This window comes from Alosa sapidissima, chromosome 5 (assembly GCF_018492685.1).
Source record: "Alosa sapidissima isolate fAloSap1 chromosome 5, fAloSap1.pri, whole genome shotgun sequence".
In the NCBI taxonomy this organism is placed as follows: domain Eukaryota; kingdom Metazoa; phylum Chordata; class Actinopteri; order Clupeiformes; family Clupeidae; genus Alosa; species Alosa sapidissima.
The window spans coordinates 30,261,255-30,402,075 of NC_055961.1; the positions used below are offsets into that span (position 1 = coordinate 30,261,255).

General features: G+C 42.3%; 11 protein-coding genes, 1 long non-coding RNA gene and 1 other non-coding gene across 35 annotated transcripts in view; 5 read left to right on the top strand and 8 right to left on the bottom strand.

Annotated features, from left to right (window-relative positions):
- Positions 1–690: 690 nt before the first annotated feature.
- trnap-agg lies at positions 691–762 on the bottom strand. Its single transcript has one exon. It is a non-coding gene; the product is annotated as a tRNA-Pro (tRNA).
- Positions 763–1,952: 1,190 nt separating this feature from the next.
- wnt11f2 (wnt 11, family member 2) lies at positions 1,953–5,164 on the top strand. The gene is made up of 6 exons (XM_042093930.1): positions 1,953–2,038; positions 2,409–2,643; positions 2,819–3,054; positions 3,185–3,462; positions 3,603–3,895; positions 4,056–5,164. The coding sequence occupies exons 2-6, from the start codon at positions 2,555–2,557 to the stop codon at positions 4,228–4,230; spliced, it is 1,071 nt and encodes a 356-aa protein (XP_041949864.1). The 5' UTR covers positions 1,953–2,038; positions 2,409–2,554; the 3' UTR covers positions 4,231–5,164.
- A 3,680-nt stretch (positions 5,165–8,844) lies between these two features.
- igbp1 (immunoglobulin (CD79A) binding protein 1) lies at positions 8,845–14,361 on the top strand. Its single transcript, XM_042093931.1, has 6 exons — positions 8,845–9,091; positions 9,638–9,946; positions 10,049–10,244; positions 10,332–10,408; positions 10,786–10,904; positions 12,201–14,361. Exons 1-6 carry the CDS (start codon positions 8,880–8,882, stop codon positions 12,347–12,349), a joined length of 1,062 nt encoding a protein of 353 aa, XP_041949865.1. The 5' UTR covers positions 8,845–8,879; the 3' UTR covers positions 12,350–14,361.
- zgc:158432 (uncharacterized protein LOC555281 homolog) lies at positions 13,342–17,884 on the bottom strand. Of its 2 annotated transcripts, none has more exons than XM_042093937.1 (9): positions 17,604–17,884; positions 17,171–17,282; positions 16,869–17,033; positions 16,395–16,476; positions 15,802–15,890; positions 15,640–15,696; positions 15,142–15,210; positions 14,572–14,716; positions 13,342–13,996 (listed from the first exon to the last, which is right to left on the bottom strand). In XM_042093937.1, exons 1-9 carry the CDS (start codon positions 17,683–17,685, stop codon positions 13,886–13,888), a joined length of 912 nt encoding a protein of 303 aa, XP_041949871.1. In that variant the 5' UTR covers positions 17,686–17,884; the 3' UTR covers positions 13,342–13,885. The 2 variants fall into 2 exon arrangements, with proteins under 2 accessions (XP_041949871.1, XP_041949870.1); XM_042093936.1 differs by having other exon boundaries at positions 15,640–15,699; positions 17,604–17,878.
- A 609-nt stretch (positions 17,885–18,493) lies between these two features.
- taf1 (TAF1 RNA polymerase II, TATA box binding protein (TBP)-associated factor) lies at positions 18,494–43,588 on the bottom strand. Of its 10 annotated transcripts, XM_042093863.1 has the most exons (42): positions 43,280–43,587; positions 42,554–42,668; positions 41,675–41,801; positions 41,448–41,564; positions 41,238–41,360; positions 40,851–41,092; positions 40,281–40,490; positions 38,690–38,968; positions 37,968–38,169; positions 37,577–37,684; positions 37,244–37,411; positions 36,829–36,956; positions 36,378–36,485; positions 36,057–36,230; positions 35,238–35,411; positions 34,963–35,067; positions 34,472–34,672; positions 34,103–34,244; positions 33,874–33,912; positions 33,368–33,498; positions 32,604–32,684; positions 31,939–32,088; positions 31,411–31,548; positions 30,102–30,277; positions 29,565–29,791; positions 28,806–29,013; positions 28,259–28,424; positions 27,555–27,766; positions 27,353–27,461; positions 27,094–27,192; positions 26,557–26,734; positions 25,660–25,727; positions 25,403–25,525; positions 24,880–24,972; positions 24,632–24,716; positions 24,461–24,528; positions 24,237–24,353; positions 21,329–21,433; positions 20,561–20,656; positions 20,203–20,413; positions 19,555–19,726; positions 18,494–19,148 (listed from the first exon to the last, which is right to left on the bottom strand). In XM_042093863.1, exons 2-42 carry the CDS (start codon positions 42,665–42,667, stop codon positions 18,923–18,925), a joined length of 6,000 nt encoding a protein of 1,999 aa, XP_041949797.1. In that variant the 5' UTR covers position 42,668; positions 43,280–43,587; the 3' UTR covers positions 18,494–18,922. The 10 variants fall into 10 exon arrangements, with proteins under 10 accessions (XP_041949797.1, XP_041949805.1, XP_041949806.1 ...); XM_042093871.1 differs by lacking the exon at positions 33,874–33,912 and having other exon boundaries at positions 28,253–28,424; positions 31,411–31,530; positions 40,851–41,089; positions 43,280–43,588; XM_042093872.1 differs by lacking the exon at positions 33,874–33,912 and having other exon boundaries at positions 31,411–31,530; positions 40,851–41,089.
- Positions 43,589–45,733: 2,145 nt separating this feature from the next.
- Positions 45,734–50,428, bottom strand: rhogc (ras homolog gene family, member Gc). Of its 2 annotated transcripts, none has more exons than XM_042093950.1 (2): positions 50,358–50,428; positions 45,734–49,088 (listed from the first exon to the last, which is right to left on the bottom strand). In XM_042093950.1, the coding sequence occupies exon 2, from the start codon at positions 49,050–49,052 to the stop codon at positions 48,477–48,479; it is 576 nt and encodes a 191-aa protein (XP_041949884.1). In that variant the 5' UTR covers positions 49,053–49,088; positions 50,358–50,428; the 3' UTR covers positions 45,734–48,476. The 2 variants fall into 2 exon arrangements, with proteins under 2 accessions (XP_041949884.1, XP_041949885.1); XM_042093951.1 differs by lacking the exon at positions 50,358–50,428 and adding an exon at positions 50,264–50,336.
- Positions 50,429–53,962: 3,534 nt separating this feature from the next.
- Positions 53,963–64,915, bottom strand: LOC121710047 (FH2 domain-containing protein 1-like). Of its 4 annotated transcripts, none has more exons than XM_042093908.1 (13): positions 64,771–64,915; positions 61,352–61,440; positions 60,254–60,707; positions 60,007–60,068; positions 59,803–59,905; positions 59,511–59,596; positions 59,034–59,134; positions 58,788–58,858; positions 58,537–58,644; positions 58,107–58,177; positions 57,880–57,997; positions 56,393–56,557; positions 53,963–56,174 (listed from the first exon to the last, which is right to left on the bottom strand). In XM_042093908.1, the coding sequence occupies exons 3-13, from the start codon at positions 60,569–60,571 to the stop codon at positions 54,882–54,884; spliced, it is 2,496 nt and encodes an 831-aa protein (XP_041949842.1). In that variant the 5' UTR covers positions 60,572–60,707; positions 61,352–61,440; positions 64,771–64,915; the 3' UTR covers positions 53,963–54,881. The 4 variants fall into 4 exon arrangements, with proteins under 4 accessions (XP_041949842.1, XP_041949839.1, XP_041949841.1 ...); XM_042093905.1 differs by having other exon boundaries at positions 61,352–61,597; XM_042093907.1 differs by lacking the exon at positions 64,771–64,915 and adding an exon at positions 63,397–63,563.
- A 3,520-nt stretch (positions 64,916–68,435) lies between these two features.
- si:dkey-125i10.3 (calphotin) lies at positions 68,436–76,669 on the top strand. Its single transcript, XM_042093887.1, has 13 exons — positions 68,436–68,568; positions 68,702–68,812; positions 70,789–70,826; positions 71,581–71,692; positions 71,898–71,963; positions 72,196–72,273; positions 72,370–72,426; positions 72,569–72,616; positions 72,919–73,002; positions 73,111–74,985; positions 75,096–75,158; positions 75,378–75,483; positions 75,864–76,669. Exons 3-13 carry the CDS (start codon positions 70,814–70,816, stop codon positions 75,972–75,974), a joined length of 2,613 nt encoding a protein of 870 aa, XP_041949821.1. The 5' UTR covers positions 68,436–68,568; positions 68,702–68,812; positions 70,789–70,813; the 3' UTR covers positions 75,975–76,669.
- Positions 76,670–92,272: 15,603 nt separating this feature from the next.
- On the top strand, positions 92,273–99,907 carry LOC121709792 (calphotin-like). The gene is made up of 3 exons (XM_042093391.1): positions 92,273–92,285; positions 97,508–99,597; positions 99,845–99,907. Exons 1-3 carry the CDS (start codon positions 92,273–92,275, stop codon positions 99,905–99,907), a joined length of 2,166 nt encoding a protein of 721 aa, XP_041949325.1.
- Positions 99,908–100,117: 210 nt separating this feature from the next.
- On the top strand, positions 100,118–101,400 carry LOC121710076. Its single transcript, XR_006032090.1, has 4 exons — positions 100,118–100,277; positions 100,388–100,450; positions 100,705–100,810; positions 101,188–101,400. It is a non-coding gene; the product is annotated as an uncharacterized LOC121710076 (long non-coding RNA).
- A 2,361-nt stretch (positions 101,401–103,761) lies between these two features.
- On the bottom strand, positions 103,762–110,402 carry plp1b (proteolipid protein 1b). 2 transcript variants are annotated; one of them, XM_042093944.1, is made up of 7 exons: positions 110,299–110,402; positions 106,779–106,965; positions 106,505–106,661; positions 105,981–106,158; positions 105,595–105,668; positions 105,398–105,463; positions 103,762–104,979 (listed from the first exon to the last, which is right to left on the bottom strand). In XM_042093944.1, exons 1-7 carry the CDS (start codon positions 110,300–110,302, stop codon positions 104,905–104,907), a joined length of 741 nt encoding a protein of 246 aa, XP_041949878.1. In that variant the 5' UTR covers positions 110,303–110,402; the 3' UTR covers positions 103,762–104,904. The 2 variants fall into 2 exon arrangements, with proteins under 2 accessions (XP_041949878.1, XP_041949876.1); XM_042093942.1 differs by lacking the exon at positions 110,299–110,402 and adding an exon at positions 107,843–108,561.
- A 4,834-nt stretch (positions 110,403–115,236) lies between these two features.
- On the bottom strand, positions 115,237–129,032 carry nlgn3b (neuroligin 3b). 2 transcript variants are annotated; one of them, XM_042093903.1, is made up of 8 exons: positions 128,685–129,032; positions 125,745–125,917; positions 125,005–125,600; positions 124,446–124,499; positions 123,998–124,153; positions 123,383–123,568; positions 117,813–118,605; positions 115,237–117,650 (listed from the first exon to the last, which is right to left on the bottom strand). In XM_042093903.1, the coding sequence occupies exons 3-8, from the start codon at positions 125,480–125,482 to the stop codon at positions 116,738–116,740; spliced, it is 2,580 nt and encodes an 859-aa protein (XP_041949837.1). In that variant the 5' UTR covers positions 125,483–125,600; positions 125,745–125,917; positions 128,685–129,032; the 3' UTR covers positions 115,237–116,737. The 2 variants fall into 2 exon arrangements, with proteins under 2 accessions (XP_041949837.1, XP_041949836.1); XM_042093902.1 differs by having other exon boundaries at positions 125,005–125,917.
- A 2,093-nt stretch (positions 129,033–131,125) lies between these two features.
- gria3a (glutamate receptor, ionotropic, AMPA 3a) overlaps positions 131,126–140,821 on the bottom strand; it is a 64,143-nt gene continuing 54,447 nt past the window's right edge. For 2 of the 7 annotated variants that reach the window (XM_042093898.1, XM_042093893.1), the window contains 3 exons: positions 139,593–139,707; positions 132,751–132,998; positions 131,126–132,616 (listed from right to left, as the gene is read on the bottom strand). In XM_042093898.1, coding sequence (XP_041949832.1) covers positions 132,753–132,998; positions 139,593–139,707 — 361 coding nt within the window. In that variant the 3' untranslated portion in view covers positions 131,126–132,616; positions 132,751–132,752. Of the gene's footprint in view, positions 132,617–132,750; positions 134,629–139,592; positions 139,708–140,821 lie in introns of those variants that run through there. The other 5 variants (XM_042093894.1, XM_042093895.1, XR_006032087.1 and 2 more) reach the window with 5 other exon arrangements.

Consider the following 140,821-nt stretch of genomic DNA (forward strand, 5'->3'; position numbering starts at 1 on the left):
AAGTGTAGTAATCCCTTTTATGACATATCCCCTGGAAACCTTTCAACAGCTAATCCTGCTTTCAGACCACATACAGATTATGCATTTAAGATCCTCTAACTAGCCTGCTTGCCCTCCCCCTTCCTCTGTCTTTCACTCACTCATGAGGTCCCATATTTGATCATTTTGTTTATAGTTTAACAACTTCCAAGGTCCATAGGTAGGCTACCTGAGTCTATGACCATGATGAATTCCCGGATTGTATTGTGTTTACAATTTAAAGACGGGTGATGAAAGGATTAAGATAAATCCGTTTGTATCTGTAAAACAAACTTTAAAGGGTTTGTTTTGTGGCCATAGGCACCAAAACTGACCGCACGTCAATCACCCTAATTGTTTTGCTTTAGGCTTTTAATTGTTGTGATATTCACATGTAGGCCTAAGAGACTGAATACCCCCGGGAGACAACCATATGGAGCGTTATAGGCTGCCTACATTCCTATAAACAGAGCATGTGTTGTGATAGGATATGCCTTGGATTAGGCTAGGCTACTTGCTACACGGTAGGCACATTGGTGCCAAGTGACAACACGCATGCCGAATGTAAACTCTTTCACTGAATATGTTTCGATATAGCATAGGCCTACATATGTAAAGCTTGATCTTGCTTAGGTTAGCGGTTATTTAAATCCAGGGCACTTACAAAAAACAGGGCTCGTCCGGGATTTGAACCCGGGACCTCTCGCACCCTAAGCGAGAATCATACCCCTAGACCAACGAGCCGCGTGCATACAGGTAAAATGCAACATAAATATAGTTAGATGTCAGAACTTTATAGTCTACTGTTTCGTGATTTATTGTTATCGCTGTGAATTTTCAAGGCATGTTACAACCACAATCCATTGCGCATTATCCTTAATAAATATTTCTTGACCATGCCACAAAAACCTGTAGCCTAGATGTTGACAGGACGTTGTTCCGGTAACATAGTGCTACATCTAAGCGTGCAGATTTCTCCAGACATAACATCGAATAGGTCTCAATTTTAGACCCGTTACCTTTTTAAGCGTCAAGCAAAACAAGTTTCAAAATCCGAAAAATTGTGTTCGTGGCAGAATGGTCAATGAACAGGCAAACGTGAACTAGGAATAGCCTAAATTGTTAAAATTAGACTAAAAATGTTGTCCGATTGCATCTGGCGTAAAGTCATTTTTAATTTTGATGACCAACTCTTCACTCTTCATTGATGTTATCTGTTGCTTTTCTGGAAATGAGTTCTGACTGTAGGCCACTGATCTTAAATAATTAAAAAAAAAATCTGTTTTGATTAAATTATTACAATTGTTTAGGCTAGGCTGCAGGGTGTAATTTCTAGCCTTTATAAAACCAAGGGCTGCGACTTTGTATCAACTTATTATTTCAACAATCCCCAGGCTGCGACTTTGTATCAATGAATTGTAGGCTATCAGCAATGCGTAGACTGCAACTTTGTATCACCACCAAGGGTAGGCCCATATGACACTTTTCTTGCTGGAATGTGGGAACTATTCTTATTGTTGCCGTGGAGTTCTTATTGGAGCCTGCTTGCTCCTGTGAAGATGCGTCACTTGGGGATACTTTGTGTCCATATGAAAAGAATGACGATTCCAGGATTAGGCTATAACTAGAGAACTAACTAAATCCGTTGTGATGTAAATGTTTCATGTTGTAGAGATCCGCCTCAAAAGAAATCTTCAAAAGACTTAGGCCTAAGGCCCGCTAATTGCTTCACACAGAGGGCAACTTACCGACCAACCCGTCTGAACATTGAATGGCTCAGTGTCTGAAGTGATTAGCCCACAAGAAACGTTCAAAACTAATCAGGACGAAATACGAAACAAGTTAGTCATTCCGAGAATTTAGGTCTACGGCATAATTCCTAGCCTCAAAATAGTTAGGCTACAAGTAGGTAGGCCTATATGTCTAAAATTTAGCCTCGAGCAGAGTTACGTCTCTGTTCACAGCAGGGCCCCTGTATCGATCTATGGACAAAGGCTGACAATCTACAGTCTTGTTTTAGGTATGACAAAGTGATTGATCCTCCATGTGAAATAATTTACGCAGAAAATGTTTAGGCTACAATGTTTGTCGTTGCTTAAGTTACAGTCTGTAGGCTAAGCCTAAACACATTTTACGATATTAGGCTATATTCAACAGAAATGTTAGCCTATAGAATTACAATATTTCATAGCCTTGGCTTTACAAATGTTTTGTATGCACCCTAGTTATCATAACTAGAATTTCGCAGCTGTATACTATTGCCATACTAGCCATAGAGGTCAGAATGGACCTACCTGAAGTTTATTCGTCGAATTAGTTGGGCGTGGTTACACAGAGACTGGTCAGATAAAAAGACGCTGTTAAACAAACCACTGTGTTGTCTGCATTAGGAGCTCTTTTGACACCATCATCCCAACACCGTCTGTGCGAAACAACTGTTTTGGATTTTTTTTAGATAGGCCTACTGTCAGTCACTGCTGCATTTGGCAACTGTTTGGCATTAGAGGACAGGACATTTGAGAGCAACAATCGATAGATGGACAATATGCAATATCACAGGAACGTCTCTGTACTCATTCTGATGGTCCTTCTGGAAGTTCACTGTAGCGCGGGTATCTACTGGCTGTAAGTGTCAAGTTTTGGTAATTGCTTTCGAATGAACCTTGAAACAGCGCTATGCAGTAAATGTGTGGTGTTAGTTCCTGCTGGACCCATGTATCCTTAATTATTTAAAAACATGTATATAAATACATATTAAATAAATGTTAATGACCAATTTTGCGTATATGTTATTTTTCAGAGGTCTCACGGTGAATGGTAGTTCAGTGGGTTGGAATCAGACGCACCACTGTAAGCTCCTTGACGGGTTGGCTCCAGACCAGCTCCAGCTATGTCGTCGCAACCTGGAGCTCATGCACAGTATCGTGCATGCTGCCAAACTGACAAAGAACGCCTGCCAGAACACTTTGAAAGATATGCGATGGAACTGCTCGTCAATTGAGAGTGCGCCTCATTTCACACCAGACTTGGCAAAAGGTAGGAACCTTTATACATGTGAAAATAAACACGTGTTGGTTGATTTAGTCAAACCATATACCCTTGTCAGAAATTAGACATCCTTTCTCAGAAGGAGTACATGCACTTACTGTCGGAATGTGTTTTACAGGTACCAGAGAGTCGGCGTTTGCGTTTGCCCTTGCTGCGGCTGTTGTGAGTCACTCCATTGCAAAGGCTTGCGCCTCCGGAGAGCTGCCGAGTTGCACGTGCGGTCCTGCCCCAGCGGAGCAAGCCGCTCCTGATTTCCGATGGGGAGGCTGCGGAGACAACATTCGCTACGGGCTTCAGATGGGCTCCGCGTTCTCCGACGCGCCCATGAAAAACCGTAGGTCTGGCCCTCAAGCGTTCAGGCTGATGCATCTACACAACAATGCGGTGGGCAGACAGGTACGCATCACGTTAGGGGTTTCGCCATTACATGGCAATATTTCTCTCTGGGTTTAGTTATCCTATTGTGTTGTGTTGTGTATTCAGCTGATCTAAGTACACATTGTTTGCAGTAAAAATATCATTTTGCTAATTTGCAGGTCTTGGTAGATGCTGTGGAGACAAAGTGCAAGTGTCATGGCGTGTCTGGGTCATGTTCTGTTAAAACATGCTGGAAGGGGCTGCATGACATCGGCCACATTGCAGAGGATCTAAAGACCAAGTACCTTTCAGCTACAAAAGTGATCCATCGCCTTGTTGGCACACGCAGGCAACTAGTTCCCAAAGAGCTGGATGTGCGACCTGTCCGAGAGGGTGAACTTGTTTACCTTGTCAGCTCACCTGACTATTGTAAGACTGACCCAAAACATGGGTCCCTTGGCACACAAGACAGGTAATGGAAACATCCAGTATCTTAATTTGAAAGCTGAATTTTTTACCTCTCTAAATGGGCAAAAACGTCCACCCAATCAATAGGCCTCCTCTCTTTCCCTATCTCAGCCACGTGGTGCAGTTAACCCCATTGACTAATACACTGTTTAATCTGTCTCCAGGGAGTGTAATAAGACAGCGAGTGGCAGTGACAGCTGCGGTCTGATGTGCTGCGGTCGAGGCTACAACGTGTACACAGAGCAAGTGGTGGAACGCTGCCACTGCAAGTACCACTGGTGCTGCTACGTCACCTGCAAACACTGTGAGCGCACAGTGGAAAGGTATGTCTGCAAGTGAACCCTGGAGTTAGAAGAAGGAGAAGAGGGGAAAAAAGACAACAAGGAGCAACAAATGGACAAAGGGAGAGGGTTATGAACTGGACCCGAACAAAGTGCTGGGTCCACCCCCACAGCAGGCTCTTTTCTTCAAGGCGTAAGACATGCCTTTTGTGGCTGCGTGTGTGACCATGGCGACACCTGGCAGAAACCATAGTGATGGTTTACAGACAACAGCGGAGCTCTGACAAGACCCAGGTTCTGTTTACGTGCAGGTGATGGACGGGTGTCCCAGAGGTTCCCTCTGAATGGACAACGCTATTTGGAGAGAGAAAAAAGACAATTGGGATGGACACCAAATAAAAGACTTTTCAGAAAAGACACAGACAGATGTGGCCTGAGTGACAGCTCTGAACAGACTGATCCTTACTCATTAACTCCTTTGCTGAGCAAAGAGATGACTCACGGTGAGAAGGGGCATTTGTGGATGTGGTGCAAGGCGAGCAAACAATCCATGGTTAACTTGCTCACTGTTTAACCCAAATCAAAATGATCTATTTAGAACAAAGTTTTTATGTGTGGTTACTTGTATTTATTGCTTTTTGCATAGGCCTACTTAACTGTAAGGATTTATCAGGAAGGATTCATCAGTATGAACTATCATAGCATGTATGAACACACCCATACAACTTTTACATTGATCTGAGTTTCATTATTAGACAGTACAGTGTCTACCACACAATGAAAATGAAATGCACTTACAAAAAGGTCATTTAAGGTAAAGCATGACATTCTAGTTCATGTAGTCCATGCTGCAGGCTTTATGTAGACATCATTTAGTCTGAATGATGATGTAAGTCTTGTTCATAGTTAAAGGAAAAGCCTGCAATAGGAAATACGAAAATACTCATACTGTCCTAAACGAAATACTCATACTGTCCTAAATTTTAAATAAAAACTTGAGTGACTAATTTGACATGTTTTTAGCAGTAGGTGCTTTATCGCCTTGTGCTATTTAGGGGTAGAATATTGCCACAACCTTGAACCTTGTTACATTTACACAAATATGAGGTTGCAGACATCTTGCCTAGTAGGAACATAAACTGAGCCTAGTAATTTATGCACAGACTACATGTTTTCCCTGCAACCCTCTAGGTATGTTACAAGACAACTATGGTAAAGCAAACATAACCAGGCCATTAGCATTTTGAAAATGATCTGTATTGTGTCAGAATCTGGTTTTGACTCACTGCAAAACAGTTTTTTAGGATAAAGAGAGCGCTCTCTCATGAGATCATTTTGATTTAAGAGATTGACTTATTTTAAGGCAGCCAAATTTGCCCAATTACTTTTGCAAATTTTGCTTGTTTTCTTGACAAGATATCTTAAAACTAGATGTACAAAATATGACCGCCGCCCAGTCCAACACATGTTTTCCACAAAAATAAGTCACGCTGAAAGGCATATATGATTTTAACTGTCTCACTGAATTGCATTATGCACACTCAATTCTCACTGGTATCAGCTAGACAACAAGTACCAAAACATGATTAGTTCATAGATTTCACATGTAAAATACATTTTATACAACCCCACCCCCATCTTGCCTGTTCATAATTCTGAGAAATTCTTGAATTGTGTGCATGTGTGCGTGTACATGTTTATGTTTATGTGTGTGTGGGTGGGTGGGTGTGCGTGCATGTGCTTGTGTGTTTGCCTGTTTATGTGCCTGTGTGTGTGCATGTGCATGCATGCGTATATATGTCTACTGTGTGAGTGTGTCATACGTAGGATTACTGTGAATGTATGTGTGTGCGTGTGTATCTGTTTATGCACATGTGTGCATATGTAATGGGTTTACATGACCCCTGGAGGCAAACATACGCAAACATTGGTCATCCTAGGCCCTACGGTTATCAAGATATTCACAGAAAACTGTGTCTGCCCTACCCTCCTTTCGGGGGGTCCAGTCCTGCGGGGGGGCTACAGATCAAAACGAAAAAAGATGGTTCCATGCTATCCATGTGGGGTTACATCACCACCAAGTTCCGTGTACCCCGGTCTTACAGTGTCCCGGGAATCCTTGACGGAAATTTGGACATGCGAAATAAATAAATAAATAAATAAATCTGACTAAACCTATATGACCGCCGCTTCGCTGGGCGGCGCTCATAATAAGTCAAACTCCTATTAAATTAAGTCAAATGATTTTTATGAGAAAGCGCAACTAGGTAAGTCTCTTTATACTAAAAACAATACCAACTGGATTCTTTGATCTTTATGTAAGATTAAAACTTGGTAAATAAGCAGTTTTTGCAGTGCATCCTCTGAATTTGCAATAGTGTACAAGTAAAATACTTTAATTCACTTTTTAGTATTTACTGGTCCCATTGCATTAAACAGACCAAGAAACAGTGCATGTAGACTTTAGTAGACACCTATTATCAACTGAACAGATAGCTATTAAGTGTGTGCTCCCAGGTCCAGTGGCTCTGTCCCTGGACACAGACTGGACCCTGGACACTGAGACTGGTAAAAGGGTGCTAGCACACTGCAAAGAGCCGCACTGTTGATTCTACAGCTGATGTGAATATGTGAGGAATGCCATGCCCTCTTCATCCCGGGCCAGCTGTGTGTTTACAGGACTTCTGTTTTTAAATAAACAGCATGAACCCATATTTCATACACCCATTCATTAAATGAATTCAGCAGAAGTTGATCAGATCAAATAGCTTTGATGTGTGTGGAGGTCCTCAGGAATTAAACTAAACACAAAATAAGTTCAGCTCAGACACTTTTACAGTGTCCTTGGGAATCAAGCAATATGCAAATTACCAAAAACAGACTGGAACATGGTAGGAACAGTAGGCGATGATTTACTATGAAATGGACGGCATTGTGTCTGTAGTAGTGAGTGTTGGTGTAATGATTGATGGCAGGCCAGGGCAGTGTGGCACTTAAATACAGATGCAGAGATAGACTTTTACAGCAAGGGCTAATCTCCCCCTCACATTCCTGGGGTCATCCCAGCCTGGGGGGTAAACTACCACAGGGACAGGTGGAGAAATTCTTAGATACAGCTTCCAAATTCCTCCAGCAAGTTGTTTTTGGTCTGAGCTAATTTGAGATGTAATTGTAATAAACAGAGCAGCTCCACAAAAAGGCATTGGAAGAGAGTGGAAGGACAAAGTAGGTGTTAATAAAAAGGTTGGTAATTCAAGCACAAGTACATAGTGAGAACAAGACACTTGAAATCACGTTTGAAAGCAGGACACAACAGTGCATTTTACCCAAGGTCATTCCTTCAATTCTGCTCTAGCCATCTGTTAGAACTGATGAGGATTGTGGTGTCCCCCTCACCCCCTGGCATCTAGAGAATCTAACAAAGGCGCGTGCTTGTTGTCTGAGTGATTGAGTGTTTGCTTTTAGTCCTGTGTGGCTAAAAAGGCCACACGCTTTGTTCACTTTACAAATATGAAAATAAATGAACCATTTTCTTGTGCTGTTCATGTGGCCAGCATTAAAAGCAGGAATGCTGTGATGAAAAATTCTTGTGGTCATGATTATGGAAGCAGATCTTGCTAAAATGCATTATGCAGGCTATATATTATGAGGGACACAAAGTTAATGTCACACTGTTGTCAACCAGATTTCTTTTACCTCTGCACTTATTGCACTGCACTTATAAATCCAACACACTCACCAAACTGTGATGTAAATGAAATGTACACAATATAGCATTGTAAGTGCTCATTTAGATACATAAATGTAATGTTACAATGTGTAATAACACAGGGTTCAATGAAGCACACAGTTGCACACACACACACCATGATTAACAGTTCTCATCACCAACACCCAACAAATCAAAGTCAAAGTCAAAGTCTGCTTTATTGTCAATTTCTTCACATGTCAAGACATACAAAGAGATCGAAATTACGTTTCCCACTATCCCACGGAGGAGACAAGACATATTTTACCAATTAAGTCCACAGACAAACATAACATTCAATGGACAACACATGGACAACACATCAGAGATTTCTCAAGTTTTCAAGTCCACTTGCCTCTAGTGACCAGTTGAAAGAAGCCCTTTTTAGTATTACTAACCTTTTTTTCTTCATTTAAAACCTCACGATTAGACTACACCTTTTTTTTTTACATATTTTTACACACACACACACACACACACACACACACACACACACACGCAGTGTCCTCTGGGTTCTGTAAATAATGTCTCTCCACCTGAACAACATTATGTCAAGGACATTGTTCAATATGTGACACATAAAAATAAACTATACCATACTACAAGGCTATACTTTTTGCATTCTGCCATAACTAGGAGGAGAGGGACCTCTGACCTGTCCGCCTGAAGCTGTGAAAACAGAGACAAGAAAAATAAATGCACCTTGTTTCACGTGAAGTGGTAGCTGTTACATGTTTTTTGTTTGTTTGTTGAAAGAATAATGCTACTAAACTGAATGGATGGCGGGTCCCCAAAAATGTATTGTTTACAAAAACAGGTTTCTGGAGGAGGGTGCCCATAGACAGTAAAGGAGCTAGTTTGGCAACACTGCCATCTATTGGATGATGTCTTAAGTGTTGAAACTGGAAAGTACGGAGGCCGAATTGTATGCGTAATCGTTGTTTTTCACTTTCGAGAAAATGGCGTCAGCAGAAGATGTCAACCATACACAAAACTCAGAGTCAGAGGCTCCTAAACTTTCTGATTTATTAGATCGTGGATGGAAATTTTATGAAGAAGTAGATACTACAAATGAGCCTACAGGATCTAATCCAATTCAAGTGAAAGTTAAGCGCGGAATTATGCAACTGGAAGAGGCAACGCGGATGGTCGCTCAACTCGAGTTATTCAGGTGAGCCAGCCAAGACCGCTAACGCCAGCTAGCTAATGTTGACGTTTGCTCATCAATTTAATGGCACCTATCAAGTTTACATAACATTGTGGTTATGGTCTGATTGTGCAGCTGATCCATTAAAGCAAAATATATTTTCTCTCTAGAAGTTTAGAGTTCACAACACAAGGAGTTTGATATTTAACATTACTAAATTTGGGGTAAGGTTAACGTTAACGTTAGCTAACTTTAGCTCAATAGCTACTAGTGACCATCTGCAACAGTGAGTCAATCCATAATAGCCAGCCAGCTGCCTAGCCAGCCTATAAATAACACGCCATTTCATTGAAATTGAATTTATTCTTCTTGAGGTGATGAGGCTGTCATTCTAATGGAATCAGTCATTGGCGAGCTATCTTAGTTAGTAAGTTGTAGACCAACAATGTATTGGCTACAAATTGCTAGGCAACATGCCCATGTCTTTGTCATTTGTCTCTGCTTCTTTGAAGTAAGCCAGCCAAATAATACATCTTGGGAAGTTAAACAACCCCCATGTTTGCTTTTCAGTCGGAATGAAGAATTGGAGGAGATTGCTACAACAGACTTAAAGTATCTATTACTTCCTGCTCTACTTGGCGCGTTGACCATGAAACAGGTGAATTTGTCCAAGCGGTTGGAGCAAGTTCAAATGGCCCGTGTGTATTTTCTGGATTTCTTGAAGAGATGCAAGGAGTACAACATTAGCAAATTTGAGCTGCCTAAATCCAGCGAGACTTCAGATGACACTTCTGAGGAGGATGATAGTCGGCCTCCACGCCCTCTGCAACAAGCAGACCTCATCACCATGGCTACACAAAGACAGGCTAAAATTGAAAGGTTTGTTTTATCTGTCTGTAAACTGATATATATACTGTGAATATGTGTTAAAGCTGCCCACACACCATAATGATGCTATGATATCGTTCTCTACATATTCAGGTATAATCAGAAAAAAGACACGGAGGCAAAACTCTCAGAGATCAAAGCAGCAGTAGAGAGCGGACAGGCAGATGATGAGGTTGTGCGGGATTTCTACCTCCTTAACATCCGTAGGTGGATCACTATTGCCCTGGAGGAAATCGAGAGTATCGATCAAGAAGTAGAGATTCTCAAGAGGATGGATGTTCTCAAGCAGGTGTGGCAGATGGGCTTTTACTCTCCTCCAGTTTTACATGCAAGCTGTGACTTGGTGATCACATTTTGTTTTCTGACTCTGTTTCAGAGTTCAGCACAGTCATCTCAGCCAAAAAGGCCCCCCATGAAGCCATTCATCCTCACTAAAGATGCTGTGCAGGCAAAGTATGTCTACTAATTGCATTGCCCTTGATACTTATGCCCCCTAGTGTACTAATCTCATATTGTAACGTTACTGTGTTTAGCTTTTCCAGTGTTTGTGTTTTGTATAATGTTTGTGGTTTTCACTATCCTATTAATCAAAACTTTGTGTTTGTTGACACAAAGTACTGTACACATTGTCTTCATATTAGGCGTTACATCTGAGGGATCTTGTGGGTCTTCAGTTGTTAAGTTCCTCTCAACATCTCAAACTTGTCTCTATTAACCCACCAGTTCTATGTTCATACCTGGTGGGCTTTTTCATTAGTAAGCAGAAGGTGTCATGATAAAACAGGAGCAGTAGAGTGAGTGGCGCTAATGTAAGCTTTAAATGTTCCCAGGGTGTTTGGGGCTGGTTACCCCAGCTTGGCGACTATGACGGTGGATGAGTGGTATGACCAGCACAGGAGGCAGGGTTGCCTGCCTGACCAAGGCATCCCACGTGGCCCCAGCAGCTCTGGTAAGCACTGGTCACTCTCAGCCATCCAGCTGAAACACTGCTGCATGAAACAGTGGCTTTGATTGATTAAACACCAAGGTTATCATGGAAAGTCATGAATTGATTGTATCGTATGTAGGTCCAGTTAGGCTAATTATGTAATTTTACTCTTCCGTGGATAATGTTTTGCTGTGTGGATTTCTGCAGTATGATAGTTTTGAATTCACTAACTGGCCTATTAGAATGAAAAAATGCAAAAAAATCTTAATCTTCAATAATCTTCAACAAACAGGCCCAACCTGAGAAGTTAAATATGCAATTTTGTGTACTTGTGTAGGCTGTGAAAGGTCTTTGAAATGTCTTAGAAAGGTATTAAAATATCATCAGTAAAAATGGTGGGATAGAAGCTGCTGCTAAATGAATGAATGTGGGTGTAAATGTGAAAACTACCTTTAACTCATTGAGTAATATTACGTTTTTCCTTCCCATGCGTTGAATGCCAAAAACGTAATATTACGTTTTTAGCTTTTTTTTTTTATTACGAAACTAGACACTCTAACACACCTAATATGTGATTTTGGGAACTCTGTGATGAATGAAAATGAAATATATGACGATCGAAAACTCATGAAATCTGGACATATCATAACTCGGTTGCCGCTTTGGGTCGAATCAGTGACGCATGCACGTCTGCTCAAAACCAGGCCATTTTTGTGGGTCTATCACTAGGTGGCAGTCTCGCCAGGTCTCACTGATCACTTCCCGGAAAGTTTACGGCAACACTTCATATTTCATGAAAGACGTTATATCTCCATTTCTAGAAAAAAAACAGCGATTTTGATGAAAACTAGCCACTGTTTAGCTTGAGGTTTCTCAGGAACAGAGGCGTGTAGAAATACACGGTTTGCACCCACTGAGAGCTTAAAGTCTCACCTTTTAAACAAGCCATTGTATGTGTTCATAGTTATAACACAGAATATGCTGTGGCTGTACAAAAATCATCAACAATGGTCTAGATTGCTGGCACTCTAGGACAAAGCTCCCAAAAACAGCTTGGCATTCAATGAGTTAAAGTCCTCTGTTTCCAGTTTCAACACTTAAGACATCATCCAATAGATGGCAGTGTTGCCAAACTAGCTCCTTTACTGTCTATGGGCACCCTCCTCCAGAAAACTGTTTTTGTAAACAATACATTTTTGGGGACCCGCCATCCATTCAGTTTAGTAGCATTATTCATTCAACAAACAAACAAAAAACATGTAACAGCTACCACTTCACGTGAAACAAGGTGCATTTCTGTTGTGTCCTCTTCGCCAGCTGACTATGACGCTGAGGAGCGAGAGAAAGAGGAGAAGGAGAAACAGGAGGAGAACGACGACGAGGAGGCGTTGCAGAAAGCAAGGGACTGGGACAACTGGAAGGACACTCATCGGCGAGGCTACGGCAATCGCCAGAACATGGGCTGAAGGGGCCCCCACGCACACATTGTCCACACGCCACGCCACGTACACACACACACACACACACACACACACCATGCCAACCACACAAAAAAAAAATCTCTCTTTCTGTCTGATTTGTTTTTTTTATTCGGAAATAAAAAATGGACAGTCTAGGCTGCCTTTGTGTATGAGACACGCTGTGATATCCTGCAGCCTTGAGTTCTGCTCCTTAATACTGAAGGGCATCTGGGGCAAGGGGAACCGCCTTCTCTGGCCACTCTGTCCCGGGAACCAGTAGTGTTTGGTTTGAAACCGATCCCACACCAAGCCCTCTTGGTTTTGCTCAGTTGGAAAATTATGCCAATAGCCAAAGCTGGGGATATTCAGTGGAATTTATTTCCCTCCCCGACAAGTATTTGACCTATTTCAGATGACCGCTCAAAAGCACTCGGACATTTACTGATTTATTCGAGACATTTTGTCTTTGTTATGTTAGTTTTTTCTATTCTAGTTTGATTTGTGTCTGGCTCTCAATCTCAGTGTCTTAGTGGCGGTACCCCCAGCTTGGCCTTTGCAGATATTTGAGATTGTTTTTGAAGAATTTCAGGAGCAACCTTGGGTACTTTGGAAGCAGGAACATTGACGGTGCAGAATGCTTGTGTGTGTGGTGGAACACTGTTAATAGGTGGTTGTTGTACAGCTGTACGGATCCAACTTTTCTCCACTGCATACTGCGGTTGCTAATGTAGCTAATGCTTCAAACCCTCTGCCCCTCTGATGTTTGGGGTTTGGCAGCAATCCAAAGAAGTGGGTTTGGTTATGCCGTGCATGGTTTCACTTCCAGTGACGATAGCCTACTTATTTATCAAGCACCCGGGCCACACTATCAGCCCATGATTGTGGAGGGGTAACGCTAAATATACTGACAGTGGGTTAAAAACAATATGTTGTAATAAGGAAAAAAACAATGCCGTAATAATCAGAGATTTCTGTGAATTTGTTTAACACACAGTGGCTCAAACGGTATTTGTTTTTATTTCACAAGGACTCATGGAGTTTTATACATTAGCTTGGGTGTTCTGCTGTGAAGCTGACAGATGCACAAATCGTGATTCATATTTATTTGAATCTGCTTGTAGCTGGGATTGTGTGTTGTGCCATGTTCAGTGACTTTATTGTCACCCTGTAAAATTAAAGGAGGCATCATATTCTACTTTTCTCTGGTCTTTGTTTTGCCAAAAGACCCCATGGATAGAACAGAACAGTACACTTAGTGATGAATTTGTGAGGTCAATAACATGTAGTTAAGAGAAGTAGGGAAGGTATGTAAACAATGTCAAGATGATCCATGTCAAGATTCCAAATGGACAGGAAGGGTATTGCTCTTAACATTTTCTTCTGAGAATGTAGGATAGCTTACAAAGACTTACTAGACTCCTCAAAATTGGCCTTGACAAGTGTGTTTTAAATAATTACACAATCAAATAATTATGTACAAGTATTGAAAAAGAACTCTTCTCCCATAAACTCATGTCATCATCTTAAGTCTACTGCAAGTCCTCAATACCTCCCGTTCATCACGGATCTCTGGAGCTGAGGGGCGCTGTAGTCAGGCTGGGGAAAAGGTGGCTGGGATGGAGAGGAATGTGGGAAATCCGCTGCCATCACCCTCTGATATGAGAACACATAAACACATATGTAGTCATTGCTGAAGACAAGTCCATCCATGGTGTCAGCCCCGGGTTTGAAATCTTTTAGCTCATGTATTTGTCATTGCAAAACTTCAAGATACAAAAAGAAAATGCCAATATCAAAATCATGCTTACACAGTACCCATACTCCATTACCACTGGGTGTTTTTCAATGAGGCCATTTTGTAAATTCCCTGGTTTAAGTTGCTGTCAATTGTGCTGTGTTTTCAATACTGCGCAATATAACTTATTCTCGATGGTTTTAATAACATAATCTACTCCGCTCATGCCGTGTCCCATTTTGTATATTTAAATGGATGTGATTAAAGGAAGCAAAAAAAATGACTCATCTTGTAGCCTTCTTCATCATAAAGTCTAAACAAGTGAACTGTCTATCTTGTGAGTTTACTTTTAATGTCAACCCTTTTAATGGCTCCTACAACTTTTCACACTTGCCCTCTGAAGAAATTAGTGCTGATGTGTGTGTATTTGTAGTGGTTTAGTGAGAAGACGGCACGGATGTACTGAAACGTTATTTGGCTCTCCTGAACTCACCGTGCCGTTCACAGGGGGCTGTTTGGGTCTGTAGTTGTAATCTGAGCTGTAGTCTTGAGGTGGACCTTGGCCCTCGTACGGAGGTCTCCCTGGAGACGACTTGGCATATGGGTTACTCAGCACCTGCCCCATTCCAGAGCCATAACTGCAGACGGGGGGAGATTACAGATAGCACATAACCTTTCTGCTTACTGATGACTGAGTCCTGGAAATGCTGACAAAAAGTGATAAGTTTAAAGGTGCCAGCAAAGGAGCTTCCTATGCTTTTGAGTTGACTTGAACGCAGCCATACGACACTCTTCTAATGACTTCACTTGCACTGTATTTGATAAAGCACCCCACCCCACATGGCACACCGTGATGCCAGGCAGCAGACACAGAATGCTCTTGACTTTATGTCAAAACGGTAGCTTTTCATATTCTGTTGATAATTCTAGGTCATTTAAAGTGTTTTTTTTTTATATATTAAAGAACTCCACATAGCACATTAAAGAGATCCACTAAGGTAGCAGGAGAGCGAGGAGCCCCTAATTTTAGGCTTGCATAATTGGACTTTATAAGAGTACATGCCTGTTGGGTTGTGGGGGAGGTCCCCCCATAGATGGCCTATCTTGTGGTGGATGGATGTTTCTTTGTTGACTGTGAAAAACAAAAAGTTTTAGTATAAAGCGATATAGCCACAGAGATAAGTGGCTTTACACACTACTGCATCTGTCCATTAATGCAATAAATTAAGTCATTGATTAAGTAAGTATAAGTATATATACTTTTTTGATCCCGTGAGGGAAATTTGGTCTCTGCATTTAACCCAATCAGTGAATTAGTGAAACACAAACAGCACACACTAATCCCGGCGCAGTGAGCTGCCTGCTACAATGGCGGCGCTCGGGGAGACAGTGAGGGGTTAGGTGCCTTGCTCAAGGGCACTTCAGCCGCAGCCCACTGGTCGGGGCTCGAACCGGCAACCCTCCGGTTACAAGTCCAGAGTGCTAACCAGTGGGCCATGGCTGCCTCAAATTAACAACAGTAGTTAGGTGATTAAGAGGTGCACAGTTGCTAGCTACATGCCTGTAAGGTTGGTTGAAAGGTCTGCTGGTAGACATCCTGTCTGCAGGAGGAGGCATCCTGCTGTTTCAGCATGTGAACATGAAGAGCAGGTGAAAACAGAACCCAGTGAAAAGACATCTTCCTAGTGTTGAGTATGCTACAACTCACGGGATGTGACCTCACCTGTAATCGTGGTTGGGCATGGCTCCCATCGGGACTGTGTTGTTGGGCGGTCTCATGTTCTCTGGTGGAGGCCTAGAGTTTGGACGCCCCTATCATAAGAGGGGGTCAGAGGTGTGCGTTTCTTGTTATTATATGGTTCACAAGGGTGTGTAATATTTTCCCCTGTCTATTTCATAATGTTTTACCACAACAAACTGCATTCAGGGGTGGGAATTTATGGTCAGTCACCTTTGTGTGACATTGCTCTCCACCAAAGGTGCTGTTTATGGTAACATTAACTTTTATGATAGCTAACCACACAAACAAAAACACGGAGAACTTTTGAATGGTTTCAAAAAACAAAACAAAACATTTTCTGTGTAGTATATGATACAAATACATTCATTTAATTATTGATACTCTCAAGTGATAAAGAACTCTGGCTCCATATGACAAGTCTTTACTACAAAATACGTTTTTTTGTAGTACAGACTTGTCATATGGAGCCAGTGTGTGGCACTTCTTTACCACTTGAACTTTTTACCAGTGGCTAGCACCTCCCCAAAAAACAGTTGGTGTGCGATCCACATACTTTTCACTATTGATACTCTCACCTGCATGTCAGAGGCAAAAACTATGTTCTTAAACATGTTGTCTTCTAGCTCCTGGTTAAAGGCCACATTTGTCTTTCCTTTCCTTGAACATAATAACATTAACATTATAATTGACATAATAATTAACATCATACATTTTAGAATCAGTCGTGGCATGGGGTTCACACCTCTCTGCTGTTTGATATTTACAGCACAAATATTATACTGCTCAAAAAATTTAAGGGAACACTTCAATCATACACTGAATCGGTACTCAAGAACTGCAAGAACTGTCAGACATTCTGTGAATGTAGTTTGAGAATGGAGAAAAGGGTGGAAGGTTTCAAAAAATGTGTTTTAACAATTGTGGAAAACCTAAGTGTTCCCTTAATTTTTATATATATAGTACAACCACAACCACACAGGTATTTGGATACCCAAACAAATCATCATAAATCATTTGAGTCTCCCTTCCCCTCCCCTCCCCTCACATACTTGTTCTTTTTGCCTTTCGACGGTTTCCTGGTACAGTAGACCACGACTCCCACTAAAATGGCTAAGCCCACTCCAGGTAGTGATGCCACCAAGGCAAATTGGACAGTAGTCCATTTCTGAGTGCAGTCCTCACCAATGAACCATTCACCAGCATTATTATTGCATCTGTAAAAGGAGAGGAAATAAGTGTATACAATGGACATAGGACAGGTCGGTATCATGGCAATGAGTATTTATTTATTTGTTTGTTTGTTTGTTTGTTTGTTTGTTTGTTTATTTATTTCTGTGGAAGAAGTCCTTACCTACAATACGGGTTCTTGGCTTTACAAGAACATTTGCTGTTTTCACTACACATCAAATCATCACTGTTTACAGATTTGCATGGAAGGTAGTCCTCCACATCAACACATTGTGCTGAAATCATAATAGCATGCCAGTTACTTAAAAATGATACAGTCAGATAGAAAATAAGCATTACATCAACAAAAGAACATTCTAGTGTCACTACAGACAACATAAATGGTCTCCAAATTCAAAAACCAGCGTTCAAGAGGATGCCATAGTCATTGATAGAACATTAGGAAGATTACATTACATTACATTAGGCACACCCTGCCTCGATAAATGTTTGATTATTGAAGCTTCCAGTGTCTGTTGTGTTGCTCTTGACAGTTAATCTAGTTGATTACAGTTCCTAAATAGATTTTCAGGTAAGTCATCACCAACAATACTTACGGTTAGTTGGAGTTGTTGTAGCTTGTCCATTAACAAGCAAAATGAACAGCGTACTGAAACACAACACCAGGAGGAACTTCATTGTCACAGAACATGGACAAAAATGACAAAGTGATTCAACAAGAGTCCAGTTTTTATGTGCGCCACACCTTTACAGACAGGTCGTCTACACACTCTCTCTCACACACACACACACACACACTGCTGCCATTTGACAGAAAATGAAAATGTACAGAATGTAGAGGTTTGCAATGGAAACATCTCAATAGGTTTCCCCATCATCTTCAATGTTCCAGTACGCTTTGATTGATAAAAAAATAGGTAAATGTTAACCTCTAAAATGTATGGTCCTCACTATCGCAGTTACTCATTTCACAAGCACGTGTTCTTTAACCCCAGTTTACTGCCTGAATGACCGTTTCTACAGCAAACATCCTTTTGGTGGTTCAGATATCAGTCTGTTGAGGCTAATCTGGTCCGTTTTTGAGGACCAGCAAATCTGTAATAACTGTCAACCAGGAAGTTAGATACAAAAAAGCTTGATAGTGTTAATATAGCATAAAGTACATGTATGAAGCATGAAATTATTCAAGGAAACCAACACAATGTAATTTACACTGTGTTAGATCATAGTTATAATATGTAATCATTACTTTTGCCTGCAGGAAGTAAAACCACACCACCCATAATCAGCCACACAGTCTTGAAAACATCAGAATACTGTCAAAACTAACAGACTGTCCAATAAATGTATTTATGTGCTCTTTATAAACTGCTTCTGAATTACAGTTACTGTATGTTTAAGGACTTTCCTTTAAACCATATTCAACTCTTTGTCTTTAGTGGTATCTATGGTTCAGAAAAAAAATAATCACATGACAAAGCTTCCCTGCGATGTAACAAAAGTAATTTATTCTTATGACAAAATATCAACACTGAAATGCTGCTTATGAACACCTTTCAAAAAAACATTTCTGTTTTAGTTTGCACCACGTCAAGCGACTGCCCAATGCTATTTAAACAGTTTCGGATAGACTACATTGACGTCACTGAATGACATTCTGCTAAAATTAAAACATAAATCGCATAATAGTTCCTGTCGACTATTAAAAGGCTCGCAGAGTTGTTTTCTTACAAAAAAAGACACAATATTTACATAATATTATATATATAGCACAACAACTGGAACTAAATCCTCCCATGGAAACAAGACTGGCAGCACAGTCCAAGCACGTTGACGGGGCCAACATGCACTTCCACATGTGTGAACTTCTGAGTAAAATTGATTGTTGTACTCGAATGCGTCCATGGTCTTTAATCTAGTTGTCTGAGTCCATGTCACTGTCTCCTCCGACGGAGCGGAACTCCTCACTGTCCTCTTCGTCCTCACTGAGCTGGACCTGAGTGAGGACACTTGGCCCTCTCCGGCCGCCGTCTCTCTCGTCCTCCTCTTCCTCCTCTTCGCTAACGCCGTCCTCCTCTCCGTTGCCCAGGCTGGAGTTCTGTCTCTGTCGCTGCGCCTCCATCTCATCATAGCTGCCATAGCTGAGGGGCACAAACACAACCGGCGCCGTGTGAATCACATTGCAGTGAATGAGACACAATGACACAGTTACACAAATATGAACCAGATATGATTTGACAGCTCACTGTATTTAAGATTGGGTCTGAGATTGCATATGCAGCCTGTAGGGTGTGATTAACCCTGTGAGGATTCCTCTGTGTGTGTGTGTGTGTGTGACCTGTGTTTTCTAGGCAAGCGCAGTCCAATACCAGCCTGTGAGCCAGTATATGAGATGGTCACGTTAGCAAAGACGCTAAAGCCCATTAGTGATGGCATCCGTCACGTCTCAGGTGAATGGAAGTAAGATCTACTCACTGAACAGCACTATACCAACTGTACCCAGTGTGTGTGTGTGTGTGTGTGTGTGTGTGTGTGTACACCTCTCACCTGACGTTGCTGTCCTCCATGTGGGTCTCCTCGTCAGGGCCCTCTCCCTCGTAGGACATCATGCTCTCCTCCTGGTCCAGACCCATGCCCATGCGCGCGCTCTCCTGGTGCACCCTGGACGCAGGCGGCGGCTCACGGTCCGAGTCGCTGCCGCTCTCTGACAGATGGATCGCTGAGAGTAAAGAGGAGAAAAGAGAGCCAATGGTACACCATCAAATTCCCATTTCACACACGCACACATTTTTTTTTTTTTTTAAATTTGTGTTTGTCCCCAAGTTCCTATCAGCTCAATGTTGTTTTCTGTGCCCCTGGAAATGCCTTAGAAACAAACATGTTTGTTTAGATCTATAGATAGATAGATAGATAGATACTTTATTCATCCTGAGGGAAATGTATGACATTTTATGCAGTTGAAAGGGTCTCTACAATACACTCACACACACACACACACTCGTACACTATACACAGACACATTTGCAGGGCTTAAAGCAAAGAAAATGTCTGTGTCTGAAGTTAACAAGACGTCATATATGCATATTGCCCATTTTCAATTCTAAAACAGCCCAACCCATGCCTGAATTCAGGCACAGTGCCTGAACTCTTTAAGCCCTGCATTCCCTTCCACACGCAACTCTCTGTCCTACTCACAGGAGAAAGGGTTGTCTCCCTCCTCCTCGCTGGCATCGTCCTCTCCGTCGGACATGAGGAGGTCCTGGTAGAGCACGCTGGCCTGCGGCGGTCTGCTGGAGCCTTCATCTTCGTCCTCGTACTCATCCTCGTGGCCTCGACGGTGCGGCGGCAGCAGCATCTCGTCCTCGTCCTCCTCGTCGTCGTCCAGATCGCCCTCTCCGTCCTCGGCCTGAGAGGGAGCAGGTGGGTTAGACAGAAATACACTTCACACGTACGCACTCACACACACATGTGCGCGCGCACACACACACACACACACACACACACACACACACACACTGTTGTGGGCAACGGCGCGGGAAAAGTCATGACGTACTGGGGCAGGTGTTTTGGGCTTGCCATCATCCTCTTCCTCAAAGCCTTCTATGTCCACATCAGACTCTTCCTCTCCGAGCCTGCGGCCGTGGCGACCCTGACAAACAGCACAGCTGTGTTACGACAGTGAGACGGACGACCTAACTAACAGACAGGCAGGCAGGCAGGCAGGCAGAGGGGCACTGGACTGGGGTGGACAAATGGCTGATGGAAAATGACAAGCTTAAGGCCAATCTAGGGTCCAGGTGACAAGTGTCGCTCAACAAAATATGATGTAAAAGCGACACAATTTCTGTCTGCTGGGGTGTAGTGTACATCAAAAAATTTTTGAAATGCCACAGAGGTTGCCACACACTCTGATTGGATATCAACTGAAGTTCGAGTTCTATTGTGCGTTGCCGTGGTCACTGTGTATGTCTGTTTACACGGGGACATGTAACAATGTCCAAGTTGTTATAGAAACTAGTCGACGATTTATTCAACAATTTGTTGCTGGCGCTGGACTATGAAAGCCTACAGCTCTTCGACATCTATCGGCAGCATCTATTTGTCGAGCGACACTTAGCGCCTGGACTATAAAATTGACTAGTACTGTTATTTTCAGAGAGAACTGATTTTATAGCCTAGAACACGGAGCCTTGAATCCTACAATGAGTTTGGGATGAAGTTATTTAAAAACAGATGGATGGATGGATGGATGGATGGATGGATGGCATGGTGGCTACGGACACAAATGGAGGTGGGGACTGGAGGAGAGATGGAGGTGTACCTGCACCCCTCTTTTCTCTGGCGTGGGGAGAAGCGTAGCCTCGGCTAAGAGGCTAGCGTCACCCTGCAGACTCAGAGAGGTACTGCTGTCAAACAACTCAGCAGGCTGAGGAGGACGAAGAGGTGGAGGAAGAGGAAGAGGAGGAAACACAGAGAGGAAGGGGAGAGGAGGGAGGGACCACAGGGGATGAAGAGAAGAGGAAAAGAGGGAGGAGGGGAAAAAGAGAAAGAACAATAAGACTGCAGAAAGGAGCTACAACATAGAGGTTTGACACTATAAAAGCAGAGCTTCCACAGAAGAGGACAGGACAGGACAGAACTAAGACATCCATCCGATTTCTCTAAGTGGCCCTTTCTCTCAAGACCAACACAGTAGCCCTTTAGTCGGTAGCCCTGAAAACATATCTATGCATTCCAGGAGAGCTTCATGGAGAAGATAATTGTCAAGATGTCCTTGACCTGTATGTTACTCTTTGCTCTTGAAAAGCACATGATTTCAGAGAGTAGCTGCTTACAATGAGCTGGCCCATTCGAATGCAATCTGATGCCTTAAAGCTGCAGTTGGCAAGATTTTTTTGATCATATTCACTGAAACCGACACTATGCTCCGACAGAACAACATAAATCAGCCGGTTTTAGAAAAAAACTGCACTTCTACCTCCACCTAGAGCCTTTTATTTATTTTGCAAAAATCCACAGCTCCCGGTTCTTTTGGTCCAATCAGAGCAGGGCTGTGTGAGATCCAGTGTTGGGGAAGTTACTTTTAAAAAGTAGTGTTTGCTCGTTACTCGTTACTTCTCAAAAAAGTAACCCGTTACTTTACTTAGTTACCCTCTATGGAAAGTAACTTTTTACGTTACTCGTTACTTTTACGTTACTTTTATGTTGCTCGACTTTGGGCAGAACCCAGTATCTGTTCCTAAATGTGTAGGTCTACAGAAAGTTCTACTATGGAGAACATAACAGGTATTTCTTTTGTGCTCTTTATTATAAAAAATGCCACAAACAGAGCACTTGACAAGAAAACATTGGGCTATTATAGGCTTCAACACCACCACTAAAGCCCTATGAAACAATATCAAATAACATAGCCTCGATACATCTTGGGCATATAGGTGGTCATTAAACAGGTACTCCTCCGAAATTGGTGCAATGCTAGTGCAAATCGTATCAACAGGCTGGCAGTTGAGTTAATGGCAGTGGACAAAATCAGGGCACAGTGTAGGCTACAACTAACACTCACATTCCTCCCCTTAGTTTCAACGAGTTCGAAGTAATGTGAATACTTCCATCCCTCAGAAGTTAACGTTGGCTGCATCTCGCTTGCTGTGATTGCTCTTCATTGCCACCAGCCTCTGTCACGTACCATGTGGAGCTATGATTGCACTTCATGCTACCAGCCTGTCACGTAGGCTGCTGTGTGGAGCTCGTGCCTATTGCGCAAGCGCGCAGCTGAGAAAGCAGCGTCGCTGTCAAATCTGTCCCTGGGAAAGTAACGTTGCGCCGATATGAAAAAGGAACTACGTTATGTTACCAAATTTTCAGTAGTAGCGCGTTACACTACTTTTTACTCGAAAAAGTAGTTACGTTACTGTAACTCGTTACTTTGTAACGCGTTACACACACAACACTGGTGAAATCTGACTGTCAATCACAGTCTGGTGCGCACTGACGAGCACGAACTCGATGAGAGGGTGCTCGGTGGTAGTGGGGGAGGGGCATGAGAGTTGTAAACATTCAAAAATTCAAAGTCCCCTCAATCTGTCAGACTTGCCAACTGCAGCTTTAAGTGCAGTGATGGGGATGCCAGTGGGGCTGAAATATCCCCCTTACCAAATATTGTACTCCTGAGTGTAATATTCATCTTTTCCTAGACTGTTCATGTCACGTCCTCTGTTGACAGAAATTTCCTTGTATCCCCTCATGATAACTATGACACTAAGCTGCCAAACTGAAAGGTTTGCCAAATCAAAATGGCCTTATGGGATATTGTGTTTTTAAGTATGAAAAAAACTAACTGAAACTGTAAAACAATGGCAAACTCATTGTTCTAATCTAATCCAAAGCCAAAATACAGAGGAATCACAGAAAGAACAAAAGACAGCAGAAGAAAGAACAAAAGACAGCAGTTTAAAGTGAAAGGGTTAAAGTTCAAAGTTCAGGGTTACAGACAGCTGGAAGCTACGAGACACAAGGGCCCTTTCCGAAACTAGCTACTTCACCCTCTCTCTAGACACTTACACTTTGTTTGCACGCTCACACGGAGGCTCCGCCATATTAGGGGCCCATCCGAAACCAATAACTGTTAAGTGGTAGTGTGTTATAAACCCTCCACCGCCTAGTGAAAACCGATGGTCACTTGTCGAGGGGGTGTGTAAATTAACGCAACACGTCATGGATGTGAGTAGGCCACGCCTGTAAACAAATCTGTGGTTATGTGATGACTAGCTTTCGCTAGGGAAAGTGAAGTTCGTCCCAAAGCTGTGTGTGTTATTACAACCCTACAACTCGCAATCAAGGGAACTTAATTTAGCTGCGAGGGTGTTTCCCACCCGAGTTCACTCGGTAATTGAGGAGTGGGTAGGGATTCATTTCAGAAAGGGCCAAGGGGTGTCGAAAAAGCCGTATAGGTCGTAAGGGGGTGGGAGGAGGGTTGATCTACACGCTTGCTAGTCAGCTGGGCGAGTCTTGAGAGAGCAGAGGGCTAAAGATGGCTTCTCTGCTAGAGCTTACGTGTGTGAGTGATTGTGTGTGTGTGTGTGTGTGTGTGTGTATGTATATATGTGTGTGTGTGTGTGTGTGTGTGTGTGTGTGTGTATGTATATGTGTGTATGTATATGTGTGTGTGTATGTATATGTGTGTGTGTGTGTGTGTGTGTGTGTGTGTGTGTGTGTGTGTGTGTGTCTACCTGTGGTGTGTATGGTCCTGGGGTCATGGGGTCCAAACACTCCAGATCGGCAGCGTCCAGGGCGGCCTCCTTAGCGGTGGAGATGTCCTTCTCCAACTGGGTGAGATGCTCATCATACTAAACATAAACACACACACGTTAAATGATTTCTGACACACAGCAGTCAAAGACACCAACATGCACGCGCGCACACACACACACACTCTGAGAGACTGTTCCCTTACCTCTGCCAGGGTCTGCTTGCAGACATTTACAATCTCAAGAGCAGTCTTGGTGTATGGGCTGTCGGGGCCTGAGAAATAAACATAAACAGAGGGGGTCAAACAAACACCTTCACAACAGACCAATACAATGGGTCAGCGCATGTGACCGGCAGATTCCTTCATAGGCCTCACCATTGTACTTGACACTGTTTGCGTGGACCAGGCTGACGTCAGAGAGGAAGACGTCCCGGTTTTGGTATTTATGCTTGGAAATGTTCTGAAACACACACACACACACACCCAGCACACACACACAATTACGCACAGACAAGACTGTAAGAGTAAATCCCAAGTCCAACACAATGCCATATGTAGAAACTTCCATGGAGAATAAGATAAGCAGTCAAACAATTAGCGAAAACAAGCAGAACTCCCCTCACCTTCCGAATGTTTTCCAGATCCATAGGGCTGACTATAACTTTATAGTAATCAGGAACAAACTTCTTATTAACAGGGTGTTGAAATGGCCAAGACTGGAAAAATACATAGAGACAAAACATGTTGACATTGGCAGAAAGGCTACTTACACTGGTGTAAATGTTTCAAATGAAAGACAGGGACAAAAAATAGGGACTACTATGACGATTCTCCTACAACTTCTCCTAACTTCTGAAAATGCTTGGCAACTATTCACAACAGTAAGTTGCAATGTTGTCAAGGACAATGAATCTTATCACACATTTGATAACAGTTATGACATGGGTGTGTAAAAATAACCAAGTGACGTTCGGAGAAAGCAATGGAAATGATGACTGAAAGCTTTTAGATGGGTGTGGACGAAAAAACAGAACATTTGATCACTCGTTCGTAAAAAAACAAAAAAAACAAACCAAAACAAATGTACAAGCCTTTCCTACCAATACTGGACAACAATGTTAACTCTTGGGCAGAATGGAGACTCACGTCAGGCACGTTCATCATCTTCTGTGTGACGATGTTGTCGAGGATGAAGGAGAACGCCACTTGATCGTCATCATCCAGCAGTGGATTGATAGCCTTCTCCAGTCGCACCAGACGATCCTCTTTCTACAGAAAGGGGGGGGGGGGGGGGGTGGCATAAACAAAAACAAACAAATAAAATCAAGTAAATAAAGTTGGGTCTGAACATGAAAAGCAGAGCCAGAGAGGGAAAGGGGAAGATGAGAACAGTCCAACTTTACCTCTTTAATCTTCTCTTCACACAGGTCCAACATGGACTGAGCCACCTGGGTGAGAGGGTGCTTGACTCCTGAGGACAGATACAAACGGCACAACCAGAATTAGACACTGAAAACAAACACACTGGCCCAGGCTGAAACAGGCTGTTTACAGGCCACTGTGGGAATCTATAGCACGAGGAATTGAACATCATTCCTTGTGTATATCTTGAGAGAAAGTGGAATAGAACATTATGTCCAATATTCCAATATGTGCTTTAATGTTCTGCATTATGTCCAATATTCCAATATGTGGTTTAATGTTCTGCATTATGTCCAATATTCCAATATGTGGTTTAATGTTCTGCATTATGTCCAATATTCCAATATGTGGTTTAATGTTCTGCATTTCTCATTAGTGGGTCACTTTGATACTAAAAGTATGATTCTGTGTAATGACTACTAATGATATCTACTGTCCCTGTGTATATCTGTGTGTGACTGTGTTTAGAGATAAGCAGGAATATTATGACTTTGCAGTGTTTCACTGTTCTGCATGCCGGATTGCCAGGTTGCCACTAATCAGAGTCTGATTCAGTGTAGTCCACGTGAGATGGGTTGAGCAACGCCATCTCCCGTCAGCCTGGAAGGATACTTAAACCCTATTTCCTTGTCTAGTTAGAGCAGCTGATGGATCTTTAGGTGAAGTCATGCTGTCTCTCCCTTGATGCGCATCATTGTAAATAAACTCTGTTCCTGATTTTTCATACTATTGGTCTGACTGGGTCTCTATTAAATCTATGGTATCAAAATTACCATCAATCTGAAAATACATTCCTCAATTTACAGTTCCTTAAATACAACAAGTGTGTGTGTGTGTGTGTGTGTGTGTGTGTGTGTGTGTTGGGAGTCCATCTGTACCGTTGTAGGTGGAGCTGTTCTTGACGATGAGCTCCACGCTCTCTCGGAACTCCTCCCGTGAGGGGTACATGCGCTTGCGGACGTTCTCCCGCAGCGTCTGCAGGTCCATGGGCCGCGTGATGATCTTGTAGTAATCCTTCACCAGCTTGGCATTCACCGGAGTGTGGAACGGGTATGTCTGTCAAGAGAAACAAGCCTGCTTATCCGGTGTTTACACAGTGTGTGGAGTGTGTACGCAGACTGTTATGTGTTTGTGTTTTCATGTACACACCAATGTGCCATAAATCAAACACTCACACAGCTGAAGGCTGCCATTATTTACTCAGCCCGCCTTCATGGACAGACTTGGAGACAGCAATACTAAGCTGGTAACCGCTAAGGTGAGTAAGGCAAGTCTTGTGATGGGCGGATTTTTGCTCTTCACTAAACTGCTTCTCATCCCGTACCCTGCCTTCCCATAATCTGAAACTTGAATGACCCAAAAGCACATCATCGAGCTCCACTACAACAGAGCCGGGCGAGAGGTGTTGGCCTTACGTTGGGCAGATCCCTTATGTCGTTGATGATGCCCTCCAGGACTGATGACAGCGTGACCATGGGGTCGGTGCGGCGCCGATGGATGGACTTGTGTGGCCGCTGGCAGAGGGGAAGAAAATGGGGTGTTAAAGACTCAATGGACTTCTGCTCTGAAACACAACATGCTAATGTGAAGAATGGAGCTCCAGCAAACAAAAGGGATTCTCTCTCTCTCTCTCTCTCTCTCTCTAAATACACACGCACACACCCACACACTTACATTGAGATAATCGCAGTGGACAGTAGTTCCCACGCGCCTCTTCTTCTTGGGTGGAAGTTGCTGCTTGGGGAACTTCAGCACCAGAGACTTCCTGCGGACCTCATCAGCGCTGTGGACCAGAGGACAACAATCATGACTCAGGCCTCAAACAGACTGGAGAGGTCAGTCATTCATGTTTACACAGATGGTTAGCTTACAATACCTCTCAATGAGTTGTTTTCCCAGGACTATTTTGGTGCCCTCCACCTTAATGAGCTCCTCGTTGTCGTTGTGGATGACCGTCTTTTCCAGCTCCTCCTCCTGCTCCTCCGTCATGGCGACGGGGTTGGATGGCGGAGCGTTGGTCTGGTAGTAGAGCGGGCAGAACTTATTGGTCCTCATGTGGCCAATGGCACCGCAAGCGCCACACTTCAGCTGGAGGGACAGAGAAGAAAGGTCAAAAGGTCATGAGCAGCCAATCACATTGGCTCATTTCAGGCTGCCGCTTTATCATGTCAGGGGCAGCCTGCATTTTCAGGTATAATAATAGGCAGGGCACTCATTAAAAACAATCCTGGAGGATTGGAACTGTGTTCAAGCCCAACTAAAAGGGGCAATATGGTATGAACAGAACAGCTAGACAGCATGATGCTGTGCAGTGAGTAAACCACACTGTCCGACTGACAGATTAAAAAGTCATACTAGCGACAGATGCTAACACCCATGGGTTTTAACCAACTTGGTAGCACACCTGCCTCTCCTGCTGGCACTGGGGTTCAAGTTAAGACCAGTGGGGGACGTAACAGTCCACACAACGCAAGTTACTTTCAGATCGTGTTGATCCAAATACTATATGTGAGTGGCTCCGTAAAAGCCAGTAAGCCATTGTGTGTGTATAGGGACTGAAACAAATACACTCACGGTTACCTTGAGGTCGGGCCTCTCCTTGACCTTCTTGGCCTTCTTCTCCGGCGGGCCCTTGAACTTGTCCTTCTCCTGGTTGCGCTTGAGGCGTCTCAGCTGCTCCTGGATGCGTCTCCTCTCCTTCCGCATCTCCTCGCGGTGCTGCTCGTCGAACAGCGCAAACTTACGACTGCAAACACACAGACGTACACACACACACACACACACACACACACACAGTCATAAGCAGTCAGGGGAGAGAGAGGCTCACCGGCAACTTCACAGTGGTGTAATTCATTTGAATTCAGCTCAATTGTATTGATTTCTACAGTGCCATTAACAATAGACGCCGAAGGTCAAAGGTCCCAATGTCCCAATGGCAAGAGCAAACATAAGATAACGCGTTTGTTTACTTTTAACAGGAAGAAACCTTAAGCGGAACCCCAGCTCAAAAGGAGGGGCCCCATTTGCTAGTAGAGAGATAGAAAGGGAGGGAGGGAGAGAATGAGACAAGAGAATCAAGGCCAAGCCCTAATAAAATGGGCCACAATGAGAAAAAGACTTCACTCACATGAACTCCTCGTCCTTCGTGGTGCGAATACGCGTGTACGCATCGATGACGGCGGGCTTGCGCACGGTCTCGCAGCGGACATACTCCTTGCCGTCCTCGTCGCGGAATGTGCGGTAGATCTTCAAACGCCGGCCAGTGGCCGAGGAGTTCAGGCTGGTCACTGAGGATGTGTCATCATCCTTGTGAGAGCCGGTGGACACAGCGCTGGCTGCAATACGGAGAGTATGGAAGTGGTTCAAAACAATGAACCTATAAAACCAAACTGCAAAATGCTCAAATAGGCCAAAGGGCCTTATGAAAGCACACAGATGCACACACACCCTTTCTCCAACACCACCAACATACACAAACACACATTCTGTGTCTAACACAGGTCCCTAGATCACTCTTTTTTTCACTCCACCAATAAATATACATGCACACACATATGCACATGCACACATATATACATGCACACACACACGTGCAAACACACACACACACGCGCGCACACACACACACACACACACACACACACACACGCAAACACACACACACACGCGCACACACACACACACACGCGCACACACACACACACACACACGCACACACACACACACACACACAAACGTACCTACACACACGCACACACACGCGCACGCACATACACGCGCACGCACATACACGCGCACACACGTATGCGCACACATACACACATACACACGCACACGCACACACACACACACACACACACACACACAGTGTGGCTGTGTTTCTTACACAGGCCCTTGCGACGTCCCTTGCTCTTGTCCTTGTCCCCGTCCTCGCCCATCAGCATGCGCTGCAGCTCCTTGCGCTCCTGCTCCTCCCGCTCGCGGCTCAGCTGCGAGCTCGTCTTCTTGTTCTGCAGCATGCTCTCGATGTTCTTGCCCATCTCCTCGAAGTCGCTGTCCTCCGCCGAGCTGCTGTCTGTGTCCGTCGATAACACCTCCGTCGACTCCAGAACCCTGAGGAACAAGGCCGAATAGAAATCCCAGTCCACTCATTAATGAAACAAATCACATTTAGTTCTTTTGTAGTGTCAATACTGACCATTGCAATTATTTAAACACAATTTTGGTTTTGCAATGTCACTCTGAACTAAAAAATGCATGCATTTACTCAACTAAAAAATAGTTGTCTTTTTTTAACAGTGAATTTCCAAAACACCATTGCAAAATGGAATGAAAATGTAACATTGGAATGTAAAAAATGATTAATTGCACAGCCCTAACTGATGTGGGTCCTAGAGTAGAGTGTGCTGCCTGTGTCTCTCACTTGTTCTGCAGGTCGAAGATCCTCTGGCACTCCTCTTTGTAGCGCTCCTGGTGCTCGGCCACAGAGAAGCGAGAGCCGCGGGCAAACTTGCTCATGGGCCCCTCGCCCGAGCGCGCCTGCTCCGTGGACATGGTCCTCACCACGTCGATGACCTCCCAACGGGACAGCTTCTTAATCTGTTGAGGAGTACGGGCACAAATATACATGGCTCCAACAATCCGGGTACTTTCTGTTTTTTTGACACATCTGGGCATTTTTAGGTGAAACTACCCGGAAATATTTGAATGGGGGTCTATGAGAATTTCAGTGCATTACATTTTTGAACTTTACCCAAGTGTTATATATAGCTATTTATACCGATCTAATGCTATGGCCAGCCAGCAGACAAGTTATACAAACTCTCTTCCAAGTCCTGACCGGTGTCGCTATTTTATAGCGCATTTAACATGCAGAGTGCAACCACGATAGTGTAGCATTTAATATGACAACGGCTTTGTTTATCATTACCATGGTAACTACAATAGCACTAGTGCTAGGTGTTGCAGGCTAACTCGGAGCTGAACTATGCCATGTAATCACAGCTCCTAGTTTGCAAAGTTTCATTCATTCCTTCATTATTAGATTAGACATATTTAACATCGGACATCAACTGACTTTAGCTAGCATGACTGACTGACTTTAGCTAACAAAGTGTTTGCCGCAGACGTAAACAAATTTAGACGTCGGGTCCCACAGCCTCCCATCGGGATTCTCTCTCCTGATTGGAGCCACAAACACCTTCTTTTCCCTTCCCTTTCTTTTTGTGGCAACATACTAAACCGCAAATCCTTATTTTTGTTGTTGTTGTTGCAAAATACAACACAGCAGCTTTTAGGCATGGTGCCTGCTCATTGAAGTAGCCTACTGTTCTGTCAAAAGTAATAGCAAAGTGCCTACTTCCTTCACCTAAAAAAGGGCGTGGACGTTCTGGGACTCATTAGCATATTGCTGGTGACGAGACGTTGGAGCCATGAATGTGATTAGAATGTTCGCGAACTGAGAGTTCCGCATTATGATGCCACAATTACCCTCAGAGATTTTCCCCATAGACTGTATAAAGAACACTGAAACTATAGATTGTTTGTGTAGAATTCTAGAAGAAAAATAATTCACTTCTCAACAGGTTTCTGCCAACACACCAAACACAGCCAGGGCCACAGTGGTCAAGAGATGTGCTGGGAGCCTGTTTTAGCGTGTTTTTTTTTCTTTTTTTTTTCTTAGCGCTGTTTTTATTTCTGGGAAGTCTGTGCGTGTGATGATGAGGACATACCTCTTCCTCTGGAACGCCAAACTTGCGGAGCAGCTGTTTGGCGTTCTTCAGGGACAGGCGTCGGAGATCGGCGTCTGTGCCGGTCACAGTCTTCTTTACGGGCTGAAGCTCGCGGTCGTCCTGGGTGGAGGACATCAGCTGTCAGAGATTATGGGAAAGATTCTGTGTAAGGTCTGTTCAGGAAACACACTTCATGAACCGCCAGAGGAAACCTTTAAATCCTCAATATGCAGTTTATATCACAGAGAATCACACCAAGTTATTTTGAAATTTTAAGTATATTTCTTTGTTTTTTTGCCCTTATTCAGAGAGATGGGGTGGGATTGGGATATGACTGCGGGTCAGATTCGAACCTGGGTCCCCCAAACCCATACGTGGTAGGGACGCCGCAGCTGCTCCCCCCAACAATGCGTTCTGCCCATTTTAATTATTCTTTCATCAACTTTTTGGTTTGGATTTTTTTTTTGTTTACTATAAGTTCACTTTCAACACAGCACATAACAGACAGCAGGGCAGAGAGAGGCAAACCTTCTGCTGGGTGGGTTTGTTGGGGATTTTGACGTAGGAGAAGCCCTCTCCACAGCCCGTGGGGTCAGCCACCCCGGCCACCTCCAGCAGGCACTTCCCCTTCATGGCGGCGATGAAAGCGCGTGTGGTGTTCCAGGGGGCAGTCCGCACCTACAGAGAGACACAACAGGGCTTTGGGTTACGTACCTACAGGGATTTGCGCTAAAAACAAAGGATTTCGTTGTAACTATAAATCACCATGTTTATGATTTGTAACTTTTAATAGAATTAAATGACATGAAAATATTACACGTTTCATCTCTGTGCCCAATTACAGAGCTGAAGACTCAGACCCAACTGATATGTGATGACTCAAGATTTGCAGAAAATGTTGATGTGTAACATTGTAATTACCTTCAAAAGCTATCACAACTGATTTTTTTTCTGATTTTTTTTTTTTAAATCATATCACCACTCATCTCAACAACTGAATAACTGTCATTTTTGTATGTCATGACATATGTTACTGTTCTTTTTTATTTCTCTTTTATCACTCATCAAGACAGGTAGTCATACTCATCAAGTCATCAATCACTGACAATAATACCTTACTAACAGGTAGCTAATTCTACAGGTCTAACACGGTAATATATCAGTTAAATATGACTTAAGCCTCTGGGACTTACTTCATCATCAATCTTCATTTGGAAGTCTTCTTCATTCTCCTCCTCAGGGGCGAAGAAGGATTTCTCTCCATAGCCCGCATCCTGTGGGGCACATGGACAATTTCTGGTTGTGTGACATTTTTCAAATGTATGCCCAGAGATAGAAATTGTGCTTGTGCACATGGTGTGTGTGTGTGAGAGAGTATGTGTGACACTGTATGTGATTTATTAATGTAATAAGTGGAAGTGTGTGTGTGTAGGCATGTAGGTAGAGAGAGAGAGAGAGAGAGAGAGAGAGAGAGAGAGAGAGAGAGAGAGAGAGAGAGACAAAGAGAGAGAGGGGAAGACAGAGAGAGAGGGGAAGACAGAGAGAGAGAGAGAGAGAGAGAGAGAGAGAGAGACAAAGAGAGAGAGGGGAAGACAGAGAGAGAGAGAGAGAGAGAGGGGAAGACAGAGAAAGAAAGAAAGAAAGAAAGTAAGAGTTTAAATATGTTGTATGTGAGTGCTGCATATGTTGGTGTGTGATTTTGGCATGTGTAAGTGTGTGTAAATATGGTTTGTGAATATGTTGTGTATATTGTGTAAATATGGCATATGTGTGTGTGGTATGTGTTAGTACCGTCCGTCCGTGTGTGTGTGTGTGTGTGTGGTATACAGCATGTATGGTATCTGAATATGGTATATCTGTCTACTGTAACGTATACTGTATGACAGTGTGTGTGTGTGTGTGTGTGTGTGTGTGTGTGTGTGTGTGTGTGTGTGTGTGTGTGTGTATATATATTGACCTTGAGTCTCTGCTCTGCTACCAGCATGCTGTAGTAGGCGCAGCACTGCTCTGGGGACACCATGGCCCTGATCTCCTCCTCCGTGGGCAACCGGAAGTCAGGCTTCACCACCCACCAGTTGGAGTCCATCCCTGCCAGAGGCCAAGACAGTGATACAACCAGGAAGAAAACAGGACAAGGCTGTGTGCATACTCCAACGGGCACAGAACAAGGGAAACCATGGCATCCTGTTTATTTTGGAGGGCTATTTCTTTCTCTCACTCTTTCTTTTTTCTTCTTTAGAAGGTTCTGAGATCAGAGATCTTCAGTCTCTTCCTCCAGGCTACGTGTCCCTAGCCACAGCCTTCACACACACACACACACACACACACACACACACACCACCTCCTTCCTGAGCCAGTCAGTGTGACCGGCCAGCAACATGGCTAGTCTCCAGTCTGCGGGACTTCACCCTTCACTACATCCTCTTCCTCCTCTCCCTCTCCCTCTCTTTCTCTCTCTCTTACCTTCCCTGCCTGAGCCTCTCTCTCTCTCCTGACACCTGGCTGGCAAAGACAAAGCAGCAGACATTTCACCAACATGTCACTTCACTGAATGATTAAAGAGAGCAGCTTGTTTTGAGTGTGTGTGTGTGTGTGTGTGTGTGTGTGTGTGTGTGTGTGTGTGTGTGTGTGTGTGTGTGTGTGTGTGTGTGTGTGTGTGTGTGTGTGTGTGTGTGTGTGTGTGTGTGTGTACCTGTGCGTTTGAAGTCAGCACAGAGTTTGAGGCGTTTGCGAATGCTGCTCTCAGAGTGCGAGGGGAAAGCCTTCTTGATGTCCTCCATACGGATACGCCGTGGACGGTCCTTACTCTTCCAGAACAATCTGTAAATGAACACCTGAAAACCCACCACAAGCACAGAACACACAAGTTACAATGAGCAAGCACAAAACAACATCATAAATAGAAAAGAATTTTAGAAAACTACGGGGTGAACCTCCCACGCACAAGGAAGCTTGCGTGTGTGTGTGTGTGTGTGTGTGTGTGTGTGTGTGTGTGTGTGTGTGTGTGTGAGTGAGTGAAGGAGAGAGAGTGAGTGTGAGTGAAAGTGTGTGTGTGTCTTACCTGCAGGAAGTCCCTGATGTGTGTGTTTGCTCGTTTGGAGTTGGGGCCGGGCACTTCGTAGAGAGGGCACTCCTGTCCCACCACAAACATGTCCACCAGCTCTCTGATGTAGTAGCCCTGCCGCGTCCGGATAATGAGGAAGTCTGTCTCTGGCATCTTATGAAGGTAGATGGGAGCTCGGAACAAATTGTTCTCAAATGCCTGGAAGGTAAACACGTACACACAACATCCGGCAAATAGTTAGCTAGATACCTATTGCATTGTCTCAGTATGTATGTGAATGAGTGAGTGAGTGAGAGAAAGAGAGAAGAGGCAGAGTAAGATTTGGGAAAGGATGAGGGCGAGACGAAGAGAGACAGACAAAGGCAGGGATGAAAACAGACAGACTGTGTGTGTGTGTGTGTGTGTGTGTGTGTGTGTCTGTGGATGTGAAAGAGAGAGCAAGAGAAAGGGAGGGAGAGAGAGGGAGGGAAGGGGAAAGAGAGATGTACCTGTAGAAGCTGACCAGGGTGCAGCGAACCCAGGAATGGTGATGTGTGGCAGTACACAGTCTCTCCATATTTAGAGTCTGGAGCGCCTGGATCCTTACCTGGTTTCTGTAGGTTAGGAAAATACACACACATCATTTCAGTAAGTCAAACTGCCCTCAGACTGCTACATTTAAATATTTAAATTCCATTTCAGTTTATTTAGAGCCTCATGGAAATTAAGATTCAACTTCAGAGGATCGTGTCCTTCTCTGTATGGCGTGACTGAACACACTTACTCTCTTGTAGTAGTTCTTGATCTTGGTTGCCATGCCGACTTGCATGATGAGGGGCGGGTACTCCTCGCTGTACTCTGCAAGGATGAGATCTCCATCCTTGCCCGTGAGGTCCTGCGCCGTGCGCATGAAGAACATGTCTCCTCCACCCGAGGCCTGTCTCTCCTGCTCCCGCATCTATGACGCACAGGAACACATCCACCATGTTAGCGTCTCAAAGGCTTCTCATACACACAAGCCACCCACAAACAGGGTTCTCACTCCAAGTCAAATGTAAAATTCCATGACTTTTCCCTGACAAAAAAACAGAATTTCTACGACATATAATGAATGGTACAATATACTGATCAAAAGATTTCAGAGCAGCCCTGTAGCGTTGAAAGATGAATAAATGGGCATTGAAAAAACAAAGTTGGACTAACCACAACCACTCAAGGCAGCAGTGAAGCTAATAACCAGATAAACACAAATTCTGTGTGGAAATATATTTGTATTAATGTATTTTGGCAAGTACATTTTAAACTTTGCCCCAAATTTGATACAATTTCTTGACTTTCCATGTCTGGAATAGAGTTTATCAAAATTCCATGATATTCCAGAAATTCAATGACCCGTGGGAACCCTGCACACATATGTAAACCATTGTTGCATGCTGCAAGCCACTGGAAATAATGGGATTCAGAATGCAGCAGTGGCGTGGTGGCGTTGTACCTGAAGGCCTCATAAGCCCTCTCACACACCTTGGCACATACACTGGTCCGAGCTTACTCTCGTGCACACACACACCCACATCCACACCCCCACACACCCAGACACACACACCTTGGCCTTCTTCTTGATGTGCTTGAGCAGCGGCTGGGATGGGTGCGGGCCGGGCTGAGACAGCGCTCCAAACGAGTACTTCTTGAGCGAGGGTCGGTGGAACATGCGCAGCTTCATGGGACCCATGTGCGTGGGGAAGAACGGCTGCCTCAGCTCCACCGCAGGGATGGAGTGCTACAGGGAGAGAGAGAGAGAGAGAGAGAGAGAGAGAGAGAGAGAGAGAGAGAGAGAGAGAAAAAGATACCTTGAGTATCCACTTCAAAAGATTCAGTGTATTTTTTTCTATTCCATAAAAGCTTTTCATAAAGTTGTAGTGCTAACCTGGATGATGTTGCCTCCGAAGGTGCCCCTGAGCCCCTGCTGTTTGGGGTAGTAGAACTCATCATTGGACAGGTTCCAGGGATCCTTCACCTCCGGTTGAGACATGTTCTGAATAAGGGAGAGAGAGGGGGAAAAAGCAAGGAGTGAAAAATAATTCTTAGACAAATCTGTTCCAGATGTACAGTACAGTCTGCACTCTGTTTACATCCTCATCTACAATGCAGAGGGTAGAGAACACATTTTCTGCAGAGATGGTTGAAGTTAATATATGGGAGACATAATTCAATGAATAAATAAATAAACAATGTATTGCAGAATCTAAATGTTGTTGTAAAATGTGAAGAATCACAATAATATGATATTGTGGCCCAAATATTGTGATAGCATCATTATATGACCTCCTGCCCGTACTACAATCTGATCCACGATGCCCTCTCAGCCAATAACAGACCTGCTGTGGCTCCTCCTTGATGACGCCGGTCTTTCCCAGCAGGATGCGGCTCTTCTTCAGGGCCGTCTCTTTCTTGTTCTCCTTGGAGGGCGAGTGGGATGTCCTTTCCTCCTTCTCATCTGGGATTTCTGAAAAAAACAAAAAAAAAAAACAATACAAAAAAAACAACATGAATAAACCAACAAAGACTACAACCTATAAAGAGAAAAATATTCAGGAAAAGGCACACTCATCTATTATAATTTATTAATTTACATCTACACCGTCTGGCACAAGGGGCTTCCCGGATAACTCTTTCATATAATATGATACTAAATAGATAGATAGATACTGTATTGATCCCCAATGGAAAATTCAAGAATACTAATACTACTGTAATGTTCTTATGTTCGATTGCTTCGAGATGCTACTGTACCTAGGATGATGTTCTCATCGTTTGGGTCCAGAGTGAGCACGGGGGGACACAGCATGTGGTCCATGTTCTGGTCATCCCATATGATGTTGTCCTCCCAGCGTCCATACACCAGCTCCTCATTATCGATGGGGAAGATGGAGAACCACGGCGCATCATCCTCATGGGACACTGGCACGAGACAAAACAGGGCAGCCATTACTCAGTTATCAGAACAACAGAGAATTGAGAATTGAAATTCTGGTAATATAGTACTATAATAAAGTACTATATTACCAGTACTATAATAAAGCTGTTTACATTAGGTAGCTATTCCAAAAAGTCACACGCAAATACCTTGATGGTCTTGGTTATGTTTGTCTCTCTTGGACCCTGAGATAGAGGGGGCTTTGGGCATGGGAGGTGGGGTTGGCGGAACCAACTGAGAGATGCTCCTTGTAAGACCTGTAATGGCAGCACGCGCACACACACGCACGCATGCACACGCGCGCGCACACACACACACACACACACACACACACACACACACACACACACACACACACACACACACACACACACACACACACACACACACACACACACACACACACACACACACTTCAGGTCAAAAGAATGGCCAATTGATTTGTGAAGTGTACAGTGGAACTAGCCAGTCCTAGAGCACGGCTTCAGACCACATGGTTTAACATAGAGGATGCTGAACTACAACATGAGAGCACCTCACCTTGCTGGGCATTGTATGCATTAGCATTGCGGGTCATGCTGGAGGGCAGCCACCCTGCCAGGCTCGCTCGCTGGGTCTTAGTGCCCTTGTGCTTCACATCCTCCCCGTTCCAGATGATGTCATCCTCCCACTGCAGCTGAGTGACCATGAGGAAGAGCTCGTCTTCCAAATTTTGCCTCTCCTGCTCCTCCTCATTCAGCTCCTGTCAACAGCAGAACACACACATGGTTATTCGGTGATCCACATCGACCCACTCAGTGCTTATAGCATCATATTGCCACATATTTCTATCTATGCATATTGACTCAACAAATGTGTCACAGATGTTTTCAAATCGGTATTGTTCTGCAAAAATAAAAGGATATTTGCGAACCCTTGAACTAGATCTCAGGTCTCATCTCTAAATGGCCTGCAAGTCCATTTCAAATTGCTGATTTGAGATACATCTTTAGAAAATATACAAATAAGGCACCTCTGACAAAAATGTATCAAATTAAAAGAATAATTTTGCTACTGTGCCACATACAGGGAGATATAGAGGGAGAGGCAAGATAACAACATGGGTGTGACAGCAAGAGAGACAAAAGGATAACTGAGGATCCCTTCACATCTGTATTTTCTATCATGATGCATGATGCAAAATGACAAAAAGGCAGCTCCAAAAGACGTCTCCAAACATTCATCAGTTAAGTTAGATTTATCACACTAAGAGGGTTTCAGACCTCATTCTGTGACTCAGGTGTGGTAGCAAGTGCAGGTGGAGGTGGAGGAGGAGGTGGAGGTGCAGGAGCAGGTGTGGGCTGCGCCTCCTCTGGTCCCTCCTCTTTGAGCTTGAAGCCATAATGGAAGCCGCTGCCATCCTCCGGCACCCCCAGCATGTCGTACCAGAGCTGCGCCGGACCGTACCGCCACTCGGCCACCTTCGGCCGCGACTCGGTCACCTTATCGCCCTCGCCGGACGTCTGCGAGAACTTGGACTCCACTGGAGCCATCATTGTGATCTGGAGCGCAGGCAAACAAAAAGAGATGAAGAAGGAAAATCAGACAGAATATCAGGAAGCTTATATATGTCAAACAATTGTTTGACTCCAGTATAAAGACACATATATCAATGAATGGGTACTGCCAGTGTAACGGTAATCAGCTGGTACGATATCTGATGTAGGAACAGAAATTTGTCTAGAGATTGTTTGAATGAAGTCTCAATCAGCCAGGAGTAGAGTCAGAAATCTCAGAGAGCTTTATTCACGAATATCCGGAGACCTACGTCGTGTTGCTAACAGACGCAGTCTGATGTTACAAACAAGGAAACACAATTTATACCCCCCTGATCTCCATTAATGGTACCGCAAACCTGTTTACGACTTTGTTACCCAAGAGTTAACCATACAGTGGGGAGAATAAGTATTTGAACCCATGCTAAAGTTGACTAAAAAGAGGAATATAAAATAATCTGTTAGAAATTGATCTTAATGCCTTAATTAAAAAAAATGATTAAAAATCCAACCCGAACACCAATATTAGTGAATGAAGAATGTATTTTTAGCATAGGTTCAAATACTTATTCTCCCCACTGTATCTATAAGGTTGATAACGACCAACATCTATGGAATCCAGTCAAGATTGACCCCAAGACAGTAAATAAGGTCTTGGGTGCCAGCCCGCCGGAGCATGGCTTACACAGACTCCTTCGAAGACACACACACACAGCATGTCGCACCCACACACACAGCATGGCTGCACAAACACCTTGAACATGGCATTCCACAGATGTTACCTCATAAATCTCTTCTTCACTTTCTGCTTACAGCAGCGTCTCTTTCTTCAACATGTGCACAGACCATACCAAAAGAGTAAATGGTTGAATATACTGTAGCACACACATATATGGTGAAAACCCATAAAAATGTCTTACTACACTGCACAGTATGTGCGTAAAGTGAATCTTCCTCCTGACGCCTTAAAAGGCATGCTAGTAAGAGATGCTAGTAGCAACCATGGGTGCTAGCACGCTCGCCTCAAAATCTGCAGTGCTGTATATTGTGGGTTCGTGTGCAGGGCTGAGCTGCATGGTCAGTCAAACACAACGCAGTAACAATATGGCATCCTTAAAAGTGCATCCAATCAAGTTCAAGACCACTTGCTGGCTTACAAAACCTCATGCAATTACTCATATATAGGATCTAGGAAGTGCATGCCTGCATGGTAGCATTCTAGTCTCCAGACTTGGGAGAAACTTGTTCAAATCATGCAAAGCCCCATCAACTGTGCTACTAGCATGTGAGAAAAGAGTCTGCGGCCGCGTGTTCTGACCTCGTCATCGGACAGGCACTGTTCGGGAGGTGGCGGTGGGGCATACTCGTAGTTCCAGCTGGGCTTCTTCTCGCACTCAGGAGCCTCGCCCTCGGGTGGGGGCGTGCCGGGCTGCGGCTCTCGCTGCTTCCTCTTCCTCTTCCTGCGGGCGCTACGCCACACGGATGTGGTGTTCTTGCCTGGGCCAAAGAGCCGCAAGAACCTCAGCACCTGTAACAGGGCCAATAACAAAGGAATCATATACAAGAGGAAAAAAAGAGTTTGGTGTCCATGGTGATGACCTTGTATTTTTGAGCATTATTGTCCAGGGGAGGGCAGTGGAATCTCATTAGTGTCAATAACATTTGATTGCATCCAAATACTACTACAAAACTAGATCATCTACCAGTTAGAAAGCTCTTATTCCCTTAGGTTAATTGCTGAGACACCAGACATGAAAACTAATGACTGTGTATATTTACATTAGTGTTTACTGTACACATACTTGGCCAATAAAGCATGATTCTGACTCTGATTCTAATGTTAACACCACTATATAACCGCCCTAAGACTACAACCCTGTGGACTGACCTTTCCAGGTCTGAACACTGGGAAGAGCTCTGTGACACCGGGCAGGGCCTTGGCCGCATCCTTCTGCATGATGCCGGCCAGGGGCAGTGAGAGAATAGCAGGGCCGCCCCCTCCGGGGCCCTGCGAGGGCCGGTCAGCCTCCGACTCAGAGTCCGACGAGCTGCTGAAGTCCACCTTCTCCACAGCGGAGGATGGAGCGATGATGGAGGGGAGGATGATGCCGTCCCCTTCATCCCCAACTACTGAGAGGAAGAAAAAAAGATGTGGAGAGGGATGGGAAAGAAGGAGGGAAACAAGTCAGTGGAAGAAAACACAGGAGCACAACCTAAATTGCGGAACAAATCAAACACCCATCCTGTTCCCTAAGCATTTTTATTCCTCAGTTACCACTGGTGGTTTGGCTTGGAAGCTCATCTTTCTTCCCTGGTGTAGGTAGGCTTGGTGGTGGAGGAGGGGGCATCAACTTGGCGTCAATGTCTTCACAGTCTGCATCGTAGTCATCCTCATCATCTGAGAGCAGGAGGTACAGGTATCAATGCAGGCACGTGGCAGCGGATTCAGCATGTAAGTGGGATGCGTTATGAGTAAGTGACATACCATTTGCCCTGCCAGGATGTAGGCTTCCCATGGCTTGTCTGTATTTCCTTGTTTCATCCTCCGCGACTTCACTGATGTCAGAGTAGTCCACCGCATCTTCTGTGCTTTTCACCCAACCTGCAGAAATTACCAGACAGGCAGACAGACAGACATCACTGTTAATTCTGTTTTCTGTGCTCTGTTCTTCAGAGGCTAGGATGCGGACGCAGCTCTTCTCTTCCCCTCACCTTCAGAGTCGGTTCCTGCCTGTTCTTTCTCATCATCGCGGTCTTCGTCCTCCTCACTGGCAGTGATCTCTGTGATGAGCGAGCCCAGACCCAGTGATCCCAACCCTGCCAAGTGCTTCTTGGACTCCTGAGTAACATCAACAAAATCAGATCAATATTAACTGATAGATACTTACAGGTGTAGGAACAGAAATTTGTCTAGAGATTGTTTGAGAAATGAAGTCTCAGTCGAGAGTCAGTAGAGTCAGAAATCTCAGAGAGCTTTATTCACGAATATCCGGAGACCTACGTCGTGTTGCCAACAGACGCAGTCTGCTGTTACAAACAAGGAAACACAATTTATACCCCCCTGACAAGTCAGACAAGACATGACATCTCCATTAATGGTACGCAAACCTGTTTACGACTTAGTTACCCAAGAGTTAACCATATCTATAAGGTTGTATCCCATAACGACTGACATCTATGGAATCCAGTCAAGATTGACCAAGACAGTAAATAAGGTCTTGGGCGCCAGCCCAAAGGAGCAGGGCTTACACAGACTCCTTCGAACACACACACACACACACAGCATAGCTGCGCAAACACCTTGAACATGGCATTCCACAGATGTTACCTCATAAATCTCTCCTTCACTTTCTGCTTACAGCAGTGTCTCTTTCTTCAACATGTGCACAGACCATACCAAAGAGTAAATTGTTATAATATGTAATATGGTGAACACCCTTAAGGCCAAAATGTCTTACTACACAGGTAATAATAATACTTTACAAAGTAATGTCAGCGTGAAAAATATGTATCGTCTCATCCCCTGCCCACACCCCTTCTATACAACATACATCCTTCCTCTGTCTCTTGTTCACATTATTGTAAAGTTACCGTGTCGAGCACGCTGTCACCCTCCAGCTGTCCATCCTCGTTGATATTGCCAAACAGAAAGCCCGTGAGAGAGAATGGGCGACCATGCTCCTCGTCACTGTCCGAATCCGACATTCTGAACGACAGTTTAAGGGCTAATCAACACATAGATACTGACATATTTCTCATAAATACATGGCAGACATGAGATATTTTTAGCTTTAAACCAATACGTCCATCATGTAAACAAATGCGGTTATTGGCCAATTTTGGGTACAGCATATATCCTAAATAATGCAGCTTGATGACAGGGAAATTGCAAATAAAAAAAACGTGCACTGGAATATTTACTTTGACACTAGAAACACAATTGTAATGTTAGTGGATGAACGACAGCTAGCTCACGTTAGCTAAACATAACAGCTAACGTTAGCTGTCGACCAAAGCATGATGTAAACAAAACTTAATGAGATCGATTATAAAGAATATTTCACTCTACCAACCGAGGGCAATGACAGACTAACCTAGAAGCTATACAATAAATATTCATCATACTCGCAGGAGAGAAAAACAAATGCCTGCTGTCCTGTTCTGCGCACAAAACAGATTCTTGTACAGCACTACATTTGGTTAACGTGCAATGGCATGATTTATCCTTGCTTTCTGTTCATGCTGGTCATTTCAAACTAGAGAGAAATCCTTAATTGTTTCATAAATGTACACAAAAGTAAAAGAGATGACTCTTACATGTTTACTTGTTTCCTCGAAGAGAGCAGTACGGCCTGGAAATCCGCGGGTTAACGTTAGCTAGCCTAGCTAGCTAGTTGTCGTTGCATTGGATCTTTTAGTTGGACGACTAGTTTGCAACCACCACCCCTAAAATAATTATTGTATCCTTTTTATATGATCAGTAACGTTATGGGTGACTACGCCATGTCATTTTGCACTTAGAGATCCCTGTCTGAATCGCTCCTGAGTCTGGTTTTACCATAGGGGTTTGGGTTTTACCAGAGAATGTCTAATAGACGGGCTCTGGTTTTACGATTTTACGATGGCTTCCACGCACATCCGTCGCTTGTGTGACGTAAAACGGCACATACTGCAGCCTGCTGCAGCTATGATGGACAACAGCGCTTTTGCAGCGAGGTGGTGTAATTTGTATCATACTGCATGCCTTCATTGTCATTTAATGATATGAATTACAATAGTTAAAAATAAATGTACATTCCACCAATACAATTTTTTGATTAGTAAACATAGGCCTACATAGGCCTACCTACAGACATAAAAAGCCAGACTTGAAAAAGTTGCTAGAGGAGGCCTGTGGTGATGAAAAAAGGAAAAGAAGAGGGAGAACAAAAGGAGAAACCAAACCAATGGGTAAATCAATGACAATCGGGTTTGCCTTATAGTCACTCTTCATTCCAAAGACTAATGCCCGATTTTGTCAGCTGAGAAGAGCAGTAGCCTACATTTGTTGAACATCCATTCATTGGTAGGCTAGAGCACACTTTTGGTTCCTTACCCATTATTAATTTTAATAATTTCATATAAAGACCATTCTTGCAATAATCTTATATCACAAGCGTTAAAACAATTCTGTCACTGGTGTTATGAATGTAGGCTATACTTCATTAGGCTACATAAATTGCCCTCGCCTATTATTACATTTGGGCCTATCTCACCAGTGCAGTGACCACCTGAGGGTGCACAATGCTGTGAGTGACCTTTGAGTTGAGGTTGGGAATCTATAGGCTATTGGGTGTCATCTCACTGCCCTTATTCCAGTGTAGCCTACATGCATACACAACTACATCATTCAGATCCAAAAAGTGTTCAAACCATGAGTTTGTAAAGCAGTTTGTATTAATGTTTATTCAACTTATTTCAACTATATCTCTCAACTACTTTTCTGCATCTTATCAGCATTTTAATGGAAAACTGATAACATGGGTCTATATGATTCAGTACAAGACAGTACATGTTTAACAAAATACGCTGTCAAACTCGCTCGCATCCTACATTTGTGAGTGTAAACTATAGGTGTAAACGCCTTAGAAATTGTATTGCACCATTGTCAAGTATGTGAAACTCGTCTAGTACATTCAACATTTTTTCAAAAATATTTGTTCTAAGCCACACTCATCCTCATTTTCTCTAGATCACAAACTTGTATGCACTACCTCACTGAAACAGGTCTATGATAATTCTGTCAGGAAGCCTAGAATTCATTTTAGTGCCCCTGCCACTGATGCACACTGTAGACATTCAAGGACATCATACTTCATGCAGGTTTTCGGGGCTCCTGGCCCCCCGGTTATCTCTGGTTCCATGGGCCAGTGCTTGGTGGGCCTGTTTTGTCTGTGTGTGTGTGCACATGGAGGGGGTGTATATCTGTGTGTCTGTACAAACTACAAACTGTGAACTGTCAGTTTGTGTGTCTTCACCTGTGTGCATGTAATGGGTGTGTGCATTTGTACAATGTGCCAGTGTGTGTGTGCCATATATGCATCTGTACAAACATGTGAGCACTGCCACAGTGAATGTGCCAGTGTGTGAGGATGTCTATGTGAATATCTGTCTGTGGGGGCAGTTGTATATGTGTTTGTATTTATGTGTGTATGTGCATAAGTGGCCATGTGTGTGTGTAAATGCAAAAAGCTTGCATACTAGATGCAGCTTCCAAACTGATTTAATGTACAGATTCACATGCATTGGTCAGAGGTTAAATCCCAGTCTCTCCCCTTACGCACTCACAATTTGATGCACGTTCCTGCAAACTTCGTGAGGGCTTAGGGCTGTCCCACTGCGGAATTTGGAAGTACTTGAGGGCTCGCTCGCACCCTTTCCCCAAGTTGCCATGTGAACACTTTACTCACTTTACCAATATACCACAAAAATGTAAGAATCTTGGGCGCAATGTTTGGCGAGTTGGGAACCAAAAGCTATTCCTTATCAGGCTGTGGTGCTAAATGCCAACTACGTTTCATGTGCCCTGGTAATGACTGACCAAAAATTGCTGGAAAAGAAAATTCTGACAAAACTGGTCACAACTGCTTTTCAGTAAATCACTACATGCCTAAAATATTGTTCCATTTCCCAATAGCTTTTAAAACACCATTTGCAAAGTAATTGCCAGTTCTGTACTGTTCAAGTAGCCTTGGGATTCAGGATGATCATTAATTAATTTATTGACACCCATTTACGTTAAAATATATTTTATTGGCATGCAAGAGTTTTGCCATCACTCCTGAAAACCAGTATGAAAAATAGCCTCCTCCTACCCCTCATTAAATTGCTGTGGCACAATAAGGTAAAGGTAAATGAATTAAACACATCCAAAACACATTTTCTGATTAAATATTAAAGTACCTGTATTGTTAAACCTTCTGAGTACAATTTTACCTTCACATATAAAAAGGCCAAATATAAAAAATGAGGTTGTTTTGAAGCATACAAATCTGGTGCAGCTAGTCCAAATATTACTTCTACAGTCAAGTTGGCGATAATCTAGTAATATAGTGACCAGTAGCACTGTAAGTGGGAACAGGAATTTTGTGTCATTTAATTTTCCAGGTGTGGTTTGGCAGTGAATTCCAAAAAAAAAAAAACAATTACACATACACATGTACATAAAACATACTAAGTAAAAATTGCACTTTTGTATGTATTTATACTTGGCTTATAAATGTTGGAGCAAACTCCATTACATCCTCAAGAGTCCTAACCTTCAGGTTTCATTTTGTTGGCATCAAGTTGTTGTGAAAAGTAACTTATAGGGAGAGGTGACAGCCGCTTCACCTTCTTCTTGCTGCGGGGCAAATTGTGTGGGATCACTGGTTAAAAAGTACTCTCTAATACATGAATTACTTCACTCAGTCTGTAAGTGCTGATGTAATTGAAAACCAGCAGCATATTTCTGTCCCCTCCTGTCATTGTCCGTCTCTCGTCACTTTTGTTTGGCTGCAGGGCAATTCTCTAAGTCCAGTCCAGAGATGAACGTTCAGGGTCTGTCACTGAAAGCTACCATTGCAAGGATTACAACAACAGACAGTTAGACCTGAGTCATACGCACAGATTCACCCCACTCAAAAGACCCTCTATGTGGGTAGCCTGGCACGAAGGCCAACGCCTGCATTTCCCTGCCTTCCTGACTCGTGCCTTTGTTACATGGTTTTTCTCCACCAGGCTTTCCTGATCAGACTGCTTAGGCAGAGCAGCAACGGTATGCAGAAGCGTCTTAGCCCGCTGGACAATAGAGGGTAAACACATGATGATAAGGCAAGGATTTCTTACAAACATCCAAAATGGAGAGTCAGGGGGGAGAGGGCCCACATATTTAAATCAAGTAAGCCGTCATTGCAGCCTCATCTAACCAGCATGGATTCTCACAATTGTGAATAAAGAGAAATGTCTCCGCATCACTAACAGGAAAAACAAGGCCATCAAAAAACAAAAAATGGTATTCAAGTCACATCCCTCAACCAGAGGCTTGTGGTGGATGCGGAGATAACTCGTTTACTAGGAGAAGAAAACAACCTTGTCAACCCAGATCGTTATCTCAAACCATTACATCACTGATAATGCTTGGTCTCTTTTGCTCTTAGTGGAATAAATTAACACCGACAGAGATGATTTAACATGTGGATGTTCTCAGTGGAGCACCACAAATCTGCCAGCTAAATCAAAATTCACTGGGGGAAGGACTAACCTTTTATGGCATTACATTGGAAATACTTGGGCATTCCATTTATCGCTACATACCGAGTACGAGTAGTGTCGATTAACACAGACATCTATTATGATGAGTGTCTTTATACATCAATATGAGATAAGAGAATCTATTAAATCAAAAATATAGAGCATATCTGCACTGGAATCTGAAAAAGCAACATAAAACATGCATCTTTTCTTTCAGAAATGAATACTTTTGCAGTGAGGAGAACATGTGGTTAGACATGCATCCTACTCAGGAAATGCCATAAGTGGAGCTCATGTGGATGTTTCAGCAGAGGGCTCCAGTCATAAGTGCTCACTTCTGGCTTTATGTGTTTACTGATAAGCAGCTACCGTAGGCCAGTTCCATGACGGTATGCGTTTCCCCATTCTTTCCAAAGCATAGAGAAATAAATGACTGTCTGTGTTAATCGACACAATGGTTCGGATACGCTGTTCAGCTAACACATGAACAGAGCACAGGTGAGCAGGCATTAGTCTGTCTGAAACAGCTTAGAAAAGACACATGATTTGAGAAGCTTCACATTGGGGTTGTTGGCAACATCAGGGTAGAGCTGATTGAAAATCTACTCAGCTACTTAAGAAAAAATAATGAATGAGAAGAGCATGCCCAGAAGCCCCAAAGAGTATTAAGGCTTTACATTCCTGATTTTGAGGACTGGACTTAGTAGCATGGTGTGATTCTGAAGGCACATTGCTGTCAAAATGGCAACATCATTCAATAGTGGCCAGGTTAGACCTTTGCAAAATAGCAACTGGCCAACTACAAGGTATTTGCTTGGGTATGGAAGTGTGAGTTGACTTAAAAGTCTGGAAGATGGCTATAATGCAAATTACTTCACTTTGGCAATGGCAAAACAATAATTCCACAGGACACTGTGTCAACAAAACATAATCGATCTTCAGAGAGAGGGGTGGATCAAAGGGGAAAAGGCATTAGAAGTTCAGCGAGTTCCAGGCACACATGGACCCCTTTTCCGGTTCTGTCTAGTGGTACGAGTTTGGTTTGGTGCACGGAGAGGCCTTTTCCCATCATGTCCTCCTTAACCGTCCAGTCTTTATGGTCCAAATGGACAGACACACACATCCACAACCAAAGGCATCCTCCTCATCATCATCATCATCATCATCATCATCCTTTCATCCTTCACATACACTCCTCCATTCCTTACAGACACGGACATCAGGTCACTCACACACACGCCAGTCATAACAGCACACACTTCTTGGTGTTCTTCTTGGTCACCGGGTAGAGCACAGCGCGGACCGCCTCTGCAAACACCTCTCGCACACCCTCCTGGAGGAGAGCGGAGCACTCCAGGTACTTGACCGCGCCAATGTGCCTGGCCAGGGCGGTGCCCTGCTGCGGGGTGGTGGGGGCCAGGCCCTGCTCCTTCAGCTTCTCCACCGCCTCGCGGTCTGAACGCAGGTCACGCTTGGTGCCCACCAGCAGCACGGGCACCCCGGGACAGTGGTGGGACACCTCGGGGTGCCACTTGTGCCGGACGTTGGCGTGGGACGAGGGGCTTCCGATGGAAAAGCAAATGATGAAGACGTGCGTCTGCGGGTAGGAGAGTGTGCGGAGACGGTCGTACTCCTCCTGGCCCGCAGTGTCCCACAGGTTCAGGCTGACTGCGCGGCCATCCACGCTGGCTTGTGTGCTGTAGTTGTCAAACACCGTGGGGATGTACTCCTCGGGGAAGGCATTTGTCGTGTAGGAGATGAGAAGGCATGTTTTGCCCACTGCACCGTCACCCACCACCACACACTTTATGGTCTGCATAATGCCGTCATCCAAGTGTGACGCTGCCTAGGGCACCTGTAAATAAGGACAACCTGTTAAAACAGCCATCATGGTCCCTAAATAAGAAGGCCTAAATAAGTTTGTGTGTTGTCCACATTTTACCCTACTTCAGTGTAACAGGGAGGCACTATAGAAATAGAACAATAAAAAACATAGGAAAAATGTAATAGTACACCAATATTATACATTTTCACAGAATTTCTAGAAACAGCTCTACTCAAATATCCATGTAATGCTGGTAGCATTTACAAATCTGAAAAGGTTGCAACACTGCCTGAAAATGTTCATGCAACTGACTATTTTGGTCAGATTAAATGCAGGAACTAACCTATTTTCTCTCGCCGCTACGTTCCAAAGATTGTGAGATCACAACTGGCCAGATGGCAATTAGGTCAACAGCTAGCAAAATCATACTGGCTTAACTTGATTTACTTTGCCTCAAGCATACCATAAACTTGGTATGGTGTGGGTAGATAAAATTCCAATCACAAATGGGCAGGCAATTAATTAACAATCACATGACATACAGAAATTAGTTCTACACTTGAAGTGGTCAGTGCACCTCTATCTGAAAGCAAAGAAAACTGAGTGGCCAGCCGAAAACATAAGCAAATCACAGCTCGCTAAGTGGTTAGGGAGGTGGCGCAAGTTAGGTATCGGGCTAACCTAACAAGCTATCTGACCAAGCAACTTTACGAAAACAGCAACTTTACCAACACGAACATTCAAATAAACTTTGTAAAGAGAGACAATCGTTAATCAGCTGTGTAAAATAAATAATGCTCGTGGAAATTAGTTCCAAATAATTGTACTGTTGGCTAACGTTAGTTTGCTTTGATTAACGTTAACGTTATGGTTTCTTTCCAACAATGAATATCATAACGTTAACGGCTACCATTAATGTTCATAAGTTACAGTGCATAATTACCACAATGAGCTGAAAGGAAAGTGATTCCCGACTGTCACTGAATTTTCCTAAGGAGATTAAACTACCTAGACAGCTAAACTACCCAGGAGGCTGGCATAATCGTAAATATTAGCTAGCAGGAATCCTTTGCTGGGAAGTTTGTGTGGAACACCCAAAGATGATGCTAACAAGCTAATGGTAGCCTAGCTAATTAGCTCTTTGCTTTCTGAGTGTTACAGTTGTTCCAGTACACTCACAACAACTTAAAATGTATGATACTTACAAATGCAAACGTTTGCATGACACAATTAAGTAATCCAATCACAATTAAATAAGTACAAAAGAAACAACTGGATAAAGAAGGCAAATCAACTCACCGCCTTTCACAGGAATCGCGCCCTCCCTCGATATCAGAAATATAGTTACATCCGGGGAACTTCCCTCTTCAGAACACACCCATTCATAATGGGTGCTGGAAAATGTAGTTTCGACAGTTCCAGAGCTGGACAGCTGATTATTATAGAGCATTGTTTCATAACAACTTATTAAGACACCGACAAAAGTCTATATTCTAGAGGGGAATGTGGAAAGAAATAGGCTACATTATGTTTTGCCATTTTATGATGGGAAAATGTGCTTAGGTTTTTTTTTTTTTTCTTAGCTTAGTCCTACTATACTATTCGAGACTTATTTTCATAATAAAGTTTAAATGAATGAGTAACACCCGGTGATCACAATAAAGTAAATTCTTTGTAAGGGAGTGTGGCCTAATCAAATCAAATAATCACAGTCATCATGTCAACAAATAAAAAATGGACCTCATAGGCTATTTGGTGTTGCTCGGGCCTACTAAAGAAATAAAGAATGTGGTAATCCAACTTTAGGGGGAAAAAAATATTAGGCTAATTCTTGCCTGTATTTTCTGCATTGTTCTGAATAAGCATTCTGATAAACTTTTAATTATAACTCTTTATGCCCATATTATAGCATGTCAATAATAATGTTTGTTTCCCATTTAGTGAACAGGTCTACAGAGGATGCCATCTCAAACCTCATGCACACCACCTTAACTCACCTGGAGGAGGGGAATGGGAATTATGTGAGGATGCTGTTCATTGACTTTAGTTCAGCATTCAACACGATAGTACCTCTCACCTTGGTCACAAAGATGAAGGCATTAGGACTGAACACCACCCTGTGTCACTGGATATTTGACTTTCTCACCAACCATTCACAAGAGTGAGGGGTCTGACATCTGACACATTAACCATCAGCACTGGTGTTCCCTAAGGCTGTGTTTTAAGTCCACTGCTGTACAACATCTACACACATGACTGCAAAGCCAACAGTAGTCATACCTCCATCATCAAGTTTGCAGATGACACAGTGATCTTGGGCCTGATTAGTAACAACAATGAACAGCTCTACTTGGATCAGGTTGATGAGGTGGCACAGTGGTGTCAATCTAACAGCTTGACACTGAATGTCAATAAAACCAAGGAAATGGTAGTGGATTACAGAAGGCTGCAGCAGAACTACAGTTACACCCCACTAATGATCAGCGGGCAACCTGTAGAGATAGTCACAAGTTTTAAATACCTTGGTGTCCACATTACTGAAGACTTAACATGGATTGTTAACACTCAATATGTTCTGAAGAAGTCCAGACAACGACTCTACTTCCTTCGTCAGGTAAGGAAATTTAAAGTTTCTACATCCATCATGAAGGCCTTGGATGTAGAAGGAACCTACACTGCGGTTGAGAGTGTTCTAACTGGTAGCATCATCACCTGGTATGGGAACTCCACAGTTAGAGATTGTAGTACTCTGCAGAGAGTAGTGCGCTCAGCTGAACGTACTATAAGAACTCAACTCCCTGCTCTACAAGATATCTATTGCAGAAGAGTACTCCTAAGAGCCCAAAAGATTCTGAAGGACTCTTCTCACCTTAACAATGGATTATTCCTACCGCTGAAATCAAGAAGACGCCTATGTAGTCACAAAGCCAGAACAGAGAGACTCAGGAGAAGTTTTTATCCCCAGGCCATCCGAACTCTGAACTCACACTATACTGACTTTGCACACATTCATTCCTCAGCACTCTCAAACATTTCCCAACCCTGAACTCACACTATACTGACTTTGCACTCATTAAGCGCTTTCAGACATACGTGTAAGACCGGAGGTTCTGCCGATGTTAAACAGTGGGGCCGTATATATGAACGACATAACCGGTCATATGGAAGTCCGAATTTAGCCGTTTATTATACTACTCCCCCATTCACTCCTCAGCACTCATGACCCCCCCCCCCCCCCACACACACACCCACATGACTTTTAGCACTTTTACATCCCTCTCCCTATGCTACAGACCTTTTATTTATTTTCTTATTTCATCACACGTCAAAACACACACACATCTGACTTTCTCCACATTTTGCACATCTCCATAGAACTTTTTATTTATTATTTTTGATTTCTCCTCCATCTATCTACCCATGTCCTTGATTGCCTAGCCTTTCTGCCCCCCCCCCCCCCCCACCACCATCCCCATCCCTAACACACACACAAAAAAAAACACATCCTCTACATACTTACAGCACACTGCCCCCACCTACCCACACACACACACACACACACAGTCACTGCTCCACTCCCCTCCCGCCCACACACACATCTTCACTGTCATCACTCACATACATCATATATACAGTACTCTGCTTGCAATAGTAAGTCCCTTCACCATACTCGCCCCCTCCCCCTCCCCTACATACATACAGCACATTATTTCATCAGGAAGCATCTCCAACACAAATCCCCAACATACTTACAGCACACTGCCCCCCCTCACCCAATACACAGCACATTGTCTCATGAGGAAGCTTCTCGAACACACATATTGCACACTGCCCTCTCCCCACATACACAGCACACTATCCCATCTCCCTTGTCATCCCCCCAACACACACACCAAGACCCCTTGCAGTTGGGTTAGCCCCTTGAGCCGTGGATCTGCCCAAGGTTTCTTCCTTAGTAAGGGAGTTTTTCCTTGCCCCTGTTGCTCTTGGGTGCTCCTTGTTGGTGCCCCCCCAATCCCAATCCTCCCCCACCTTTCTTATGCAGCCCTTGCCACTTAATCTACTAAACCCCTCCTCGTTTTACCAACAATAAACTTCCTTGTACCCTTGTAACACTAGAGAATGTCTGGGAGCAAACACTGAGCAAACAAAAAAGTCTGACAAAAAATATGAAATTGGATGCTAGATAGAATGTGCTAGATAAATGTATTTACTGATAATGTAAGTCTACAGAAATTAGTGTGATCAGTCTTGTTTGTGGTTGCAAAAAATGCATTTCTATAATTTGAGCAAAAAATACACCCTTTTAGTGGTTTATTAATGCAGAAGTGCATGCTGTGTATTAATAGACATTTTGCATAGGCCTATGTACGATAAACCTAATATTTAGGCCACACTGGGTAATCATTTGGTTAGGAGTGACCTCAAATGCCACACCAAATAAAGTGGATTAAGCCTGATTCCATTTCCACTAACGTTTGTTACTGATAACAAAACTGAGCAGAATCCAAATACTAAAACATCAATTTCCAAAGTCCATGTTCCAGATGACACGGGTGTTTTGGGGGACTAGTTTAGCTGCATTGGGAAATATCCAGCATAGGTATCTGAGTTGTGAGTTGTTTACTTTGCAAATCTTGCAAATGTCAGCAATACATCCCCCATCCTGTTACCTGCAACTGGACTGTTCATTACATGACAACCCTTTCTTGTCTCATGAGAGTCACAAACCTCAACCTTTCAAAATAAATCAAACATCTGTGGGTCTATCACACATTCAGAGAGGTATGTGTGTTTGTGTGTGTGTGTATGTGTAGGGCCCAAATTATAAAATGCTGGAATTTTGCAAGTTTTGAGTGTGCACCTATTGTTGCCAAAATAACAGACAAGTTTGGAGCCAATGGTTACATTCTTTATTTTTAATAACCATATCTTTGTCAAATATGTCAAAATAAATGTAGAAATAACTTTTCTGTGTACTTCTTGAAGACATTCACCTCAGCCATCTTCATTTGCTAAATTCTACTGCACACCACAAAGCAACATTTCCAATAACAACTTCTCAGCTACCTTCTTTATCCCCTTTATTCCTTTCCTGCAGTTTTCCTGTTCTCCACCCAGTTTGATAGGCGTTAAACTCTCCTCCCAATCTCTTCCACCATCTCCTACTTCCCGAGGCTTCCTGAACAACGGTTATAGTTTCTGATCTTTTGTGGCTGCTCCATAAAACACAACTCAACACATCTCACTTCAAAAGCAACACTTGGAGCAAGTCCATTGTGTTGTCTACTTCACATTGCTCTCTCTCACTCAAGTATAAGCTGACAATATATGTTTTCCAATCTCATTTACAATGTTGATTATAGTAAGATGGTCACCACACACATATTCCAGATAGTTTCCAACATGATATCCACCATTTTTATTTGAAATTCTTAACTTTTGTTGTTTAGGTTCCTGAGATTTATTTTTATCTCAAACTTTTAAAATGATTTGAAATTTGTGAACACCACCATACACACACATACAAAAAACAAGGCCAAGAGTCAACTATTTTAAATCAGGAGGAGGTAGTGTTGTTCACCAAGCCCTCCAATAAAATGAAGAAAGTCTTGAAGTTCTTACTGTTATGCATGTTTTGAATCTGACAGGGTTCTAAATCTGTGAATGTTTTCTCCTTCAACAGTATGATTTGAGGTCAGCTTTGGGTGTGTAAAGACATGTTGCTCCTGATCTTTACGTAAACAAAGTATTCTCAGCACAGCACATGTGACAATTAGAAAGTAGAGAAGAGAATGTGCTGAAGCACAGACTCCCTCAGTTTCACATCTTCCGGGTCTGCGAAATGTCCCGGGCAGGCACAGGTGTGGGTAAGCGGGATCCTAAGCTCTTGGTGGGGGTCGAGCTGCGGCTTCTGTCCCACTTGGCTGCGGTGGCGGCCGTGATGACGGCAGAGCGCAGCGCCCGCGCTGTGGTAAACATAGAGCTCTGAAACATGCGAGGGATACAGTTCCCGTGTGTAAAGGTCATCGGCGTCGCTGGGAGTCTGGATATGGCTGTGGAGGGGCCTCCCAATGCTTCCACATCGTCACTGGGGCTCAAGGTCTTGTCTTCTGTCGTACACTTAGCTTTGTCCTTCTTGTCTTTGTCCTTCTCTTTCTTCTCCCCCTGCTTGTCTTTCTTCTCGATCTCTCTCTCTTTGCTCTTCTCCCTCTCTTTCTCCTTGCTCCTCTCTCGGTCTGGCTTTGCCTTCTCCAGCAGACGGCGCAGTGGGTTGTTGGCCTTGCCTCTACCTCTGTCCTCCGGCTCAGTCTTCTGGACAGCACACAGGTGACTGGGCTGCTTGCTCATCTGGCTGGCATTCTTATTCGCATGGGTGATTCCCCACCTCCTGGGCAGGCTTCCTCTCTGGACTCTGCTGGCAGCTGCTGTGACTGCAGCCCCAGGTGGCTGTGCTGGTTGTGCCACTTGTGCCACCTGTGCCACCTGCGCCACCTCCTCCTCCATCTCCTTCTCCTCCCTCTTCTGTGGGCACCTGCTGAGAGGTGTTGTTCTGGGCGGGGGCAGGGTCATGCTCCTGTAGGAGTGCAGGCCTCTTACCAGAGTGTGGGTCTCCCCGACCTTAGGACGTGAGCGCACCATGGCCTGAAGCCTCGGCCGGGGAACGCCCGAGGAAGGCTGTCTGATTTGGGCTAAGGCTCGCGCGGTCTCTGCCTCCCTTGAGGTGGTTCTCTGGTCATCTGTGCCGGACAGGAGTAGTGCGGTCAGCTCCATGTGCTTCCGTTGTTGGTCCGCCTCTGCCTCCTCTGAGTCCTGTTCGGCGAGGCTGCGCAAGGCGGGCCGTGGCTGGGAGGCGGCTCCTGGCCGGGAGCCAACACCTGGCCGAGAGCCGGGGCCTGCCCGCGCGCGGCGGTAGTGGAACGGGTGGCACAGGTCCTTCAACAGAGTCGTCTCCAGGGTAGCAGCCAGCTCGTTTGCTTCCTCTTCCCACTCGGCCTCCAGGGCAGTGCAGGAGGCGATGGAGCGCCGTTTCCCGGCTTGGACCTTCGCTCTCGCCATCTCTGCTCGCTCCCGCTCAACACGCCTCTCCTCCAGCTGCTCGCGCATCTTATTCTCCTGGGAGTAGCAAAGGTGGAAACAAAAACAGACCATTTTATTTGTGTTGCGAATAAATACTAACAGTCAGAAGCAAAACAGTGACAAAGTGTGTACCCAAAGTACCTGCACAGTAATAAAATCTGAACAAAGACAGCACAAATATACGCACACAAAGAACACAAATATGCATTCAAATGAAACCATAAAACACACTTTTAATCGTAAGTACTATTCACCTGCACAGCTCTATGAAAACGCAGTTGGAAGGAATGAAAGATGCTGCAGGCCTCCTCCAGTTTAAAGGTCATCTCGTCCTCACAGAAGAAGTCCAGCAGGGTTTGCCGAGCGCTGAGCATAGCCTTCACTTCCTCCTCAGCCTCCTTCAGCTTCTCCTCCGCTCCCTGCAGTCAGAGGAGAGAGCAGTTTTCACTCGGAGCCAAAAACATCTAACACTTGAAATGCCACTGCTGGGGTTTTGGGAGGTAATGGGAGCACAATTGGCTAAAACATGACAGGCACTTACTTTTCTGGGTGACTGAGTTCAATTATATTGATAGATAGATGGCTTACTCTTATTGACTTGAATGTGAAAGCCTGAAAGGCTACTCTCCATGCAGCCTGTCCTATATCTAGACCAATTCTCACTTGAACTCTGACTCTTTTTTGATTTTCGATTTCCAAGGGCCCTTACCATGGGTACAACAAACTGTAAATCCTGTCGGATTTACTTGTCAATGAAGGCTTTTGGTGCTTTCTATTTGTCTTGTAAATCATCGTACACCCACTCGTACAACATGTACGAATGAGTGGCTATAGGAACGTGTTTCTCTCGAGCCACGAGGGGCATTAGCAGGAGGCTAGTCATGTGTTTTGTGCTACATGTAGCCTTTAGCTAAACGGCTGGAAAACAAATTGTTACATTATATTGCAGGCACAGCAAAACCGTGCAATGCATGAATTGGCGACCAGATTGAAGCAGCAATGTAATCTAGTGTGTAAGAGCATTACATCAACATTAACATGACCAACACAGTACATATGCAAAAAAAATACATGTCATCTCATCTCAACTATGGGCGCAGCCATGTTTGTTGTAAGGTCGTACGTTCACCTCGGGGTACCCTCAAGTACTCCGAGGTAAAGTGGGCGTGCCTGCCCAAAATGCCGCAAGAAAGCTGGGTAATTTACACTTTCCAACTCGGGCGGCGGAATTACGAGACATTTACGAGACATCTCGAAAGCACGGTTTATGTGCAGTTGTTTGTTCTGTTAAACAAAAATAAACGGCTCTAGTTGTTCAATGATGACACGATCAGCATCAGCCAGTGGTTGTTTACAAAAGTACTTCTGTGGCGCTCCTCTGTCTGCCATCATGCAAAGTCCGCCCCATATCAGATTAACAATTGTGATTGGCCCCGCAACCTTCGACTGGGTGGAAATCTGCTTGAATAGGAGAGGCAAAATGGATATGCCAGAGCCAATTAAATGAGCTCTCAGATCCATTTAGTTCTCAGGCTTCTCTGGGTTTTTTCCAACCCTACTGGCAAACTGATCCCTAAATATAACCTTCCATACGAAGCCTGTACCACCCTGAATGGACCACCAAAGAGCCTGGCTCATTGGGATGACAGTCAGAGTGCATACTGAATGGTAGTTATGCACGTCACTCCACTATAAAACCCTTTGGTATGTTTGGTGAGGGTAGATATTGTAGTTCAAGTACCTGCAGAAAAAGTTTATTCTGCTGCTGCAGATCAGCCTCGATCTGAGTGGCACCTTGAAGAGCAACAACCCGCTTCCGCAACTGGGAGAGGTCCTCTGTCACTACATCCTGAGACAGTCTGGTGGAAAAGACATAAGCATTATAAACATAAAAAACACACAAACATAAAATCACACACACACACACACACAGTACAATATGTGTAGCCATCTACCATATCCATATACCTTGCAGCTGGTTCCACATGGCTGATCTTGTGTTGAAATGACAGTAGGCATGGATCTTTCTTTGTGGCTTCCTGTAACAGAAAAAAACAGTCACAAATCAACAATTAACATCATATCACAGTCATGTGACGCAGTGGCTCATGTTACCACATGGACATCCTTGAAGTTTATCAGTAATTGCCCTGCATAATGCAACACTTTTGACATAATGTAGTTGTTATGAAATGCTAATGAAAAACCATTGATTAAATTTATAATCAATCAAATGTTAGATGTGTTTTTTTGCAAAGGGATTAACAACATATGAATGTGTTGATTATGTAAATGTAAAATCATTTACATTATCAACGTAATTGTAAATGTAAATTTACAACATATGGATGTATTGATTACGCTTATGTAACACATGACAGCAAAGTAACTATTTTACCATAGCTACAAAGTGCAGCAGGTTCATTCCTGGTTTGTTGGTTTTGGTCTCAGCCAACTTGAGAAGTGAGACGATATGGAACCCAGCAGCATTGCCAGCGTAACCTCCCTAACAGTGATGAAAACGAAGGAAGGAGATAATTATTAGGCCAGTATAATTAGACATTAATCACTGTTCAATTACATGAGCAAACTGAATTACAATGAAGGGAAATTGGGGGGGGGGGGGGGGGGGGTGTTCTATGGACTCACTGCATTGATGTAATTTCCAGCTTTAAGAACGAGTCGTAGAATAGAGTGCAACTCAGCACAGTTCATCAGCTCTGAGAGAGAGAGAGAGAGAGAGAGAAGGGGGGGGGGAACAAACCATCAATGTCCGTCTGCAAGTTCAATCCACAAACTATTACTGATAGTAAACATCACATCACCACACAGAAGAGAAGTCCACCATCATGAGACTTTTAATTGTCCTTTAATCCGCAGCTGCTAAGTACTGACCTGTTGCTGCTTTCACCAAACACTGGGCTGAGTTGCAGACAGAGCTCATGGCGGGGTCAAAGTCCTCCTTCAGAATCATAGCCTCAAGACGCAAGCGGAAGCTGTAGGGTATGGTTTTTGGAAAGCATTTAGAGTGAGGGAGAAACAGACAGACCTCACATCAGTACATCTTCATTGGCATGCCCGCGGAGGTGGAAGTGAATCTACAAAATATGGTTAGAACGGACGGGACAGAGGCATGCACACTGCAAGATGCTCATTGATTGACCCCTATCAGCTCTCATAACATGTTGTGTTAACGGCTAAAGTTCAAAATACAGTAGGGGACACCAGACAAGCTGTGACTGATCAAGCATGTCAGGAAATGTGAAAGTGAGTGAGCTTCTGCTGATGTGGTTGCTTTTAATATTCAGATAAGAGAATCAAACAGTGCATGATTATCATGTGGCGAATGGCATAGCCACCATTTTGCAGTACCTGGGAACCCCAATCAGAAGTAGCAAGAAGAAGTCTGGCTGCTCCAGTTGGCTGTGATGTCCTTGAAATGCCCTGAACCGTTTTTCCTAAACACAAGCACAATTTTAGTAAAACATTCCTCATTCAAATAACACACAACACATTGCCTCAAAATTTCATCACCTCTTTGCCTGCCCATATGGCTCTTGGCAGCATACCTATACGAATAGTTCAGTCCACCCCACGTCTGGAGAGGCATGGGAGGAAGGATATGGGATGGGACTTCCATTCCACACACAGTCATGACACATACCTCCTCTGTGTCCGGCAGCAGTTTGCAGAGCTCATTCAGTTTCTCACTCCCGTAGCGGTCACCCCGGCCCTGTCTGACATCCTCTATGATCTCCTGGATGGTGCTTCAGGTCAGAGAGGAAGAACACACACCGTAAACACTCAGACCTGCATTACATAAGACAAAATATAAACAAGCTGTGAAGGAAAAGGTGACCCCACTGACCTTTTGAAATGTCGCAGAAATATCCCGATGTTCAAGCTGCGCTTTCCATCCAGGATTGATACCTACAAAAACAATGACAGAAATGAGTAATGGCCCAGAAGAGAAACAAGCCATAGAAATCCAAGTTAATATCAGAAGCCTATTTTGAGCTGCACAATTGTGGTCATTGTAAAAAGTACAAAGCTGCTATCAGTACAGTATATCTCCATTCATATTTAGTTTGCAGTGTTTCCCATAGCTTACAGACCCGCTCTGGTATGCTCTGGGAGGTCGTAAGAGCCTGGGGACTTCCGATCTGGATCCTGTTGCCCTTCCACACTGGATGGCTCGCCTTCTGTCCAAAGAGTTCGTCCAGGGAGGACATGTCGATGCGGAACTCGTCCGAGCCAGTCCACACACTCCGGCGTCCCATCACTCGTTCCCTCGGGATCTGGTCCCAGTTCAGCTTCCGTAGTTTGGGACATGTTGGCGAATCGATGGAAGACAATGGGGAAAGTAGGGGAGGAGGAGGAGGAGGAGGAGGAGGAGGAGGAGGAATAGGAGGAAGAGCTGGCATCTGATCCATCTAATATACTCTGGATTCAGATACTGTAGGAGCTGGAAGTAAACACAGAGGTCTGATGTCCTGTTTTTGTACTTGGAATAAGGTCCACCCCTCTTAGCCCACAGCTACTATCAGCCTTGTCCAGTTTACTTGGTTTCTGGGAAGAAATGAATAACATTTTCACATTCAGATTTACAGTCTCGGTGCATCTGTCCTAACAACAGAACTATGTGATTAAATAGAATACAGTCACCAAAACGCATGTCGAAACAAATATTTAACAGCTGCAGATAGGCGCAGATGTTTGCTGACATGAAAAATAAATTGATGCTATCCACTAAGATAGAAACTAAACTGATTATTACGTTGTTAAAATATTTTTGTTAACATTCTGTAGTTCTATTTAGAGTACTTTTGATGAAGAATTCCTGTCAAGCCCTCTGCTATGCACTTCCAAACAAAAGGGTCTGGCACTTGCGCTTCAGCATTCACGACTCCTACTGAGCGATTTTCCCCAACATAATTTAGACTAAGAATATATTGAATTTTGACATTAAAAAGCTAACCCCTACAACCCAAAGGTGAAGCAGGAGACATGGTGAGAAATACCTTGTGCAATAATTCACTATACTAAACAGAAAGAAGACGCAGTATAATCGCAATCAACAACTCTTCAAATGTTGCAATAGTTTTAAGTCTGTCGCAGGTGTAGTAAAACAATATCTAGCTTAGTATAGTAAGAAAGGATTTTCCCAATGTCTGACTTTACATCGTAATCGTCATATTTCAGAAACTACTTACACGGTTTTCACGAGCAACGGATGGATGACTCTGCTTACAAATCCATGTGGATTGGGGGTGATGGGTTTCGTCAGTGAATCCCATCATTCCTGTGTGTGTTCAACAGGACATCAACATTCAGTGTCTCCGTTAACGTACTGTCTGTCTGTCTGTGTTAAAACTCCCAGATAGCTGTGCGCGGTCACGCCTGTCTGAAACCTTCCCCGCCCAGAGATGACTGCCCTCACATGTCCAAGGGGCCGATACCTGGATTTTAAATACATATTTAGCACTCATGACACATGGTTCACATGACACACGAGTCTGCTACCTAAAAGTTTATATCGAAATGCAGTAGCCTAATTGTTATTCAAGTGGCTATCCAACAGTCAGTCAAGTAAACCGTCTATAAGCCTATAACAGAAAATTGTAAATGTATGTAGGCCTAATAGGCTATGGTCAATTATATACAGTAGGCTATAGGAGAACGCGTGCCAATAAAGGCCTTTTTTGTAAATCTAGGCTACACAAATCAAGTAGGCTACCACTCTCTGTCTGAAATATGGTGTCAGACCTTTTTCTTTCTTACTTTGGAAGTGGGGAATTTTCCAGACCCACCTGACCCATCATCTCGGCAAAATGGTAGCCTAATGTTAAAAAAAATGGTTCCACGTTGCATTTCCTGCCTTGGTCCATGCTATTTTAATTCATATGTCGTACTGTTTATGACTCCTATGTTTGTGCGTGGCTATTTTGTTTTGAATCTATGATCAAAAGGCATTATTAAAGATGACAAATAATAATAGCAATAATTTCCTCCTGTTCATCGCGCCCCACCTGACATGTCTCTATCCCCCAGTGGGGTCCGCCCCACACTTTGAGAACCACTAAGTTAGAACAACATAGGCCGACCACGATATGAAACAATTTGAAAGGACACAAAAACCCAGAGGTGGGAGTAAGTCACACATGTGCAAGACACAAGCAAGTCTCAAGTCTTAACCTTCAAGTCTCAAGCAAGTCCAAGTCATTTTTTGTGACAGTCAAGCAAGTCAAGTCAAGTCATACCTTGGGTCAAGCAAGTCAAATCAAGTCATAGCCAAATCATTGAAATTCATGATGATTTACCCATGTTTTCATTTTAAAATAAGCTACAATAGGCTAGTTATGAACTGCTGGAGTTTTATTTGTAACAAACAAATAGACATTGCATTCATTCAAGCCACATAGCCTACATCTGAACGGTTTAGAATAAGATGAAATGTATACGAATAATACGGAGCCCGGGAGAGCTCACTTTAAGTGATATTTTTTCTGGTCGTGATAATTTGTGAGCACGTTTTCCTTTAATTAAGCCCTCGAATTAATAAAACGTGAGCACGTTTTCCTTTAATTGAGCCCTCGAATTAATACAACGTGACCCCGTTGTAGGCCTAAATTGAGCTCTCGAAATATGTATTTAGTAATTCCCGACATTTTCTCACCGCTCGCTGTGCTGTGGTGGCAACTTCGTGTTACCTTGACATGGATTAGGCCTACAGCTGTCTGTAACAGTTCATATTGGTAATGTGATGATAACCGTAAGCAGCTAATTAAAGACTTTAGGTGGTCATGTTTTATAGCGGACTTCTACTCTTTGTAGCAGGGGCACTGTGGTGTCAACCGCCAGCTATGGAGACCCATAATGGGGAAATTCTACTAGGCTACAAAGGCTACTCGCGGGCTCTATTGTAGCCTAATGACCGGTTTCCACTATCTCCTGGATTGTTGACTTAACTGTGAGGTCTAGAAGTCAATCGAAGCACATCACAGCGACAAGCTCCCAAACAATTACAACACGTAGACCTACTGTTAGTACAAATAGGCTACTGCGTATTAGTAGTATCGCCTAATACCCAACCAAAACAATAAGGTTCCCTCTAGCGCCCGATGGGCCTCACCATATAACCCACGCGCACACCAATGATGCACACAACGAGGTAAGCTTTGATACGGACTATGAAACGGGAGACATAAACAGTGTCGTTCACGATGCTCAGCTTCTCAGGCTATGTAGCCCAGCTCACCGTTCGCGATAAACACCACAGCTCTGCATACACTTGGACCTCAACAAACACTCAAAACTTCGCCAAACATTCAGCTGGACGATGTTGGCAAGGGGCCTGTACAAACACACACAATCATCTGCTCTCCCACCTACAGCCTACCTAACGGGGCTATAACCAGGTGCACTGCAATCAATGAGATTCCCTCTACGTCACTACAAGCGACACACCTCCCGACGTCATTCCCGGGGATACCCCTTGACACCACACTATGTTTTTGTGCACACAATTTAATTTCTTCGAGCCCACGTTTTAATTATTCGTGGGTGCGTTTTAGTAGATCGAGATCTCGAATATACTATAACGTGCTCATGTTTACATGTGTCAAGACAATATTGAGTGCACGTTTTACAAATTGTGGCCACGTTTAAGTAGATCGTGCACACAATGTTCTATAACCATGTTCACAAATTGTGCTCTCGTTTTAATAAATCGTGCCCTCGTTTTAGTCAATCGTGCGCTCGTTTTAGTAAATATGTGCACTCATTTAATAAATTGTGCCCTCGTTTTACTATGCTTAAAATGAGAGCTCAATTTAGTAAAATGAGCTCATACTATAGTAAAACGAGAGCACAATATAGTAAATTGTGCACACGATTTAGTAAACCGAGCGCACAATTTAGTAAAACGAGCGTACGATTTAGTAAAATGAGTGCACAATATAGTTAAACGAGGGCACAATTTAGTTAAACAAGAGCACAATTTAGTAAAACGAGCGCACAATGTAGTAAAACGAGCGCACATTCTCTCAACATGCAAAACATTTTGCGATGACCCCTCTAGGGCTCCGTAGAATAAAAATAAATGTAGGAAATGTAAAAAAGGGTTTAGGACCGTCAATGCTATATCATATTATACATAAGCCTAACATGTGAAATAAACTTCTTTTCTATGCTGATTGCTGGCAGTTAGCTAGGCCTACCTACTGTAGCCTACTACTAACTAGGCTGTAACGTATGGAACAGGGACGTGTTTAAGAGGGAGGGAGAAAGAGAGGCGCTTAGGCTACTTTAGGTTACATTGGCAACATTTTCGCTATATATCGATTATCGAAATGTTTCACTTTGCCATTTCACACATTTTAACCTAATATGGCGTTAACTAAAAAGCATAATAGATTCGAAGCCAACTCTTAACATGCCTCAAATTTGACGTTAGGTTTCTAACACTAACTTCGGATAAAAAACAATGTGGTGATGGTTATGTCGCTATTTTGCACACTTGCAGACTGCTGTTCATTTCTCCTTTGACTTGTCACATACATCATCTGTGTAGCCAAACATTATTATGTTTTGGTATAAACGTAGAGCCTTCCATATTTGCAAGTTAGCCTACCTCAGTCTGTCTCATTTGAGCTGGCACTTGCTGTTGGTCTGTCGCGTTGCGTCACTTGGTACAATGACAGGTTCGCTTGCGTGACGCATGCAACAGCACCTAAGCAGATTTTCTAAAATCGTAAAGTTAACTCCTTAATATCTATGAAAAAAAAAAAAAAAGTCAAGTCATTTCAAGTCATTTGTCTCAAGTCTAAGTCAAGTCTCAAGTCATGAATAGCAAGTCAAAGTCAAGTCGAGTCTTTTATACATTTTGATCAAGCAAGTCTCAAGTCTTAAAAAATGTGACTCGAGTCTGACTCGAGTAAAGTCATGTGACTCGAGTCCCCCATGTCTGCAAAAACCTGCTTAACTAGCTCCGGTTTCGGTACAATGTGGAATTGTGAATTATAAATCATGCAGCTCTGATCAGCTGGATAGCATTTTCTTCACATTTTCAGACTATATGAAGAGGACTATCACACAAAATTTAACTGATCCGAGTTACACATATGCGAGTTGCGCATACAATTCCAAAACATCATCAGGTGCGCGTAAGTGCGCGCGCGCCCGCGTGAAGTGGGAGAGAGTGGGAGAGAGAATGCCAGGAAATACCAGGGAATAAACAGAATTAGGACATAACAATGAATGAAGAAACGTGTAGAATGAGCGTGCAGAGCCACTCACTCATGCTGTGTAACTATCGCATACACCGCAACGCATAGTTGAATACATACAGAGAGGGGGACAATTTCCATGAGTGGCTGCTTTAAATAGATACTAAGACAGATACTAGACAAACACCCGACATTCACAAGTAATTACTGACTATTCAGTAAACTCTCTGTATCACTGTGTGACCTGTGACATACGACTTTAAGTGATCAAAAAGGTCAATGAATCAATCAATCACCTTTGAAGCAACATCTGTAGCAAAGGTCTTTGTAGGAATGGTCACTATCATTTTAGAGGCCTGCTTGTCTGTCAAAAAATCATTAGGCCTATGCATTGTTGCTTCTTGGACTCCGTGAACATACTGTTTTCAGTAACTGTTTCTGATGTGTTTAGAGGTGTCACTTACACTATGAAAGTGGACAATTAGTTTGGATCGTGTAAAGTGACACTTTGTGAAAGCATTTGTGAAAGCATTTCACAAAAGCAAGAGAGTAGGCCTACTGCACCCATGCCATTTCAGACTAGTATACAGGAAACACAATGGCCCGGTTTCCTTCCTAACATTCCTAACACCCTTGTATTGAAGTGGTAAAATTTACACACACAACACACACACACACACACACACACACACACACACACACAGACACAACCTCCGCAGTACATGCATATCTTTGTCAAACGGAGGTCCGACCCTTCAGGTGATTCAGATATACAGCTTTCCTGACAAAGCTATGCTCAGTTTGACAATGGGTGACAGACAATAGGTTAGACTGTATGTTTAAAAGAAATATGAGATATATGATTACATAAAGAAATTGGAACTCATGCAGAACTCTGCTGCTAGATTTCTAAGACCAAGAAGAGAGAGCACATCAACCCTGTTTTAGCTGAACTCCAGAAGCAAACAGAGAAGCTGCTTTTATCCATTATGCACCGAACCTATCAAACACCCTGCCTCTGTACATCAAACAGGCAAATTCTGTATTTAAAAAAGACCTGAAAACATACCTGTATATGAGAGCTTTTAATTAACTTACTTTTATCTTGTAGTATATATTTTTTTCACATTATTTTACATTCTACTGCTGTTATTTACAGGGTCTCCCTATTTTCACTGCATTAGTTGTATTGTATGTGTTGTTGTATCTATCTCCTTAACATCTGGTGAATTCTCATTTTTACTTCATTCTAAATATCTGATGCTTTATTTATTGGTTTGTTTGTTTGTTTGTTTGTATTATTACAATTTCCTCTATTATTGTGTTAAATGATCCAAATGTAAAGCACTTTGAGCTGCATTCTGTGTATGAAAGGTGCCATACAAGTAATGCTAATTATTATCATTATTATTATCATTATAACATTTAAAGAAAAATAATGAGGAGATAAAGAGCCGCAGATGAAAAAGATAAGACATATTTGTCTGGACTAAATGTTATAATTGTAATGTTTATTTTAACAAGGACCCAACATCCAAACTGTTGAGGATAATGCAACTTGAGGATAAACCATACATTATACTTAGACACTTCTTTATGTACAATAATGCAAGACATGTGATTGCAAAACAGGTCTGATGGAGAGTGTATGTCACAGCATCCTCCTGTGGTAACATAGGGAATTACAGTTAAAGGAAGTTTATTCGAGAATGACTGATTCATTCACATTTCATGATGGTTTCCTAATATATTTTTGTGCATATATTTTTGTAGAAAAGCTTACGGGGCTATGCCCATTGGAAACACATGTAAAAACACACACACACACACACACACACACAAACACAAACACATACACACACACACACACACACACACACACACACACACACACACACACACACACATACACACACACACACCACATATACATATTATGCACACACACACACACACACACACTCACACACACACAGATACACCCACACCACATACCACACACACACACACACACATTCCACCTTTACATGCATGTTGAACAGCCATATAGATCATCTAAACATGTGCATGACTGCACCAGTTCTGTTACATTTTTTAACATGCAGTTTAAACATAAACATTCACAGCAGATCGCTATGTTCTTTTTTAACAATGGCTTTTTCAACAATAGGAATGTATACTATCCACTGAACCTGATAAACCTTAACTGGCATAAGAGCTATGAACTTGCCTTTTTAAAACCAGTGTAGTCATCATTTTGAAAGAGCAAGTCAGAAAGAAATGTCAGTTTTGGTCTCCGCTGTGTCAGATTAAACAGGCATTCCCATACACTGCTTCATAGAAGGGCACTTGCATCAATAATGAATTGAAACAAATATTAATTATTACGTAACAGTAAATAATGTTAACTGTAAAAATGATTAATTATTAACTGTGCAGTCTTGAGTGTCACTGCACTGGTAGCATCTTCTTGATGTCTGTTTTCTTGTAAAGAAATATTTCACAGTAAAAAAGATTCAGAATAAACATGCAAATGAACAAATGAAACCAGTCAATAGTTATTTGAGTGTAAGGAAACTGCGGAAAAAAATGGATGGTGCTTGTTATGTATAGTTTGTATATCTTGAATATAGCAAGGCTATTTTACTTAGGCCTACACTGTGTTGGACTTATTTACCAATAATAAGAATATAAAAATAGGAAGATAAAAGACATGATATGGCATGGCATATGAACAGCCTGCACATTGTATACATACTTTAGATGACCTACATACTTTTTAGGATGCCTTTTAGGTATATTACGCATTAGGGAGGCGGGGCTGCATTCTAGTATCTGGCAACACTGGATTCTCTCTGTTAGCAAAGAAATGCATTTCCCCATTACTGTGCCAGAAAAACACTCAATAACTTCACCATGCTACTTCCCCATGGACACACTTACACATGAACATACACACACACACACACACACACGCACACGCACACGCACACGCACACGCACACGCACACGCACACACACACACACACACACACACACACGCACACACACACACACGCACACACACACACACACAGAAGAGGGGGGGAGGGGGACTCTCACAGACACACACAAGTTATTTCAAACGTGTTTCTCACCTGAGGTCTTTCATCATTGCTATCAGATGGTTGAGGTCTTTCATCATTGCTTTCAGATGGGAACAGGTAGGCCAAGATGCCATATGTGTGACAGGGTGTGTGTATGTGTGTGTGTGTGGTGTGTGTGTGTGTATGTTGGGGGGGGGGGGGATGGGTCATCAGCCTGATAAATACTCACTTGTCTTTCTCCTTCAATCAGACCACCTCCAAACTCTAGCTCCTGCAAACTGTTTTTCTCCAGTCAGCAAAAATCTCAGATTTGCAACCTCCAGAGGCAAGACTCCTACAAACACACGGACTCAACTACAAAGTAAGACACGCTTGCTGTGTATACTGCAGTTAGGGCCTTCTTGACATAATGACCATCGCTATTTATTAGTATGTTTGCGTGTGTGTGTGTGTGTGTGTGTGTGTGTGTGTGTGTGTGTGTGTGTGTGTGTGTGTGTGTGTGTGTGTGTGTGTATGTGTATGTGTGTGTGTGTGTGTGTCATTTGGCAAGAGGTGGACAGCAACTAAGTACATTTACTTGAGTACTGTACTTTTGAGTATCTGTACTTTACTTGAGTATTTTTGAAAACTTTTGACTTTTACTCAACTACATTTGAAAGAAAAATGCTGTACTTTTGAATCCACTACATTTGAAATGTAAGCATTAAGTACTCAATACTTTTAACCACATTTGATTCTTTAAATGCAATAATATGATAGACCATCTTGAAGTTCATTTCTTCAATAGTTCAATTTGAACTTGACTGAATTGGCTGTGCTAATGATGGTGACAACAAATTCTTCATCAGAACATCCTCCATTTAGCCTAGGGAGAACCCAGATGAACCTGTTAGCAATTGAGATTTAAGAAGTGGTATCGTGTTAACCAGGCTATCTTGCATGATCATAGCGAAATTGGAATGAAAATAGACAATCACCTGACATTCACCACAAAGCTAGATCTTTACAATGCATTATTAAACGATAAATAACCTACTCATAATTGAGTTTTCTGGTTTTGTATTCGGCAGTGAAAATGTTTTTGTGAACAAAGAATGAATAATGATTTAAATGATATTATTGCATCCATTTGAACAGTCGCAAAGTTATGAAAATAGGTCAAATGTTTTTGTTGGATGTAAGGGACTAAAGTCCTATGACCGACCAAAGGATGTATACCCTATAAATGACCAAATAAACATTACAATACATTAAAAAGGAAAAATACTTATACTTCTGAATACTTAAGTATTTTAAAAAGCAAGTACTTCTGTACTTCAACTTAAGTAAAAATCTGACTTAGCAACTTTCACTTGTATTGGAGTAATATTTGACATAGTGTATCTATACTTTCACTTAAGTAAAGGAATTGTGTACTTCGTCCTCCTCTGCATCTGATTTGTAAAAATGGGGAACTAGTGGCATATACTGTATGTGTAGAAAACCAGCAGGCTATATGGTAGTATTTGCAGCTGCAGTAATGTGTAATTGTAAGTAGTAGTAAGTAGAGCCTAATGACATACAGTAGTGGCATTGTTGTGACATTAGACATAACCATCCTTTGGCAACCTTACTGTGATCAAAACTGAAGGTGATTGTTACCACTGTGTGTGGGCACAAAGGACAGACACAGCCACACTAGAAAGCAAATTGCCTAAAGTCTGCTGATTAATTAGTAGCATATGCATCTTATGCATTGTTTATTATCTTATCACATCGTGTACCCTCTCTCTTCTTTGCTTACACACATACACACAGACACACACAAGTACACACACACACACACACAGACACACACACACACACACACACACACACACACACACACACACACACACACTCACACACACATACACTGACCTACTGAGAGAGAGAGAGAGAGAGAGAGAGAGAGAGAGAGAAATGTGGTATTCCCTGTTCTAAATGCTATGCATATTAAAGATGTCAAGACTTTATTACTAATGTCAGGGTTGGTGGGACTTGAGAAGTATCATCTTTCTTGGTGTTTTTTTCTGCTTTTCTGTTTTTTTAGTATCCTTTGCCAAAACCAACCGTTTTAATGGCAAAAGAGCTGCCTGAGTATGTTCTGTGGGTATATGATTCTTTAGAGCTGAAGAGGAATGTGAACTGCTTAGAGGAATATCATACGGTTTCATATTCTTGTCAAAATAGTGTAAGAGGTCACCAATTACACTATTTCTCCCAATGAACAGATGCAGTATAATGCAACGTGTGTACAGTATTAAGATGCATGTATATTGGCAAAATATTAATGTCCCTGTTGTCTGTTTGATACAGGTTTAGTGGTGGATTTTAATCAACCATGACGTCAAAGGGTGCGTTCACTCACCTTAGATTGTCTAAAATTGTTGTTACTAAATGCATGATCATCAATCTGTTTTATTTTTAATGTACTATTGATTTTGTGACTATATTTCAGTATAGAGAATCAACTAGATGTGAAGGTACAGTCAGTTGTTTTTGTTGAAAAAACTGAAAGGGAAAAGGGAAATTTTGTGTCTTTTGTCCATTTCGATTCGTTTGACATATTTTGGGGAATCTGTTGACAACTTAGAGGACCCAGAGATGTAAACAAATACATATTAAAGAGCTAAAAGAAGAAATTCAAAATGCCAAATTAAATGATGGAGCAATTTTGTATCATAACACTTTAAGAGCATTGTTTTTCAACAAAAAACACTGACTACATCTGGAATGGGTTATTATGTGAATTATTAACGTAATTCACATTTAATTAAAATGTAATCAATATCCTCACATAGTTGGAACAATCAGAGAGAAAAAAAATGTAGTGCGGATAGACCTACCGTGTTCCTCTTTTTTAGATGCATTTCTGTATGCATTAGAAATAAATGTATAGTGCACAAGAGTATTGACACCTTTCTTAACCTATTTGCAATTATTTGGCTAATCAATTCACTACACCCTGATTTACCTCTATCTCATATGCTTGTGTGAGCTAGCTTGTGTGCTTGTATTTGTGGGGGGTGAGGTGGGGTGGGGTTTGCTCAACAGGCTCATTGTCAGATTATCAAGGACGTTGCGTGATTTGTGCACTGTGTGTTGCAGACGTAGATAGAGCGACAGTGTTTTTGACGACCAAAGTGCGCACATCACTGAAATCGGATGGCTGCTGGATCCAAAGCCAAGAATCAAACACAGAGGACAAACCTAAGCTTCGGTAAATAGAGGGATTAGTCACCATGATGTCTATGGAACTGTGAAACACATCACTATTATTATACACGTCACTATTATACACATCACTATTATTATATCTACATACTTCAAAATGACAAATGAATGTTACTCTCTCATTTTATCTCATGTTACTCTCTCCCTCTCTTTTTCTATCTTGATCTATTTATCTCTGTGAATCTGCCTAGCGTAACACTTGAAAGAAAAAAATCCGAAATGAATTCTGTAGACACCATCTCCAACACCAACAACAGGTATGTCCTTACTCTGTGGCATTGGTTTAGTTGCGAAAAAAATGTACTACTTACTCCTAAATACTTTTAGGAATGTGGAAAAAATGTACAACCTGTCACTTATGGTCATACATATATCACTTTGCTCACATTTCCTATGCACGCACATGTTGAGCAGAGTACACAGGTGTTCACAGACCATTAAAGACGACTCAAATACTTAACCTTTACATTGTTGCTTCCTCTCTTTCAGTGATGTGAGCCCAAAACCTGTCAAATCTCCGGTAGGACGCCAGAGCTCCTACATTCTTGCAGCTCTCAAGAAGTTTGAGTAAGTGTCTTACCTTCCCAGGCAAGAGCAAACATCCTGTTTACCTGCTCAGGTGGTATGGCTGGTGTTAATGGCTGGACCTGTCTCTCCCGACAGGTCTGCTGAGGAACAGACTGGCTCTCCAGGAAAAAGCCCATCATACTATGCTAAAAGGTATAAAGATAATCTAGCCTTACAGCACCTGGGCTGTATAGGAGTATAATAATCCATTGAATCCATCAAATTTGTGTTTCTCTTTTGTGCTCTCAAGCTCTTTTCCTCTCTCTCACCTCCATGTGTATTTGTGTGCATGTAGGGTGACTGTCGCAAATGATGCAGAGGCCGATACCACTTTGGCTAAGAGGTGAAATTAAAACATAACAGTGACAGCTACAAGTGATAGTGAGAGTGCACGGATAAACTGTTATGATAATGATTCCATATCTCAGAGCCAATGATTGTGTGTCAGCTGATATTCTAGAGGCACAAATGTTTGATACATTATCAATCACAGAAATAGTTAACATGAAAAAATATGTTAATGAGTGATCTAAAGCGATCTAATGACATAATATTATCTATTTTATATTGCTAATAAAAAGTTATTCCTATTACTATTGATATCATATGATAATATCCCAATTGTGGCCCGCATATACATGTTAGCAGTGTGGAGGTTTCTGTGAATGGAGGTACTACTGAAAAGGAAGAAAACCCTGTGACCCCAGTAGTGGATCCAACACAATCAATGTAGGCATTCCACACATACAGCCCATAGTATACTGACTATACATGTTCACTATACACTATACAATATACATTACAATTACAGTAATGATTACTGTATGTACTTTGCAGCTCAAACACATCTACTGATCCAGAAGAAGAGGCAGATGTAAAGACTCCTGAAGATGTAACTGCTGTAGCTGCAGTTGGGTCACTTGCGAAGGAAGAAACTCCAGCTCAAACATCTGTAGAGACAGCTCCAGATACTGTCACACCTGCTGAGACAGCTCTAGAAGTTCCTACTGCCACATCTGTGGTGACAGGTCCAGAAGTTCCTGCTGCCATACCTACTGAGACAGCTCCAGAAGTTCCTACTGCCACATCTGTGGTGACACGTCCAGAAGTTCCTGCTGCCATACCTACTGAGACAGCTCCAGAAGTTCCTGCTGCCATATCTACTGAGACAGCTCTAGAAGTTCCTACTGCCACATCTGTGGTAAAAGGTCCAGAAGTTCCTGCTGCCATACCTGCTGAGACAGCTCCAGAAGTTCCTGCTGCCATACCTGTGGAGACAACTCCAGAAGTTCCTGATGTCACAGCCATCAAAATTCCTGCTGCTGCACCTGTAAAGGCGGCTACAGAAGTACCTGCAGCTAGAGCTGTTGAAGTTCCAGTGAAGGCAGCCCCTGAAGATCCTGCTGTTACCCATGCAGAGTCAGTTCCAGAGGTTCCTGCAGTCACAGTTGTGGATGCAGCCCCTGAAGTTCCTGTAGACACACCTGCAGAGTCAGTTCCAGAAGTTCCTGATGCTGTTCCTGTAGAGACAACTCCTGACACAGCTGTGGTTTCAACTGCTGAGGTTCCTGCAGCCACAGCTGGGGATGCAACTCCTAAAGTTCATGAAGTACCTGTGGAGGTAGCGCCTGGAGTTCCTGCATACACACCCGCAGAGGTCGCTCCTGAAGTTCCTGCAGTAACATCCACAGAGGTAGCTCCTGAAGTTCTTGCTGTCTCATCTGTAGATGCCCCTGAGGCTGTTGTGCAAACTCCTGTCACTGCAGATGCCGAGGCACTGGTTGAAACAACTCAAGATGCACCTGTAGAAGCAGTTTCTGAAGTTGGTCCTGTGGAGGTGGTAGCCACAGTTACTGAAACATCTGCAGATGCAAATATAGTGGTCGTACCTGAAGCATTTGCAGATGAAACTGTAGAGGCCATACTTGAAACACCTGCAGCTCCAACCATAGAATCAGCAGACAAAACTCTTGAAGAAACACCTAAAGAGGCAAAAGTTGAATCACAAGTGGTGGCACCTACAGGGTCAGCAGCTGAAGCACCTGAAGAAGCACCTGTAGAGTCAGTGGCTGCAACACCAGAAGAAGCCCTGGTAGAGTCTGTGATTGCAACACCTGAAGAAGCCCCTGTAGAGTCAGTGATTGCAACACCAGAAGAAGTACCTGTACAGTATGTGATTGCAACACCTGAACAAGTACCTGTATACTCAGTATACTCAGTAGCTGAAACACCCAAAGCTGCATCTGTTGAGGTGGTTACACCAACAGTGGCCATTGACAAAGCCCCTGAGGCTGCTCCTGAAGAGGCTGTGGCTAAAACCGCTCCCGTAGAAGTAACAGCACACACACCTGAGGCTGTCTCTGCGGAGGCTGCAGTCGCATCTGTTGAGGTTGCTGAGGTGTCTGTCGCACCTGTGCTGGAGGAAACGGTGAAGTCACTGACCGAAGGAGACGCAGGCCAGGCAGAGAGCACAGATGCCCCAGCCACAACGGTTCCTGTAGCGACATCAGCAGGACCCTCTGACGAACCTGCCACCGACGCCTCTGATGAAGTTAAAGAGTCCGCTTTGAGGTCAGATGAGACATTACCAACTGAAAATGAAGAAGTTTCAGTGGACGCACCTGAAACAGAAGCACTCATAACATCCGCAGAGCAACCTGTTGTAGAAACAGCTCTTAACCAAGAAAATGTCATCAAATTGTCTGAGGCTTTGTGAGTTAACAACACACGAAAGAACATATGAGGCTTTTCAAAATAATACAGAATCACACATATTTTCACTAATGTAACCATTTTGATCTAAGTGAGATTGTTTTTTTCAGGGATGGGGAATGCTCTGAAAAAACTTTACAAGACCAAAGTAAAGTTGAAGAGAATACAACCATGTGAGTATGCATTGTGGAATGAAATGTGGTCTCTAGGAGTTACGTGACTGCAAAAGCTACTCTTTTCTTGTGCTTGTAATTTGTCATTGAAGCTGATAATCTTTTATTTCTTTGGACTTCAATTTAAACAAAAATAATCTTTCAAAAAGTAATATTTGTTTCATGACCCAGTGTGTTTGTTTTATATTGTTTTAACAATATGTGTCTTCTGTATCATAGTATTTCAGGTCAATCTGTGTGCACCCATTGTAATGAGTTAATTACTGGAAATGTCAGAATCACCGTTGACTCCCTTGCAATCTGCTTCCACCTGGAGTGCTTCAAGGTAATGAGATTATGGTTTGAGACTGATGCTGTGCTGATGTGTTTTAAGGGGGAACCAGCACTTGTACCATGAGCCACAAGGCCTATGAAAAGTATATGTCAGATGAAATCCAACTAGAGACAAGAGGCTGGATTATTAAGGGTTTTATTTAATGGCATAACATGATCACTGATGCACAAAATTCATAATTTAATGACAAACTACTACAGTAATTACATTTAATCCATGTTTGAATGCATTGTGAGTTGAAAACACAGGCTTCCTCCGAATGATACTCCAACTAATAATTACTAGTGAAACGATTCATTTCACTAAAAGTTTCACTGAAAATGTATTGAACAATATTCATACTAACAACTTTTTTATTTGTCTCTCTTTAGTGTGGGAAATGCCAGAAGAATTTAGGTGATCTGGATTTAAGAATGTTCAATCATGAAGCAGCCATAATCTGTGAAGAATGCTTTGATGCAATCTACCACATTGAACCATAACATTTGTTCATATCCTAAATGAACCATCAACGTGTGATCATATCGAAAATGAAACATCACGTTTGATCATATTGAAAATGAGAAAACAGAAAAATGAGGCAGTCCTGATAAATATAAAAAGCCTTTAATCAAAATTGGCTACATCCCAACGCGTTTCAACTACAGTTTTCATCAGGGCATCATATTGAAAATGAATTGAAAATCACATTCGATCATATTGAAAATGAATCATCACATTTGATAATTTCCTAAATGAACCATCACATTTGATCGTATCCTAAATGAACCATCACGTGTGATCATATCCAGAATGAACCATTACATTTGATCATATCCTAAATGAACAGTCACGTGTGATCATATCCAAATCTAATGAGGCAGTAATGGGAGCATGTAAACCAAAGCTGCTAAACGCACCCTGAACATCATACTAACTAGCCTAATGTTGTTTTTTGTGACAATACGTATAATGTTTAGGTATGTATACTTTTTGTTTGGCCGTTTTTTATTACAATGTATTGTTTAATGTTTTGGTATGTATGATGCTTATTTTCAATGTTATATATATATATACATAATGTGTGTTTGTTCATATAATGACAGAAGTTTACACTCATCTTAGTCACAAAATAATGAACAATGAGCATTATGTTAATGATATGGAACACATTTGATTTAATAAAACTGTGAATTTATTCTTTGTTATTTGCAGGTGAACTGACATTCATGCAAATATTCTCATTCTCATCAACACATGCTGTGTTTTAAAACAGCAGGCATACTGTTTCAGTACCAACAATCTCACAGGATTTAGATTATTTCATATACCACAGAAGGAGTAACATACTTCTGTCAGTTACTCACTCAATATTATTACATTAAAAGAAAAACATAGTTGAGATTTCCAATCTATTGCCATTGGTTACGTTCACTTTACGTTGGGAGAAAAAAGAGGGAATGAGCTAGAAAAACACAGATGAGAAAGGTAAGAATAGAGGCTTGAAGTGTTTGAAGTAAATGGATAAAAAATATAATATAGGTAGCACTAGGGGTTTCACCAACTAGTCGACTAGTCGATTAGTCGACTATTACAATCACTGCAGGCTACTGACATAAATAGTTTACATTTTGGCCTACCATCAGGCTACTTGAATAGAGAAAGAATTTACCCTTTTTGTATATTCACTCCAAGTTGTCCTACCATAACTTCACAACTCTGCACTGTAGCCCATAAACTGCATGACAGGCTATTTATATTTTTCTCTAAAATAACCAAATGCATTTGTTCAACTTTATGAAGAAGAATTACGCATTGTAGGTTACTTGGAACGCATACATTTTGTTTGCGCAACATTGAGCATATTTTCAGTGCTCAATATTGACAGCTATGCCCTTTTAATCTAAGAATGCAGGCTATAGCCTATAATTTTGAATAGCCTATGTCAAAATTGTTTTGAGAATATTTATTCATTCTCTCGTTTTGTTCAAGAGTGAAGACAATCAAACTCGCAATTGATTTGAAACCATGATCATTGTTGTTTAAATGTATGCTTTCATTATTCTCCAATTTATGTAGGCAACTATCTATTTTTTTTTCGATGTTCAATTTGATGACTTGATAAAAATCCTGTAGATGGCAAATCGAACAGAAATGTTCTAGTATTGCCTTACTTTTACGACATATATCCTCTTTTTGTCCAGTAGACTGTTTTGGTCTACTTTTCCACCTCGTGCACAAGCAGACATGAAGCTGACCTTGAATAAAGAAGGCAAGATGCAACTTGAGTTAATGGAACGGCTTTAGCCCCAAGTGAAAGTCTATGCTAGCCAAGCTATTCCTGTTAAGCTCCGCCTTCATTAGCAAGGTTGATGGAATACCCCTCAAGGCTTGAAACTCATTTGGAACATCACAAAAAACAGGTGTACTGACAACAGTAGTGATATAAGGTAGCCCATGATGTCCCACTGACATTAGGCCTACCTATAAACCTATCTATAAATGCTAAATAGCCCATTTAAATAGGGCTAACTTAAATTATTTGATAGGCTGTAGAGCTAAGAACATAACATAGACGCCAAATTGCATAATCTACTTAATAATACACTGACTCAACCACCAGTGGTCGTTGAAATGGTCCTGTTTTTCCACAATAACCCATATCAACATTAAAAAACGTGTTAAAACGCTATTGTCTAACTTTTAACTTCTCTGCCAACATTCTCATTTCCATTTGATTCACGCTTCATGAATAGGTCTAGGCGAGCACGTGACAACCTCCGTTTAAATAACATGACGATCACGTTAAACTCCACCCGACTCCACCCATGGAAACTCAGAATCTCAGAAACCGTATATCTGGTAACACCTGTTATGCAGATAATGTAGTAGGCCTACCCAAACAGGGGTGCTTTTCTAGAAAGCGTCATTGGCTAAATTGCGTTGCAACCTTGGTAGTTCCCTCTGTCGGATTTGGTGTTTCTAGGGGGCAAAGCGAGGCTAAAACGTTCAAAGCAATTGAGCTGTTTATGGTGAAACAAAGCTGTCAAATGCAATCTGAGGGGTATTTCACAAAAACCTAGATAAAGGATTAAGTTGGGATTTTTTGGTTATCCTGGATGAATTTAGCCTTGACTTGGTTTCACAAAAGAGATGGCACATAAGTTACCATGGGGATTTATTCTCTGCATCTAGCCTGGTCCCGAACAGGGGGTTGTTTCTAGAAAGCATCGTTTGCTAACTTGCGTCGCAACCTTGGTAGTTCGCTCCATCGTTCTTGGATTTGGTGTTTCTAGAAAGGGTAGTTTGAACTCTCAATCGCAAACAAGGACGCAAAGTTTGGTCGTTTGAACTACTGCCCCTAGGCAGTCGCACTTGTGTCGTTCCTTGGTAGTTCCTGTTGGTGTCCGGAGCGCCTAACCAAAAATCACAACCGCCTAACCAAAAATTGCGAAGTGGATGTTTATCTTGTGACTCAATGATTTATATCCTGTAGCTTAATTTTGATTAAGACACTGCTCCCTTACTTGGCTCATTCTTGCTATTTATGTTAATTAAAGTATTGCCTTGCTTTTAGTATTATAATCTTCACAGTCCCTAACAACATCAGTGTTAAATGGTGTAGTGGCTAAAGCAGATGACTTATTATCCCAACGTTGTCTTATGATGTGAGATTGTCCTCTTGCTTCTCGCTACCTGCAGGTGAACTAGAACTGACACGTAGATTCAATTGTTTTTGACTGATGTATTGTACCTATGGTCTCTCGATGTAGAGTAACTATATACATAAATATGTATGGTCAAAACCTATTGTTGCGTCTCGTAGGCCTACTCTTACTCAGAGATGAAAAGAAGAGATAGGATGCGAACTCCGGCCGAGCGCGCAGTGCACCAACGCGCTGCCGTCAAGCCACGAGACAGTTGATAACCTATGGGATACCCAGATATTTGTCCAGGCTATATATTTTTTCCAACACATAGATATTTAACACAAATAATGACTCATATTGGTCTGCTTAAGTTAACTGTTTTATATGCTTGCAATAGGTTTAGGTTTTGCTGATGGCAATGACAATACCAGCATTAATCACTCGGTTTAGATTAGAAACATGTCGACATAGGCCGTGACAGAACATTTCTAGGGGGTGGGGTATTACACGTTGCCACTGTTTCCACCAATGATATGTATCACTGCATCATCAACAACGTTGTTGGAACTACGGTGTTCGAACGTCGGAGGTAGCGAATTGCGACACAGGTACGATGCTTTCTGGAAACAGGTGTAACAGTGTCGTTGTTTGGTCGCAAATTGCGTCGTACCATGGTGGTTGAGCAACGTCGTTGCTAACTTTTCTAGAAACGAGCGTGTAGATTAGCTTCGGCATGTTAGCATATGCCATTTTCAAGATGGTGCCGCATGGACAGTGTTGGGAGTATTGCATTAAAAAAGTTATGTAATTACAGTAATTCATTGCTTTTTGCTGTAATGCTGTAATGTAAGGCATTACCAATACAATTTCAGTAATATTTTACTCGGTACAATTCTCAGTAACTGAAGTTACTTTGCTTTTTAAATCCAAAATTGAGAAATGCTCAATTGGCACCAGAGAAGATTATCCAAGAATTAAAAAAAGTCATCTATGCTGGTTCTGGAATTTGATTGCCTTGTTTAGATGACTGTAGGAAGGGAATTTGAGTTATCTCTGCCATTCATGCAACAGATCTAACATGGTTAGGCTATACTTCTCATTTCAAGCAGTGAGAATAACTAAAATGTTGCTTTTACAGACAAAGATCGTAGCCATTATTCTCAAACTATTTGCATTAAGTCTACACCACTGTAAGTGGAAAGGAATGAGAACAATTTAAAGTCAACACCTACAATTTCACTATGGCTATATTTTACTATATTAAGTTGTGAGTGACCTTTGGCCTTTGGGGCCTACATTGTCCCATGAGTCATAACTGCAACCATTATATTGTTCTTTTGTTAGCCTTAAGCCTAGCTCAGTCATTATGCCATACCACATCACCTCCTACCATGTAATGAGCTGCATTGAACACATGAAGATCTATTGAGAACACCAAATCCATATTTCCTGTTATTTTGGTGAAAGTAATGTAAATGTAGTGTAATGCCTTACAATTCAAGGACAGTAATATTGTAATGTAACAAATTACTTTGAGATGACAGTAACAAGTAATAAATAATGCATTACGCTTTTGAAGTAACTTGCGCAACACTGCGCATGAAACATTTTGAACCAGCTCTGTGTACGAAAGTCAGTGTTGGGCATGAGCTCTCATGTGCGTACATGTTGGTGGGCGGGTACCTATCCGGTGGCTACAGCCAAACGTTACTCAGTGCGTATTTCTTGAGGAGCCTATGCAACGGATGCCAGCTAGCTTAGCTGTGCTTGTGGAACGTTGGTAAACCTCACTCCCTGACGCCTCAAGAGTGCTGCTGGCATGCAAGCTAGTAGCATGGGCTTTTAGCTCAACTGTCAGCACGCTCGACTCCTGATCCGAGGTGCTGCTGTTTCACAGGTTTGAGTCCGGTCGTGTGCAGGGCTGAATCACGCATGTTTAACACAGTGCAGGTTACATTGGTGCTGTGACCTGGATCGGGAGTGAGGTTTAGGGGGGTGAGTGTAACGGATGCCAGCTAGCTTAGCTGTGCTTGTGGAACGTTGCTAAACCTCACTCACCGACGCCTCAAGAGTGCTGCTGGCATGCGAGCTAGTAGCCTGGGCTTTTAGCTCAACTGTCAGCACGCTCGACTCCCAATCCGAGGTGCTGCTGTCGAGTCCAGGCATGTGCAGGGCTGATTCGCACAGGTTCAACACAACCCAGGTTACACCTATGAGAAGACGTGTGTATTATGGTTATTTATGCCGCTGTTAACCACTGAAATTAAGTTGCACTTCAGGGCAACTCCAGTCGGACTCCACGCGCGTTCCCGAGCAACTTTTTCCTTCTTCTTGTTACATGGCAAGCAAAGTATGTGCATTATCGCCACCCTCTGAACTGGAGGACGACTCTCTTTTTACAGAATATCCAATAAAAATCGACGTTGGTCCATGCGTCATTTCCAGCTTTGGAACTTGGCGCATGGTCAGAGCTGATTGGCGCTGGATCCGAGCTCCAGTGTTCAATATGGTGTTGACCAGAGCCCGTCTACAGAGAGCCTTGGCACTTCCTATTAAGCCTCATTGTATCGACATTGGTTGCAGTTCCATTAGAATTCCACTGGGGGTGATCGCGGGCGAGTGCAGGTTGAATGGGGGTCTATGGAGCTAGATGGCTAAATGTATCTCTTTCACCTGCTTGTCGTAGAAGAATCGTAGATTTTATTGTAGTTTATGCAAGTTCAATATAGATTTTAGATCTAAAGTTGAATTCATTTCATTTCTTACAGGTTGGGTCGTTGTTGCCCATATCACGCTAGCATTGTGCTAATAAATGACGTCATTGACATATTTGAAAGGCTTTTTAGAAGACTTACGTGACTTCAAAAAATATAACAATCAACAGTGTGTATTTTCTTTGCCTCTCCTAGCGAATGCAACATTCAAATTACTACTCAAAAAATTATATCCAGAGAAAAGTGGATATTGAGGGGTAAAGCTCCATAGACCTCAATGCATTCTGCACTCGCCTGCGAGCGCCCTCAAGTGGAATCTGAGGAGGAACTGCAACCAGTCCAGAAACCGGAAGTAACCAGACAGTGCCAATTCTCTTCCTATTAGACATTCTCTGTGTTGACTATAAATTGGCCGGATTTACTACCCTAGCCTCCGCCATTTATTTGTATGGAGGGCAGGACTTATAATCACTCTCTCCAGTTATATATAATACCTCCATGAGGCTAACAGCCAGGTTTAGTTCATTCTAATGTAATGTCATTTCTTATTGGTTCAGCCAGCTGTCATTCAAATCAGACCTCCATGTGAATTTTTTAAGAGCTTTATTCCATTTATATACTATTTGCTACATACACGCAAAACACAACAGATTGTCTGCCTATTGAATATAGTTTTGTTTTGTTTTTTTTGGAATGTTAATTTTATAACCTGAGTTTGAATAGCTTCAGAGCGGTGTAAAAAGCAGCGCATTTTCACGGCGTCGCCTCTACACTGCGTTCCAAATTATTATGCAAATTACATTTTCCTCAGAATTTCCTAAATAGTTGATGCAAATGATCAACTTTTCAATAATGATAATTTTCAAGTCATCAACCGTTAGAGTATAATTCGAATTTTGTTGAACAAACCTCCCAATGATAACAGTAATTTTTTCAAAATGCACTGTTCCAAATTATTATGCACAACAGAGTTTCAAGACATTTTATAGGTTGTAAAGAACTAAAAATGGTCATTTGTTGAATTTGCAGCATTAGGAGGTCATATAAATTAAATCAAAAGTTATTTCAATCAAACACATTTTAATAGGCCAAGTTACATGTTAACACAGGACCCCTTTATTGATATCACCTTCAAAATTCTTGCATCCATTGAACTTGTGTAGTTCTTGGAGAGTTTCTGCTTTAATGTCTTTGCAGGATGTCAGAATAGCCTCCCAGAGCTGCTGCTTGGATGTGAACTGCCTCCCACTCCCGTGTCTTGGGAATCGTTGACACAAAATGTACTGAAGAAAAAAACAAAAATGAAAAAATCCGGAAGAAAAAAAACTACTAAACCTATATGACCGGCCACCCCTTTGCTGCATGCCGGTCATAATAGGCCTATAACAGGCCTGCAAGCCATGAGAAAATAATAGTTATACCCATAATAGGAAAACACGAGGCTACACAAATCAAATAGGCTACCACTGTCGGAAATGCCTTTATTGTGTCAGACCTGTATGAAGAGTTAGAGCAACATAGGCCGACTACATGAAACAATTTGAAAGAACACAAAAACCTGCTTAACTATAGTAACTGCTGTACAGTATTCTTCACATGTTCAGCCTATGTGAAAAGGACTAGCCTACCACACAAAGTTGAACTGATCCATGTTATACACAAAATCCACACTCTAATTTGCCCGTGTCCGCGTGAAGTGGGAGAGAGAATGCCAGGAAATACCAGGGATAAGGGACAATGTATTGTCCACCGGAAAATACATTATATTACAATACATTACAATACATTATCCCGCTTTTTATATGGCTACTTGCTAAAACGAGAAAAGAAACTTGACCTAATGGGTCTTTAAACATGATTTTGCTACCGTTTCGTGGCTTTCGCTGACAGAAGTAGTTTGCCACACAGATAGAACTTGACAGTTTCAGGTGTTGTGTGGCAACGTCTTACTAGCTGACTTTCAATGAAATTCCATTGCAATAAGCGAACAGACTTTTTGCGGAATGATATGAAAGACATGAATCAAAAGCACAAAACCCTTTGCCATTGACAGCAGTCATATATCAAAGTCCTTTTAGGCAAGTCCCTCCACAACGCTTTTTGGGCACTTATCGGGCATCTATTTTGGCAGAAATGTGCATGTGCAAGGCATCACGACACCAACCTTGCTCCAGCGGTGAGATCACAACACATGATTGGCACAATGTCTTCACAACACACCACATGATTGGCACAATGTCTTCACATGTCGACTTTTTTGCCGTGGAAGGGGCAAGAAGTGTAGACAACTGCCATATTGCCGTTAAAAACTAACCCCATGCATTTCTATGGAGGATTTTTTGAGTGCTGTGTCTCCTCATTAGAAAGTCTCTGATCATATAAGCTAGTTTGCTGCGGTAATTATGTAGGCCTAAGGGATAATGTACGACACGCCGTTCGGTTAATCACTTCACTTCAGTTGACTTCACAATTGAAGTAATTATTGACTATTCACTCAACTTTTCTCTTTGTCACTATGTGAACTGTGACTTCTGTCTTCTGTCTTCAAATGACCAAAAAGGTAAATTAATCAATCAATCACCTCTGACAAAGCAACAGCTGTAGCAAAGGTCTTTGTAAGAATGGTTACTATCATTTTAAAGGGCCTGCTTGTCTGTCAAAAAAATCATCAGGCCTACGCCATAGTTGCTTCTTGGACTCTGTGAACATACTGTTTTCAGTAACTGTTTCTGATGTGTGTAGAGGTGTCACTTACACTACTGAAGCCTGTTCACAAAATATTTGACTGGTATGTCTTTACTTGACGGAAAACATTAGAATAAATAAAACAAGTGAAAACATCACATTCTGATGTTGTAAACAATGACACAAATGTAAACAAAAGTCCAGCTTTCCTGACAAAGCTATGCTCAGCTTGACAATGTGCGTCAGACAATAGGTTAGACTGTGTGTTTGAAAGAAAATATGAGATATACTTAAAGAGAGATCACATAAAGAAATTGGAACTCAAGCACAATGCTGCTGCTTAACTAAGACCAAGAAGAGAGAGCACATCAACCCTGTGTTAGCTGAACTCCACAAGCAAAGCGGAGAAGCTGCTTTTATCCATTATGCACCAAAGCTATGAAACCCCCTGCCTCTGTATATCAAACAGGCAAATTCCGTAAACATATTATTATAGTATACCCCTGATAATATGTATTTATCCACTGATTTAGCTGATAATATGTATTTATCCTGATTTACCTATAAAGCTGTAAGCACTTGCACAGTGTTTGTGTTGCTGTGCGAGACACAAATGGGTTCTTTATTAATATTTGGAATGCTGTGTTGTAATCAGTATTGGTCATCCCAAATAAATGAATTATATGTGTGTGTGTGTGTGTGTGTGTGTGTGTGTGTGTGTGTGTGTGTGTGTGTTAGTGCGTGTGTGTGTTTGTGTTTATGTAATATGTCTTACATTATAGTACATAAAGAAGTGTCTAGGTATAGTGTATAGTTTATCCTCAAGTTGCATTATCCTCAACAGTTTGGATGTTGGGTCCTTATATTAGTCCAGACAAATATGTCTTATCTTCTTTTCTTCTACATCTGAAGTCTCTTCATCTCCCCCCTATCCTGTGGTCATAAAAGGTAAGGAAAAAATAAGGAATTCTTTAAATGTTATATAATAATAATAATAATAATAATAATAATAATAACAATAATAATAAACTTTATTTGTATATTAATTATTACCTGTGCAGTCTTGAGTGTCACTGTATTGGTGGCATCTTCATGATTCAGTGCCCTTTTATTGCTACTATGGTGTCTGTTTTCTTGTAAAGAAATATTTTACAGCAAAAAAGATTCAGAATAAACACGCAAATGAACAAGAGAGACTCTTACAGACACACACAAGTTATTTCAAACCTGAGGTCTTTCATCATTCCTATCAGATGTTTTCCTTTCAACCACTGCAATGGGGGGTTGGGAAAGGTAGGCCAAGGTGCCATATGTGTGATGAGGTCATCAGGTCATCAGCCTGATAAATACTCACTTGTCTTGCTCCTTCAATCAGACCACCTCCAAACTAGCTCCTCTAAACTTTCTTTCTCCAGTCAACAAAAAACTTGATATTTACTTGATATATAGAGGCAAGACTCCTACAAACACACTGATACACTTAACTACAAAGTAAGACACGCTTGCTGTGTATCCTGCAGTTAGGGCTTTCTTGACATAATGACCATCGTTATTTATTGAGTAGTATGTTTGCATTTGTGTGAGTGTGTTTGTGTATGTGTGTGTGTGTGTATGTGTGTGTGTGTGTGTGTGAGAGAGAGAGTGTGTTTGTGTGTGTGTGTGTGTGTGTGAGAGAGAGAGAGAGAGAGAGAGAGAGAGAGAGTGTGTGTGTGTTTGTGTGTGTGTGTGTGTGTGTGTCATCTGTTTTGTAAAAATGGGGAACTAGTGGCATATACTGTATGTGTAGAAAACCAGCAGGCTATATGTTAGTATTTGCAGCTGTGGTAATGTGTAATTGTAAGTAGTAGTAAGTAGAGCCCAATGACATAGTGGCATTGTTGTGACATTAGACATAACCATCCTTTGGCAACCTTACTGTGATCAAAACTGAAGGTGATTGTTACCACTGTGTGTGGGCACAAAGGACAGACACAGCCACACTAGAAAGCAAATTGCCTAAAGTCTGCTGACTTTACAGTTTTTCTCGATTGCTTTTACCTGCTTAAGTAAACTAGAACCCACTTGGTCTTCATGACTACTTTCTTTGCACAGCAGAAGTAATCTCTTGCGAATGTGTTCACACATTTTCATTGGGTTCACACATTTCTCACACCCTTTTGCAAAACAGTTAACACAGGTGTCATTCAAAAGCCCCAAACTCTATTGGTTTTCCCATGCTAAACAAAAGGAAAACATCTTTTCACAGGTGTATAGATTCCTTGCATAAGTCTGAATCTCTGATACACCTGTGTGAAACTCCTTTGCACAATTCTTCAATCAGCAATCATTCATTATACATAAGAGATGTCTGTTCTGTGTTGCTATTTGCAAGTATGGATCTAATGCACATTTAGACAAAGTACTGTATTGCCTATTTGGTGGAGAAAACAGTACAAAAGGTGTTTACTGTAGGTCTATTTCGATGAAAGTTGTAGTTCAATGAAATTTACAGTATCTTACTAGGTGTTTGCTGTATGTCTTACAATGACAGTTACATCTTGGGAGGAATGAATAAATTATTTTTTTATTCGGCACATTTTGTCTTTTCACAGTTTTTTTCTGATACCAGAAAAATGAGAAAGAACAGACATAGCAAAAATGCTCATTTTGAGAACTAGATTTTGCATTTTGTTGTCCAGTGTGTAATGATTGATTAAAGAGTGTTTTTGAATTGGCAACAAGTTGTAGTGTTTGAAGGCAAGATTTGCTTTTGCTGCATGTTTTAAGTGTTTTGAGAGAGTAACAACCTTTTGCAAGCAAAATGTGTCATTTTGTCCAGAGTGCTTTTGTTCAGACACGGGTGTTAACTGTTTTGAGAACGTGATGTCAGAGTTGACACAGGTATCAAAACGATCGAGAAAAACTGTAAGACAGTAAGATCATTATTGGGGTTCAAATAATAGTCGAGTGCAGATGTGTGTAGCCTATACTCTGCTAGTTACAAACAGGTTTTAGTTACACATGGTTTATTAGAATACCTGTTCCATACGGTCTCGCATGCGAGCAGATTCCTTCAAATGCGCCAGAGATCATCAAAATACTGATGCGCTCTTTGAAGTCGCTCTGCTTGCTGTTAAAGGGAATGACAGAATGACAGTCACTCTCATTGGTTTTAAAGGATGTTACGCCCAAAACACATCCATGCCTTTTTGCGCCAGGCACCCGATGTTTGATAACAAAACCACCCCCAATGTGAATGGACAAACCCCTAAATTTATGTAAGCTATTCGCCAGTGACCATGCTTTTTAGATCACTAAGATAGGGCCCATCATCTTTTTTTTGGTGTTCTTTTCTGCTGTTTTGCTTATGTGAACCAAAAATCAACAGACCACTGTTATGTAGGCTATTTTCTCAGAGGGTATTTTAAAAAGAAAAAAAATCTGGTAATAGGCTTTAGTATCTTTTGCCAAAACCAACCTTTTCAATGGCAAAAGAGCTGCCTGAGTATGTTCTGTGGGTATATGATTCTTTAGAGCTGAAGAGGAATGTGAACTGCTTAGAGGAATATCATACGGTGGTAACTCTTTATTATAAGGTGCCATAATAAATAGCAAACTAGTCATTATCTAACCCTTTGTAAATTGTTACTAAAATATCTATTTGCCACCTATTACACTATTTTCCCCAATGTACAGATGTAGTATATGACGTGTGTACAGTATTACAGTTTTTTACAACTGTATGTGTGCATGAGTGGGGAGTGGGGGGTGGGGTTGTGTATGTATTCATAGGCTTTTAGACCCTTTCAACTGCAGAAACAAACATTCCTAAGCGTTCCTAAGGCATTGCTGGAGGCACAGAAACATTTATTGAGCTAATGATAACCTGGGGACAAACACAAATAGAGTAAAAAAGACCAGGGCCCAGTTGCCGAAAGCATCTTAAGCCTAAGAGCGTCGTAAAGTCCCTCTTACGAACGTCTTAAGATTTGCCGACTGTTTCCCGAAACCATCGTAGCTTAAGAGCGTCGTGAAAACACTCGTAGATCTACGAGTGCTCTAGAGTTCTCCTTACCGGCTAAGAGCGTCTTACAGTATACTTCTCACTAAGGTCACCAACAGGACATACAGAGGAATTACAATTTAGAATACATAATCAAACTTACGTTCCCATTCTTTATTGTGTTTACCTGTGATGAATTAGATTTTTGTGCAAAATAGCATAGCCTACATTTAATGGTCATAATAATGTGATGAAAAGCGGACACAAATGCAATCAAGTTATGAAACGAGACGTTGCCAGAATAGTTTGCCATTATCTTTGCTAAGTGAGGGCTATATTTTATTAGGCCTATAAGGGTACAAGCAGAGAAAGGAACATGTGGTTTAGTCTGTAGGCCTACTGCATCAAAATCTAAGCCTACACATTTCCTCACTTTCTTACTCGACTTCTTTCTTATCTTCAAACGTGATCTTAAGTGACACAGCGAAAAAGTATGGTGCAACAATCTAATCTTAAATAATGACAATTATTTATGTCTGTGTGTGGTATATAACCTGGGATGCTTACATGCAGATGTCAAAGTGTTTCTATTTTCGTATTGATGTGAATTAATGTGTAAATCCGAAGCTTAAACGGTAGGCCTATAGCTGTGACGTGCAGTCACCTGACATCACCGTCAAATCAGAGGATATTTCAGAACTATTAACGTGGACAGCTCCCCTTAAGAGCATCTTAAGGTTTTTTACAATTGTTTACACACGTTTTCAAAACTCTGTGTCTATTTTTCAAAACTCCACACACAAAACCCACAACTGCTCACACAAAATGCAAAATGCCCCAAATCTCCAGCAAAATGACACACAACATTCAAAATGTCAAAAACACATGTTTAAAGCAAACATTCGCTTCACATTACAAACACTTTTGTCATAATATGACATTTTGGATACATCATGTACACACTGTTGCTCAAAACCTAAAGCTCTTCTGTCTTAGGCTTTCTATATGTATTTCCATACAAGAGTGAAAGTTACGGTATCAACAAAGAGAAGTTGAAATACACAGTAAAAATGCAAGCAATATTGAAACATTTGCTGTTGTGAATACAATATTTTACAGCAAACAAGAAAAAAAAGCAAAGAAGAATACACTGACCACCAGATGTGGATGGAGTTTTGAAAACACTGATTTTGTTTTTTTCTAAAGACAAGTGTGTGTGTGTGTGTGTGTGTGGGGGGGGGGGGGGGGTCGTGTACAGTATGTATTCATAGGCCTATAGACCCTTTCAACTGCAGAAACAAACAATTCTACAGTAAGCGTTCCATTTTCTGGAGGCACAAAAAAATGTATTGAGCTAATGGTACTGTAACATGGTGACAAACAAAAATAGAGTAAAAAGACAAATTTTACAGTTTTTTTCAACTGCTTACACACTAAATCTTTGCTTGTCACACAATTTTCTAAACATGTCCTCCAAACATCATAACCCGACACCAAATCTGCAAAACCATACACTAATTCTCAGTGTTTGACTCAGTTTTCAATTGACTAAAACACATTTTGCAAAACACAACACACAATTTTCTACCTAACACACAAAATTCTAACAGGAAGTAACTTGATTTCGTTCTTCAAACACAACCCATCAAAATGGCACACTAAATCACCAGTGCTTCACTCTTTCTCTTCACATGTGCAAACACTCTTTACTTTACTGAACACCATCCAATCATTGCCTTAGTATAGGTCTATGAATAGATATACTCTCTATATAGGTATAGACCCTTTCAATCTGCTCCTAGAGGATTTCCGGTTGAAATATTCAGAACCAACACAGATACTTTGAAAATAGAGAAAATACAGTAATCGGACTTTAGCTTACAGTAATGTTCTACAAAAAGTTGACTTTATTAAAATTTGTCTTTTTACTCTATTTTTGTTTGTCACCATGTTACAGTACCATTAGCTCAGTACATTTTTTTGTGCCTCCAGAAAATGGAACGCTTACTGTAGAATTGTTTGTTTCTGCAGTTGAAAGGGTCTATAGGCCTATGAATACATACTGTACACGACCCCCCCCCCCCCCCCCCCCACACACACACACACACACACTTGTCTTTAGAAAAAAACAAAATCAGTGTTTTCAAAACTCCATCCACATCTGGTGGTCAGTGTATTCTTCTTTGCTTTTTTTTTCTTGTTTGCTGTAAAATATTGTATTCACAACAGCAAATTATTTGGGAAAAATCACTATTTTTGGTTTCAATATTGCTTGCATTTTTACTGTGTATTTCAACTTCTCTTTGTTGATACCGTAACTTTCACTCTTGTATGGAAATACATATAGAAAGCCTAAGACAGAAGAGCTTTAGGTTTTGAGCAACAGTGTGTACATGATGTATCCAAAATGTCATATTATGACAAAAGTGTTTGTAATGTGAAGCGAATGTTTGCTTTAAACATGTGTTTTTGACATTTTGAATGTTGTGTGTCATTTTGCTGGAGATTTGGGGCATTTTGCATTTTGTGTGAGCAGTTGTGGGTTTTGTGTGTGGAGTTTTGAAAAATAGACACAGAGTTTTGAAAACGTGTGTAAACAATTGTAAAAAACTGTAATAAAGTCAACTTTTTGTAGAACATTACTGTAAGCTAAAGTCCGATTACTGTATTTTCTCTATTTTCAAAGTATCTGCGTTGGTTCTGAATATTTCAACCGGAAATCCTCTAGGAGCAGATTGAAAGGGTCTATACCTATATAGAGACTATATCTATTCATAGACCTATACTAAGGCAATGATTGGATGGTGTTCAGTAAAGTAAAGAGTGTTTGCACATGTGAAGAGAAAGAGTGAAGCACTGGTGATTTAGTGTGCCATTTTGATGGGTTGTGTTTGAAAAATGAAATCAAGTTACTTCCTGTTAGATTTTTGTGTGTTAGGTAGAACATTGTGTGTGGTGTTTTGCAAAATGTGTTTTAGTAAATTGAAAACTGAGTCAAACACTGAGAATTAGTGTATGGTTTTGCAGATTTGGTGTGGGGTTATGGTGTTTGAAAGACATGTTTAGAAAATAGTGTGACAAGCTAAATGTTTGTGTGTAAGCAATTGAAAAAAACTATCATATTCTGTTTTTATTTGCATTTTACTCAACGTCCCAACTTTTTCTGATTTGGAGTTGTACATGCCCAACTGACACACACACACACACACACACACGCACGCACACACACACAAGCAAAGTAATTTAATAGTAGTCAGTAATTTCTTTCTTTTTGCGAAATCAGCTTTTTCAAAACTCCATGTACTGTACGTCTGGTGGTCATTGTATTTCGCTTCCTTATTTCTTGTTGGCTTTACAGTAAGATGCTGTATTCACAACAGCAAATGATTTGGAAAACATCACTACTTTTGGTTTCAATATTGCTTACATGTTATGTATTTCAACTTCTCTCTGATGACTTTCACTTTGGAGAAGAGCTTTAGGTTTTGAGCAACAGTGTGTACATGATGTATCCAAAATGTCATATTATGACAAAAGTGTTTATAATGTGAGGTGAATGTTTGCTTTAGAGATGTGTTTGTGACATTTGGAATGTTGTGTGCCATTTTGCTGGAGATTTGAGGCATTTTGCATTTTGTGTGAGCAATTGTGTTTGTGTGCAGAGTTTTGAAAAATAGACACAAAGTTTTCAAAATGTATGAAAACAGTAAAAAACTGTAATGTCCCTGTTGTCTGTTTGATACAGGTTTAGCGGTGGATTTTAATCAACCATGACGTCAAAGGGTGAGTTCACTCACCTCAGATCATCTAATATCGTTGTTACCAAATGCATTTTCATCAATCTGTTTTTTTTTATGATTTTGTGACTATATTCCAGAATATACCGAATCAACTAGATGTAATGGTACAGTCAATTGTTTTTGTTGGAAAAAAACTGAAAGGGAAATTTTGTGTATTTTTGTCCATTTCGATTCTTTGTTTGACATATTTTGGGGACCCAGAGATGTATACAAATACATATTACAGTTTTTCTCGATTGTTTACACACATTTTCTGAAAGCATGCCTCATACTCTCAGAACACACAAATCAAAACACACACACACAATGGGCAAAACCCCTTGTAATTCTCCTGCAAAATGAAACTTTACATTCAAAACAATGTTATTTCTTCTCAAAATGGTATTTTGTTTTCAAATGACACACACAAACCATCATATGAATAGACATTTATACTGTAAGAACCAGTTGAACACTGACATGCTCAATGTAAAACACTATGATGAATAGAAAACACTTTGCCATACATCATAATGATTAAGGACTTTTTTGTTCAGTACATTCATAAATATGTTGTAAAATATTTGAGAATATTGTTTTTATACTCAGAACACACAAATACACGGTAACAAATATATTTTTCCCCACAAAAACAATGTACACAGTGTACATCCCAACCAACATAAAGTTGCACATACAGTGGTCTACATACAAAACAACAAACAAAAAACTATGCTGCATCCCCCCCACATCACAAGCATTATGCTAAAGCTCTGATTGCTAAACTGTGTGAGGTGTTTGCCCATGTGATGAGATAGTGTGCATAGTAGGGTAATTAACTTTAGAACTTGAATGGCAGTGTGTTCCTTGTGAAAACAAGATATTTTCTTCATGAAAATTGTGCCCAATACAGAGAATTGTGTGTAGTGTGGTGTAAAAAGTGTGTTTCAGAACTGCAATTTGAGTGTAAAGTAGGAATTGCGCTTGTAGTTTAGCAGAATTAGGTCAGGGGGTTGGTGCATGAGTTACATGTTGTGGTCATTGTGTCTCAAGTACCAGTTTTTGTGTGTAAACAATTGAAAAAAAAAGTAAAGAGCTAAAAGAAGAAATGCAAAATGCCTAATAAAAAAAAAGGGAGCAATTGTGTGTCGTAACACCTTAAGAGGATTTTATTTCAACAAAAAACACTTACTACATCTTTAAGAAATTGAATTTACGTAATTCACATTTAATTCAAATGTAATCAATATCGTCACATTGTTGGAACAATCAGAAGAAAAAAAAATAGTTTTCAAGCTGTTTTAATGTAGTGCGGATAGACCTAACACTTTCCTCTTTTTTAGATGCATTAGAATTCTGTATGCATTAGAAATAAATGTATAGTGCACAAGAGTATTGACACCTTTCTTAACCTATTTGCAATTATTTGGCTAATCAATTTACCACTACACCCTGATTTACTTATATCTAATATGCTTGTGTGCTTGTGTGAGCTAGCTTGTGTGTGTGTGTGTGTGTGTGTGTGTGTGTGTGTGTGTGTGTGTGTGTGTGTGTGTGTGTGTGTGACAGAGACAGAGAGGTGGGGTGGGGTTTGCTCAACAGGCTCATTGTCAAATCAAAGACATTGTGTGATCTGTGCACTGTGTGTTGTAGATAGAGCGACAGGGTTTTTGACGACCAAAGTGCGCAGATCCCTAAAATCGGATGGCTGCTGGATCCAAAGCCGAGTAGAATCAAACACAGAGGACAAACCTAAGCTTCGGTAAATAGATGGATTAGTCACCATGATGTTTATGGAACTGTGAAACACATCTCTATTAATACACACGTCACTATACACATCACTATATGACAAATGAACGTTACTCTCATTTTTTCTCATGTTACTCTATCCTTCTCTTTCTCTTACTTGATCTATTTATCTCTCTGAATCTACCTAGCGTAACACTTGAAAGAATAAACGCCGGAATTAATTCTGTAGACACCATCTCCAACACCAACAACAGGTACGTCCAGACAGGTGTAAAACTCTGTGGCATTTCATGGTCTTAAGTTGCAAAAAAAAAAAAAAACGTACTACTTACTCATATTGGAAAATGTGGAAAATGTGGAATGTGGAAAAATGTACAACCTGTCACTTACAACCATACTGTACATATATCACATTGCCCACATTTGCTCACAAACTCAAATACTTAACCTCTACATTGTTGCTATACTTCTCTTTATATCCCTGTCAGTGATGTGAGAACAGAACCTGTCAAATCTCCGGCAGGACGCCAGAGCTCCTACATTCTTGCAGCTCTCAAGAAGTTTGAGTAAGTGTCCTACCTTCCCAGGCAAGAGCAAACATCCTGTTTACCTGCTCAGGTGGTATGGCTGGTGTTAATGGCTGGACCTGTGGGGCAGCTGTGGCCTACTGATTAGCACTTCGGACCTGTAACCGGAGGTATAGCAGTACAAAATATGACCGCCGCTCAGTCCTGTACATCCGTTCCGCGGAAATAAATCACACTAATCAATTTGTCTCCATCTTTTACTCCATCCCCCACTCTTGAAACTTTTGTGTATGCTTGTTTGGCATGCCTGTGTGTGTGTGTGCGGCTGCACAGAAAGTAGCCTACTGGCGCTGAAAAGGTGAATAGATTGTAGAATAGCCAAAGAAGATGTAGCATTGTTATAAAACCTTTAAAATCTCTAAACAATCACAAGTAGGGCAGTTCATCACAGTTCATCCACTGGATTGATGAAAGGTCACTTACACCTGTAGGCTACATTGTATTTGGGAAAAGCAAAAGGTATTAGCATAAATTTTTATTTATTTATTTATTTGTTTATTTATTTATTAATAAACAAAAACATCTCTGTCAGTTCCATGCCGTTTTCAACAGCTATCAAAAACAAAGGTCATTTTTGGATGGATGGATTTTTTGTGAATGTTTCTTCTTCTACATAAGATTTTAGTCATCTTTAGTTCATGTGATACTTTATTGTCAATGCACAAATTAAGTAACAGTAGTCTGAAACGAAATGCTGTTTTACATCTAACCAGTGGTGCAAATAACTGACATGTCCAAATGGGCCTTGATGAAATGCGTCGCTAGACTGTTCATACACATTTTAACGGGCCAAAGTTAAAGAGCTGTTGTCCATTATTGTTCGTGCAAATATAGGCTGATTCATGTTCCCTTGCATTGTGTAACTGAGGTCCATGGCTTGTCTGGCTTTCACCAGACCAAGCTCAATCTTTTAAGAAATCAAAAAATAATCGGGCAGATCAGGCTGGGTTCACCCAGCCTAGTCCATAGGCGCCCGATATTGTTTAATTTTCCGATTGAGATATCCACGCTCTGGCTATTCTAAATGCAAAAATGCATCAGGGAGTTATGACAAAACTGTAACTAACAAACTAGATTCTAATAGAAAGCTGTTAGCTTCCCTAAGCTACAGGTAGGCCTATAAGGTAGGCCTATTTACAACATAAATTGTCAATAGGCTATGCTGGCGACACAAATAAAATCTCCTTTGGAAACCAATGGCTTACGCCTTACAGTATCAAGCGGACTTAAACTGCCATATCGTGGCGAAAAGTTGTAATAAAAATTCACACAGCTCCATGAGTCAAGGAAAGCGCGAATGAAGTGGCCACTTCTAAATGGGACCCACTACACAGTAGCTTTAGGTGTGTTGCTAAAGCAGCCATAATGAAATGAAGGTGTCATTGTTTGGATACTTCACACACACGTGCTTTTTAATCTCACAGACTACAACTACCAAGCTGGAATCAAAGCACATCGATTCCCCTCTCACACCCTGCACGCACTTAAAACAAATAAACAGGCGTCTCAGTCTCACGCATGTATGGGCAAAACTGTATCAGACCGGTGTAACGTTGGTAAATCTTCCATTGCACAGAATGATTTTTGTAGCACGTGCAACAAATGACAGTCGAAAGATACAAACAGTGCTGCTATCAATTTGCTTGGTATAACCGCATTTAGAGTTTTCTACAAATGCAATCAAATTGGCCTCCATCACTCAACCAACGCTAACGGTAACATTATTGTACCTAGGTCCTTATTGATATTATAAGATTAACGTACCTGCAGTAAAAACCAAGCATGTCCGATAAACATTCTCAGATTTATTTCGGCTTTAAGAAGAAATGGGAATTACATTTCACGTGAACATCGTCCTATCCTTATTAGACTTTCTCTGCGGTAAACTACAGTCCTTGTAGGAAGCGTCCATTGTTTTTCCAACCCACTTTTAACTTCCAACAAAATTATGTTTCACTGCAACGATGCGCCATCTAGTGGACAAACGACTACGTATCGCCAATACTGGAAATGCAGCCATGATGATGATGATGATGAATATTTGGCTTTCTTTTAATCCTACTGAATTTGTAATTATGTATCGGCCATTCTAATACCGTAGTATGTGCGTGCCTGTGTGTGTGTGCATGTGTATATGTGTGCACCGCCATCTACAGGCCAATGAGTGTACAGTCACTAAATGTACACATAACCTAATTTTTTTTAGACCCCCCCATGGATGAAATTCTACGAAACTTGGCATACCCCCAGAGAATGCCAGGTCAATCATACACATACAATTTGGTGCAGTTCTGAACATCTTAACTGAAGATAGGGGCGATTAAAGCAGAATGATATTGCATTTTCATTTTTTACCGGGTGCAAATCACAAATGAGTGATTATAGGGCAGGTTGATGTGGGCCCTTGAGCGGCGGTCATAATAAACAAACGGACTTCTTGCGGAGTAATATGAAAGATGTTAATTAGAAGCACAAAACCTGTTGCCATTGCCAGCGGTGATTATATACTTTTCCGGTGATTATATAGATTTAACAGACCACGTAACGTTGGTCCAAAAAAGGCCTAATTATGTAAATGGAACTTTCTGCAGCACTCTGAAAAGCTGTGTAATAAACAAACATAATTACTAACAATTACAATAAGGATTCCTGTATGTACTTTGCAGCTCAAACACATCTACTGATCTAGAAGAAGAGGAAGATGTAAAGACTGCTGAAGATGTATCTGCTATAGCTGCAGTTGGGTCACTTGTGAATGAAGAAACTTCAGCTCAAACATCTGGAGAGACAGCTCCAGATACTGTCACACCTGCTGATACAGCTCCAGATACTGTCACACCTGCTGAGACAGCTCTAGAAGTTCCTACTGCCACATCTGTGGTGACAGGTCCAGAAGTTCCTGATGTCACAGCCGTCAAAGTTCTTGAAAGTCCTGCTGCTGAACCTGTAGAGGTCGCTCCGGAAGTTCCTGCAGTCACACCTGCAGAGGTCGCTCCTGAAGTTCCTGATGCTGTTCCTGTAGAGACAACTCCTGACACAGCTGTGGCTGCAACTACTGAGGTTCCTGCAGCCACAGCTGGGGATGCAACTCCTGAAGTTGTTAATGTACCTGTGGAGGTAGCGCCTGAAGTTCCTGCAGTCACACCCGCAGAGGTCGCTCCTGAAGTTCCTGCAGTCACACCTGCAGAGGTCGCTCCTGAAGTTCCTGCAGTCACAGCTGTGGATGCAGCCCCTGAAGTTCCTGTAGTCCAGGGGTTTTCAACTGATTGGGATTCAGGGACCATCATTCTGACTAATTACTTAACACCAGGACCACCACTGAATAAAAATACTGATTCCCACATTGCAACTATATTACTAAATCCATGGCCAGAGACTACCAGCAATGTCATCACAGACCACAAGTGGGCCGCAGACCACTGGTTGAATGCCCCTGCTGTAAACACAGATGCAGAGTCAGCTCCAGAAGTTCCTGATGTTGTTCCTGTAGAGACAACTCCTGACAAGGCTGTGGTTGCAACTGCTGAAGTTCCTGCAGCCACAGCTGGAGATGCAACTCCTGAAGTTGATGAAGTACCTGTGGAGGTAGCTCCTGAAGTTCATGCAGTCACACCCACAGAGGTCCCTCCTGAAATTCCTGCAGTCACACCTGCAGAGGTTACTCCTGAAGTTCATGCAGTCACACCCACAGAGGTCGCTCCTGAAGTTCATGCAGTCACACCCACAGAGGTCGCTCCTGAAGTTCATGCAGTCACACCCACAGAGGTCGCTCCTGAAGTTCCTACAGTCATGCCCGCAGAGGACGCTCCTGAAGTTCCTGCAGTCACACCTGCAGAGGTCGCTCCTGAAGTTCCTGATGTTGTTCCTGTAGAGACAACTCCTGACACAGCTGTGGTTGCAACTGCTGAAGTTCCTGCAGCCACAGCTGGGGATGCAACTCCTGAAGTTGATGAAGTGCCTGTGGAGGTAGCTCCTGAAGTTCCTGCAGTCACACCTGCAGAGGTCACTCCTCAAGTTCCTGCAATCACACCTGCAGAGGTCGCTCCTGAAGTTCCTGCAGTCACTCCTGCAGAGGTAGCTCCTAAAGTTCCTGGAGTCACAGCTGTAGATGCAGCCCCTGAATTTCCTGTAGACCAGGGGTTTTCAACTGATTGGGAACCAGGGACCATCATTCTGACTAATTACTTAACACCAGGACCACCACTGAATAAAAATACTGATTCCCACATTGCAACTATATTACTAAATCCATGGCCAGGGACCACCAGCAATGTCATCACAGACCAGAAGTGGGCCGCAGACCACTGGTTGAAAACCCCTGCTGTAAACACAGATGCAGAGTCAGCTCCAGAAGCTCCTGATGTTGTTCCTGTAGAGACAACTCCTGACACAGCTGTGGTTGCAACTGCTGAAGTTCTTGCAGCCACAGCTGGGGATGCAGCTCCTGAAGTTGCTGAAGCACATGTGGAGGTAGCTCCTGAAGTTCCTGCAATCACACCTGCAGAGGTCGCTCCTGAAGTTCCTACAGTCACACCCGCAGAGGTCGCTTCTAAAGTTCTTGCTGTCTCAGCTGCTAAGGTTCCTGCTATTACACCAGTGGAGGAAGCTCCTGAAGTTCCTGTAGAGGTATCATCTGAGGCTGTTGTGGAAACTCCTGTCACTGCAGATGCCGAGGAACTGGTTGAAACAACTCAAGATGCACCTGTAGAAGCAGCTTCTGAAGTTGGTCCTGTGGAGGTGGTAGCCACAGTTACTGAAACATCTGCAGATGCAAATATAGTGGTCGTACCTGAAGAATTTGCAGATGAAACTGTAGAGGCCATACTTGAAACACCTGCTGCAGAAGACAAAACTATTGAAGAAGCACCTGAAAAGTCAATAGTTGAATCACAAGTGGTGGCACCTACAAAGCTAGCAGCTGAAACACCTGAGAAAGCACCTGTAGAGCCAGCAGCTGAAACACCTGAAGAAGGAACGGTAGAGTCAGTGATTGCAACACCTGAAGAAGCCCTAGTAGTGTCTGTGACTGCAACACCTGAGGAAGCACCTATAGAGGCAGTGATTGCAACACCTGAAGAAGTACCTGTAGAGTCAGTGGCTGCAACACCTGAAAAAGCACATGTACAGTCTGTGATTACAACACCTGAACAAGTACCTGTATACTCAGTATACTCAGTAGCTGAAACACCCAAAGCTGCATCTGTTGAGGTGGTTACACCAACAGAGGCCATTGACAAAGCCCCTGAGGCTGCTCCTGAAGAGGCTGTGGCTAAAACCGCTCCCGTAGAAGTAACAGCACACACACCCGAGGCTGTCTCTGTGGAGGCTGCAGTCGCACCTGTTGAGGTTGCTGAGGTGTCTGTCGCACCTGTGCTGGAGGAAACGGTGGAGTCACTGACCGAAGGAGACGCAGGCCAGGCAGAGAGCACAGATGCCCCAGCCACAACGGTTCCTGTAGCGACATCAGACGAACCTGCCACCGACGCCTCTGATGAAGTTAAAGAGCCTGCTGTGAGCTCAGATGAGACACTACCAACTGAAAATGAAGAAGTTTCAGTGGACGCACCTGAATCAGAAGCACTCATAACACCCGCAGAGCAACCTGTTGTAGAAACAGCTCTGAACCAAGAAAATGTCATCAAATTGTCTGAGGCTTTGTGAGTTAACAACACATGAAAGAACATATGAGGCTTTTCAAAATAATACAGAATTACACATATTTTCACTAATGTAACCATTTTGATCTAAGTGAGATTGTTTTTTTCAGGGATGGGGAATGCTCTGAAAAAACTTTACAAGACCAAAATAAAGTTGAAGAGAAGACAACCATGTGAGTATGCATTGTGGAATGAAATGTGGTCTAGGAGTTACGTGACCGCAAAAGCTACTCTTCTCTTGTACTTGTAATTTGTCATGTCACCATTTAAGTCATTGAAGCTGATAATTTATTTTTATTTTCTTTGGACAATTTTCAAATAAAAAACAAATTTGATTTCAAAAATGATTTCAAAAAGTAATATTTGTTTCATGACCCAGTGTGTTTGTTTCATATTGTTTTAACAATATGTGTCTTCTGTATCATAGTATTTCAGGTCCATCTGTGTGCACCCATTGTAATGAGTTAATTACTGGTAATGTCAGAATCACCGTTGACTCCCTTGCAATCTGCTGCCACCTGGAGTGCTTCAAGGTAATGAGATTATGGTTTGAGACTGATGCTGTGACGATGTGTTTTAAGGGGGAACCAGCACTTGTATCATGAGCCACAAGGCCTTTGAAAAGTATATGTCAGATGAAATCCAACTAGAGACTAGAGGCTGGATTATTATGTTAAGGGTTTTATTTAATGTCATAACGTGATGAATGATGCACAAAATTCATAATTTCATGGCAAACTACTAAAGTAATTCAATTCAAACCATGTTTGAATGCATTGTGAGTTGAAAACACAGGTTTCCTCCAAATGATACTCCAACTAATAATAATTACTATGAAAGGATTCATTTCACTGAAACTATTTATTGAACGATAATTATACTAACAATTTGTTTATTTGTTTCTCTTTAGTGTGGGAAATGCCAGAAGAATTTGGGTGATCTGGATTTAAGAATGTTCAATCATGAAGCAGCCATAATCTGTGAAGAATGCTTTGATGCAATCTTCTATATCAGTTAACCAGCATTTGACAATGAGCCATCACATTTGATCATATCCAGAATGAACCATCACGTGTGATCATATCCAGAATGAACCATCACGTGTGATAATATCCAGAATGAACCATCACGCGTGATCATATCCTAATATACGATAATATGTGTTCTGCCCCTCCTAATATGTGGCCAACTGACTGAAATTCACACCCCTCTTTCTCAGTTGTATTGCTCGTGGAGTAGGCCTACTGGTCACACATACATCCCACGCACCAATAATATCCAATAAATAAATCCAATAATATTAGCCCAAGTTGCTGTCATAGACGTTTCGCGAGAAAATTAGACCTTACCGGATATGAGGATATGAAGCATGCATCTGTACAATAAGCTGTGAAGTGCAGTTTTGGAATTGCAGTCTACTACTTTGGGCTGAAATTCTAATGTAAACTATTTATGTCAGTACATACATTTTTGTAAATTACTTAGCCATAGAGTATCCTTTCTATTCCATTTTCTTTTTTTTTTATTTTAACTAATGACAGAAACAGGCTAATGAATTGCATCCACATATCCTTTGCATTATACACAACTATTTTTCCAAACTCAAGCAAGCCTTCCTCAGAAATCAAATTACTCCCTTAAAAGGGGCAGGCACTCAATTAGACCACCACCAAAACAATGTAATGACATTAAATAATGTTAACAGGCTAGTTTAGCTCACAGGGGCGATTGTGGCCTATGCCATGAAGGTTTAATTTTCAATTCATTATATAACTTTCTGTGCTGTGCCATTTTATTTTAGGGTAAGGCTATTTGCACCCCTGGTTCAATTTGCAGTGTATGCTATTCGTACCCTGGTGCAATTAGAATGGAATTCTATTCGTACCCTGGTGCACACAACAATGTGTTCTATTAATACCCCGTCTGGTACAAATATCAGTTTATGCTATTTGCACCCCTGTGCATTTATTCTGGCATATTGATCACACAATGTAATAATAATAAAAAAAACAAGCAACATGTTTTTTTGTTGTTACGTAACAGGGTGTGAATAGCTCAGCTGTGTAATAGACACTCTGAATAAGGTATGCTGTTTGCATCAATGTATATAGTTAGAAGTGGATGCTATTCGTACCCTGGTTTATATAGTAATGTATGCTATTTACACCCTGGTGCATGAACTAGCTAATTGTTGCAATCAAAACTTCCGTTTGATAACCAATTTGTTGTTCAAATTGTGCGCCTTCTCTCCAGAGACGTTGGTACACATGCGCACTCACTCTGCCAAAATGCCTCATGCGGGAATCAAACAGCTAAACCATGTCTGTGACCACTGCACTATCTTCTTCCACAACTAGAGGGTGTTTGCAGGTAAACTTATAGTTTATAGGCCTGAGCATCATATTTACGAAATTTCTGTTAACTAAGAAACTGACGGTTGTATGTGTTCACTGAACCAAGTTTCTAAAAATTAAACACAACTTTTCAATCTAAAACTTAATCTGAACAGATATTACTGCCGAAACCTTTCAGAATTCTTCACTTTCTGCTGACGAAAAAACAGGGTGTGAATAGCTCAGCTGTGTGGCCAAGGCTATTCGAACCAGGGGTGTAAATAGACACTCTGTTAATTTTATTTTTTGTTTCATATCAATTTCTACCAATAATGTACTGTAAATGAAAAAGCTGAAAATGAACACAAAAGAAAAACATGAATAATCCTGTCTATGCTGATACTAAGGTTTTTAAAGTCCTGCGATAAAACTGCTTTGTAACGGGCATTTTTTTTCCATAGCAGATGCCTTGAATCTGTTGATGGTTAGGCTATGTCATTTGTAACTCAATCTGTCCATTTCTTTTGACAAAACTCGCCAGAAATCCTCATTTAAGGAGTCATTTCTAAACATTTTCTTCCAGGGGGGAGCATGTCCCTAAACCCCCCTAGCTTAACTGTGACTATCACCCCTGCTGCTGGAAAAATGTCTTGGAGAAACAATGATTTTGGGTTCCCAAATCCAAGCCTACAGTACGTGATGTTTACTAGGAAAATGGTCCATTCATTGTGCCCACTCAAAAATTATATTTGCCCCCCCAATCTGAGCAGTCTAGATTCAGGCCTGCATCATGTGTGATAATATCCTAAATGAACCATCACGTGATCATATCTAAATCCAATGAGGCAGCAATGGGAGCATGTAAATCACAGCCACACCCTGAACATCATGCTAAATAATGTTGTTGTTTTTTCCCTGTGACAATACGTATAATGTTTAGGTGTGTATGTTATGCTTTTTGTTTGTCCATTTTTTATTACAATACTTATTTTTAATGTTTTTGGTATGTATAATGCTTATTTTCAATGTTGTATATATACATACATATACATAATGCATACATATACATAATGTGTGTTTGTTCATGTAATAAAAGAAGTTTACACTCATCTTAGACACAAAATAAAAAAGCAATGAGCATTATGCTAATAGTATGGAACACATTTGATTTAATAAAACGGTGATTTTATTCTTTGTTATTTGTAGGTGAACTGACATTCATGTGAACATTCTCATTCTCATCAACACATGCTGTGTTTTAAAACAGCAGGCATACTGTTTCTGTACCAACAATCTCACATGATTCAGATTATTTAATATACCACAGAAGGAGTAACATACTTCTGTCAGTTACTCACTCATTATTATTACATTAAAAGAAAAAAAAGTTGAGATTTTCATTCTATTGCCATTGGTTACGTTCACTTTACACTCAAATTATTACGTAGCTGTGTTGGAAGAAAAAAGAGGGAAGAGCTAGAAAAACACAGATGATAAAGGTAAGAATAGAGGCTTAAAGTGTTTGAAGTAAATGGATCAAAATATACGTAGCACCAATTCTCTTCATCAGTACTTGAAAGCCATTTTGAAAATTGCTTTGGCAATAGCATTTATGGTCTTATTACTGTTACTTTCACCTCTAAACAAATAGTAGCATTGAGGCTACAGCACAAGTGGACAATATACAAAGATGATACAAACACATGGAGTATGTGGCAGATGTATGAAACATGGCTATAAAGGCAGCACAGCAAATAACAATCCAGCAGCAATATGAAAGAGAAAAAAAAACACTGTCATACAGGTTACCTCAAAGGCCCAAACCAAATATAGACAAGGACATCCTCAGATGTTGGGGGAAAGTATGGTACAGTAAGTAGTCATGAACCTCTGATCTCATGCCAAAAAAGTGAGGAGCAGGCTAGCAGACAGGGGATCCTTGACTTGATGTTAGACAGAGCAAAAACTAGTATTCAACTCTTATCCTGATGCTCAAAACAAGTGCAAACTGCCTGAATCTCACCTTGTATCTCAATCACATCACATTTTCTTCCCCAGATCATGTTCATGTTCGAAAATAACTAGTCTTTCAAAGATGTTTGCACTGGTGTACATTACTTGTATTCTTTTTTAATATATATGTGAGTTCTGTGATGTTTTTTTTTGTCTCACTGAGCAGGTGTTTCACGAGAAGCGAGTTTCATGAAGCTCTGCTATGATTTCCCCATGGACCCAATAGCCGACAACAAAGAGCTAAGCACAGCGGCAAGACGGAGCGTCTGGGGACGTGGCACCTAGCAACGCATTGCCTTTCTTCCCAGGAACCGCAAGACAGCATAGTTATAAGTGGTGGCCACCAGGTAAAGGAACTGGAGGGAGACAGAGAGAGAGAGAGAGAGAGAGAGAGAGAGAGAGAGAGAGAGTATGCACACAAGACAAAGCACTAAAACACATACTCTTCATTATAAATTTATGTTCATTATTTAATGTATTTCTTATTTATTTTAATGACCATCATTAACAGTATTGAAAATGATTTTTCACCATGGGGATGTAATAGATATTAATAGCCCTATTGCTAGTACTAGCAGAATGAACATAAATACAATGCACTTTAACCATGTATTATGTGTAAACCAATGTGTTATCACACTTAGGTCTGTATTATGAATTAAAACACAGTTGTTATGACTGATATTTTACATTTTCTCACAGTCTTTAGTGATATTATATGCTTCATTTGTGATATTTTATGCATTCTCTACTGCCACAGCCTTATACACTCACCAGTGACAGCAGAGTCACCCCAGCTCCAGCAAAGGCAGCGATGTACAGGTCATAAGTCCAGAAGAACTACCAACACAAGACAACTTGCATTAAGAACTCCATGTGTCATGGTTAAACCCACTCAGTGAAGCCCATTACTGCCCATTTGCGTCGTGGGTTAGAATGTCTGTGTCCTTGGCTGGGCGCACTGCTCTTACCTCGGTGGTTTTGCAGATGGCCGCCAGGGTCATCCCACAGGCTTTGCCGGGCATTGCGTGCCAGGGAAGTAAACCTGTGAAAAAGTAGTACTTCAGGGGGCTGTTCTGGGCTTTACCTGCATAATTATAGAGCTAGAAGTGTCTACATGTGCACATATTCACACCCACACATGGACACCTACTGTACACACACAATTACAAATACACACACAATTACACACACACACACACACACACACACACACACACACACACACACACACACACACACACACACACAATCACACACACACACACACATACACACACACACACACACACACACACACACACTCACACACACAAACGACCACTCTGATGTGTTCTGATTAGAAGTGAAAACCTACTATACTGCCTGGCATCCATGCAGACCCAGGCATGCTGGTTAATGCTGGTGGTGGTCTCGGCCAGGATGTTGATGGTGTGACACGTGTCCTCCATGTTGAAGAAGAAGTACACAGGTATGGCGGTGAAGGCGAACACTGCCAGCCAGATGATGGCCAGGATGTAGGTCACAATGACTAACTGGGGGGGAGAAAAAGGCCCAGGCCACAAGAGGTGGGAGAGGGTATGAGTGAGTACGGCAGGTAGAGGTAATTTTATCTCATACTGATAGATACAGGGAGGGCAAACGGTCAGCACACATACATCCCAATTCAACAGGCCATCCACTGCCCACTCAACATTATTCAGATGAAGAGCAGGCAGTTTGATCTATGGAGACTACAGTTCAAGGTGGTAAATAATGCATGTTACATTAAAACAGGAGTACAGACAAGGAAAGGTACAGTATAGACTAATGTTTAAGACACACACACACACACACACACACACAAATACACATACTGTACACACACACACAAATACGCACTGTCAGACTTAAGCAGCGACTGCACTGTGTGCTTCTGAACTCTCCAAACTTCTGTTTGATGGCGCTGGTGGTGTAGAATCCTTCTGCCAACAGCAGGATGCCGTACAAGAAGAAGAAGGAGGCCAGACCATAGATGACGTACTGGAAGTACTTAATACTGCAACACAATACACACACACGCATACACACAGACAAGAGTTGAGTGTCTTGAGTAGATTTTTTTTCATTCTGGATAACCTCTTGCATAGATGCGAACGGACTTGGAGAAACTCACAATGACGCCAGAATAATGTAGTCCTGGATGTTCCGTGCAAAGTGCATCTCAACAAGCACCTCGGTCTGTGCCAGCGCCATGTGCGCGCTGACACAGAACAGAGCCGTGCCCGCATAGCACAGCAGGGTGGCAGCCAGACTGGCATAGGGCACTGCCCCCAGACAGCGCACGCAGCAGTCGTAACAACCTGCAGGGGAGTAATAGATCATCACACCCACCACACCCAGCGCACAGACCACACACACGCACATCTACACTGTAACAAGATATATACGACGCTCAGTCAATACAACACTTATATATTCACATTGCCAGATGAACTATGATTTAACTTAAACTGTCTTCACCATTTATCATCACTGAGTTATAGAACAATGAAAACATTGACGGCATAGCAGATCAACAACACGAGACACAAAGCTGAATAACTTTGTCATCAAGCACACATTCTGACACATATTTGTCTACGGCAAGCAGCTATTATAGTAGAGTCTGACTGCTGCTATTCTGTGGCAAATGCACTCAAAAAGCAACATAAGCTCTAAAAGAACCTCTCAGCTGTGACAAACTGAACAGTCACAGACAGCAGCAGCACATTTATCAGAGTCCACACATGCACACACAATTTACTGATGTGTCCACATGCACTCACACACACATACACAGACACAGACACAGACACACACACACATGTGCACACACAAACTGCCCCTTCCACCCTCTTCTGATCAAAAGCACACAGAGGTTGCTGCGCACCGTGAAAGCAAGGCCCTGAAACACCCAGAAGTACAAACACACACACACACACACAAACAACTTGCTAAAATAGCGTAGCGTGTCCAAACTAAATCACCTCCAGCTAGCAAAGGTAATTATCTTAAAAAATATACAAAAAGATTTTAAACCAAGCAGCAGAGGCGCCACACATTCCCGTCAGAGGCCGGCTTCACGGCACAGACAGTCACCGGTGTGTACCAGAGCAAGCGGCACCCATGGCTGTTAGTGGCAGCAGCGTGGCACAGCAAGCGGTGGTCAGCGTTGGGCAGAGGGCAGAAGGGGCACACCTAAGGCTTTGCATAGCCAGGGCTGCTTTACTGGAAACATCTGTCCTTGAGGCTGGTCACAAACGTCCCGACGTCAGCCAGAGATTGTTCCGAAAGCGCGAAAGTGGACGAACGAGCGGCAGCTTCCTCTCCGAGCCAGAGGTCTCGTCAGGGTTAGTCCAGGACAGGTGCGGTGAAGTCCACTCTAGCAGGACATGACCAGGCTGGACACAGTCTTGTTGCGATCTCCCTTTCTCTCTCTCTCTCTCTCTCTCTCTCTCTCTCACACACACACACACAAGCACACTCTCTCTCTTGCTCTCTCTTTCTCTGCCTGCTTGGTTTTCAGCTGTTAAACTTGAGGCGTTTGAAAGGTCCTCTGATCTCACCGCCCAGTGTCTTTGCTCCAAGATGCCACTCAGCAGACCACTCAGTCACTCGATCTTTCTGTGCTTTTGGCCCTCCCTCTCGGGGTTCCTAGTGGGAGCCTGGCGCGGGAGGAGGAGGAGGAGGAGGAGGAGGAGGTGAGGGTGGGGAGGAGGGGGCCTGTGTTAGGTGGGAGCTGTGGAAAGATGTCCCCTTTGTGCTCAGAGACACAATGCCTTTGTCAAAACTAGGTGGTGGTGGCAGTGGCGTGTGTGTGTGTATCTGTATGTGTATGTGTGTATGTGTGTGTGTGATACAAAGGCAAGCAATGAGGGCACCAGTAAGTAGGCCGTGGTGCCATCCCAAAGCCACACACACACACACTTACACACACACACACACACACACACAGATGCACAAACACACACACACACACACACACACACACACACACACACACACACACACACACACACACACACACTTGATATTTGACCTATCTATCATCTAGTACAACTCCATATCCACCATATCCATCATCCAAAAAGCAAAAGCTCTCCTCTTGTCACCAGACCCAGGTAAAATATAAAATATGAGCCCATAATACCTGGGCACTCTTCACCAACGACCAGGGAACAGCAGCAGTATGCAGAAATGAGCAGGGATCAGCTCCAATAGCAGCACAAGTAGTTGTAGCAGTGGCATAGTCATAGTGACTCAATGGTGACAGTAGAGCATTGTATGTATTGTTTTCTGTGTACATGTGTGTGTGTGTGTGTGTGTGTGTGTGTGTGTGTGTGTGTGTGTGTGTGTGGTGTGTGTGTGTGTTGTGTGTGTGTCTGTGTGTGTGTGTGTGTGTGTGTGTGTGTGTGTGTGTGTGTGTGTGTGTGGTGTGTGTGTGTGTTGTGTGTGTGTCTGTGTGTGTCTGTCTGTCTGTTAATGCATTCTTGAGTGGGTGAGTTGGCATGAGGTCAAATCAGGGGGTCAAAGAAGGAGAAAGAGGACGAGAGGACAAAAATGCCTTTTTATCTGCATAAATAACCAATTCAGCTGTGAGCTCTTTTCTAATATGCCACTCAAGACACAACATGTACGGGACACAGCGTTTATAAAGTAGTAGCAAAATAATGCTAATAATAAGCAAAAACCAGTGATTGACTGGCTCAAAAAGCTATTTTCGTCTGGCCTTGTCTGAAATGATGATGTCCATTAAAAAATCAATACTCTTCTAGGTGGAGTCCTTCATTTGGAAACACACTTTCAAGGTTTCTGGAGGTGTTTTGCCAAATTAGCATTTTTATTGATTGTAAAATCATTCAGGATGTTTAGCCATTTTTTTGGCAGCAGTGCCAGATTATTAAGACAATAGCTCAGAGACAATTTGGTCCTGGCCCTAAATGATTGAACACTTTGTCCATTTTCATGGACTGTACTTCATTCTAATGTCTCAGTAGTTGACACAAAAACAATCACTGACTCCATTCCTGTGAGTTGTTTTACACAGGTCTTTTGTGATACGTACGCACCGATGCCATCTGCAGATTGTGTACGTTTGTGTGTATGTGAGTGTGTAGGCAGAAGGAGAAAAAAGTGAAAAGAGAACGTGTCACTGAGGGTGAGATTAATTCTTTGTAAGGACTTGATCTGACCCCCTGACCTTTTCCAAGTGCCATTAGTTCACTGGTTAATTGCTTGAGTTTTGTAAACATAACTAAACATAAGGTCAGCAATAAAATATTAATAATAATTATTAATAAAATATTAATAATGATGAAACTGATGTAGGTGCATTGCAATTCGAGCAACAGAAGGACTGCAATCAATGTTACGGTATTGCAAGCTATATCAAGATGAATCCATGAGATTATGAGTTTCTACTTCTAGGTCACGATTTGTATCGTTCAAAAATGGTTATGATGTTTTGACATAAATATAGGTTTAACACAGGTGACCCAAATACATTACAGCATGCGATAAAGATAGATTGGTACATAAAAACCAAGAGAAAATCACATGATACAATAAAAAAATGACAGCATATTAAATGACTGACGTGGCCAGTAAAGTCTACACCACGTGTGGTGCAGTGCAGAGGTGCAGGTGGAACTTACCCATGAGCAGAGAGGAGGTGGGAGGTGACCTGTGTGGAGTGGAGCCTGGCGTGTCTGATGCCTGTGATATGGCGATTAGTTTAATCTCTCACTTCTCTTTTATGATTCTGACTTGAGCTTTTGTCCTGAAAACAATGGACAGACCCCCTTGGCTCACCCCCCAGACCGACCTTAAAGACACAACGCCCCTTTTTCAAGGCAACACCCACACCACCAGCATAGACTATGCCCCTCTCTATTTTTTGGGATATCTCTGATGGTAATGTATGGTAAGACTCCAAAATACAGATGGCTGTAGCGATGAATGTTGCGCTTCCATGTATTATCAGTAGCAGTCAACAAAAAGCTGTTCTGCATCATTATGTAAGCACCTTAAAAAGTCTCCCACTAAACAGCTGTCTAAAATTTTGCTTGAATAGTGTCATGCTCCTGTACAATTCATCCCATGCATCATGTGTCCAGTTTTAGTGTGTCCAAAAAAACATAAATAAGAGATATGTATTAGATAAGGGATAGGCTTGTATGTCTGCATTTTAAAGCGTATGTTGTGGAGACCCATTTTTCAGGATAATAGCACAACCAGTTTAGAAAGCCATCAATCCCAGGCAGCGGACCCAGAGGACTCCGTACTGCAGGCAGTGGACTCCAGCACAGTCCTGCAGCCCTGATACCTGAGGACTTCACTATGACACTGGACACTGTCCAAGAAAACAGGAACAAATAGCTGCCTGCTGTCCAGTTTTCCCATCTACCATGCATTACAAAATACTGACAACACCGATTTTTGGCAGGTGTTAATGATCGCCATGTAATTAGTGAACCTCTGGTGGTTGGGACTGTGCAGAGACTGTGCATTACAAACCCTGGGAGAACTAAATAGTGGGGGCAGACGTTTCTGCAGTACTGCCGATGCTAACGTTAGCTCCTTTCCCCCACCTCCCTCTCTTTTCTCAATAGCTCTCTCCTCATCTCATCACCTGAGCCAGCTCACATGGGCCTGTGCAGGTCGCTAGCTTTCCAGGACCGCCAGCAAGTGAGAGTGAGAGAGAGGGAGAGGGGGAGAGAGAGAGAGAGAACCTGACTGCGGCAGCAAGCACCGCGGCGGTGTGACAGTGATGAAGTGGAGGCTGGCGGGAACAAGGGCACATTGAGGGGGCGACTCCAGCTGTGGCTGAATGGGTGGCAAAGCCCTGACGCACACACAATAGGGCCTGTGTGTGTTTAGAGTAAACACGGGTGCCACGGTCCCTCTGAAGGGCATCGCTGCCCACCCCAGTCCAGCCCCTCCGATAACGGGCAGATAAAAATATCAGTGTGCCGCTCGACACTGACCAACACACTGACCCCAATGTCTGTGGCCGCTTACACACACAATCGAAGATGAGCAGGTCAAGAGAGAGGTGTCCTGATGCTTGTCATCTATTTGCATTCAAATTTTCTGTTTTTCAGGGGTCTGAGAAATTGTGCTTAAAATAGTATCTGTTCATATAAATAAATATATTATGCATATTCTAGTTCAGTGGTGATTAAATGAAATTAATTCCCTAGTTGCCTAGTTTTTTGTGAACCAGCTATGTTTCTCTAACAATGTTCTCTTATTCAGTCTTTGTCTAGATTTACTGTAGGCCTAATATTGAAATAATAATAATAAGGTAACACTTTATAATAACTACACACAATTCATCATTTATTAAGCCTTTGTTACTTATTAGTTAATGTTTGTTCATCATTAGTAATTTCCTGTTCATACATAATTTATCATCAGTAAAGCATTTGTTCACACATTTATAAATGGTTTGTTCATAGTGCATAAGCCTATCCAAAAAATATGTTTGTAAGTACATGATAAATACTTAATAAGTAATGAAACAACCACTTATAAATGAAATCATTTTCTTATTATAAACCAGTTGCAAACTATTACAAAATGCTTTGTTCATCATTTGTAAAGCATTGCTCCTATGTTAATTCTCATAAATAAAGTATTTGTACACACAGTTATAAATGGTTTGTTCATAGTAAATAAGCCTATATCTAAAATATGTTTATGAATTATTGTTAATACTTAATAAATGATGCAATAATATGTTTTTGATGAAGTAATATTTCCATTATTTAACAGTTGTTACATACACATGCACTAATGATTAGTTAGTGTGAGGATGCATATTTTATAAACCACTTCCTAATACTATAATTCATGATTAACTCAGAAGTTACAAGTGGTTAGTTAATGATATTTTGTGAGCTTATCTAAAGTGAGGACTTTCTATGCCTTTCAACACATTTTCAAATGAGTTGCAAAGATTACATTCACATTCATTCATTTAGCAGACAAGCAACGTACACATGTCAATTAAATTGAAGGCCATTGACATAACAGTGAAAGCCGGGAATCGAATCCCCAACTGTTCAGGCTACTCATGCTCCTTATCCACGCAAGAATTCTGTTTTCTTCTACTACACACTGTTAAGCATTTATTAAACATCTGTAAACTATTATTAAATGCTGTATTCTTCGTTTGTAAAGCATTATGCCTACATTAATTTTCATCTGTAAATCATGTTTACACACAGTTAAAAATGGTTTGTTCATAGTAAACACGCATATCTATATTATATTTTTGAATTGACTGTTGTAATACCACTGGGCAGAGGTAGTGTAGTGGATAGGGAGCTGGGTTAACATGCAGTAACCCATAAAGTTGGGGGTTCAAGCCCCGGCGTCCACCAAAGTGGCCTTGTCCTTTAATTTTATTGACATGTTTAAGTCGCTTTGGGTGAAAGTTTCGGCTAAATGAATAAATGCAAGAGTAAACTTTATAACACATTTGTAAATGTGTTGCAAGGCATAAAACGTCCTCACTTTAGATGAGCTCACAAAATATCATTAACTAACCACTTGTAACTTATTACAAGTTAATTATTAATTATAGTATTAGGAAGTGGTTTATAAAATATGTATCCTTACCCTAACTAATCATTAGTGCATGTGTATGTAACAACTGTTAAATAATGGAAATATTACTTAATCAAAAACATATTATTGCATCATTTATTAAGTATTAACAATAATGCATAAAAAATATTTTAGATATAGGCTTATTTACTATGAACAAACTATTTATAACTGTCTGAGCAAATGCTTAACTGATGATAAATTATGTATGAACAAAAAATTACTAATGGTGAACAAACCATTAACTAATAAGTAACAAAGGCTTAATAAATGATGAATTGTGTGTAGTTATTATAAAGTGTTACCAATAATAATAATAATAATAATAATAATAATAATAATACATGTTTTGTATTTCTGCTATTAAACAGCCAGCAGATTTTGCAAGTGGAAATAAAGGATTTTGCCAAATGCACATGCCTCCGAACCTCAGGTAGAGTCTGATGTTGTCATGGTGATCCTATCAGAGTGTGTTTGGGAGCATCGGGGCCTTTTCACTCCAGAGAGCTGATAGCCAATTAAATAGGGTCTTCCACTGGATCACTAATGAGGAAGAAGTGGATGGTTTGGGCTCTGCCAAAGTGTCGCTCCAGTGGCACACAGGTCCACGTGAGCAGCTAAAGCAGCAGTTTGATCCATTCCTGTATGAAGTTATTCCACTGGCCAGGCATGATACCTTACTTCAGACTAATTCACTTTGCCCTCGGCAGCTGTTTCACTCTCTTGCCCCAGAATTTTCCCGACTGCTCTATTCTAATGCCAAAAACGATTGTATTTTTTCCAGCCAAGTCCATTACCAAACTAGAGCACAAGGAGTGTGTGTGTTTCTCTTTGAACAGGTCCGTGTTCGGAAGAAGTCAACCGTTAAGACTCAGAAAGCATAAACATACTGTAAGCAAACAGTTTACTGTAAAGTTCAGAACGGAAATGTTACAGTGTATCAAAAAGAGGAAATGACCATGTTTACCCCAGTTGTTCTGACAAAGCAACATTTCAGTATGGCACAAAGTATAAACATCTGAGCATCCTGGCCGTAGACATACAATGAAGCCGAAAATAATACTGTAATTGGTAAGATGTGTCACTCATGTCCATAAAATTAGTTATAACAATCAATGTCAATCATGTGAGCAGTAATCAATTTACAATACAATGGTATATCATGATAATTCAATTGACATATTTCAGTTCCTGTTTGGAAATCCATCGGTCTGGGCTAATAGTGATTCATATTCAGCCACCCACAGCTAGTGAAAGTGCCTCATTAAAAGGAAATAGGCTCCAAGTTACTGTGTGTGAGTGAGACAGTGACTAAGAGAGAGAGAGAGAGAGAGAGAGAGAGAGCGAGAGAGAGAGAGAGTGTGTGTCTGTGAAAGAGAGAGAGACAGAGAGAGAGAGAGACATCTAACTCTCCAAGTAAAACCCAGGAATGTATGTGGGTGTCTGTAAAGTACAGCCATAACTGAGGGTTCATTTATTCAGAACCCAGAAAATGGAGGTTGTACAGTCAATGATGAATAACGAGTCATTTGTGGAAACCTTAGATATGCAACCCATGGACATATCTAAGTTTGACTGATACAGGTAGTTTATACATTATTCTATACACCCTTATAAATACCCTTGAAGAAGCCCTATATGTATATTTTTATATATTTGCACATTCATTATGTTTCATAAGAAACTAGAAAAGCAGTGACTAAATGTATCTGATACGAAAAGGGCAATATTTTCAAGCAAAGCAAACAATGTCTTTTAAGCTGATGAGGTGCCTCCCTCAACTGCTTTCACCACTGAAGAAACATTAAACTAACAAGATAAATTGGAGAAATGAAAAATAGATCAAAGGTATAATAAGAGACAATACGACACTGCATTACTATAACATAATTAGTCCTTGCGCAAGACATTTCACACAAATGTATTAATTTCAAAAACATAAATACAAACATTCACTCATCTTGTCTAGCTTTTTTTTCTCTCCCTCCTTCCCCTGTGTGTGTCTCTCTGATCACACCCACATGACGCGAAAGAGACAGCTTCTGAGGCATATTGTGCATTTTCACAGCAGACTAATTTGACTCTTTTTGTCAGCAGTTCAAATATTCATTTCAAACGTTGCACCATTTTCCAGTCAGAGAATTCATCTGTCCTCCCATGATACTCTCTCCTGAGTCATACCTCTCTCAAAAAAAGTTTAAAAAAAAGAAAATCGTACACACTTACACACACACACACACACACACACACACATACACACACACACACACATGATTGAAATGCCTGTAAAATCCCAAGAGGGTTTCGTTTTCTGACCAAATGTCTTGATGCACATAAATGTAGAAGCTTGGAAAAGCCTAGAAAGAAACAACCTTTAGTGGACTTATTGTAAAAACCTGCTGTACAGATATTACAGAACAATGATCAATATATTGCAGTGCATTTACACTGTGACCCTCAGCAAGAGTACCATTTCCGCTGTCGTGCACGAGACAAGGAGTATGTTGTTACAGAGATCCTCCTGTAGGTTATTCCTGTAGATTTGAAGATGAGCGTCACAGGACAGAGCAAAGCGGCAAATGCTTTTGAGTGTTCCGAGGCAGTGTTCTGGGTTTGGCACAACAGAACGTTCTAGTTTGGCACTTCAGCACCTCACGTCCATAGAAAGCTTGGCACACTTGTGTGGCTTTTGTGATATAAATATATACACGGTTTTGACCTGGTTCTTCTACATTCGTCAGCACATGGGCTGTGATTCGTTATTTTATTCAGTTCAGTCTTTTTTTCTTAAAATAAACGCCTATAGTCCATGCCTTACAGAGGGCTCCGGAAAGTTCAGAGAGATCCTTCAATGTCCGATCTACAGATAAGCTTTCGCCAACAAACAAAACTCCTCTTCAGGGGTTGTTTAGCTTTGATAGAACAGCCAGTCTTGAGGATGGAATAGACAAACTGACAACAAAACTGATCCAAACGGGGGTGAGAGCTTTTCAATGGAAATCCGAAAGGGACATTTTTGTCCATGAATCTATTAGCTGGGATTTTTCAACATGGTTTTACACTGTGCAAGGTAAACTCTGTGGGTCTCCCACATGGTAGTTGGGCTGGGATGGTGATGAATTAAAGGGTGGTAGTAGGTTAAATACTGTGGGCTCAGCGTTATTTTCAGTTAGTAGAAAAACACAATGGCATATGAATTCAGTGCAGATGGTACAATATACAACCATGTGTGGCACAAAGAATGATAGATAATACAACGAGAAGTTCTAATAGCATGAGAGGGATTTCTACTGTCATGGTGTCTAGGGGAATTGCTCCTTTGGTGACTGCACTTTGAATTGAAGTTGTAGGCTTATCCAGGTAACTTCAGGAGTACCGCTGACATCTAAAAGAACACGCCAGTTACTTCACTTCATAGTGCAGCCCTCTGGCGTAACTGGAGTGGTAATGTTTGAGTGGTGTAATGGGTATGAGAGAGATTTATACCCGAGTAGTGGAGTGAGAGTGTGGCAAACCTGTTGAGTTGAAGCCATGGGTGAATGTGTTGTAGGGATGCATGCTGGGATGTCCCATCAACGAGTTGGGTGTCATTGTGATAGTGTTGGGCGACATGGTCACCGTGTTGGGCGTCATGGCGATGGAGTTGGGCGTCATGGCACAAGAATTTGGCGTCATGAGCGGGATGTCGTCGGGCGAGCGTCGCAGCGTGAGTGTGTAGTCGCGCGGAGAGGACGCCGGGGTAAGACGCAGGGCGTCGCACAGGCCGCTACTGCCGCCGCCGATCCCGCCCACCTCCGGGTTCCCACTGATGGTGGCCGGCGCGAGGCCGCTGATGTCGTTGGACGAGGCACCGACGGAGGAGCAGATCTGGCCACGGGGCGGCGTGGGCTGTGGCGGCGTGTCCTGCCGGCTGCGCTTGTCCTTGCGGTAGTAGAGTGCGGCGAAGGCAAGCACGTTGAGGAAGAGCAGCGAGGCGCCCACGGCGATGGTCACGCTCAGCTCCGTGGAGTAGTCGCGCGGGTTGGCGATGACCAGCGGGCCGCGCGCGCCCTCGCCGTTGTGGGCGGTGGACGCCGACGGCTGCTTGGTGTTGGAGTGGCCCTTGCTGCCCGGGCGCTGGTTGGAGCGCGGGTTCTGGGTGGTGTGGAGGGGTGGCACGCGCGTGGTGGTGGACGTGTAGTGGAACATGTCGTGCAGGTTGTACAGGTGGGGGACCAGGTGCTTCCAGAAGGCCACCTTGGTGGCGCGGTAGTGGTCGCGCACGCGCGGCTTCAGGCCGATGTGCAGGTAGAGCTGGTCGTTGGGGTTGTACTTGGACCAGGAGACCTCCTCAAAACGGTTGGCCTTGGTGTGGATGAACTTGGTGTCCTGAGGCACTGGCTTATTGGGATCACTGCAGACATAAGGCAACAGAAACACACATGTGAGCAGTCATCCTCAGTCCTACCCCAGTGCATTACTGTGAATAACAGCTCAAATTACACTTCAAAAGGTTTTTACCTCCTTAACTCTGCCCACAGAGCAAAGCAAATTACAATTTGAGCACATTCCTTACCCGCTTTTGGCGAAGTTAGTCCAGTAGGTCATGACCACGGCACTGAGCATGATGTCATTGCGAGAGAAGTTACAGGGGAAGAGTTCTGTCGGCCCGATCAGTGGCACGCCGAACACGTAGGGCATCTCATCTCCGTGGGCCGAGTCGGACCAGGCGGGCTTCATGGGGCTCTGGCAGTGGTGGTAGAAGGCATAGAAGTAGGTCGGGGAGCCGTAGCGTGCGTGCAGGTCAGCGGTCACCACCGAGGGCTCCACCCACTGGTGGTCGGTGAAGAGCGCCACCAGCGTCTTCCTCCGCGTCTCCGGGTTGTCCCGGTCCGCCCAGTCTGTGTACATGAACTTGATGGTCTCCCGGAGCGTGTCCTTCCCCTCAGGGTAGCCGTACAGGCCGTCCACGAAGTCAGACACAGCGAAGTCGAAGTCCGAGCCCGACACGCCGCCATCGTCCGGGTCCACCACGCCCTCCACGAAGCGCAGGCCCTCGCCCTGGTTGACCCCGAGCATGATGTCGTAGTTGAGGAACTCGCCTTGCTCCATCAGCACCTCGGGGTCGTCGGGGATGAGGTCGCCGTCGATGACGGGCCCGAAGGCCACGTGGAAGCGCGCCGGCTGGATGTCCTGCTCCACCAGCTCGCGGTGGCCACGTTTCTGCAGGCACAGCACCAGGTCGTGGGTGTCCAGGACGTTGCAGCCCACACGCTCGGCCAGCTGGCGCGTGTACTTCACCGGCTGGTAGTTGACGGCCCAGCTGGACAGCGCCGAGCCGCTCTGGATGATGGCGCGGTGGAACAAGCCTGCGGACAGACGACCGAACAGAGATAACACTGACTGATGAGGGCGATTCTGAGAATTGTTATCATTTCTCCCTCTTGCAGCCAATTTCCCAGGCCGTACCCGGATTATGCGTAGTCCGAGGCTAAAATCTCAGGGCCTAAACCAAAAGGACTAGACCTAACCCATGTACGGGGAACCGGCCCCATGAGTTTAACACATCTTGGTCTCTTCCTTCTTTTTCTAGAAAACAAGACATGCTGCCTTCTCAACAGACACTAGGCCCACAGAAATTAGTTCACAGTTCATCAGTTCAATCTAAACATTTTAAAACACTTTTTCAGCCAGTACACAAAGGCTATTGAAAAACTATAGCGCGATAAAAAAACTAGAACAAAAGATATTTAACAAGTGCTGAGTGATACTGATTTCAATAGCTGATGGAGATCAAAGGATAGAAAGAGATCAAAGACACACAGAAATCTCCACAGACACACACACACACACACACACACACACACACATACACACACACACACATACACACACTCACTTGCAAGAAACCGAAAAAAGTTGAGGAGCACATGTGTGATGTCTGAAGGAGTACGTTGCTCATGGTGAACTAATCAGAAGCCCGTGAGCCGCCTTAGGCGCAGGAGACGTGAGATTACTTCAAAGTCCATTAACAGAGCGTAGCTAACCGGCAGGAAGAGCTTCAGCATTAGTATGATAAATCACTTTACATAAATTAGGTTTAATTGGAGATGGCTTACACTTGAAATACTACATCACACATAATTCAGTTTGCCTGGTTTGTAGAGTCTTTCACAAAGCCTTAGTATTTACTCTTCAGTCATTATTATACGACAGGGTGCTTAAATGCAAATGCATCAACTCAAACATGTTTAATCCAAAACACCCAATATCACAGAAATTATGATGGTGCAGTGGTTTCTGGATTATAAAATGTGTATAAGGGCAATCATGAACCTGTTTACTTCAAAGACTACAAAATGTTTGCCATTGGAAGGTATCATTCTAACAACAAATTCCTGAATGTTTGTTCAAGTGATTAATCAGTCACAAGTTTGTCATTGTGTGCAATAACAAACGAAATGTCATGAAAAGTAGAACATACTGTAGGTTGATACAGAAAGTGATGGCTGAATCTTTTCTTGGATTTCAGTGTACTTTTTAATTGGAAAATGATTCAAGGACAAGTCAAAATCAATTATGAAAGATGTTCTATCAGCTAAAATGTATGGTGTCTTGTTGCTACTGTGCGAGAGCATTAACATTCCAATAAAAACCTACATACACCATATAGAGAAGTAAAAGTTAGAAAATGTAAGTAATTATCCTACTCTATCAGCCATCAGACATCTCAACAGTCTCTTGAGTATAATTATGACCGTCGCGCAGCGAAGCGGCGGTCATATAGGTTTAGTCAGATTTTTTTTTTTTTTTTTTTCGCATGGCAAATTTTCCGCCAAGGATTCCCGGGACACTGAAAGAGCGGGGTAGACGAAACTTGGTGGGCATGTAGCCCCACATGGATAGCATGGAACCATCGTTTTTCATTTTGATCTGTAGCCCCCCCGCTGGACTGGACCCCCGAAAGGAGGGTAGGGCAGACACAGTTTTCTGTGAATATCCCGAGAACCGTAGGGTTTAGGAGGACCACCTTTTTTTGTATGTTGATCTTAAGGGGCCATGTCAACCCATTCTATAACCACTTATTTCATGTATAGCGCCACCTAGTTAAAAACAAAAAAGTAAAAATGAGGTGTAATCGCAGGTATCTGTGACCTTACATGGTCAAAACTGCACGAAATTGGAAGTGTAGAATTATTATGACACCCTCTGAATGCACGCCAAGTTTCGTGGATGGGGAGCCACACAATAAATTAATTTATGTTACTGTACACCAACTGGCCTGTAAGTGGCCAGACACAGTTTTCTGTGAATATCTCGAGAACCGCAGGGCCTACAGTAGGAGGACCACCTTTTTTTTTGTATGTTGGTCTTAAGGGGCCATGTCAACCCATCCCATTACCACTTATTTCATGTATAGCGCCACCTAGTTAAAAATTAAAAAAGAAAAGAAAATTTTATAAGAAATTAAAAAAAAAAAAAAAAATTCAATATACATTGAAAACGCTGTCCTTTAAAAGAATTAGCCATCATAAAAGGTTCTACTTCAACAAGTATGTCCTACCATCGCCTGCTGCTGTCCACCTTGCCCGGATTCCTGGCCCGCGCAGCCTAGCGACCCACTACCTGCCCTATGACAATTCCTAATCCCTATGGACAATACATTCCCTACACTGGACTATTTGAACTTTCTGTGACTTGTTATACCTCAGGTGGCTTTAAACACCATGTTCTATTCTCTACACCTAACTAACCTATTCATTATCATGTATACAGACCTTACTGCCCTGTAACTGACCCTAGGCAGATTGAGTCGTATACAGAAAGTGACGGCTGAAGCTTTTCTGGAGCTTTAATGGATTTCAGTGTCCTTTTTAATTGGCAAATGCTTCAAGGACAAGTCAAAATCAATTATGATGTTCTATCAGCAAAAATGTATAGTGTCTTGTTGCTACTGTATGAGGGCATTAACATTCCAATACAAACCTGCATACACCATATAGATGTCAGAGGAAGTACATTAAAGTAATTCTACTACTCTATAAGCCATCAGACATCTAAACAGTTTTTGGGGCATATTTGAAATGTACTTTAGACGAGATTCTAAAGTTCTCATTATGTAAAGACATGATATATTGAAATATATTTGACACAAACAAATATTTCAGAATAATATATTTAAAACTGTTTTTCAAAAAAATGTTAGCCATCATTATAGGCTCTGGTTCAACAAGTATGTTTGGCTATACATTGTATACGTCATGTAATTTAATTGTGTATTTCAGGTAATATCAATAAAATTGCATTTGTGTTGTTTTGATTGAGTAAAGATAAATCAAACAATACCCAATTACATTTCTGCTGAAATTACTTGGAAAACAAAATGTAAAAAAAAAAACTATTCATGAAAATTCATTAAAAGGAGGATATAGCGTTTTGGAACCAAACTCTTCATATATTCATATATTCCTTGATCATAAATTGGTCCTGTGTCATCTGTCATTATGTGAAAAATGAAATATTGCCATCACAATGCATGAGTGATTGCTAAATAATTTGGTAAAATTGCTTGATTATACAGTCATTTCTGCAGACTTATCTGATGGAGCCACCAGCTAGTAAAGTATATCTGAATAAAATATATACAGTAAGTAGTGAAAGTTCACTGACTAGGTCATAACAAACTCATCTTGTACAGTATATCTCATATATCTCCATGGACAGAACCCACATGCTAATTCAGATTGTGATCTACATTAGATGGGCTGTGTGCTTTTTACCTCTGTGAGGTCATTCGGCCTGCCCATACATCAGTGGTGTCTGCTGCAGTGTGCAGTGTGCAAGGTGACTGCCTGGCATGGGGAAGGGGACGATGTACACCACTGCCGCTACCGCCACCATCCCCACCCACACCTTCACCACCCCCACCAACCTCCACCTCCACCTCCACCCCCACCCCCACCCCCACCCCCGCTCCTGCTCCATTTATCATCATCTGACCTTCCTCTGCCCTTGCTCTTCCTCTTCCCTTTCACTCTCGCTCCATCACTTCAACACTCTTCTCTCTTCTCTTCTCTGTCCCTCCCTCTCTTCCAACCACCCATCAGCCCTCCCCAGCCCTCCCCAGCCCCTTCCTGGCCACTCACTGTACCTCTGCCTTTCTTCTGTCTCTCCAAGGCAGCCTGCCTTACATCTCCACTTACCCCACACCACACCACACCAAACCATGGTGCCATCAGGAGCTGTGGGAGCTGAGAGTGTGTGATTAAAACAAACTCCCATACACATGAATACATAAATACATGCGGCTGATGAACGAGGAGATTAACTAAGTGAGCGTGGCGCCTGATGCTGCATCTGATTGGGGAGGACAGAGCCCGCGGCCTGTAATATACGACTTGTTTTTGGTGGAGAGGAGGAGCCTGTCGCCTTAGAGCTTGACGCTTTTAGGTTGATTACTGATAGGACAGGGGAGGGAAGGCGGCAGGGAGTGGTGATGGAGGAGGGCTGGGGGGTTGAGGGGGATCAAGAGCGACACTTTTCCTACTCCTCCCACTGGTTCCAAAGCAGAGATTCTGTCCCCAGGCGTTCTGCTTCAGCTTAATCCACCACATGTGCCATCAGAGCACCGGGATGTTAGGAAGGGAGAAAAGAGGAAGAAGAACACATGCCATATGCTGCCACAATCACTCCACCACATGGCACTCCTGTTGCATTCGATGAAGAAACTCGTGTCAGCTCCACTGTCCACTATGGGATCAGGGTTTTCTAGCCATGAATAGTGGAAAACGAGAGTAGCAGCCACTGGGTTTCTTAGTATAATAATGTTTCAAATAATGGCTTGATGATGACCGTCAAAAGAAATCTGCCATTAGGGGACTGCCACATCTGTTCAAAAGTGCTTATATAACGCTACACAGACTTACCATAGAGACGACTGAATTAGCAGGGATGTAGGGAATTAAACTGATTAGTATGTCTAGTAGGGAACTTAAACACGCACCTCCTTAATTGAACACTGACACTGAACCCCAAAATGCTCCAGATGTGCAGGTTGGCGCCCTGCCTGGCAGCCTCTGCTCGGAGAAGTGGAAAAGCGCTATGTAAATGCTCCATTTACCCTTTCATTCTTTAAGGATTTCTTACCTTCTGAATGATGGGACAGCGTGAGGAGACTCACGCAGGAGGCTCCGATCCCGGACCCGAACACGGTGACGCGTTTGGGGTCTCCCCCAAAGTACACGATGTTCCTGCTGATCCAGCGCAGGGCCTGGATCTGGTCAAGCAGGCCGTAGTTCCCTTTGGCTGCCTGGTCCCCTGTGCTCAGGAACCCTGGAATGGATCACAGAACTGAGTCCTGTTGTGTCTCTCGAGGAGAGAATGCTTCAACTGTAGAGTTTTTTAACACAATGGCTAACGTCTCCATTTCCATACAGCAATTCACTAAGCCAACAAATCTCCCATTACTCTGTCTATGCAAATGGTTTTATCTGGTTTACAGTAAAAAGGCAATCCTCCAGAGTGTCTGTGTTTGAAAGATAATCTTGTGAGGCTTCTAGGATCTCTTAATCGGAATGTTTCTGCTGATATCTTTTTAATCTATTTGAATGCTGGCGTTCCTTGAAAGGTGATTGCTTTGTGATTGCGACTTGTTCAGTAGATTTCACAAGGGAAGGCTTTTTCACATGCTGAATGTATATTCTTCTGCAGTTAATATGAAGATGCTGCTCCTGCCAACACATTGTCCAGCTGTCAACTCACCAAGTACGCCCACTCTGTAGTTCAGGGTAATTACGATGACATTCCCATAGCTGGCCAGCACACTTCCATCCATGATGTTTCCTGTCCCTTCCATGTAGGACCCTCCATGCACAAACACCATCACTGGCTTGGGATCGTCCCTCGCTTCGCGGAGTCCTGCAACGCAACATCATCATTATAAATAAATCTGTTTGTGTTTTGCGGGTCTTTTGTGTCGGTGGCGCACAGAATTGTTTTCATGGTGATTTTTGACGCGACACTTGAGGCTACGGGGACGCTCTTGATGTTTAATTTGTGTTCCTTCATGTTTACTTTCAAGTTTGTGAGGTGAAGATGATGCAAGAGGTGGGAAAGCCAGATACATTTAATATTTATGACAGCCATGAAAAATGTGGCTAGAAGACTGAGAGGAAGTTGTACTGAAGGGAGGAAGGTGAAAAGAACAAACCGTCATCATCCTCGCTGTCCTTATCAGGGGATTCCTCCATTTGTTTCTTGGCCCCTGGAGGGACATCACAAAGGGAGAGAAGAGAAAAGCATAATGTCAAGTACAAGTCAAGACGAAACATCCTTAATCCAAACTGTGATGGCTTTTTTGGACAGATTTGTCTTTCAAGACCTGTCTTTCAGCCGGAAACGGTAGTGTGTGTGTCACTGTGAAATAACTGTGGTTTTACAGCATGTAAATGGTGTGTGTTTTCATATCTGTGTGTATGTGTAACGGATGCCAGATAGCATAGCTGTGTGTGTGGAACGTTAGTAAACCTCACTCTCCGACGCCGTAAGAGTAGTGCTGGCATGAAAGCTAGCAGTCTGGGCTTTTAGCTCGATTGTCAGCATGCTCGACTCCCGATCCGAGGTGCTGCTGTTTCGCGGGTTCGAGTCTGGGCGTGTGCAGGGCTGAACCACGCAGGTTCAACACAACACAGGTTACATATTTGTATGAGAGAAAGAGAGAGAGAGAGAGAGAGATAAAGAGAGAAAGAAATATACAGATGCCAGCTCACCCCCTTGTGTGGGCACGTAGATGTTCAGGTAGAGGCAGTCCTCACTCTGCTCCTGCAAGTAAGTGGCCACCGTGTCCATGTTGAATGTGGCCCACACAGGCAGCATTATCTCGGGCACGGCGTTGCGGATGTTCTGTGGGCAGACGGGTGGGAAGCGTGTGGCGTTACGCACGCCCGGCCAGGTGGCCGGGGCATCGGGGGCCGTGAAGCGCTTCTCGCCCACGGGCGCCGAGGCATACGGCACCCCCAGGTACTGGTCAACAGGCCCCAGGGCCTCTGTGGGCAGCTGGACCCGCATGCCCCGCAGCCGGCCGTACTGCGTGTTGACCACCGGCTGGTAGGTCACGCCGGTCACCACGGCCACCGGCCCAAGGGAGGAGAGCATCCATACGAAGACGAGGGCGAGGGGGCAAGTCCTCGGGGGTTTGGGCGGCTGCGGACATGACAGGCGGTGGGCACTCATCAGGCACTGCCACATGGTCTGGGGCAGGGCGGTCGAATGTGCCGCGCGCGGGGGCAACGAGCACGCTCACAAGCTGGGTTTGTTTTTGATTGTGTCGCGGGGGCTCCTGCGAGCTGGACTGGGCTGGTTAGCACTGTCAAAAAAACACCTCTCACACGTGCTCTCCTTCACCCACACACTCACACACACTTATACGAGCACCGCATATCCCTTGCAGAAAACTCTAACCCTGTCACACACACACACAGACAAGTGCCGAGGCGACTCCACTTCTCACCCGAGATGGGAACTAGTGGTCGTCACTGGGCAGCGGGATGCGACCTCTGACCCGAGCCAAGGCACACACTGTTCTCTCTACTGGGTGTTCCTGACACGGCTGCTGCTGCCATTGATTCATCAGTTCACAATTGCAGATCACTTCCCACTCCAGTCCTCATGAACACCTCAGCCCTGAAAAACAAACAAACAAAAACAGCCAACTTTCTATATTGGAGTACATGTTTGCAGTCCCATACCGTACCCCCCAAACTCTTAAATGACAAACAAATGTGATCTCATGGTGCAATTTCTCTGATGTTGACGCAGGGAGAGGGAGTCTGTACACTAAATTGTAAAAAACATTACACAAACTGCATCACATATCTGTACACTAACACAGGCACACCACACCAGCTAGTTTCAGACTCTAGACTGGTTTGTAAAGACCTTTCCTACAGTAGCTTACACACCACATTTGACTGTGATCATACTGGCATGTTAATAATTCAAAGGTGCTTTTGTGCATGCATGTGTGTATGTGTCTGTGTTTGAGAGAGAGAGAGTGTGTGGTGGACACGTGTGTGTGTGTGTGTGTGTGTGTGTGTGTGTGTGCGTGTGTGTGTGTCTGTGTGTCTGTGTGTGTGTGTGTGTGTGTGTGTGTGTGTGTGTATCTGTGTGTATATCCGTGCACCAGAGCGTGATGCCAACACTTAATATGAGAGTGTATTTTCAAGTGCACTTAATTTTTCATAACAGAGAAGTTTGACATCCCTGGCACACAGTCTTGGCATAAATCTACGTTGACACAATGACATTGTGAAAAAGTGCATGACCATATGTGTTTAAAATGTAAACAGGGTTGAATATACTGCTGAGTGGACAGTATCTGTCAAGTGCTGCTGTGACAACACCCTCTCACGATTCAACTGCAAGCACTGAGAAAAGCACACCTAAGAGAGAACAGTCTCAGCATCCAAAAACAGATCATTCCTCCTGCTGCACAGAGTAGGCCTAAAATGATCATAAAATCATAAATGTGTCTGTGTGTGTCTTTGTGTGTGTCTTTGTGTGTGTGTGTGTGTGTGTGTGTGTGTGTGTGTGTGTGTGTGTGTATGTGTGTGTGTGTGTCTGGTTAAACAGCACCAAACAAAACACATGCTTGGACTGTTCCTGAAATCCATCCCTGTCATAAGCTACTACTCTGTCAGGAAAGACTCGACTCTACAAAGTGTGGTAAATCCATGTTTTCAAGTGCATGTTTACAAGACAGTTTATTTGAAATCAATGGCCACCCGCAGAGGCCTCTTGTTGGTATAGAATGCAACAATACCTCGGGTGAGCGACTGATAATATTATTGACAGTACCGCTTGGCACAGGCAGAACTCACAAGAGAAATAATTCAGACCCCACGAAAGAAAACAAATAGCTGCCGACAAACATCGTTAGCTTTCACCTGCATTCAAAACATGTTCGAATCAAAGCGCTGAGAGGCTGCCCACATTAAATTCTCATTCGTCTGTATTTGGCACTAGATATTGGACAAGTGGCTATTCAGGTTTATGTCTCACCAACGCGTTTATCAAGAGATATACCTACTGCAGGAATCCTAGAGAGGATCGGCCAACGCGCGTTAAAAGCTGTCTTGACTGCTCAGAGGTGTGCGTGTGCGTGCGTGCGTATGTGTGTGTGTGTGTGTGTGTGTGTGTGTGTGTGTGTATTCCTTGGACGCACGGCGGGGGAGACGGTGGAGAGTACCAAACGAGACATGAATACCAATAGGTAAGAACCTCCTTCCTGTAATTACGCTACTTAAGCGCAATGCTATGGGGAGATCTTTGGAGGATAAATTATGCGGATGTATCTAATTATGAAAACATGGCATTCACGCACAGTCCTCGGTGCGACCTGTCCTGAATAGCATTTGCATTAAGAACTAGCGAGGTCACACGAATTGATGCCATATTGAACCTGTTTTAAACTAATATTAGACCGGCATGCTAAAACATGAAAATGAAAAGCAAATTGAGCAATAACAGTCAGTCGACAGCTAACCTAGATTTTTGGCAACATGTTTAGGCATATTGATTTACCTGGCCATTTCTGCTCAGAGCACAGTGTTATATGACGACGTAAACGTGGACATTCATTCAGAATCACAACTGTCCATCCTATGGGCAGGACGGACGTGAGCTGTTCATTTACTCCACAACAGGTGCTGATCTCAAATAAATCAAACTACAAATCAGTATAAACACATGAACAGTAAAACAAAGTGAGCCATTAAATCTGACAGGTTAATAGATCTGGTTACACCACACACTGATAGACGATACATCCATAGAAGAATGTGTGCAATATGGTGATGCGCGCGGGCCCACCAGTTCGGCAAAATATTTTATTTAGGATGTCATCACCAGCCAAGAGTGAGATGCAACCAAGATGCGTTTATATCCCCCCCCCCCCCCCCCCCCCCTGCAGATCACCAAATGAAATGTCACCTAAAAATCCAAACGAGCGTAGGCTTTACAGACCCAATCCTTTCATTAAACCCGAAACCCACCCGCGCGCGGTGAGATGCAGTACGAAGGTAAGTCGCCCTCTTTTGATGCCTAGTTCAGGATGCCGTGCGCTATAGGCTACCCATTACTACCACGGGCTATAGTGGTTGTAAAATGTGTAATTGCAATACATATCGGTCAGCACAACGACAAGTGATACAATTGCAGTTCTTTCTCTCACGCAACACAATGTAAATCATACGATTTCATCATACGTCCACCTTTGTTCAATCAAAATGATCACTTGCAGGCAATATCAAAGTATTTCCCTTGTATAGCCTAGTCAGTGATTCAGACAGAAGATACATTGTTACCACGTTCCCTACAGTTCATTTGATTGCAAAGAACCTGCAATCGTTTCAATCTGGCTGAGCACGGAAACAAGACCATTTCAGTTTACCTGCCGCGTTCTTCATCCCATGTCTGGTCTTAATCCCAAACGATGTCGACATAATTCTAGAGGCTGTCTCTTCACAAAAACAAACCATAGGATCACATCTCATTATCATCCATACAGCCCATTAGCGATGCTTCTGTCGATTATCTTATAAATCCTTGTGCCTTCTTCCTTTTAATTAACGTCTATCTTAGTAGATCTGTTTTAAGGGTGCGCGCGCGCGGGCACGGACGCAAGGTCGTTCATGAGCACCAGCAACCATGCGCGTTTCTAAGCAACGGTGAGGGCGGACACGCGTGTTATTACTAGCAGTCGTGAATAAACGAAGAACGGCGAGCATTCGTCTGTAGGATTTGTACGAGTAAGAATAATTGATTACATCACAATGCAGACATACCAGACTACATTATATTAATTATGGGAGTTACAATTTCATGATAAGATTCAGGCTTTAGTCCATCTTCTGGAGAGGATAGTCCATTCCATGTCACAGCAGTCTATTTTTTAGGATAAAACAGGTTAGAGCCTATGTCCATTTCCATTTAAGTCTGTCTGCCTGTTAATTTCCCTACACAGGGAAATGAGAGCCTCTAAGCCTATGCAGTCCATGGATGCCATGGTGATTGGCTAGTGAAAGGATGCGGGCTCTTGAGTTACTGTAGCCTAGTTGTTTGGTGACATCTAGTGGAGAACAGCTTTTGGACAGTAAAAAGAGAACCTTGCTCCATGAATTTCAACCACAGAGGAGCTCGTCTGTCCCTAAAAGACGAGGAAATATATTGCTTGGAGGCAACAAAATAAATAGTCATTATATAACTTCTAAAATTGCACCCAACTTCTACAATTTGTAATGTAATCTAGTGATATGTTTTGTACCACAGCTTCTTGGTTTAAGGAATTTTAGGGAATTGTGGCTGTAGCCTAGTTCTAGGGGGATTTTAAATTGCTCACCATCTTTGGGTTTGCTTCTTTCCACAGTTTCCATTGCGATGATGATGGTTATTATAACAATTATTGTTGCTGATGTTAAGCTAGGCCTAATTAGTAGACAGCAAAATGATGTGCAGTGCAGAATAAAGGCCTACACGTGTGTATATTCCAAATATGTAGGCTACTCTGTGGTCAAGCAACATGAACGCGTTTCTGATCCTCATACTCTCTCCACTGGGTTGTTGTTGTTGTTGTTGTTGTTGATGCTGATACAAAGTAGGAAGGTAACTCTATACCTCCTACCTTCTGATTTGAAGCTACTGTGACGGTTCCCATCAAATCAGCAGTGTCCTCCAGTGGTGGTTTGGGGTACAACAGCTGGACAAATGTTACCACTTCGACCCATCCCATCATGGACCACTTTGAAAATCAAGTCATGCATTAAAAAACAGGGTCAACTTCTACAAGTGTAACACTTTGATTTAAGAGCTACAGAAAAAATCAGCACAATTAATAATAGATATGTCATAAAAGTTTTAAGATGTGCTCTGAAATGTGTTTTTTCCCCCTAGTACATCGCTACTTTGGATGCAGCATCATGTAACTGGCTGAGAACGCCCAGAACAACACCCTCTCTCTTTCTGTCCATGTGCCATCATATACGTGATTCGGATCATCACAAAACTTAAATATTTGAGCTACATCCATAATGCAATTTGTATGATTTTAGAGCCAAAATACATTCATCAGATAGTATTACAACCCTCCTCCTCCAACCCTCACAGAGGCTATTACTTAACCCCCCTCCCACAGTCAAGGTTGAGGTGGAAATACCGCAATATAAGATGTGGTTTCTTATCTTTACACAATATGAAGTACTGACATAACAAAGGAAAAGAAAATGGAAGTGCATTTCATATTTCTCCCTTGCTTGCTTGTTCTGTTCTGTCGAATGGAGATCTCAGTGACATCAACACATTAGAGCGATGTGACAGAACAACAAAGTATATACTGTCTTTCTGTCTGAGTCTATTACAGTACATTGTATTATGGTGTTATCAGTATACTGTCTTTCTGTCTGATTCTATTTTATTGTATTATTGTGCTATCAGTAACTAGGCCTATATACTGTCTTTCTGTCTGATTTTATTCGATTGTATTATAGTGTGTTATCAGTAAGTATATACTGTCTTTCTGTCTGATTCTATTCGATTGCATTATAGCGTGTTATCAGTAAGTATATACTGTCTTTCTGTCTAATTCTATTCTATTGTATTATAGTGTGTTATCAGTTATCAGTAAAGCTAGTGAATGATACTATGAGAAGGTTTACTCAATGTGTGGTCTGCAGAGAGCTGAGATTAAACTACCATTAAGACACCACAACAACAAGAAACATTTTTTTCAGACTCCTAAGCCACAAAGTAAAGACACTATAATTGCATTTCAGCGTTCATTTCAACAGAGAGTCCAAGCAAAATATGGAAACAGGATTGTCTTAAAGTCATTTTATTTACAAAATGTACTAAACGTCTCATAGTGAGGCTTTCTTACTCCACACATGCAGGCCTGTGAGTTGCAATGCTGACATGACTAGTGCTTTAGAGTGCTGAGGTGGATGAGAGCTGAAGATCAGTACGTTCAGATAAGTCTTAGGGTCTGCAGATCAGTAGAAGTCATGTCCTGGTGAAAGCACAGTCACCAGTGTTCACATGCATTGAAGATCGATTGAATGGACAGAGGAAAATGGCTTCACTAGAAAATCAGCTAAAGAATATACACATACATAAAGAACTCTCCTTCATTTACAAAACTATACTGTATTTGTCTTTACATTTTGTCGTTTCGGTCTTCTCTTTGTACATTTTTGTATTTCACAGAATTATAGCTATATTTTTATATTTTAAAAATCACAAAGTCGTTAAGGACTGATTCTGTAATTTCCAGTTTCTTTCTTTGTACACAGGAGATACATGAAAATACATGTTGAAATAAAAAATAAAATAAAAAATAAAATAAAAACATATGCCATTCAGTTTTAGAGAATGAGTAGGACATCATTGTCAAGTCATTGCACTGTCTCTTGCATCAGCTAATTCTCATCAGTGCATGGATAATTTCTTTCACTGGCAAGAATAATCATGTCATTGACACACACAATTTTAACCATTTTTTTTTTATATAAACTGCACATTTCAACCATATGCCCAAATGACAATATGGCACCAAAGTAATAATAATAATAATATAGATATTTTTTAACTTTATTCTTTTTAGCAGCTGACAAATTAGGTAGCGTACTGTAGTCTGCTTTCATAATGGTGTCATAAACATTAAGCAATACATGTGTGAGCCAGTGAGTCGAATTTGTTATCAATATGGGGGAAATAACATATACTGAAGTTTGGAAAACAACAACTGGGGTAGCAATACCTCTAAGTTTCTCTCTATGTTTCTTATTCTAGAAATGTTCTGTCCTAAGTTTAATAAAATAAACTATGTTACACGTATATTTATATTAAATCATCAAGATGACAGTAATGTTAAATGAAGCAACACAATATAACTTCATTAAATATTTTCTTGATTAAAATATGGCTAAAAAGAGATTATGATGATTTAAAGTGAAGCTTTCAGCAGTGAAGCTTTCATTCTTATGTGTCCGAGAACAAGATGGAGTTTCTCGAGATTACTGTTTTTTTCCTCTTTGAAAAATTAATGTATGCAGAAATGTTGTATTAATAGGTGAATGTTTCATTGATATAGGATTTTGTCTCTCATTTTTTGTTGGGATTCCTGTTGGGTGACAGTTTGCATTGCTCTGACGCAGTAGGCGCGGTAAGGCACTGAGAGACTTCAAGTCCCATGATTCAAGTCGTGTTGCATCATCAGTACGATCTGATTTTCACATCAGGTTAGGCAACTTCAGACTCTGCTGGCATCAATTCACCATGGGCTTTTTGGGGGGTCAAAACTGACCAGGTCTCTTTCTCTGCAGTCACCTGCTTTAAAAGAACATAAAGCAATGCATTATTTGGATGATGAGACATGTTTGACTATATCCATTACCACTACTAAAACAATTCATATAAACACACTCTAATCCACAAGGAACAAAATTATAATCTCCTGAGTGTACCATTAGATCTTGACGCTCTCTGTCCCATACACGTTGTAACCCTCTCTGTAGGTAGCAAAGTTCTGTGTGTTTGCCGGAGGAGCAGGTTTGAAGTTCTGAGCATTTTTGGCTAGTTTGAGTCTTTTGGTCTCCTGGTGGGACTTATAACAGAACTCCACCAGGGCCACGGTCATGGCCAAGCCCAGTCCCCCCACCAGGATGTAGAAGACTCCAGCCACATTACTGAGGCTCAGGGCACTGGTCTTGTCCTGGGGGGGCAGACAACACTCATCAGGCACTCTCAAGGGCAACACAGAAGCAGTATTAGAACAACACAGGAACCCCCACCCCACCCACCCACCTAAATAACTCTAATACAAGTCCCAGGAAACACATTTTTACTTTGTAAGGAATCAATAAATTAACCTCAGATCGAGGGATCAATAACAAGCTGATCTATGCAAAATGATGCAAAGATATAAATCATAACTGATAACATTACAGGCATTTATCAGTGAATCATTTTGAGATGCTTCTTCTATCAAAGTACCCTCTATAATGCTAAACTGAGTTCGAAAAGGCATAGCCTCTTCCTCCACACATGCCCTCCAAATGTACCCCAAAGCCAAGAGACACTGATAAGCTCTATTAACTATACTGTCCTCAAAGAGAAGCCCTGGGGCTTTAAACAAGAACACTTTTAGTGAAATAACAGTAACAGCTTAAATAAAAGTACAGTAATCATCTCCTCTGAAGTCATTGTTTTCGGAAGCGGGTCAGTAACTAACAGGTCAATCCCTTTCTGAACTATAACGTTAACCTCACTTTTACTGTCCTGCTTGTGCACAGGGCCTAGTTTGTTAGGTTTTTTTTTTTTACCTACACAGTTAAGGTGTAAAGTCACAGGCTTTGATGAGGTGAATTACAACCATTTTGCTGTTGCAAACTCCCGAACCCCCAGATATTGGAATATATTTATAAGAGATTTACCATTTGCATTTTAACCCTATGAGAGCTTCTGTGGATTCCACCTAAGAAGGTGGCCTAGGCTAGAGCCTTGTCTAAGAGAGAGGGACGCTGAGAGAGAGAGGATGGGACCCCTGCAGTCTCCCAGAGGGTTAAAGACTGATTTATCAAATGCATTAACTTCATGGAGAGTGATGAGCAAGTCTACTTATTATGACGGTTCACCTCCAAACACCTCTGCCAAGCTCCACTCTCTAGCACCTAGTCACCTGCTGGAGTCTGGCAGACGCTACGTTTGTGCTGTATCAGATTAAGGAGACTTGTCTCTCGTTCACACTGCATAACGTTAAAGGATTTGATATATTCAACTGCCACGCAAATAAGTAAGGACACCTATAAATAAATTCTCAATGAGGGTTTGGCAAATATCACTTCAGCAAAATGGTTCTAATTCAGATTCTTATCTAAATGGTGTCTGTTTGGTAATAACAAAATGATTACATACTTAACATTTCTTCCAAGGCATGCTGTGGCTGTTCCACTATCAATCACAACAGTTTATGTGTGTGGGCAAATCAAGAGATTACTTGAAAGAATGGCAATAATATTACAAGTTAAGAGGCCTTTTTGTCACTTCTTAGACTGCCATGTCCCATCTTAAGAGAGAAGGGTGTGAATAAATGAATAATGGGGGTCATTTGCAATCCATGTCTTATTCATCCGTGTGTATCTCTTTATGTTTGCATTCATAAAACACTATGTGTATGAACAATGAAATTCAGAATGCAGTTAGCACAGAAAGACCTGCAGCGACTGACCTTGCTTCCCGAGTCCTTGGTTCCACATTCACCCTTATCGTACCACCATTTGTTTTTCAGCTTGTCTAAGATGCCTTGTTCACTGAGTTTCAATACTGCAAGGTTTACAGGAGTTCTTCACGTGGGAAATAACATAAATAACATTGTATTATGTTATTTTATGTTATTCAAGTTTTGACTACTTTAGACTTTAGACAAAGCGATAATGCAGGGTACCTGGCCCGATGACATCACAGACAGCAAGCAGTAAAACTATGTTACCTTTCAGACAGGAGGTCTACCCTAGAGAGCCAGGCACTACCTCTATCGCTTTGAGTAATCGGCACACACTGTTCCAAAAGAGAAGAATTGATACAGCAACTAGAATAACAGAATGATATATGGAGAGAAAATGCAGTGTTAACTCGTAAATATTAATTGATCCATGTAGCTTTTTTCAACCGGTATTTCGCAAGTTAGATCCTACAGGAACCCTTTCTTGACTAACAGACAAACAAAACCAGCAGTCAGAGAGATGTTCACGTTTCCTAATAGTTGTTGTTGTTTAAAGGTGGTAGCCAAGGTCTTACAAAAAAGTAGCCCAATATCATAATATTCTAATTGAAGATCTAAACGTCTTATCTATGATTCTGTGTGGTAGGCCTACCTACTTTGTTCTGACAAGCAGTGTTCCCTCGTATAATGCAACCAGATTGGTTTGGCAAATATCGCTTCAGAAGAAATGTAATAGAGGTATAACAGAATTGCTCTCTGACACCTCATTGAGTAACTGAGAGAGTTCAAAAACACTCCCAGCGGGAAGCAATTTTGACGGGCTATTCTTTTGAAAGGCATTATGGCACCACCATGACTGCTAGATTCCCCTGTTTATTCTCTTTCTGAAAATGATGAACGGTTGTATTTAACATGAAATATATTGTATTCACCACTGCAGACTTCAAAAGTGTTAACTCTGATGAGGGGTTCAAAACTAAAATGCCTCTTTTCTGAGTTCTATGGTGGCTATTCTGGTAATCTGAACCAAATTTAGCAGTACTGTACTTATCCTCCTTACCCAATCCTTTGAACAGTTTCAACAGCAATACAGTTTCTTTCAACAATGAACACTGAACTGGATAAGATGAAGTTACATCAGTGTCAGAATGTAACTGCACAGCAATACAAAGCCAAACAAACAGAACATCCATACACACATATTTAAAGGCACTGTTGGGGGACCTGACATAAATGAGCAATGGTGAGAACAATACCAAACCATATTAAAATGTTCAAACATATAACATTAAACAATGGTATAGCAAGAGTCTAAATGACGCTCATTTAGTCTGATTAAATTAGATGATTAGATTAGATGTGTAATTAGCTGCTCTACAGCCTGAGGAGTAAAAGATACAGAAATAATAGTGATGGAGTTTGGGGGGGGGGGGGGGGGGGGGTGCACTATGGGGAGTCACTGTGAGGGAGCGGGGATAAAGTAAGCACGCCTGTTTTCAGAAGCAGAGGCGTGTTCACGAAGCCCCCTGCACAGCTGCAACAGTGACAGCAGGGCGGGCGCTTAAGCGGAACCCTGTTGCATTTTGAGAAGCGCCCGTTCAAACAACCCAGTTAGCACTGACGGCAACAGCTGGCCTGCTTGGCCCTCTGATGTTAACACCGTCGGAGTCGGACTTGGCCTAGTAAAAGGGGATTGGAACATTTCCTGTGCACGTAGCGTGCGCGCCCAGAGATTGGGCGGGCAGGCGGACGATTCCAGAGCGGGCGTGGGCCAGGTGAAGGCCGTGCTCGCTCCGGAGTCCGCTGCTTGTCGGGGGGGAACGAGGCACGAAGGCACCAGCTGCGACACAGACTCACCAAAGCAGTGCTGAGACACTGCGCTTTGGCGAGGAAGGATGCCCACACAACTCTACATATTGACTAAAAATCTGTAGTGCATAAACATTTGGTCTGAAACAAAGTTTTTAGAGCATATCGCTCTAGAATCTTCGGTCTGAACCAGGGTAAAAAAAAAAAAAAGCCATTCAAAATACATTAATTTATGGTGATGAGCTTTTAGACGTTCAATCTGACCTTTAACAGTCAGAGGGCTTACAATTGCAAGAAAATGTCACTATGATCCTTAGCTCATTCTTCAGATGAGATTTGGTTCACTGTTGTAAAAACGAACTGTAAAAAAACAATTCAGTGGACTATTCACTAGACAAGAGGGAGGTTGGTAAAAGGCTGAGGGCAAATAAACAAGTGATCTAAAAAAACATAATAACCAGGCTCAGTAGAATGGGCGCCTCAGGTAATTCCATACTGACAGGTCACTCCACAGGGTATTGCAACACGGCCTACGCAGTGGCCAGGTTCAGTATGCTTCATGTCTGCATGGCTGAAGCGCTGCGCCTCTGCCGCAGTAGAGTGTCCAACAGGCCAGGACACCGAGAGAGGACAGAATGCGCTCTGACACCTGCAGCTTTCAGCCCACCTCTGGGGAGTGTGTGACTTTGAGCCGTACAGTCAGCGGAGGACAGACCTGGTTTAACAGACTGCCACCCGGCCAATGCATGGAGCCAACACACCGTAGGATGACCGCTGCCCAGTAAAAAAAATATATACAATACAGTATATGCATACATTCAAGCTTACAACATAGCATATCACCAAAACACTTCAGGTATCATAAAAAGAAGGTTTCAGTTTGAATGTACTTTGATATGTGATGAACAGGAAGTATGATATGTTTTTCAGTCATTGCTCTTCTGTGGGCCTTTGTTGTGGCTAGCATGTTCAACTGGTTTTTAAACCACATCAATGAGAAAAGTAATATTTAAAAAATATATATAAAGAAAATAAAAATAAGACAAAAGGTAATAACATCCAAATGAATACAAACAACAAAATACTGACCCAAATCAAACTAGGACCATGAATACTTCATGCAAGAATGTACAAAATAAAACATTAAAATGACCACTTATTAAACTATAATGATAACATTACATGAATTAATCATGAATTTGTTTGACATGTGCCATTTCTCTTACATAATATATGCAGTTTCAATTAAAGATCAAAAAGTAAAATATGCACTGACTTGAAATGTTAAGATTGATGCTGTTCCCTGCATGAAATATTTGGCCAAAAGTTTTCATAAAAGACCTCGCTAAACTGAAAATGAAACAGAGCTGAATACATATTAAGATTATTTTTTTCTGATCACCTCAATATACCCTCTCTCAGTGGTTATTACATACAATATATTTAGCACACAGCGTTAAAGTACAAGTGCATGCATTTTTAGGAAAAACAATCTGAATAAACAGGAAATGTGGCGGTCAAATGTGATACCATAACATGGCTGTGCCTACCCTTTTTTTACCCAGAAGGCCGAGCACATTGCCGATTGGACGGGGCAGCCATCTTGGGGGTCTTGTTTAGTGTTCCCGTCCCGCTTACGACCAGGAGGGAATCACTGAGAGCAAGAGGCCCAGAGTTGGATCTGCCACGCGGCTCGCAATGTGCTGAGCGCACAGGGCTGCGGAGTGCAAGCAAAGCACGCAGAAAAAACAAAGGAAAAAAAAAAGGAAAAAAAAAAAAAACCACAGTGGACACACGGCCACCGCTGTGGGCAATGTGAGTGTAGTGTTTGTTTGTGTGCATGTGAGAAAGAGAATATGTTGTATGTAGGCTTTTAAATATAGTCTGAGTGACAGAAGGAGTGTGGTCTAAGGGGGGCGTGTGTGACTGGGAGAGAGAGACTGTTGTTGTGTGTAAGCTCCTATATGTGGTATGAATGTGGAAGGGAAAGTGTGTGTGTGTGTGTGTGAGAGAGAGAGGTTGTCTGGGGTGTGTAAGCTCCTACGTGATATATGAATATAGAGAGCTAATGTGTGTACTTGGGAGCTCATAACAGGTCAAGTGCAGGTCAAGGTCTACCCACTTTCAACTGGCTCATGGATTTGTGCCGTGCAGGGGGAAAAAAAGGTGTGGATTGGTCTTGAGGTTTTGTCAGTCAGAGACCAACCAATCAGAGCCCTGGATGCAACGGGGCTGGCATTTCCTTTCGGTGCTGGGTCAAAGTGGGCAAAAGATCATTTTTGGTTTTATTTGTGGTTTGATGTCTCTTAGTCATTAGAATTCTCACGTTTGCCTGCAATGCTTAGTCCCCTCAAGACAACGCTGCTCGCCTCGCCATCCCTAGACTATTGCACCCCCCGTCTCCCAGGTCTGCAGCCTTCCAGAGGTGCCCAGTGTCTACGCTGGGACACAGTGGGCCATGACGGAGCTTTCATAGTGGATCTGTTGTGGTGGTGGTATTGGCATTATTCAGATGCTACAGTCTAATGCTCTTATCCATAATGGCAATATGGTCTAACCCATATTGACTGAGGGCTTGTACTGTTTTAAGAAATGTAGCTTCATTTCTGAATGCTGAATACTGACTGACTTGCTGTTTCTTAGTAGATCGTGGCTGTTATTTTTTTCCCACCCTCTATTGCCCTGTAGAAGAAAAGCAACCGAAAACAACTGCTGCCTTTCACGACTACAGGGCAAGCCACTCAGACTTGGACTGAGGTCTGCTCACACAAACACACCCACATACTCTAAATGAACTAATGAACTAGCTAGCATCCCCTGACTGAACGCTATCTCTGCAATGCACATTGAGTCTACAGTATGTTCTGTACTTAGAGAGATGCACTACGGTTAATTATGGCAGCTCCAAAGAGCTGCACACATCTACACACACAAACCTCCGGGGGCACCAAAAGGTGCAACTCTTTCACTTGAGTCCGGCCAATAGCCTTGCGGACTTATTCTTATGATGGCCAGCATCACTTACTGCTCTTCTTCCTCTATTAGCCAAGTAAAGGGTTCCCAGTTTGATCTTAGTTGCTTGATAACATAAATGCAAAAAGCTACACATTTTTATTTTGTTTTTTTTTTCTCTTCAAATCTGATAATGGTTCTGTCACATTGGGCTTGGTTAAGGCTGTGGATACGCCCAGTGTACCATAATTTTTAAAAGCTGTAAACAGCCTTGCCGATTACTCTTCTCTCAGATACCCGGTTTTTGGTGACATTGAGGCTGACCTTGGAGTCCCCGCCCCCGCTGCCGCACTCTCCCTTGTCGTACCACCATTTGTTTTTCAATTTGTCCAACAGGCCCTGCTCGTTCAGTTTAAGTACTGCCAGGTTAACAGCATTTCTTGAAACGATAAAACATGACTTGTAAGAAAATGAACAGGTCCGTGAGAAATCTAATATATTAGAATGTTAGTAGTAATAATAGTAGTAGGACTATTAAAGCTGTGGTATATAGTAAGAGTAAATGATTCACAAGGGGAGCACGAGAAGGACAAATTGGTTAATTAGTTAATTTCACTGTAGTGAAGAGATAGGAGTGAGAGTAACAAGTGCTCTCTAAAGCAAAGAAAGTGTTGATCCGGAAAAAGTGGCATGGAGGGAGGTCTGAAGTGAAGGGTGCGGGATGGGGACACTCTGTCATCGAGAAGAGAAAAGTAACAGCAACAAACAGCATGCAAGTTAAACATTCGGCACAGAAAACTGAGCAGCTTAATGCATTAGAAAGAACAGAAAGAACAAGAAATGCATAGGACTTAAAACTAGAAGCAAACGCTAAACAACTTGACTCAGGAGCTGACAGAGACACATAAAGCAAGGGACAGTAGAGTCGGGGGGGTTCAAGGGGGTGGGGGACAGACAACAGTGATAACAATGGAACGAAGAAAAAGCCAAACTATGTTAAAATACTGGTAAACGAAAAGGGAAACTTTGCAAACAAAGGAAAATGATGATACATAAAAAGTAATTAACAAATTTAAATTAAATTTAAACGGAAATATGTGATGTATCAATGGTAACACAAGACAAAAGACTTCACTGTCAAACTGATTACCTCAACACACAGGGGAGGAGGGATTAGACAAGATGGGAACAGGACAGTGAGTGTTGCTGAGGGCTTATGGGAGGGCTGTGGGATGCTCATGATGATGATGATGATGAATATGTGTACTATGATGATCTAATTGTGGTAAAATGGATGGATCGGGGGGAGGGGGGGGGGGGGGGGGGGGGGGTGAAATGGTACTGAAAACATGACCTGAAAAGGGTTCATGGATCCCTACGTGAAACATGTTTTCACTGATTTGAGGGTAGATGCATGTTGTGTATGCATGTTCATGTTGTATGATGGGATACTGTGAGTTTGTGTTATTTTGTTTGAAAACACAAACAGAAGGTAACCAGAGGACTACTTTGACAGCAGTTACAGATACTAACAGACAGGAAATACTGTGAAT

What these genes read in the sequence shown, in the direction of transcription:
- igbp1 (XM_042093931.1), top strand. Translation starts at nt 8,880, where the DNA reads ATGGCGTCAGCAGAAGATGTCAACCATACACAAAACTCAGAGTCAGAG. An exon ending in GCTCAACTCGAGTTATTCAG is followed by an intron (nt 9,092 to 9,637) that starts GTGAGCCAGCCA and finishes TTTGCTTTTCAG; the next exon opens with TCGGAATGAAGAATTGGAGG. An exon ending in AGACAGGCTAAAATTGAAAG is followed by an intron (nt 9,947 to 10,048) that starts GTTTGTTTTATC and finishes CTACATATTCAG; the next exon opens with GTATAATCAGAAAAAAGACA.
- zgc:158432 (XM_042093936.1), bottom strand. Translation starts at nt 17,685, where the DNA reads ATGAAGTTCCTCCTGGTGTTGTGTTTCAGTACGCTGTTCATTTTGCTT. An exon ending in TACAACAACTCCAACTAACC is followed by an intron (nt 17,283 to 17,603) that starts GTAAGTATTGTT and finishes TTATGATTTCAG; the next exon opens with CACAATGTGTTGATGTGGAG. An exon ending in TTTTTGCCTCTGACATGCAG is followed by an intron (nt 15,891 to 16,394) that starts GTGAGAGTATCA and finishes CTCTTATGATAG; the next exon opens with GGGCGTCCAAACTCTAGGCC.
- LOC121710047 (XM_042093908.1), bottom strand. Translation starts at nt 60,571, where the DNA reads ATGGATCAGATGCCAGCTCTTCCTCCTATTCCTCCTCCTCCTCCTCCT. An exon ending in CTTCTGATTGGGGTTCCCAG is followed by an intron (nt 59,135 to 59,510) that starts GTACTGCAAAAT and finishes CATACCCTACAG; the next exon opens with CTTCCGCTTGCGTCTTGAGG. An exon ending in CATGTGGAACCAGCTGCAAG is followed by an intron (nt 57,998 to 58,106) that starts GTATATGGATAT and finishes CTTTTCCACCAG; the next exon opens with ACTGTCTCAGGATGTAGTGA.
- plp1b (XM_042093942.1), bottom strand. Translation starts at nt 107,882, where the DNA reads ATGTTTCCAGTAAAGCAGCCCTGGCTATGCAAAGCCTTAG. An exon ending in CTGGCTATGCAAAGCCTTAG is followed by an intron (nt 106,966 to 107,842) that starts GTGTGCCCCTTC and finishes ACTCCCCTGCAG; the next exon opens with GTTGTTACGACTGCTGCGTG. An exon ending in TACATTATTCTGGCGTCATT is followed by an intron (nt 106,662 to 106,778) that starts GTGAGTTTCTCC and finishes ATTGTGTTGCAG; the next exon opens with TATTAAGTACTTCCAGTACG.
- si:dkey-125i10.3 (XM_042093887.1), top strand. An exon ending in CCATCATACTATGCTAAAAG is followed by an intron (nt 72,427 to 72,568) that starts GTATAAAGATAA and finishes GTGTGCATGTAG; the next exon opens with GGTGACTGTCGCAAATGATG. An exon ending in ATCAAATTGTCTGAGGCTTT is followed by an intron (nt 74,986 to 75,095) that starts GTGAGTTAACAA and finishes TGTTTTTTTCAG; the next exon opens with GGATGGGGAATGCTCTGAAA.
- LOC121709792 (XM_042093391.1), top strand. An exon ending in AAACACCTGAAGAAGGAACG is followed by an intron (nt 99,598 to 99,844) that starts GTAGAGTCAGTG and finishes TTACACCAACAG; the next exon opens with AGGCCATTGACAAAGCCCCT.
- nlgn3b (XM_042093903.1), bottom strand. Translation starts at nt 125,482, where the DNA reads ATGTGGCAGTGCCTGATGAGTGCCCACCGCCTGTCATGTCCGCAGCCG. An exon ending in GGACAGCGAGGATGATGACG is followed by an intron (nt 124,154 to 124,445) that starts GTTTGTTCTTTT and finishes GTTGCGTTGCAG; the next exon opens with GACTCCGCGAAGCGAGGGAC. An exon ending in CTACAGAGTGGGCGTACTTG is followed by an intron (nt 123,569 to 123,997) that starts GTGAGTTGACAG and finishes GATCCATTCCAG; the next exon opens with GGTTCCTGAGCACAGGGGAC.
- taf1 (XM_042093863.1), bottom strand. Translation starts at nt 42,667, where the DNA reads ATGTCGGATTCGGACAGTGACGAGGAGCATGGTCGCCCATTCTCTCTC. An exon ending in CAGTGTTCAGACCTGGAAAG is followed by an intron (nt 40,491 to 40,850) that starts GTCAGTCCACAG and finishes GCCCTGTTACAG; the next exon opens with GTGCTGAGGTTCTTGCGGCT. An exon ending in GTGAAGAGAAGATTAAAGAG is followed by an intron (nt 25,526 to 25,659) that starts GTAAAGTTGGAC and finishes CCCTTTCTGTAG; the next exon opens with AAAGAGGATCGTCTGGTGCG.
- wnt11f2 (XM_042093930.1), top strand. Translation starts at nt 2,555, where the DNA reads ATGGACAATATGCAATATCACAGGAACGTCTCTGTACTCATTCTGATG. An exon ending in AGCGCGGGTATCTACTGGCT is followed by an intron (nt 2,644 to 2,818) that starts GTAAGTGTCAAG and finishes GTTATTTTTCAG; the next exon opens with AGGTCTCACGGTGAATGGTA. An exon ending in TCCCTTGGCACACAAGACAG is followed by an intron (nt 3,896 to 4,055) that starts GTAATGGAAACA and finishes ATCTGTCTCCAG; the next exon opens with GGAGTGTAATAAGACAGCGA.
- rhogc (XM_042093950.1), bottom strand. Translation starts at nt 49,052, where the DNA reads ATGCAGACCATAAAGTGTGTGGTGGTGGGTGACGGTGCAGTGGGCAAA.